Genomic DNA, 118,458 nt, shown 5'->3' with positions numbered 1-118,458 from the left:
CCATCTTTCCCACCTCCAGCTCTGGTGTGTTTCCCATCCAATTGTTTGGGGTGATTGTTGGGGTGAAGTTGTATGTTTTCTGGATTTTTCAAAGTGGGGATTTCCCCCTCTTCTCTGGTTTGTTTGATTTGGTGTAAGAGGACTGGGAGAGAGCTCGGGGTCAGGGCCAGCTCTAAAGCCCTGTTCCATGTCCCTGACTCCGGGCCAGGCCCCTGGGTGCCGGCTTTCTGCCTCCGATCCCTCCAGCTAGGGGTCTGCTCTGCATTCAGTGGGTAGCTGGTGGAAACCCTCACGGTGGTGGGGAAGGGGAAACAGGCTGCAAGAACAGGTTCTATCTGGCAGGACTGAGTGGGCTCACTGAAAAGGAGGCCTGGTCTGTACCGCAGGTGGAAGAGCTCCAGAACAAAAGCCTTATTATAGGAGAAGGTGGTGATCTGGAGATTGATCACCTCAGGGGATGCTAAGATGCAAGCATACCAGGGCTGGGTGCACCTGCTTTGGTGTGGCCTACCTCCCTGCTCTTCCAGTGAAAGAACCAACAGAGTGAAGAATAAACACCTGGCAAGGTGTGGGGTGGAATCCCCCACTGTGGAGTCAGTGACCTGCTCTGACTGGAATGGATTTTCATTGGTGGGGTACGGGAGAACTAGCATGGTGAGCCCCTTCCTACCTCCAGCGGGCATTGCCTACCAGGTTGGTGCCTGGCCAGTGGCTGGAGAAGGTAGCTTGGGTCAATGCCCTAGAGCCTTCCAGAACTTGAGTAGGAAATTGCGAAACAGGGCTGCATTTTGAAAGAGAAAGTATGTAAAAAATGGTTCCTCCCTCGCCTGCCCTCCCCGGGGCTCGGTGCAGGGAGGTGGGTGAGATGGATTCCTGACTGCGCCTACTCATGTGGGAAAGAGGGCAGGGGCAAACTCCCAGCAGCTGCCAGCCTCTGATTATTGATTATTGATGGCATGGTGCACTTTCCCCAGCTGTTGAGCTTGGTCTAGGGACAAGGCCAGCTGCTTCCTCCAGCTGAGTTCTGTGTCTTCAAAGGGATGGCTTCTAAGGGTTCCCTTTCCGACCTCATATGGACCATGGCTGTTGACTGAGTATTTGGAATGTCTTCAGCTTGAGCCAGACCTGTCCATAAAATGGGAGGCATTTGGCGGTTCCATTGCCTCTGGCTCCCAGTCTTGGCCCTGGCCTGGCTGTCTTCTTCAAGGAGCTGTGTGGGCCTCCTGCCAGCATGCTTCCCTGGGAAACATTGAAGTGAGTTAAAGTCAACAATGAGTTCATCTCCAAAAAGAATAAGCCAACAGCCCCAGGGCATGGAGACAGGAGAAGGCCGACTGGAGACTGGGGACAGAGAGGGCCTAGGTGATGCTAGGGCAGCCAGACCCAATCCAAGTCTGGCAAGGGAGGCGGTGGCGCAAGGGACAGCAGAAGCACTTTCTGACCCCAGCCCTGGAAGGCAAACTTGGCATAAGTGGTGGTGACGAGGATGTCACATCCCCAGAGCCCATGCAAAGTGTTCTCTAATGGATTAGGGGAGGGGGGCTGAGGCAAGGCAGAGAGAAAGAAAGAGCCTGCGGTGATGGGTAATGAGTTGTGACCCAGCTGTCCTCAGGGCTGCCTGGAGGGATAGTGTGCACCAGGATAGACATTTGGACAGGGACAATGTCCTGCCGCCATCTCATCTCAAGTGTTGGAACCGGGGATAGTATGACATCAAGGTCAAGGGCAGAGCGGCCTCGTGCTTGTTACAAAATCTGACATTTGTGTGCATGCCAGGTGCATGTGTCTGCAGATGTGCATGCAGTGTGTAGGGTGTCTGTGTGCGTGTGTGTGTGTGTGTGTGTGTGTGTGTAGGATGTGTGTGCGTGGTAGATGTGGTGTGTGTGTATGGTATGTGTATGTGGTGTGTGATGTGTGTGTTTATGTGTGTGGCATGTGTATGTGTGGTGTATGTGGTGTGTGTGTGTGTGTGTGTGTGTGTGTGTGTGTGTGTGTGTAGGCTAGAGGACAACCTTGGTGTCATTCCTCAGGGATATTTACCTTGTCTTTTCAGACTGTCTCTTCACTGGCCTGGACTTCACTAAGTAGATTAAGCTGACTAACCCCAGAAAGCCCCCGAGATCTCATCTTCCCCCAGGCTGGAATCACAAGTGTATGCCACCATGCCCAGAATTTAAAAGTGGTTCCAGGGAGCAAACTCAGGTCCTCCTCCTTGCTAGGAAAACAGCATTTTACTGACCCAGCTGTCTCCCCAGTGCAGGACCCGACATCTGAATCTGCACCTCTCTATACTGGCCCAGCTGTCTCCCCAGTGCAGGACCCGACATCTGAATCTGCACCTCTCTCCTTCTAGATATGTCCCTGAGGGCCCTACACAGGATCAGGGTGTCTGACTGTGCCAGGGCCTGCTTCTGATTGCTCTTCCTGAAGGGCACTGGACTGGTCTTGACTCACGTGGCCAGACTCTCTGTAGCATTCAGAAGGCCCAGTGGAGACACTGGAGCCAGCTAAAGCTGGGGCCATTCTCTGTGGGCACCAGAGTGGAATCCTACCTCACTCCACCAGCTCAGGGGCTGCTAGAGGAGGGCGTCCATGCCTCCCTGATAAAAGTTGGTCGTGCCATAAGAAACCTGGCTCAGACCTTCACTACGCGCCGGAGGCTCAGAGACTCTGGCAAGGATTGCCTTGAATATACACTTGGCCTCTCTCCCAAGGGCAGGATCGTTGCCGATAGACTGTGTTTGATTTCTCTCCTGCCCTCACATTCATTCTCCCAGCTATTTTATTGTACGAGGTATCTGCCTGCCACGCATATTTACAATTCTTTCTCTGCCACCAAACCAACAAAGTGTCCACAGACATTGAGTCTCCATTTCTTCCAAACACATTCTCTCCGATTCCCATGGCTTACCCTTCTCCTGTTTCCACCATTTCTTTTTCTTTTTTTTCCAAACATCTTTCATCCTCTGATTCTTCTGAGCCCTCTCCACGCTGCCTGAGCTGGGCTTCCTGCTCTTCTGGAAAGCCGTTGTTCCCTGCTCTTCTGGAGAGCCGTTGTTCCCTGCTCTTCTGGAGAGCCGTTGCTGTCCCACGCACCAGAAGCCTTAGTCTGCTTTTTAAATTTTTTTTAATGTGCACTTGAAAGTTCTTCAGGTTATGGTCATGACTTACCTTCTCCATATGTCTCCTAGATATTTAACTAAAGACGTTTGCCTTCTGCTATCATGAACTAAATAGTGTGTGAATGGGAAAAAGAGAATTGACAAAAAGGTTCCATTTGAATTGTCTTCCTGTGTACATGGTGTGTACAGGCGTGCACACTGCTGTGTGCACGTGCATGTGGAAGGCAGAGGTCAGCCTTGCATGTCATCCTTCGGGGTCATCCTCTTGTTTTTAGAGATGAGGTCTCTCATTGGCTCTGGCACTAACTATTTAAGCTAGGCTGGCAGACCACACTTTCCCAGTGCCAGGACGCCATGCATGAGCCACCGCACCCAGACTTTTTAGTTAGGTCCTGGGGATTGCTTGAGATGATAATCGTTGATGATTCTGACTCCTTTTCCTTTCTAGGAGTAAAGGGGTGGGGTGGGGTCAGTCTGAAGATAGTTGGAACCCTGGCCCCAAAGCAGTCTGACTTCCCATCTCCCTGTCATTTGCCAGTACTAGTCCTGACAAGCCAACTTTTCAGGGCTACTGCCTGCTGTTCCCATCCCCTGCCCCATCTTCTCTTCTTATTACTCACTGGTGTCCAGTACAAAGGGACTGTACTGGTTGGGTTTTCGGTTAGTTGGTTGGCTTTTTGTCCACTTGACTGACACAAACTAGGATTACCTGGGAATAGGAACCTCAGTTGAGAGGTTCCACAGATTAGCCTGTAGGCAGGTCTGTGGGGGCATTCTCTTGATTACTGATTGATGTGGGCAGGTCCAGTTCACTGTGGGCGATGCCAGCCACAGTGTATGATAGGATGGCCCTGGGTATATAAGGATGCAGGCAGAGCAAGCCATGGAGACTAAGGCGGAATGCAACATTCCTCCAGGGCTTTTGCTTCAGTTCCTACCTCTAGGTTCCTGCCCTGTTTGAGTTCCTGCCTTGACTTCCCTCAGGGGACTGTGATCAGGATGTGTAAGTCAAATAAACCCTTTCCTCCCTAGGCTGTTTTGGGTCATGATGTTTATCACAGCAATAGAAAGTAAATTAAGACAGGGAACATCACATATCAATATACTGTACAACAAGTTTCCACCCCAGACACACCAGTAGCTAGCCCACTCCTGTTTAACACCAAACAAATGACCGTCCTCTGTGAAGCACCACTGCCCTAGGGAGTAGCAGTCCCCTCTGCATTGCTGTGGATCGTCCATCCACTGTCAACTTATCTACGACTGCACCCTCTAGTTGAATGTCCCCTCCAGAAATCAGGGCTTGAGCCCATTCCTGTTTACAGTGGCTTGAGGTGGCGATCCCAGACATCCGATCTCTTTCTTGCTTTCATGGCATGGACACCTCTACTGCAAAGATGGTCAACATACCTAAAACCCAAAGGACTTTATGTAAGAAATGTGGCAAGCATCAGTCTCATAACATGACCCAGGATGAGAAGGACTCGGGCTCCCTGTACACCCAAGGAAAGCAGCGCTACCATTGGAAGCAGAGTGGTTATCATGGGCAAACAAAGCCAATTTTTTCAAATGGAGGCCAGAATCATAAAGAAGATGGTGCTCAGGGTGAGTGTGTCTAACCTAACTGAAGACTCAAGGGGCTGCTGGCCCTTAAGAGAAGCAAGCATGGGCTGGAGAGATGGCTCAGACCTTAAGAGCGTTGTCCGCTCTTCCAGGGGTTCTGAGTTCAATTTTCATCAACCACATGGTGGCTCATAGCCACCTATAGTGAGATCTGGTGCCCTCTTCTGGTGTGCAGACATACATGCGGGAAGAACACTGTATACCTACTAAATATGTATGTATTTATTTATTTAAAAAGAGGTGCAAGCATTTTGAACTGGGTAAAGAAAAGAAGAGAAAAGGCTAAGCGTTGTCTGAGAGGAAAATACTAAAGCAGTGGAAAAATTACCTGTTAAGAGAATAAAATCATTGTTAGTCATGAAAAAAAGAAAGAAAAACTGAGTGCTTGCGGTCCATTGCCGCCCAGGACTCCCAAGGATGTGCCGCCTAAGTACCGCGAACATTTATATGGTGCTTAGCCTTGCTCAGCCTTGGCTTTGGGTGCTTTACTTAACCCTCGACTCAGCCTTGTGCGGTGGACACAGCGGGTGGAAAGGATGGAGCCAAAGGCCCACCCACAGCTAATGACTGGAGAGGCCAGGACTGGAGCCCAGCTAGCTGGGCCCTGCTATCGCCTAAGCTGAGGCGATACACGTGCTATGCCTGTTTTCCTGTCTGCACGTGTTAGTGTCCTGCCACCAGTTCCACCTCTCTACTCCAGCCTACCTACAACCATTGGCCGCGACTGCTCAAGACGGGCTCACCACGGCTGGAGCTGGCAGAATGTATCCCAGTGCCATGTTCCCAGTGGTTGCCTTGGCCTGAAGACCCCAATGTGCCAGGACCATATTCGACAGAACAGTCTCTCAGCCTCATCCTTCGACTCGGGTAACCACAGTCTCAGAGAATCCAGTTAAAAGGACTTTTTGAGTCGAGTCCCGTCTTGAAGTCCCCTTCTTCTCAGAGATCAGAGTGGAAAATCCTGGGTCTCCTTGGGGCCGCGGGGTGGGGGGGGGAGAGGAGGAGGCACACCTGATAGACCCTATTTGATCTCAGACAGCTTCTCTGCCCCTCCCCATGAAATCTAAACTTCTGCAAAGAGCCCTCTGCTGGCTCACGAAAGCATCAGCTACACTCCGATGTACAAAGGAAGCCTGGTTTGAATTTCCAGCGCCTGCGGGGTGTGGGGCGGGGGCGGGGGGGGGGGGCATATTCCCTATTGGGATGGGGAACACTCTCAGAGAACAATGGCAGCTGCATCATCTGCCCGTCGCATGCCTAGTCAGCTCGGGGAATGCACACCAGTGTCCTTGGATAGGGATGAGGGCAAGCCATCTTGTAAAGGGCTGAGGAGCAAAAATATTTTTAGGCTCTGTGGACCATATGTTGTCTGCTGCCGCCGTTCATCTCCCCCTTGTAGGACCAAAGCAGCCAAAGGCCGTGTGTAAACAAATGGTGTGGCTGTCTTCCAGCAAAACTTTATTTATGAACCCTGAAATTTGAATTTCATATCACTTTCATGCGTCATAAAACGTTATTTTTATTTTGACTTTTTCGGCCATGTAAGAAACTAAAATCCATTCTTAGCTTTAGGGCCATATAAAAATAGGCGGTGGGTGGGATTTGGCCAGTGGGTTGTAAGTCTGCCTATCCCTGTGCTGGGAAATTGGCTAAATGGGTTGGCTCATGGTTTGTTTGTTTGTTGTTGTTGGTTTTTTTGTTTGTTTTCTTGTTTTGTTTTGTTTTATGGGCACTGATGGTGTGGGAGGTGGGAAGCATGGTGGAAATCCAAAGCCTCAGTCCTGGACAGAGTGGAGAGGCATCCTAGGATCTCAGACAACTCTCAATCCTTCAAATTTATTAAAAAGTTACTACCGGGCTGGAGAGATGGCTCAGTGGTTAAGAGCATTGCCTGCTCTTACAAAGGTCCTGAGTTCAATTCCCAGCAACCACATGGTGGCTCACAACCATCTGGAATGAGGTCTGGTGCCCTCTTCTGGCCTGCAGGCATACACACAAACAGAATATTGTATACATAATAAGTAAATAAATAAATATTTTTTTAAAAAGTTACTACCAAGTTCCTTTATCCTGGTTCATAAGATATATTAGTATATTAAAAGGATAGCCTTTTTTCTCAAAGATGAAGAAGGCATGATCATTTTCTTTTCTTTTCTTTTTTTGATTTTTTTTTTTTTAAGTTTTTCGAGACAGGGTTTCTCTGTGGTTTTGGAGCCTGTCCTGGAACTAGCTCTTGTAGACCAGGCTGGTCTCGAACTCACAAAGATCCGCCTGCCTCTGCCTCCCAAGTGCTGGGATTAAAGGTGTGCGCCACCACCGCCCGGCCTTTTTTTGATTTTTTAAGATAGGGTTTCTCTGTGTAACAGCCCTAGCTGTCCTGGAACTCACCTTGTAGACCAGGCTGACCTCAAACTCACAGAGATTCACCTGCCTCTGCCTTCTAAGTGCTGGGATTAAAGGCATGCGCCACCACATCCAGCTATGACCATTTTCTAATGAGGCTCTTTACACAAGTTACGCAAGGGCCAGATGTGGTGGTGCTTTTTATTCCAGCTGTTCTTAAAGTGTGGAGATTTTTACTGTAGATGTAATGGAGAAAGCAGGCAGATGGAAGAGCCCAGGCTGAACATGGCCAGCAGACTAAACTGAACCATGGGAGGACAGAGAGGGAGGGAGACCAAGAGAGGAGGCTCAGGCTAAGAGACCAGCCAGAGACTGGTATAGCCAAAATGGCTGAGTTATACAGGGAACGTGCTGGGGTAAGGAAAACGGAAGCCCAGTCCTTGGAAAGGAGGTGGTTAAGAAAGGGGGTGCAGTGGGGAGTGCTGGGAAGGGTCACAGGTGATGAGCAGTGCATGCTGGGAGACCTGGTCAACATCATTTTGATATGTTAATAGACATCCCAGTTAGCTCTTAGGTCAACCAGGAGGTCTCCACAGAGCATGCGCACATGTGTGCACAAACACCCACTGTTACATATGCAAACAGCACACCCCAACCCCACACCACACATATACACCGAAAAAAAATAAGTGAAAACAATACAGATTAGGGTTGGACCACCTTCTCATCTGCTGCTTGAGAAGTTATTCACATTAACGTTTTGCCTGCAAGTCTCTACTTTGCAGTTAAGGTTCTGTCCCCCATCTAGACCAGACACAGCAGCAAACGGGATGCAGGAGGTCACAGAAATCTAGTGTCTTTTGGGAGAGGAGCTGTCCTAAGGGTAGACCTGACCGTCTGATAGGGTTTCCTGGGACACTCCGACTCTTCAGTGTGACAATATTTGGGGAATAAGCCAAAGAACCTGGTGGTCATTTTTTAAAACGCATTTTCCTAAGGAAAAGGGGGAAGGGGAAGAATTACACAGAGATTTAGTCTAACAGCTTAAAACTCTAAAGGATCACTGACTGGACAGATAGATATCAAATATAATAAGAAATGCACTGATCCTGGAGAGATGACTTAATATGGGCCTCCAGCCTGCTTGGATCTTAACAGTTATCTACAGTTTGGAAGTAGACTTCCAATTCCCACATCAGTGTGCACTCTGGGTGCAGCGGCTCTGAGTTAGCTAAACCAGGCTGGGAACAAAAGGCTGTTAAAGGCATCTTAGGTTAAGTGCATCTCAGGTTGTTCTTTTTTTTTTAATATTTATTTATTTATTATGTATACAATATTCTGTCTGTGTGTATGTCTGCAGACCAGAAGAGGGCACCAGACCTCATTCCAGATGGTTGTGAGCCACCATGTGGTTGCTGGGAATTGAACTCAGGACCTTTGTAAGAGCAGGCAATGCTCTTAACCACTGAGCCATCTCTCCAGCCCTCAGGTTGTTCTTAAGCAGCTGGGAAATACAGAGACCCAGCATAGGCTCCCAAAGGGCCTCTGTTTGTTTTTCCAAAGCTTAATCTAGGGACCTTTCTGAAGACCTTCTTAACCCTGAAATTTGAGCAATGCCAACAGAGAGAGTATCAGTCTTTCCATCACTTCTCATAGGGAGCCAGCTTGCTGTGTCCTTGTCTAAAAGCTTCTTAGACATTTTAAATTCAAAGTGGAGGCATGGGGCTAGAGAGATGGGCCGGCAGTTGGTTAATAAAAGCACTTGGTGCTCTGGCAGAGGACTGGGACTTGGTTCCCAGGTAGCTCCCAACCATCTGTAATTTCAGTTCCAGGAGATCTGATGCCCCCGTCTGGTCTCCGTGGGTACTGCATGCACTGGAAGGGTACGTGCACCTAACCCTGCGCTTGTCAGGCTGGCCTTGAACTCACAGAGACCCACCAGCCACTGCCTCCCTCTACTGGGATTAAAGGTGTGTGCCACCAGCCGAGCTGTAAATCCTATTTTTTTTAAAGGAAGAAATGGAGGATGATTTGACCAGTGAAGCCCTAACTTTAAGTGATGTTTTCTGGTTAACGGTTCAGATTGTATATAATAGAGTTTGTTTGGTTGTTTGTTTTCTATAGATGAAACAAAGCAATCAAACCCCACTGAAGCCACATGAAGAATCCTTTGCTTTGGCACCTCCTATTTTGGCACTTGGACCGTTTTTGCATTGAGTGGAGTAACTCTAGAGTCTGGCGTGTTTGTTTGATTGTTTTTAAGCAGAGTCTTATGCGTGCCAGAATGGCCTCAGAATGACCCTTGAACCCCTGACTCTCCTAAGTGTGAAATCACAGGCACACACAGTAACACGCCAGGCTTTATGTAGTGCTGAGGGTGGAACCTGGGGCTTTGCACGTGCTAAGCGAACACTCTATCTACTGCTTGAACTTCGTCTCCATTTCTCTTTTTGTGTGTTTGCTTGAAGATAAGTTCTCTCTGTGTAGCTCAGGATGGTCACGAATTCACAGCCATCTTCCTGCTTCAGCCCTCTGACTTGTGGGATTACAGGCCTGTGGCACCTGATCTCCCTATGTAGCTCAGGCTGGCTGTGAATTCATAGCCATCTTCCTGCTTCAGCCCTCTGACTTCTGGGATTACAGGCCTGTGGCACCTGATCTCCCTATGTAGCTCAGGCTGGCTGTGAATTCACAGCCATCTTCCTGCTTCAGCCCTCTGACTTCTGGGATTACAGGCCTGTGGCACCTGATCTCCCTATGTAGCTCAGGCTGGCTGTGAATTCACAGCCATCTTCCTGCTTCAGCCCTCTGACTTCTGGGATTACAGGCCTGTGGCACCTGATCTCCCTATGTAGCTCAGGCTGGCTGTGAATTCACAGCCATCTTCCTGCTTCAGCCCTCTGACTTCTGGGATTACAGGCCTGTGGCACCTGATCTCCCTATGTAGCTCAGGCTGGCTGTGAATTCACAGCCATCTTCCTGCTTCAGCCCTCTGACTTCTGGGATTACAGGCCTGTGGCACCTGATCTCCCTATGTAGCTCAGGCTGGCTGTGAATTCACAGCCATCTTCCTGCTTCAGCCCTCTGACTTCTGGGATTACAGGCCTGTGGCACCTGATCTCCCTGTGTAGCTCAGGCTGGCTGTGAATTCACAGCCATCTTCCTGCTTCAGCCCTCTGACTTCTGGGATTACAGGCCTGTGGCACCTGATCTCCCTATGTAGCTCAGGCTGGCTGTGAATTCACAGCCATCTTCCTGCTTCAGCCCTCTGACTTCTGGGATTACAGGCCTGTGGCACCTGATCTCCCTATGTAGCTCAGGCTGGCTGTGAATTCACAGCCATCTTTCTGCTTCAGCCCTCTGACTTCTGGGATTCTGCCTGCGGCACCCCCACCCTCACAGGGTGCAATGTTTGCCCCAGCAGACGGGAATCTGCCGCTGGTGAGGAACCTAACGAGGACACACGAGAAATCTCTGTGGCCGTTCAACTGAGAATCATAAGCCAACAAGCTGGCCCTAATTAAGAGCTGATGGCCTTGTAATGGAGCATCTCCAAAGGACAAGGACCCTGGGCTGCAACAGGAATACAGACACTTGGGGCAGAGCCAAGATGTGTTTTCAGAGAGCAACAGAGCCCACGCCAGCCTTCCTCACCTTGGCTCTGCTTGAGAAAATGAAGAGGATGCAAGAATGTGAAAAGGAAACCAGGACTTCGTGAGCCAGCTTCTGGTCAGATCATCAGAGAGCCCCAGGGTGACTTTTAGGGAAGAGTTTGCTTTTCAGGGCTAAGACTTCTGTGTGGGGTTGGGCATGTAGCTGTTGGTGGAGTGCTTGGCCAGCACACAGAGTCCTGTATCTGATCCCTGGCACTGTAGAACCAGGCGTTTATGCGGGCACTGCATAACCAGGACTGCAGAAACCACCGCTTAATCACAGAGCTCGGGAGGTGGATACAGGAGAACCAGAAGTTCCAGGTCATCCTCAGTTACAAGCCAAGTTTGAGGCCAGCCTGGGCTTTATGAAATCCAGTATCAGCAAAACAATAACAGCAAAAAGATTAAAATTTCTGTGTATACAAGAATCACTAGGGGGTCTGGGAATATAGCTTAGTAGTAGAGTGTTTACCTAGCATGGTAACCTAGGTGAGGCCCTAGGTTCAATTCCTAGTGTCACCAAAGCAATCGCTAGGGTCACTAAGGCATGAGCACGTCACTTAGTGGTAGCACACTTTCCTAGCATGTAGGTGACCTAGTTGACCCTAGTGCTGGAGGAAAAAATAAATCATTAAAAAGCAGATTATTGCCGGGTGGTGGTGGTGGTGGCACGCGCATTTACATTTAATTCCAGCACTTGGGAGGCAGAGGCAAACTGAGCTTTGGGAGTTCAAGGCCAGCCTGGTCTACAAAGCAAGTTCCAGGACAGCCAGGGCTGTTACACAGAGAAACCCTGTCTCAAAACACCAAAAACAAAAAATAAAAACAAAAGTAGATTATTTTACTTTTGAGCCCCTATTTCCAATCCTGTGGAGCAAGGAAAGCTCTGGGGAGAGGCTCAAGAGGCTGCATTTCGAAGCCACTTCCCCATGTAATTCTGATGCTGGTGGTCCTCATACTACAGTGGAAAATTCTTCTTTAGAAGCAACTGCTGTTTACCCATCTGACACCCATGACAAGATGAAAATGAGGTCAGGATTCTCCACTTCCTGTGAAAACATCAGTTCAGTATACAGCGCAGGCTTCTTTCAAGAAGGAGGCATTTCTAGCTGGCCTCTGGGGGACTCTCCCCATGCACACAGACCCGTGGCTATGAGCAACAGGACGGCTGAGGATGCGGCGGTAACCCTCGGTCTGGAGAAAGAGAGAGGGCTTTGCATCTGCACAGTATGAACTGTGTCTGCAATGTGCTCGTGTACCACAGCTCATGGGATCACCCTGCAAATGTTCAGGGCAGTTAAACTATTCTGTTTGCTGCAAAGCTGAGGAATCGTAACTCCTGGAGGTGTCATGCCTCCTCCGATTGCTATATATTAGGGGGAAGAAAAGAGTGAAGAAACAATCACTGCCTTAAAACTGTGGGAAGGAGGATAAATAAAAGGCACCAGTAACTTGAGCTGAACTCACCTCCGTCATCAGGCTCTTCATCTGCTGGTAGAACCCAGGCTGGCTGTCAGGCTCCGCAAATAGCGCTTGAAGAGTCGATAGGTCAGACTGTAAAAGTAGAAGGGAAATTGGTACCAGGGTCGGAGAGTAGGGGAGAAACAACACACCGTATCATCTGGGAAAATAAAACTCTTTGGCAAGACTTCACAACAGCCTGATTCAAAATTTCATAATGAAATTATGTCTCTGATCAAAGCCTGCATGAGCTCATGGGCTGATTTTTGCCATTCGTGTTTATTCTGGTTTGTACCAAGTTGAGGCATCAGAAACACATTAATCTAATCATCTCTCTGGGAGGAGGCTCTTGTACCCTCATTTGGGGATCAAAGGGACCATCTTCAGCTCCTCACTGAATGTGCAGCTTTCTTTGATTGGTTCTCAGAGTTTCCTTAGGCACATATCGGGGTATAACCTTCCTAGCAAGGTCGAGGTTTGTAACACTTGTCTGTGAGGTAAGAAAAGCAAAAGCTTAAGGGAAAGGGAGCTGGGCAGTGGTGGCACACACCTTTCTTCCCAGCACTTGGGAGGCAGAAGCAGGCGGATCTCTGTGAGCTTGAGGCCAACCTGATCTACGAGTGAGTTCCAGGACAGCCCGGGCTACACAGGGAAACCCTGTCTTGAAAAACAAACAAACAAACAAGATAATGTCTCCTATAGCCTGCCTTGTACCTCCTTATATAGTCCAGGCTAGACTAGTCTTGAACTCAGGGCAATCCTACTGCTCAGCCTCACAAACGCTGGACTACAGTCTCACATCACCACCTCAGCTTTGTTTTAGGTTCTGAGGACACAGAGGTGGAGATGTGTACAAGGCTTCCGCCTTCTGAAGCTTATGACCTAGATTCAGGTAAACAGCCAATCCTCTTGTGAGTGAGACCATCCTCACCTAGTGGCGTGCGCTCTGAAGTATCGTGGAATGGAATGACAGGAAGGAAGTGGTTGGTTTAAATCAATAAATCAGGAAAGACTTCTACCAGTAGAATAAACTGCCAGATTAATCAAGGGCATGTAGTTCAATTAGAAAACGACAAGTGGCCGGGCAGTGGTGGCGCATGCCTTTAATCCCAGCACTGGGAAGGCAGAGGCAGGCGGATTTCTGAGTTCGAAGCCAGCCTGGTCTACAAGAGCTAGCTCCAGGACAGGCTCCAAAGCTACAGAGAAACCCTGTCTCGAAAAACAAAAACAAACAAACAAAAAAGAAAAAGAAAGAAAACAACAATTGAACAACTAAAAAATTTTGATGTAGGGTCTTTATGTAACTCAGGCTGGCTTTGAACTTGTGACAATCCTCCTGCCTTAGCCTCTCAAGTCTCAAGTGTATCATGTTTCCTTAGTTTTTTTTTTTGACATAGACATCCTTAGAGTCTTTAAGATATCCTGAACAAGGCTTGGAATATAAACTAGAAAGTATGTTTATTTTTTTTTATCTAAAGTTCAAATTTCAGTATGTCCTGTATTTTTCTTTTTTGGTTTTTTTGTTTTGTTTTTTTTTTTTTTTTTTTTTTTTTTGTTTTGTTTTGTTTTTCGAGACAGGGTTTCTCTGTGGCTTTGGAGCCTGTCCTGGAACTAGCTCTGTCGACCAGGCTGGTCTCGAACTCACAGAGATCCGCCTGCCTCTGCTTCCCGAGTGCTGGGATTAAAGGCGCGCACCACCATCGCCCGGCTTTTTTTTTTTTTTTTTTTTTGAGACAAGGTCTTGCTATATAATTTGGACTGGCCTGGAAGCGGTGGCAATCTTCCCTCCTCTGTCTCTGGAATATTGATACTACAGGTGTGTGCCACTATACTGATTTATTTGTTAGGGTCTGCAATTCCTATGGATAGATGATATTTGAGCGGGGAACTGACCAGAAGGAATGCAGATTCAGGGAAAGAGTGATTCAGTATAAATGTCAGAAGGAGGGACAAATGAGGTCAGAGGAAATGGAGCCAGGTCACAAGTTTTGTCTGGATGGAAAGGAGTTTGGATCTGTCTCCCTCTTGGTGATAATAAGTCATTAGAGAGTAGAAGTGTTTGTTTGTTTTGAGCTGAGGCTTGAACTCAGAGCCTAGTGCGTATTAGATGCAAGCGCTACTGCCGCCTAAAATTTGAAGGAAGGGGATGGATAGCCTGTTCTGATATTTTCCTGCTGCTGCTGAGCAGCTTTTGGAAGGGTTCGGAGGGTAAATTCCGATCAGTTCATGCAGTGACCTGAGAAGAGGCTTCTCTCTTTCAGGCGGGACTCACAGGGAGTCCAGGGCTGCTGGGTGACCGGGATGTTGCTATGGAGGAGACGCTTGGCGGTTGCTAGGCCAGAAGCAGAAGGGAGCCTGGCGAAGGCGGAGCTAGGCCAGCTCGAGGAAAACGCCGCGGGTTCTCAGGAAGTCCTTCTGGGCCGCGCGTGGCGCGAGCGGAAGTGACGTCACACGCGTTCGGGGCCCAACGTGTTTCACGTAGGTCGCCTTCCCGGTAGGGAAGTTCTGAAGTGGTCTACCCCGCGTGTAGACGAGCGGCGTCGGTAGTGTCGCCAGGATGGTGAAGCCCAAGTACAAAGGACGGAGCACCGTCAATCGGTCGTCAGCCAGCACCAACCCGGGTACGGCGAGCTGGGCGGATCTAGGCCGCGGGAACCCGGGGGAGGAAGGCCCGGCCTGGGCGGCGAGCACCGCAGTGTGGGTACCCACTCCAGAGTTGGGGCACGCGGCATGCCAGCCTCTGGCAGGTCTGCCCGCCTCTCAGGCTGAGGTATAGAGAAAGGCAGGTGAAAAGTGGACTAGGAGCCTGGAGTCCTGGCACACGCTTGTCATCCCAGCCCTCGGCAGGAGCATCGCGAGTTCGTGGTCGCCTGGGCTACAGGACACAGACTCTGAAAACACAAAGTGGAGTAGGTTGACCCAGGGGACCTTTTACCCTTGACCATTACATTCGTGCCACGTTAGCTTTGACCATTAAGTGATAGATGTACCATTGGCTCTTGGTATCAGATGTTGTATAGGCAACCCTACAGATAAATATGACGATGATTTTAGTACGGGTGTTTAACACTGGGAAGGCAGAGCAGGCGTATCTCAGTTCGGAGTCAGCCTGGTCTACATAGTGAAAGCCTGTCTCAAACTAACAAAATAATAATAATAATAAAAAGTTTAGATCTGCTCTTGTCTTCATGGAGCTGCAAGGGTAGCTGATCTCAGTATTTTCTTTCAGTTTGCATAATTAAGGCTTTAGAATTATAAAGGCACTCAAGGAGGCTGGAGAGACCCCTGGGAGATTAAGAGCTCACTCACGCTGTTCTTGCAGGAGGACCAGAGTTCAATTCCCAGCACCCAGTTCAACTGGCTCTCAACTGCCTGTCACTCCAGCTCCAAGGGGTGTATGATGCCTCAGGCCTTCAAGACATCTACACTAACAGGCATATACTCACATCCAGACATACATATACACTGTTCGTGTAGCAATACTAAATAGAAATGTCGAAAAGTTTAAAGTTGCTGCATTACTTTGCTATCTTTCATAGCAGTATTTAGTCATATAATACCATTTATTTGGAAAACATTTAGGACTGGTTGGCCATTCGTTTGATGTTGTTTTTTAAGGAGAGTTTAAGTTCATCAACAGTTTTAAGATGTGAGCCTTGGGGATGAGTAGAAAGAGGTAGTCAGTAAAAGGGCACAGAGCCAGATGTGTGTGTGTACTTCTCCATCAAGAGTTCCAGTAATTTAGTTTTATTTTGGGTTTTCTCTTAAAATTTAGATTATGAGGGGCTGGAGAGATGGCTCAGGGGTTAAGAGCGCTGGCTGCTCCTGCAGAGAACCTGGGTGTGGTTTCCAGCACCCACGATACTGACAGCCGTCTGTAACTCCAGTTCCAAGGGATCTAACACCTGGCACTGTGTACATTAGTTACACAGACATTTGGGCAAGACACCCACACATTAAGTGAATAGAATTATTAACAGTTTAGAATAGGAGAACTAGCTATGAGTTCAAAAAGAGGGTTTCTAGATACACGGCTTCTAAACCCAGAAGCTTCAGGTATCAGCATATAGACCATAATTTATGTGGAATATAACCCAATTTTTTTTTTTAAAAAAAAGCATCATCATGTCTTGACTTTTAAGACTACAAATAGTTCTTTGTCTTTTTTTGTTTGTTTGTTTTTTCGAGACAGGGTTTCTCTGTAGCTTAAGAGGTTGTCCTGGAACTAGCTCTTGTAGACCAGGCTGGCCTTGAACTCACAGAGATTCACCTACCTCTGCCTCCTGAGTGCTGGGATTAAAGGCGTGCGCCACCACCGCCTGGCAGTTCTTTGTCTTTTTAAAATTTGTTTTTATTTTGCACGCATTGGTATTTAACTTGCTTGTACGTCTGTGTGAAGGTATCAGATCTTAGAGTTACAGATAGTTGTGAACTGTCATGTGGGTGCTAGGAATTGAACCTGGGTCCTCTAGAGAAGCAGTCAGTGCTGTTAACCACTGACCCATCTCTAACCCTCCATCTCTCCAACTAGAGTATTTCCTTTGAAAATATTTATCCTTCCTTCCTTCCTTCCTTCTTTCCTTTCTTTTTGGTTTTGGTTTTGGTTTTTCGAGATAGGGTTTCTCTGTGTAGCGGTTCTGGTTGTCCTGGAAATCACTTTGTAGACCAGGCTGGCCTCGAACTCACAGATACCCACCTGCCTCTACTTTCCAAGTGCTGGGATTAAAGGCGTGCACCACCACTGCCCGGCCACAGATACTTTCTTTATTCTGGAGCAAGGCAGAGTAAAATGGGAAGAATAAGTTTCTCAAATTGAAATCTTGAGTTTAATGAAGTATCTAAATAAATGTGCCTGAGCGTGCTGTGAAGTTGCTTTGTGGGGCTGCTCTGTGCTGCTGCTCAGGTTGGTCTTCAAAGTCCTTATTTAAGAGAGGGTCGCTGGGTGGTAGTGGCGCATACCTTCAATCCCAGCAGAGGAGGCAGAGGCAGGTGGATCTCTGTGAGTGTGATGCCAGCCTGGTCTACAGAGTGAGTTTAAGGGAAAACAGAAAAATCCTGTCTTGGAAAACCGGGAAGAAAAAAAAAAAAAGGCCTGGGGGGGGGGGGTGCGGACTGGTAATTCACATCTTTAATTCCTGTACTTGATAGGCAGAGGCAGACTGATCTCTGTTTGAGGCCAGTGAGGCTACATTGAGAGACCCTGTCTCAAACAATCAAAAATATGGGGTTTGGAGAATGCATGCTGGCTGCAGGATGATTCTTTGAAGATTGGCTCTGTGTAGTTTATTTTTCTTTTCTCAGTTTTGCCAACACTGCAACTCTATTTTTTTATTTTATTTTATTTTTTTTATTTTTCGAGACAGGGTTTCTCCGTAGCTTTTGGTTCCTGTCCTGGAACTAGCTCTTGTAGACCAGGCTGGCCTCGAACTCACAGAGATCCGCCTGCCTCTGCCTCCCGAGTGCTGGGATTAAAGGCGTGCGCCACCACCGCCCAGCTAACTCTATTTTTTTAAGATTATTTTATGTGTATTTGTGTTTTGCCTGCTTGCGCGTGCATGTACACACACACACACATCACTGTGTGTGCCTGGGGCCTGCAGAGGTCAGAAAAGGGTGTTGAGTCCCCTAGACTAGAGTCAGCTGTCACATGGGTGTTGGGAACTAAACCTTCGCCCCCTATAAGAAACACCAGTGCTTTAACTACTGGGCCATCTCCCCAGCCCCTATTGTCTTGTTGTTGTTCTATTTTATTAATTTATTTGTTAAATAGAGACCTAGGTATCCTTTGTGGTGGAGAGCACAGGCTGATCAGATGCTTGTGTTTAAATTCTGGCCGTGCCGATTAGCAGCTGTATGATACTGGCACAGCATGACCACTCACTGTGTCTCTGTTTCCTAGTCTGTAGCACATAACGTCGGCATGACATATCTCCTTATGTGACGGTCGTGTGGATTGAGGTGAGGCCGGTAGTGGGGACAGCTAGGAGCCAGTGCCAGAATGAAAATTGGTGGTAACTGCATCCCGTTCTTTTGGAAGTCTCTAGCCTTGTCTTAGCACATTCTCAAAGTCATTTATTGGAGCAGCATACGGAGAGAATAGGCATTCTTTGACGAAGTTAGCTTGGCTAGTTGAATAAGCTGTTCGGTGCAGTTAAACAATGACTGTACTTAACCAATTGTTGGTTATCAGATGGTTTATTGTTTGTTTCTAGATCGAGTACAGGGAGCTGGAGGCCAAAACATGAGGGACCGGGCCACAATTCGGCGCCTGAATATGTACAGGCAAAAGGAGCGCAGGTGAGCATTGGGCATGGCCAACCTTTCCTTTTGTCTATACCCTGGATTTATTTATTTTTTTTAAATATTTATTTCTTTATTATGTATACAATATTCCGTCTATGTATGCCTGCAGGCCAGAAGAGGGCACCAGATCTCATTACAGATGGTTGTGAGCCACCATGTGGTTGCTGGGAATTGAACTCAGGACCTTTGGAAGAGCAGGCAATGCTCTTAACCACTGAGCCATCTCTCCAGCCCTATACCCTGGATTTAAAACTGAGACTTAATCACCCTTTGTTCCCACCCCTACTTTCTCCAAATAGGAGCAGGACATCATTTCTTTCCTATGAGGGTTGCTTTGATAGCACAGTTAAAGGCAGGGCAGTAGATGGTGAAGCGGTGGTTGTTTCCTAACACTTCATGGCATGTGGTCCTCCTGTTCCTTACACGCTGATCTCCAACAGTGCTGTGTCAAATCTCAATTAAGTACCCATCAGATACAAGTACAGAGTGTATAGACTACTTATGAAAACTGCCAGGAAACTTGACTTTTAGAGCCAGACTTCAGATCACAGCATTGTGGCACTGGGATGCTCTTCACAGCCCGGAGTTCTGCTGAGGCAGCCTCCACTCCAGGGACTTGCTGAGAGTGGCATTTTGCTAGCTGGTTTTAATTTGTTTGGTAATTAGATTCATTTCTTCTAAAAGTTGTGTGTAAAACACAAACGTCAGTAACCTAACCTGCCTTTGTCGCCTACTTTGCAGTTTGTTTTAGAATTTTGAGTTCCAGGATAAATCATTCTCTACTTAAAATTCATTTAAACCAGCCTTTAAATAATTACCAAAAAAACTCAAGTATGTGATTTTTTTAAAAAGCAAACAAACAGTAAATGGATTTTTAAACATCGGCATTGTTACTCATCTAGCAGAAATCATTACGTGCTCTGTTGCAAGAGGTTAAACGGCTTTTGGGCAATCTGTTTCAAATGTAGAAGGACTTTTTGTTTACTGAGTCTGTATTTCATGATCATCTTAAATCCCCCCAAGTCCTCTGGATGGAAAGCATGGTCTGTACGCCAGCCTGTGCTGTTGCTGCCTTTCTTCTGTCGTCAACCCAAATCTGTTATTTCCTCAATTTAGGAACAGTCGTGGTAAAGTGATTAAGCCACTGCAGTATCAGTCAGCTGTGGCTTCTGGCACAGTAGCACGAGTGGAGCCCAATATTAAATGGTTTGGTAAGTATCGTCCCGTATCTCTGCTCTACCAATATTAAATGGTTTGGTAAGTATCGTCCCGTATCTATCTCTGCTCTACCAATATTAAATGGTTTGGTAAGTATCGTCCCGTATCTCTGCTCTACCAATATTAAATGGTTTGGTAAGTATCGTCCCGTATCTCTGCTCTACCAATATTAAATGGTTTGGTAAGTATCGTCCCGTATCTATCTCTGCTCTACCAATATTAAATGGTTTGGTAAGTATCGTCCCGTATCTCTGCTCTACCAATATTAAATGGTTTGGTAAGTATCGTCCCGTATCTCTGCTCTACCAATATTAAATGGTTTGGTAAGTATCGTCCCGTATCTCTGCTCTACCAATATTAAATGGTTTGGTAAGTATCGTCCCGTATCTCTGCTCTACCAATGTATGGCGTATGAAAAGGTCTCAAACCCTGAAATGTCTAAAAGGTTTTGGTGAGTGAGACTGCCAAAGGTTCTAAAAGGGAAATAGAGAAAGAATACCCATAGTGGGAAGAGGGCTGAGAAAGTGGTGGGCTCCACACACTGTTCCTTTGGAAGAGCACGAGTTCTTAGTCAGAAGTGGACCCTCCAGACCACAGAGGCAGATAGCACCTTCCTCAAAAGCGTCTGCAGAGCCAGGTGGCGGTGGCACACACCTTTAATCCCAGCACTCGGGAGGCAGAGGCAGGCGGATCTCTGTGAGTTTGAGGCCAGCCTGATCTACAAGGGCTAATTCCAGGACAGGCTCCAAAACTACAGAGAAACCCTGTCTTGAAAAACAAAACAAAACAAAAGGTGTCTGCAGACCTGGGCCCATACACCTCTTGGTTTCTAGTTACCTGGGAGATGGTTGCACAAGAAGTGGCCTTGCAGGTGCTCTGCTCCATTTGCCTTGCAGCAGGGTGAGGCCTTTATTGGTACTTGAAGTAGTGAGGAGAGTTTCTCCAGTCACGGGGATTGGCGCTTCTTTAGGAATTCCTGCTCTCCACTGTAATGTAGAGATAGTCATTGTTTGCCTGGCTTGCCTGGCATCTGACCCCTGTGCTAGTGCAGGTAACCCTTGCCTGTCACTTTGTTTAATGCCTTCTGATGGGCTGAACTGAAACAGAAAGAAGCAAAGAATCAGGAGGAGCTCAGGGGAGAGTGCTTGCCCGGTATACACAGAGTCCTAGGGGCTACCCCCATCACCACAAAGGAAGTAAATATTGATGTACGTGAATGCCAGAGAAGGCTGTGGAGGGGTTGTTTATCATGGAGCTGGGTACTGGGACTCCAGATAGGTCCAGAGTATCTGAATTTGGAATCAAGTTGTGTGTGTGTGTGTGTGACTGGAGGCAAGTTATTAAGTCTCTGTCCCTTAATTTCCTAATTTCTAAAATGGGGATAAGAAAAGTACCATCTCAAGATGGTTATAGTGGAGCACACCTATAATTCCAACACTTGGGAGATGGAGGCAGGAGAATCAGAAATTCAAGGCTAGCCTGAACTACATGAAACCTTCACTCAAGAAAAAGGGGCGGGGGGGGGCTCGTGAGATAGCTCAGTGGTAAAGATGGTTACCCTCGTACTTACCTGAGTTCTGTCTCTGGAAGCCACATAATGGAAGGAGGAAAGGACATCAGTAACTCCTCCAAGTTGTCCTCTGATCACACAAGGGCAGTGGTCCTCCCCATCATAAGTCAATTTAAGAAGAAATCCATGTGACCTGCTTAGCATGGTGCCTGGCAAATAGTCAGTGTGAGTGCTTCATGCTCGTGTCTGCATGTGCTCTGTGGACCTGGATGCTTTCTTTAACCTCAGAAGTCTGGCATTCTCCAGATGCCATTGTCTCCTTGTAGATGTCCTGAATATCTTAGCAGTCCCTTTGAGCTCTCTTAACTCTGAGTTTTTTTGGGTTTCTTCTCTGTCTCTGTGAATGATCAGCTGCGATTGGCTCCAGGTTTCTTTGCCAGAACTGGCAGGAACTAAGACATTTGTCAGATCTCAGTTCCATTCAGTTCTGTTTAATTTTTGGTTTCCTCCAATCAGGAAGTTGGGCTCGGAAAACTGTTGAAACCCATTGTGTGTCTGAGTTGGTGGGTGAATTCCTGGTGTGCAAGTACAAGAGAGGCGAATGACCTATCATCTTGCCTTCCCCACGTCAGTGAGAAGATGAGGGCAGAAGCAAAACCAATCCCTTATTAAATGGCAATGTCTTTATCTGTGAAATAGGAAACACTCGTGTGATCAAGCAGGCATCATTACAAAAATTTCAAGAAGAAATGGATAAAGTTATGAAGGATCCATACAAAGTTGTCATGAAACAAAGCAAGTTACCGATGTCTCTTCTGCGTGATCGAATCCAGCCTCATGTAAGATGAAGCACCATGTTGGTGGTAGGGTTTTGTGGACCAGCTCTGAGTAGATAACCTCTGTTTGTCTTTGGCTTTCATAGGCAGCAGTGGAAACTAGGAGACTTGGCTCTCTCCTTTGCCACTCTCTGTATGGACTGAGTCTGGCCCAGGGGGTGCAGTGCTTTGCAGCCAGACCTGAGTTTCAGTCTTCACTCATCCCCTCCTCTATCCTGTTACCTTTCTCCGCGAATCTTAACTTCCCTGCCATAAAGAGAACGTGCCTCTTTTCATGTTTGGATACACCTGAAGCACCTGTGTGTGGCCCAGTGAGCATGCAGCACCCTGCTAATAAGGCTAAAGAAGTGATAGCTGTTAGGAATGTTATCTGTGTGTGTATGCATGCATGCCTTCACAAGTGCTTGTGGAGACCACAGACAGCCTCAGCACTACCTACCTTCCCTTTTTTGCTTTTTTTTTTAATATTTATTTATTTATTATGTATACAATATTCTGTCTGTGTGTATGCCTGCAGGCCAGAAGAGGGCACAAGACCCCATTACAGATGGTTGTGAGCCACCATGTGGTTGCTGGGAATTGAACTCAGGACCTTTGGAAGAGCAGGTAATGCTCTTAACCTCTGAGCCATCTCTCCAGCCCCCTTTTTTGCTTTTTGAGGCAGGTTCTTTCATCAGCCTGGAACCTACTAAGTAGACCAGACTGGCTAGGAGGCCCCTGGGATTGGCAGTGATAGCTCATCGTCTCTGGGGAGATATAGAATGAAGGTTGAGATGGAAGGAGTCCTTCGGTGTTTTATGCTTCCCAGCCTTTGTGAAATCTTGGAGGTGGTTTCAGCTGAAGCAAAGGGTGCGTTCAGATTGTTGTTCACTGGAGTTTTGTAGTACAGTAAGGGCTGAGTCTGGCCAGAGCAGAATAGTTCACACAGAACAAAGAAGTGGCCTAATGTTTGCCTGCACGTTTTAACTTGCGTTGAATAATTCCCAGAAACAGTGCACATGCTTCAGTGCCAGTCTGAGGAGGGGAGGAAAACACTGACATGCATACAAGGATTAAACAGTTCAAAGAAAAGTGTTTACTTACAGAACAGAAATCAAAAGCAAAGCTGCCTATTGCCTCAGGTTTTGTCAATTATGTTCTGTTTTATGATGGGCTAGAAGAATGGCACCTATTAGTGGAGTGACTGTTTTCTTTCAGGGAAACATATGAGCATAATTCATGAACCACAGACAAGTTGCTCATTTCCCTTGTTCTCTTTGTCTCTTCTCCCTAAAGCCATCTTCTAACCAACTATTGAATCCCATTTCTGGGAAGAACAGAATTCTTTTGTGGATTTATTGCATTGTTGCTTGTTCCAGTTGTTCCTAGCTCAGATATCTGATGTGTGGAACGAAGGAACCTTCAGTCGTAGGAGGCAGCTTGCTTGTGTATTTGTTGTTATTGTTGGTTTTTGTTGTTGTTGTTGTTGTTTTGGGTTTGTTTTGTTTTGTTTCAGTTTTTCAAGACAGGGTTTCTCTATGTAGCCTTGGCTGTCCTGGAACTCATTATGTGGACCAGACTGACCTTGAACCTACACAGATTCACCTGCCTCTACCTCCCAAGTGTTAGGATTAAAGGTGTGCACCTCTACCACCCAGCCTAGCTTGTGTTTTAATGCAGGAAAATATTAAGAATAATTGGCGAGCTTTCTGCTTTGGCTTTGAAAGCCCTTCCTATTTTAATCTGGAGGCTGTGGCATGGTGTGGACTCTAGTTCTGAAATGGTTCTGCACAGTGAAGTCAAATCAGATATGTTTTAACTTTTGCACATTCATTTCTGTCTGGTAGATGTATTTCTGTAGCAGGGTAATAAAAGCATAACTTTGTGTATGTACTTTAATTGTGCAGTATTATAGTAAGCTTACGGGTTCAAAACCATGTGCTTCATAGGTTATAAGATTTTCTTTAAGATTTGATTTAATTGTGTGTGTGTGATGTATATGTGCATGTGAGTACAGGTGCTCTCGGGGGCCAGAGTTTTCACATCCCTTGGTATTAGAGTTAGGAGCCATGTGATGTGGGTGCTGGAAATTGTGGGTCCTCTGGAAGAGTAGTATGTGTTCTGAATTGCTAAGCCATCTTTCCAGCCTAGTTAGGAGATTTCTAAGGATATTTTTTGCTCATACTTGTTTTAAAAGTTGATATATCGGTTTTGTGTGTACTCGCGTGTGTGCTGTTAGGCAACTTTCAGAACTGGATTCTCACCTTTATTCAGCCTTGTGAGGCAGGGTCGCTATTGTTTCTGCTGTACTGTGTACTCTCCTTGCAATTACAGATTCACACCACTGCGTCTTTTTTTTTCTTTTATAATTTTTTTGCAGGAGTTTATTTTATTTACATTGGTGTTTTGCCTGCAAGTATATCAGATTCCTTGGAACAGGAGTTAGAGACAGTTGCTAGTACCTTGTGGATGCTGGGAATTGAACCCAGGTGCTATGGAAGAGTGCTCTTACCCACTGAGCCATCTCTCCACCCCTACCCTGTGCCTTCCAGGGATAAAGTGGCTTTACTGAGTGAGCCCTCCCCAGCCCACTCCCACTGACTTAGAACACATTGCCACAGGAAGTGCTCTTTCCTTGTGGGTGATCCCTCCGGTAGAAAGTAAATGGTGGCCACTGAAAGACCAGAGAAAGTTGGGGGTTGGTGGACGATAGGAAGGCATGGGCTGCTGCATCACTCAGCACTTTCCTAGCTGGTCCTTACCAGGGCTTTGTACTAAGGGGAAGAAGGTGTGTTTTTGTTTTGTTTTAAAGGAGTCTCTGCAAGCTCTTAACATTCTGATACGTGGGAGATCCTAACTCAATCTTGGACTTTTATCCTGCTTCAAGAATTCCTATGCCTGTAACTCCTTTACAGGCGCATCAAGTTCTAGTTAGTATCAGATTCCTTTATCACATCTAACCTATCATTTTGGACTTTTGCTAGATGTTTTTCATCTGAAGAGTTTCCATGTGCATTTAATAAAAACGTTACCTAAATTAGGGAGAATGTTATCTGAAACAAAATGCAGCTTATAAAACAAGCAATTCCTTTTAGCCATGAGAGAAATTAACTTCCAAGAAAAAGTTGACATTTACAGTTGGTTTAAAAAAGAAAAAAACACAAATTTGACTGATTGTCCTTGACAAAACCTGTGAATTTGGCGAATTTTATGCACCTTGTTTGAAAGCTCCAAAGAAGGGTCAGAAAAGATAGGTTAATTTTCATCATTGTAGCCCTGATTACGTTTGACTGGAGTCTGTGCTGGGGAAGGAAAGCAGAGTTTGGCAAGTCTCACTTGGCTGTTCATACTTGGTGTCTGTATTGCCTTTAGATTCCTGCGGGGAAGCTCATAGCATTGCAGAAAAGAAGAAACCCTTGTGCAATTTAAACAAGCATTGCAGATTTAAATCCATACTGGGTCTTTGCTCTCCTAGGTTTTGGTGTGGTCTCGAAAAAATAAGTGCAGACACCTTTCCCTTTCCCCGGGTGGTTTTAGCTTTGTGCTCAATGTTTTCCTACATCTTACCTGTGCTTCTCCTTCGTCTTCAGAATGCAAAGGTTCACATTCTTGATACTGAAAGTTTTGAAAGTACATTTGGTCCAAAGTCACAGAGAAAGCGGCCAAACTTGTTTGCAAGTGATATGCAGTCCCTTCTAGAAAATGCTGAAATGTCCACTGAGAGCTATGACCAGGGCAAGGACCGTGATTTGGTAACGGAGGACACTGGTGTAAGGTACGCATTTGATCCTTGCTGCTGTGCTCGCTACAGAATGTCTTCTCTGAGCCCTTCGTGCTGCTGTGGGGCGTGGTGGTGGCGCTCACAAGTAGTTTCCTCAGACTAGAGGTGTCAGTGCAGTGGAGGCCAGACCAAAAATAATTCCACATGGCTTCATCACCGCATACTGCTCTTCACTCCCAAGGAGAAAGGAGTAATGTTTTCTTCTTCTGTAAGTTAGTGGTGTACACTGCCATTCGATAATTACAGAATGTAGTTAAGTTGGAGATTGGCTCTGGCTTCCTGGGTCTCTAGATCACTGCAGCTTATGGTTGATCTTTTTCTATGACCTTTCAAAGATAATATGAAAATGTGATGAACCTGCATAAAGGTTTCGGGGTTTGCTCGTTTGTTAAAATTTGTATCCTTTTATTTTGTGTATGTCTGTGTGGATATATAAGTGCCACAGTAAGGAGGTCAGAGGAGTTGATTCCCTCCTTCTCCATGTGGGCCCTGGGGATCTGACTCTCAGGTTGTCGGGCTTACAGAGACCATTTTTACACAGTAAGCCATCTTCCCACCCTCCGCTTATTTTTAAATTACCACACACAGTGATGGTTTTCATTATGGCATTTTCATATGTATGTGTCCTACTTTGTGTGGTGAGTTTTTATTTTCATTTTATATTGTTTGGAAGAGGAATAGGGAAAGGAGAGGAAGGATCGTAAGCTTTCTTCAATCTTGTGGGGAGTCATATGCTAAAAATGGCAAATCACCCATCGGGATTCCCGCAATACCTCTTTTGTGAGATAGAGTCTGCTATTTAGCCTTGACTGACCTGGAACTCACCATGTAGAGTTATTACATAGCCTCAAACTCACAGAGATCCTCCTATTCTTCCTCCCAAGTGCTAGTCTTAAAAGCGTGAGCCACCACACCTAGCTATAGTAATTTTTTATTTACAAATATACCTTTTTCAGTAGACTTTCATTGTGGCACGCTTTGTTAATTGGATAGTTGTGCTGTTTCTAGGTTCTCCTGTGGTCATCAGTGACACTGTGTCTTCCTCATCCCTAAGGATTATTGAGAGGCACACACATTTAATCCTCCATCACCTCGGAGGCAGAGGCAGGTGGATCTCTGTGAGTTTGAGAATGCCTGGTCTACAGAGTGAGTTCCAGAACAGCAAGAACTACATAGTGAGGCCCTACCTCACAAAACAAATGAAGAAACAAAACAAAACCAAAAAGGATTACTGATTGGCAAGTCATTATATCAAATCAAAGGGTGTGCGAACTTTTGATAGGCAGCTGCCACCTTGTCCTGTAGATAGGCTTAGCTTCTCTGAGGCAGTGCTGGAGGACTGTGCGGGCAGGTTTAGCTGTCTCACAGAAATGTGAAGACTACGATGGTGTCACCTCATTGCTGTTGCCATCCCGTCTCAGTAGAGAAAAGAGCAGGCCATCGAGACCAAACAGAGAAGTAGCATATTCATTATTAGAATTATTTGAATGTTTGTGTTCATGTGGAGGGATGTGCCTGTGCACATGGACAGAAAGGTCAACTTGAATGGTCAACCTTTTAAAAAAATTTTATATGTGTATGGGTACTTTGCATGTTCGTACGTATGCACCAAATATGTTCTTGGCACCCATAGAGGCCAGAAGAGGGCATTGGATCCCCTGGAACTAGAATTTAAAGATAGTTTTAAGCTACCATGTGGATACTAGGAATTGAACCTGGGTCCTCTGGAAGAGCAGCCAGTGCTCTTCATCCCTGAGCCATCTCTCCAGCCCACAGCTATCTTCTTCTATTGCCCTTCACGTTGAGTTTTTGCGACAGTATCTCTTATACCTGGAACTTGCTGATTGCTTTGACTGGCTGGCTAACAATCTTCAGAGATCTTCCTGTCTATGCCTTCCCCTGTGCTGGGATTACAGGCACACTCCACCACCCCCAGCTTTCTTCTTGTTGTTATTGGGGGGTTTTTTTGGTGTGTTTTTTGTTTGTTTGTTTTGAGACAGAGTTTCTCTGTGTAACAGTTTTGGCTGTCCATGAACTTGCTCTGTAGACCAGGCTAGCTTCGAACTCACAGAGATCCATTTGTCTCTGCTTCCTGAGTGCTGGGATTAAAGGCGTGTGCCACCACTGCCTGACTTAACTTTTTTATTTAATTATTATTTGTTTGTATGTGCATATGCATATGTGCCCCAGTGTACATGTGTGGTCAGAGGACAGCTTGTTCTCCTTCCACCAGGGATCAAACTCACATCTTTACTCAGACATCTCACTGGCCAATATTTGAACTTTTTTGTTGGCTTTGCTGTCGACTTCCTTTAAAAGGTAGAGTAGATAATTGGGGAGGACAGACTATTTTTGTTTCATTTTTCTTAAATAAATGTCCTTGAGGCTAGTAAGTAAGCAATTAGAAATTATCCAGAAAAGTGCCTTTCTCGAGAGCTATGAAGTGTAGGTTGTGACACAGGTCCTGCTGTGCCCTTCTAAATTCCTGGTGACAGTGTCTAACTACAACCGTGCCTTTTCCCTTTTTATTTACTTATTTTTTTATTGTAACATACATGTGGCATAGAATTTGCATTGGTGCCCAGCCATATCACTGTCAGCTCTGAATTCTCATCACCCTAGTTTGACAGGACTATGTATGGATGAAGGAAATCACACATTGTTTATCCTTTTGTTTGGCTTATTTCATGTGACATGGTACCTTCAAGGTTCACTCAGTCTCATGGCAATATGTCATAATGTCCTTCTTTTTATTTATTTTTTAGTAGGATTCTTTTTGTGGTTTTTAATTTTTATTATTTTTTAATTATGTGTGTTTATTTTTTAAATATGTGTGTTTAAGGTTTTGGGGGGAGTTGTTTGTTTTGTTTTGATTGATTGATTTTATTATCTTAGTGTGTTTTGCCGGCACATAAGTGTGTGGACCACATGTGTACGGTGGCTGCAGAGACAAGGAAAAGGTTTCCGATCTCTCAGGACTGGAGTAACAGACAGTTGTGAGCCAACCGTATGTGTGTGAGGAAATGAACTCAGGTCCTCTGCGAGAGCAGTAAGCAGTCTTAACTGTTGTCTCCAGCCCCTCCTTTACCCACCTTTTGATACAGGGTCTCACTGTGTAACCCTGGCTGGCGTGAAATTCACAGAGCTCCTCCTGCCTCTGCTTTCATGGTGCTAGAATTAAAGGTGTGCACACCACTCCTGGCACCGTCCTTCCTTCTTAAAGCCAACTGTGCATCATTTTAGGTATTCTTTCCTTTGGTATATTTTGGGCTTTTTTGGTTTTGGTTGTTGTTGTGTATGTGTGTTTATTTGCATTTTTGAGGCAGAGTCTTATACAGTCCTTGCTGGCTTGGAATTAACCGTGTAGACCAAGTTGTCTGACCACAGAGCTCCTCTTCTGTCTCTTTTGTGCTGGGATTATAGGCATGAACCACCACCGTTTCCCTTTAATCTTGATAATGCTTCAGTTGCTCATTTCCTGTCCTTTCTTCCCTAGAAATGAAGCTCAAGAAGAGATATATAAAAAGGGGCAGTCGAAAAGAATCTGGGGAGAGCTCTACAAGGTAAGACTTGTGGTAGTCCCTGGGCGGCTCCTTCAAATTTATGAGTTTGCAGGCACTGACTGACAGCGAAAGCTCTCAGATGAAATAACGTTCTGTTGCTGGCTTCCTCTCTTCACTCCATGAAGAAGTGTGATGTAGCCTCCGGCATATAACCACAGTGCTTGAAAGGAAGAGCACTTGTGTTCTGTGTTGCCTGTGAGTCTTCTGTAGATTACCTGTTAGGGTGATGCCCCACGTGGTTAATGCGGCATAAGAATTGTAGGGTATTCAGCCTCACTATCTTGTCTGCAAGGGGGAGCACATGTCTGGGAAGGGAAGAAAGGTGCATACTCCTGAGTGCTGACCTAGTGCTTTTGAACTGACTGAATAGTGTTATTAGGAATTCCAAGCACAACCATAATAGAAAACTAGTACCATAAAGGTAAACTAAGCAGATTTAATTTTCTGTAAAATACACAAACTCATACGTACCTCGTATACCTAGTACTTGTGAGTCAGGTAGATTTGCTCTAAGTTATCTTTCCTATTTGAAATCTGAAAAGTTTTGTATATTCTTAGAATGAAAAACTTTGGAATTCTGCTCATTGGGCATTGAGACTGGATGTCACACACCCACTCTCCTCAGTAGACTATTTGCAGTTGCCTCTAAATGCTATTTTCTTCCTTTGGGTTCCCTTAAATGTCCCCCTTCATTTTGCCTCTTTTCATTTCTGCCTCTTTGATTTGCAGGTGATCGACTCATCAGATGTTGTAGTTCAAGTACTTGACGCTAGAGATCCCATGGGTACTCGTTCCCCTCACATCGAAACTTACTTGAAAAAGGAAAAACCCTGGAAACACCTCATTTTTGTACTCAATAAGTGTGATCTTGTTCCAACTTGGGCGACAGTAAGTTCAGCTTATGAACTTGTCCTAGCAGAGGCAGCTAGGACAAACCTTTCGCTGCACATTAGTGCATGGTTCTCTACACAGCCCAGAAAGGTCACACTCTTGGAACTATGGTCACTGGCACGTTCTTATGAAAACAGGGCTAATATGAACGCTCATGGTGGGCAAAGCCACCTTCTGTCCTCGGACTGGGGGCAGCCCTGCAGGAATTTCTGTCCCCTCCGTGGAGGCAATTGCCAGTCACTGGCTGCTTCCCCATTGTGTTCCATTAATTGCATTTGGTAGTCAATGATAGCTTTTCTGGAATATTGTTTTGCAGTCAGTTATTAGACGAAAGACAAAGCACTAGCTGTCATACTTGAAAGAACATCTCAAAGAATTACAGCTGTTGTTCCCTTAGGCAACACTATTTGAAGCCATCCAGTAATTCCAGCTCAGATTCTTCCGAATATTGTAAACAAACAAACTATAATTTACTAGCATATTTTTTTTTCTCCCCTAGAAACGATGGGTCGCTGTGCTTTCCCAGGACTACCCAACACTTGCTTTCCATGCGAGTCTCACCAACCCCTTTGGAAAAGGAGCATTCATTCAGCTTCTGCGGCAGTTTGGGAAGGTAGGGGGCTGCTTCTGCTATAGTTGTAGAGCTGACTTTATGTGAGGGGCTGGCTTGGGTGTCCAAAGTTGCTAACTTCAGGTCAGCATCTGGGAGGTTGAGGCGGAGGATCAAAAACTTGAAGCCTGGCCAGGCAGTGGGTGGTGATGCAAGCCTTTAATCCTCTCTATGAGTTCAAGGCCAACCTGGCCTACAGAGTGAGTTCCAGGACAGGGTCCAAAGCTATAGAGAAACCCTGTCTCAAACAGACAAAAAGTTTAATGCCGGTATGGGCTTCATAATGAAATCTGTCTCAAAACTGCTGGCTCACTTCTTACTGTTTATAGGTATAAAAACCCACAGGCCATGTGGAGTCTGAGGGGTCTGAGATGTTTCCTCATTTCTCTCTTGTCCTTCTTTGTGCCGTATCCCTGATGCCTAGTGATTCAGCCTTTGCCAGAGGATAGGTGCCCAGCCCCATACTCTGTCATCCCCATCACTTCAGGAATATCCTGGAACCAGATCCCCCCTTTCTGCCTGGCTCTAACAAAAGACATGGCTCTTGTCCCACCCTTCCTCATTTCCCAGAAGCAATTTTTGACTCTTAGCCATCATTTCTGGTATTTCCTATGTGCTATTAGTACATGTTTATGACTTATTTCTTATTTCCCCAACTCTTCCCCATGGTTTTACATACTTATTAAATGTGTCCTGCCTTAAAAATTTAGGACTAGGTTTTTGTTGTTGTTGTTGTGGTTGAGTGTGTGTTTTTTCTTTGGTTGGTTGATTCATTTTGGTTCATTGGTTTTTTTGGTTTTGTGTGTGTGTGTGTGTGTGTGTGTGTGTGTGTGTGTGTGTGTGGCATTGAATCCAGAGCCATGGACATGCTAATAAGAACTTGTTACTACTGAGCTATAAGTCCAGTTAGAAGTGGTACTCGTGCATACTCCCTGTCTCTCTTGAACTCATGTTTTATGGGGAGGGTTTTTTATTTTGTGGTGTTTTGATACCAGATCTCACTGTGATCCCGGCTGGCTTCATACTCACTGTGTAGCCAAGGTTGGCCTGGAATTTGCAGCAGTCTTTCTGCCTCGGCCTCCTGTTGTCTGCTGATGCTGAGCACAATTAGGTTGCTTCTGTCCGTCTTCCCTGCGCACGTCTTCCACGCCCCCTGCTTCCCCTGTCCTGCGGACAGCAGTGTTGGGCTGGTTGTTCCTTGGTGTTCACCATTCTGGCTGAAATGCTATTCACACTGGTCCACTCGGGTGCTGTCCCTGCAGCTCTCTGGTAGAGGTCTTTGTCTCTTCTGTTGTTTGTCTCTCTTTCCTGTTGTTTCTTCGTATGCTTAATATTTGGGCAGATACCCTGATAGAAAGATAGATAGAGGCAGGCAGGTAATCCACTTCGCAGCTAGCCTTCTCCCATGAGAACTGGCTCCTCCCAGCCTGGATCTGCCTTCAAATACTGTGCTGGGCACAGTGGCACAAGCTTCTAATCTCAGCTACTCAAAGACAGGAAACCTCCTCCCCCTAAAAAGTCACTTTAGCTCAGGAGTTTGAAACCAACCTGGACAACATAGAACTGGTATCAAATTGAAAGCAAAAGTTCCCACAATCTTAATAGACTCTTGGTGTCTCTTTTGATGTGGGGATTGTTGAGTGATAGATATCACTGAAAGCTAATATTAATTAGGGACATGGGCATTTTCCTTGGGTTTGTATCTCCAGAAGGAAATCTTGAAGTTTGTATATTTAGGTCTGGGTGCCCTGGGGGAGCAGGGTGTTAGAGGGTTGGTCTCACTGTGGTGGTTAGAGTTGGGTGGGACTGAGCACTTGCCTTTTGCTGCTGATGCAGCCAAGGCTGTGGTCAGATATGCATGTCCTGGGTGGGGATCTGTTAGCCTCTCCAGTACCTGGTGCTGCACCAAGATGAGGGGATGCACAAGCTCTCTTTTCCTGTGTTTGATGTATATGTTGTTAACCTCTGAGGACGTGGCTTCACTCAGTTTCACATCAAGTTGTGTTTGCTCTGCACTGTAGTAAGTAGTCTTCCATTAGCCAAGTAACACAGCCTGACCTGGGGGATTCTATGGCTGCATATTATATGATGGGTAGTCTTTTCTTTCTGCAGTTGCACACAGACAAGAAACAAATCAGTGTTGGGTTCATTGGCTATCCAAATGTAGGCAAGAGCTCTGTGATAAACACCTTACGATCCAAGAAGGTCTGCAATGTGGCCCCCATTGCAGGAGAAACAAAGGTGCGTATGAATTCTGCTCTGCATTGTATGTCTACGGAGACGTGACTGTTTAAGATATGGAGAGCTTCCTTTTGTCTCCCCTTCCTCCTGTCCTCTTCCTTTCTCTCACAGCACTAGGGATCAAACCCAGGACACCACACACATACACCACACTGTAGTGTATCTGGCACCTAGTCCCTGTCTACTTCCCAAGATTGAGCATGCCTTATATGCTACTAGGTTACTGTGGTGGGATTTGGTTGGTGTCCTTCATATTTAAGTCTTCTTTCTGTAAATTGCCACTCCCAATTTTTTTTTTAAGATTTATTTATTTTTATGTGTATGAGTGTTTGGCCTTTGTGTATACATGTTCACTGCATGCACATGTCTTTTGCCAACAGAGGCCAGAGGGTACACCAGATCCCCAAGAACTAGAGTTACTGACAGTTGTGAACTGCCATGTTGATGCTGGGAACTGAACCTGGGTCCTCTATAGAGCAGCAAGTGCTCCAAACCAGAGCCATCCTTCCAGCTCCTAATTCTGACCTTTTGCTTTGATAAAACCAACCCAGGAATATTTGGCATCCTGGTTAACAAGGAACAGAAACTTAGTCTTTAGGTAGATTCTGGTGTTTGGAAGTCAGTGGCAAAGAGGCGAGCAGTTCTGTGCTTCCGAGCACTTTGAAGACTTGGAGAGGGTCACTGGTGGGTTTGTACAATGGAAATCCTGCCTCTGCCTTATGCTAGGACTCTTAGCAATTTAACTCTAGTTTGTGTTTGGTGGGAGTGTGTCATACTTGGCTTAAGTAAAAGGTAGAATCTGGCCCCATGGTTCAGCAGGTTGCTTTCCTTCGGCCCTCCCTTCTCCCCTTTCTAACTTTATACTGTAACATCATAGATTCGTGAAGTTAAGCTTTCGTATTTGACTCTGGCAACACTTAGAATTTTCTGCCTGCAGGTCTGGCAGTATATTACCTTGATGCGTCGTATATTCCTGATTGACTGCCCTGGCGTGGTTTACCCCTCTGAGGACTCAGAGACTGACATAGTGCTCAAAGGAGTGGTGGGTATTTGATCTTCACAATTCTGTTTTCATTTTGGGGGAGCCCTAAGAGCTTTTGCCACACCTCGTTCAGAAGGCAGTCTGGGGTCAGCCTGTTTAACCAGACGCAAGAACATGATGCTGAACAGAGCGGCCTCTTTTCCACTCAGCCTGCCTCAGGAGGTCGAGGGGCTGTGGGCATATCTGGTCAGTGTCATCCTACAGCAATATGTAATTTCCACATGGGATCCAAAGGGAAGCGGGGTTTGTTTATGCTTGGTGATAATTCATGTGTGGGTTTCTGGATTGAGTCATCTTGGAACCCAGGCATTTCCTCACTTGTTTCTGAATGTGACTGAACACTTTAAGCGATCCCCTTAACTGTAACCATGCTTCTAGCATACATCCTTGGCACATTCCTCCCCTTCCTTCGGAAATTCTTGGATTCCTTTTTGTGTTCTGAGTTGTGGAATTTGCAGACATTTTTACCATTCCTGCCAGTGAGTAAGTAACACAAAGCATTCCAACTTCAAGCTGCCTGTGGCGGCCACAGTCAGTTTGCGGTAAGGTTGGATTAGAGTTGATCTCTGGGCTTCATGACTGTGGTCAGCTCTCAGTGGTGCTCCTTGCTCCTGCCTAGCTATCTCAGACACAGACTCTAGCAAGACCCCACTCACCGTGTGATACTGAAATCTGTTTCACTTAATAAAGATCACTGAGTTTTTCTGTCTGTGCTAAGAGTCGAACAAAGCATTTCCATTACTTTCTAGGTTCAAGTTGAAAAAATTAAGGCTCCTCAGGACCACATTGGTGCTGTCCTTGAACGAGCAAAGCCAGAATATATCAGTAAAACATACAGGATTGACTCCTGGGAGAATGCTGAGGACTTCCTTGAGAAACTAGCTTTCCGTACTGGGAAGTTACTGAAGGTGAGCCAGTATGTTTGGGGATTGGCACTGGGACACCCAGACTTGCTGTCATGAGAGCAGTAGGAACTGTGTCAGCTAGATGCTGAGGAGCAGCCAGGGTGGCTGAAATGACCCCCACAGGGAAGTACTTTGCTCTTTGGGTCTAACTGGGAGTTTATCCTGTCTTTGCAGGGTGGAGAGCCCGACTTGCAGACTGTGGGTAAGATGGTTCTCAATGACTGGCAGAGAGGTCGGATCCCTTTCTTTGTCAAGCCACCCAATGCAGAGCCACCGACAGCTCCCCAGGTAAGAACAGGATGAACACAGCTCCTGAAGGAAAGTGGGTTCAAATGACCCCAATGTGGCATAACTATCGGTTGTCTCCCTTCGTGGGCTGTTGTAGGAAGCCACTTGTTAGTTCCCAGCTGCTCAGCCTCAAAATAGTCACACAGAAACCATATTATTTGCAATACTGTTTGGACAATAGCTTAAGCGTATTTCTGGCTAGCTCATATCTTAAATTAACCCATCTCCATTAATCTGTGTATTGCCATGGGTAAAGTTCCATTCTCCAGCAGGGCTCCATGGCTTCTCTTTGACTCTGCACTCTTTATCCCAGCACTCAGTCTAGCTTTCCCCATCTAGTTCTGTTCTGCTCTGCCATAGGCTGCTCAAAGAAGTTCTTTATTAATCAATGGTAATCACAGCTACAGAGGGGAATCTCACATAAGAAAAGGGGAAATGATGTGGGAGGTCCTTCTGTCTATGTGTTGCTTTTATTCATTAATAAACTGCCTTGGTCTGTTGATAGGGCAGAGTAGAACTAGGCTGGGAAAACTAAACTGAATGCTGGATCCTGGGAGAAAGGAGGCGGAGTAAAAGAGAAGCCTCATAGCCCCACAATGGAACATTATCCAGTAAGCCACAGCCACGTGGTGATGCGCAGATTAATAGAAATGGGTTAAATTAATATGTAAGAGTTAGCCAATAAGAAGCTAGAGCTAATAGGCCAAGCAGTGATTTATTTAATACAATTTCTGTGTGGTTATTTCAGGAGACTCCATGGCCAGGAAACGAGCTAGCGGCCTCTTACAACAGTGGGGCAGCATCTTCGTTTCTGCTATGTGTGTATCATTCCAGAGAGGGTAGACTTTTTGAGGAACATTTGAAAGAAGACAGAAGAATGAGTGCAGATACCAGCCTTTGGGACTGGAAGAAGAAGACGTTAATATTTGTTAAATGTTTCTTTTCTGTGGGAGCATAGGTGTTGCCTAAGTTCATTCATGAAGAAACTTTATTCGTACTAACCACAGCCTCAGGAACAAGGGAGTGAATAGGAGCCCTTGCTTTAAAGAAGGCTGAGAGTGCATGGAAGGAGTTGATGTTCTGGCTAGGAGGTGCTGGGCTTGGGGACTGAGCTGAAACATGAATAGGAAGCTCCCTGCTTCCACATGGTCCTTACCTGGACAGTGACTTGTCCTAAGACTCGATATTAACACTTGACTTTCGTGTTTCTAGGGTACCAGAGGGCTTCAGTAAGAAGCAGACAGGTCCCTGCTCTGATGGACTTAGTTAGATTCTAGTGGTGGGGCTGGAGTCGAGCTATGTAAGTGCATGTAGACGTGTGTGGTAGATACTAAGTATGTACTGTTTTTCTACTTCATTTCTGAAGTTCTCTGACTATTGAAGTTCTGGTTTTCATTTCTAGAGTTAGTGGAGACCCCACAGCCTGCTATGGGATTATAGCATCACAGTTACACTCAGCCAGCTACAAATTCAGGGCTCTGGAGTGCGGTTTGCTAGAGGAATAGCATGACTCAGGAGAGTACTTTATCTGTGGTTACTGGTTTCTTACAGAGGCTAAAGGTCAGAAGAGCCCAATGAAAACCATGCCTAAGCCATGTAGGAAGAGGCAGCACCTTGTGTTCTTGAGCTGGGTGGGCACATCAGTGTCTTTGCCATCGTAGAGGAATTTTTCATTATGTAGATGAGCCAGTGGCTATGGGTGATCCAGCTCAATCTCCAGCCCTTCTTCTCTCCCCAGAGGTTGGAGGTGAGACTATGATTATTGCCTGATTCTTTGTGCTGACTGGGTCCTACCTGAAACCAGCTAAAGTTTTAAGTTCCATTAAAGTATGCTGGAAAGGTGTTCCTCAGGGATACCAGGTGGCACACATCCCTCAAAAGCATCCAGAGGGTTTAGGGCCTCTGTGCCAAGAACGTACAATTTTTTTTTTTTTTTTATGCTTGAATGCAGCCAAGTATTCAGAGTTGTCAGTATCGTGAGGATGTGGCCAGGAGAAGTGTTGATGGGGTCGGAGGAAGACTTGTGAGTGAGGTTAGGGAAAGCTTCCAAGGAGCTGGCCCTCAGCAGAGATCTGACTCATAAGAACGACCCCTACTCGTGTTTCTCCCTTTTATTTTTCTTTGGTTCATCCTCCTTTTCCTGTGGGTGAAGTAGTCATTTCTTGAAGATCTGAAGGCTAGAAATTGCCAGATGTGTGATGGCTCACACCTTTCATCACAGCACTCAGGAGGCAGAGGCAGGCAGATTTCTGAGTTTGAGGGCAACCTGGTCTATAGAGCTAGTTACAGGACAGCCAGAACTACACAGAGAAACCCTGTCTTGAAAGAAAAAAAGACATCTAGAAATCACTTCATTGCTAAATGTACAAACTTTTAAAATTTGTGATTTGAATATGTTTGTGTACACACATGCGTGCCATGGTGTACCTGTGAGGGGCCAAGAACAACTTGGGGGAGTTGGTTCTTGCTTTTTCCCATGTGGATTCTACGCATTGAACTCAGGTTGTAAGGTTGGGCAGTAAGTGCCTTCACCAGCTGAGCCAACTTGCCAGCTCAAAACATACAAACTTTTGTATAATTTCCTCCATTTCATGGGTTCTGGACTTCTTTAACATTTTATCCAGCCACTCTTTGGAGAGTCATTACTTGAGTCTAGGTCACAGAGAAGATAATCACATGAGAAGTGCTGTGGAAAGCTTGGCACATACTGTCTGTGCATAGATACCCAAAATAAGCCATTTAGTGTTTCTAGGCTCGGTGCTCATCCTGAATTCTGGCCTGGGACAACTCTTTGGAAAGAGGTCTCCTTATATTTCTACTTATACTTCCTGGTCCTCATTTGACCTGGCTTCTACTTCCTTGGACTTGTGTCTGTTTTTCTATGTGCCTCCTCTGCTCCCTGTTCCTGTAACCAAGGAGGACACTCACTGGTCAGTTGGTTTCATCGGCTTGGTACCTTTCCTCTAGAACCACACTGTCGCTTTGGTCTTTTACAGTCCTGGCTGCTCTGCTGCCTTACGTTGGCTCGGAGTAGATGAGCGACGCCGTTCACATTTGAGGGTCTTCCCTTCTTTGCTTAGATCTGAGAGGAGGATTGCTCACCCGAGAGCCGGGTAGGAATTGAAGCAGGGGTTTCCTTTTCTGGTTCTGCTTGTCTCTTCATGCTTCTTTTGGTCCTCTCTAGCTTCCACCTTCCTCACCACTGGAAGTTCCTGCAGAAAAAACCCAGAACAACCCAGAAGAAGAGATCTTGGGAACCCAAGCTGAAAAGTCAGATTCTGTCACTGAAAAGGAACCAGAAGCAGGCCATTCCCAGGACTCAAACTCAGAGATGCAACAGATCCTCGCACGTGTTCGCCAGAACTTTGGCAAAATCAATGTGGGGCCTCAGTTTTCTGCGGATGACCTGGTTCCTGTGGAGCTGTCAGACATGGAAGACGATCTGGAAAGCCTTTCTGCAGAGGAGGAGGAGGAAGAGCAGGAGCAGTCAGGGGCAGGGACAGCGGATGCTGTGGAAGAGCCTTCCCAGGACTCTCAGGAACCAGTGGAAAAGGATACCAAAGCAGTGATTAGAGCCTTAGATGAAAAGATTGCTAAGTACCAGAAGTTTCTAAATAAAGCCAAAGCTAGAAAGTTCTCAGCCATCAGGTAAGATCTTCTTTCTTTTACTCCTCCTTCTCTTCTTTTCCTCCCTCTCCTCCTCTTCTGCCTCCTCTTCTCCCCCTCTTCCTTCCTCCTTCTCCTCTTTCTTCCTCCTCCTCTTTTTTCTCTTTTTTTCCCTCCCTCCCCTTCTTCCTTCTTTTTTTTTTCTTTGTTCTCTCTTCTTTCTTCTCTCTTTCTTCTTCCTAATTAGCTTGCCTGGTTTTTCCTCACTTGCCATGAACATTGACTTTGGTGTTAGAATTTTAAAGGGCTTAGGATGGAAGCCAGGTCCTGTGTCTGCCAGGCAAGTGCTCTACCACTTAGCTGCAATCCCAATCTGAGTAGTAGGGAGCTAGGAGTGATTGCTTTAAAAACAAACAAACAAACAAACAAACAAAAAAAAACCTGGGGGTTGTGGCACACACCCTTAATCCCAGCACTCTGGAGGCAGAGGCAGGTGGATCTCTGTGAGTTCAAAGCCAGCCTGGCCTACAAGAGCTAGTTCCAGAACAGACTCCAAAGCTACAGAGAAACTCTGTCCCGATTTAAAAAAAAAAAAAAAAAAAGGCTGTAATTTGACATTTACAGCCACCTGAAGCCAAGGACCGTGGTTATCTATATTTAGCGCGAGCTCTAAAAGCTGCTGGAGCCGGGCGATGGTGGCACACGCCTTTAATTCCAGCGCTCGCGAGGCAGAGACAGGTGGATCTCTGTGAGTTCGAGACCAGCCTGGTCTACAGAGCTAGTTCCAGGACAGGCTCCAAAGCCACAGAGAAACCCTGTCTCGAAAAACCAAAAAAAAAATAAAAATAAAAGATGCTGGACACTGACTGTATCACCCGCAGTCACCACAAACATGGAATTTCCTTTTCACCTCTCCACATCAGCCTATTGAGGGCAGTTAAAAGGGGGTGCTAAGCAGCTTTGTGACCTCGCTTTTATTTTTCAGAATATCCAAGGGCTTAAGTGAAAAGGTTTTTGCAAAATATGAAGAAGAGAAGAAAACGTCTGCAGAAGTCAGGGATGCAGGTAAGGTCGATTCTTTGAACCTTTTAGACTTGTTTTGTGCCTTTAGGATAATTTCCTCCATGCAGGCAGATGCTAGGCATCTGGTTCCATATCCTACTTCCATGCAAATTGGATTCTCCACTTGGAATTCTGCATATTTGTTAAGATCAAAGTTGATAGCTCGAGAATATTGCTTTTCAGAAGTGGATATGCAGGTGGTGGTGGCGCATGGCTTTAATCCCAGCAGGCAGAGGCAGGTGGATCTCTGTGATTTCAAGGACAGCCAGGGCTACACAGAGAAACCCTGTCTCGAAAAACAAAAAGAGAACGCCTCATTTTTGCCAGGTGATGCTGGCACACACATTTAATGCCTTCAGTTGGGAAACAGAGACAGGCGAATCTCTGTGAGTTGAAGGCCAACCTGATCTACAGTGTGAGTTCCAGGACAGCCATGGCAACACAGAGAAACCCTGCCCACAAAAACAAAAGTGCATTTTAATAATTCACAGTTGAAGAGAAGGGTCTGCAGCCAAATTGGGGCAGGAGATCTGTCTTAGCTACTTTTCTATTGCTGTGATAAAGCACATGACCAAAGCAGCTAATAGAAGGAAGGGCTTAATTGGGGCTTACAGTTCCAGAGGGGTAGGAGTCCATCATGGAAGGGAGCGTGGCAGCAGGCAGGCAGACATGGCACTTACCGGGCAATTTATATCCCATTCCACAAACAGAAAGCAGATAGCACATTGAGAATGGCTGGAGGCTTTTTTAGCCTCAGAGCCCACTTCTGTGATACATGGCACCTTTTCCAAGCTGTTCCACCAGGTGGGGACCAAGTATTCAAACCTTATGAGCCATTGGGGCCATTCCCTCCAGACCAGTACTTATGTCATATAAACTTACTGATAGTGTCTGAGTACTGCAGCTCAGACCCCACTGTGGCCCTGGCCTGCTGCTGTATCCCTGCTTGTACCCACTGTAGTCTTCCAAACAGATTTTAGAAATACTGTTTCTAGGGGCTGGAGAGATGGCTCAGAGGTTAAGAGCATTGCCTGCTCTTCCAAAGGTCCTGAGTTCAATTCCCAGCAACCACATGGTGGCTCACGACCATCTGTAATGGGATCTGGTGCCCTTTTCTGGCCTGCAGCATACACACAGATAGAGTATTGTATACATAATAAATAAATATTTAAAAAAAAAAAGAAATACTGTTTCTAGTTTTAATCTCCTCTCTGTTTTATGTATCATTTCTACCCAGCACCCACCAAAAAGGGAAGGAAGCGGAATGCAGAGATGGAAGAAGAACCTTCAAATAAATCTCAGAGGATGCTGACCTGTAAGGAAGTAAGTACTCTACTTCTTTTAACAAGGCAGGGGCATAGAAAGTAGAAGTCCAGCTGGGCATGGTGGCGTATCCTCACCATGCCTTTAGTCCCAGCATTAGGAGGCAGAAGCAGGCAGATCTCTTGAGTTTGAGGTCAGTCTGGCTTACATAGTGAGTCCTTAGACAGCCAGAGCTGCATAGTGAAACCCTGTCAGGGGAAGACAGCAACAACAGAAAGAAAAAAAAATACAAGTTTTTTACATTTATTATGTGTGCAGGCATGGTAAGCTCCTGGAGATCAGAGGACAACTTGCTGGTTCTCTCTATCATATAAGTCGTGGGAATGGAGCTTAGATAGTTAAACTTGTCAGAAAACACCTTTACCCCTGAGCCATCCCTTCAGCTTTTTGTTCTTTCCTTTGAGGCAGGGTCTTGGTATGCACTCCCCTTATCTTGGTCTCTCAAATGCTCAGTTTATAGGTATAAGCTATAGAACTGGGAAGTCCAGTTCCCAAGACCTGTTCTTTCAGAAACAAAAGAATTTAGAGCTGAGAGTTCTAGGAACCCCACTAACCGACACAGAGGCTTAATTTTATTTATAAAGGCTTGGCCAATAGCTCAGGCTTGTTGCTATCTAACTCTTACACTTAAATTAACCCATATTTCTCATCTGTGCTTTGCCTTGTGGCACATGGCTTGTTAACCTCATTTTCTATACGTTCTGCTTCCTTGGCAGCTAGCTGATGTCTCTCCTGATTCTGCCCTTCTTCATCCCAGTATCCTCAGTTTGATTGTCCCGCCTAACCTTATCCTGCCTTGCTATAGGCCAGTCAGCTTCTTTATTAACCAGTGAGAGTCATACATATTCATAGTGTACAGACATATTATTCCACAACAGACCTGATGTAATTTAATTTCAGTCAAGAAGTGGCCCACTAAATAAAGGTCCTTGAGTGATGGAGGAAGGTCATTGGCTAATAAAGGAACTGCCTTGGCCCATTTTATTGGTTAGGACGTAGGTAGGTGGAGTAAACAGAACAGAATGCCAGGAAGAAGAGGAAGTGAGCTCAGAGTCTCGACAGCTCTCCTCCCGGGAGCAGGGCATGGCATCTCTCTCAGGCATCTGCTCCCTAGAGGAGAGCTGTTGAGTCTGACCTCACTTCCTCTTCCTCCCAGCGTTCTGTCCTGTCTACACCTCCCACCTATCTTCTAACCAATAAAATGGGCCAAGGCAGTTCCTTTATTAGCCAATGACCTTCCTCCATCATTTGAGTCTGAGTCTTAGTTTCAGGAATTCTAGGTTACCATCTTCAAACCTGTTTCCTGTTGGCCAGAAGAGTTGGGTGGTTTTGTCTGGGTCCAGGGAGGTGACAATCAAAGAGTACAGCTGGTGAGGCAGGCAGATAACTGACCCCTGGGAACACAGCTTTGCCCAGCTGAAGCAGACCCCCTGGGGAGAGGATGAGGGCTGGGCCAGTGAGTCTGCTGGGGGTCATCAGATCTCAGATGGACACTCCACGAGCTTTGCTTTCATTGCTGTGGTAGCTGCACAGCCGTAGAGAGGGCTGGGAACTGGGCTCCTGTTTCATGACCTTCAGTGTTTAACTGATTTTTTTTTTTTTTTGTCATTTTTTACAGCGGAGGAGAGCAGCACGTCAGCAACAATCCAAAAAAGTTGGTGTGCGCTACTATGAAACACACAATGTGAAAAATAGAAACAGGAACAAAAAGAAGACGAATGACTCAGAGGGACAGAAACACAAACACAAGAAATTCAGACAGAAGCAATAACATCTAGAAAGTTGTTTATTAAATTATACAAAAATATGCAAGTAGGAATTGTGTTCATTCTTTCGTGCCCAGTTGGCATCTATAAGACACAACACACTTGGGAAGCTCAGCAGTTGAGGCTGTGCCCCAGTGCTAGGAACAACAGTAAATCCTCAGCCCCAGAGTTTTTCAAACACTTATCCTGGCCCTTGGTTCCACCAGAGTGTGATCGTGTGTGTGTGTGTATGTGTGTGTGTCTGACTGTCTGTCTGTTTCTTTACCGAGCAGTGCTGGGGATGGGAGCCTACAAAGCTGTAGAAGCACGAGGGCCTCGGAGATACTCGTGATGAGATTGGAGGAGCGAGGATGCTCCGGCAACTGCCTTGAGCCTGCTTGGGCTCGTTAGGGTACAAATGCTTTTCTGTTTGAGCGGCAAAGCAGCACACCACAGGGAATGGGCTCTTTCAGGAAGGTGGCAGACCTAGTTCCTCAGGATCCTGGGGTGACAGTCAAAGATGTGACTCTAATATAAAGTCAGAGTGTGTGGGGTATATTAACTAAGAAGAGCTCTTGGAATCATATTGCAGTACGCCTTGACTGGGATGGAGGCAAAGCTGCTAAGAAGTGAGTCCTTTCTGGCACTCCTTTGGGCATTCCACCAACGGCAAGGAAATGATATGCCACCTGAAGATCAAGACTTCTGACTCTTGCCTGAATGATGGGTGTCACCAAACTCACTGTCTTCTCCCGCCCTGGGCTTCCCTGAATGGAAATTCGTCTGTAATTGAAGTCTTCTGGGGGCCATAACCTGACTAGAACTGCAGTGACGTGGCTACCTGCCTAGCTGTTCATTGATGGCTATTGGGGAGTGTGGAGTCAGGCCTTGATGTCCTTCCTGCAGAAGCTGAATAGTGGAGAGGGCCAGGGATGCAGACAGCTCTCAAGATACTGGGACTTTGCCCCTCAGCGAGCATGAGTCTGCTGTTGTTTGTCTGCAGAACCAGGCAGACTGAGGATAGGCTTCTGACTTGGGTGGGGATGAGGCTAAGAGCAAACTCTGAAATAAGTTGCTAAGAGTTACACTAAAGTGATGAAGTGGAAGGAGGGGCCAGGGAAGCCCAAGGAACAAGGTGAACCGAGAACTGAACTTGGTACAAAAGTCATTTCTCCTGGGAAACATTTGCTTCCTGTTATTGAGATGGCAAATCCCCAGGCCAGTCTATAAACTGCACATGGATATGGGGTTACACCACCTTCCACAGCCCAACCAGGAGCCTGGCTGCCGGACCTTAGGTGTTTCATGGCACTGGGCACAGTTCTAACAATTACATGAGTGGTGATCAGGGGAGGGGATGGCTTGTTCACTCAGGAAACTGGCTTTTTATTACAATGGGCTTACGATGCGGCATAGTGCCTGCTGAGACTCGTGGAAGTGATCACTTCTTTGGTGCGATAATACCTTCCAGTTGGGCCTGAAAAACAAAAACAAAACTCCATTAATATTTGCATCTTGCACCCTAACAACACATAGCTGAGCCCGGAGTTATAGAGTGGAGCTATTGCCCAAAGGCTGCCACTCTGAGTGACTCCCCCTTCTGACTCAGCTCCATACTTCCTAGATTAGCAGGATTCAAGCTTGGCATGGTTTTGTTACATGAGCAGAAACCAGAGCTGTCCCGGTTTCCATACAATAATTGCTCAGTGTATAATAGAAAGCACAGAAAGGGAAACGGAATGGAAGTTGTTGAAATAGTGGTTTCCCATCACTCCTGCTTTAAGCCTGAGTATGTCCACTAAGCTAAACATTGGGCTCTCTGGCTTAGTACCATGGAGCTCTGGTTGTACCAGAGGTCTGGGAAATGGCCACCAAGACAGCTTGACACCCAATTAGAAGAAATTGCTGCCAGTGAGGAGGGAAAGCATAAGACACTAGGGGGTTATTTGCTTAGTTCCTCTAGCAGCCAGCACAGTGATTTACTGCAGTGATATGTGAACAGACCCTTCGAAAGGTCTATCCAGGGAGCTGAAAACACCGCTTTCTTTGTAGTGCAGCTTTGAGCCAATAAAAAGCTTTCTTGTAAAGAATCCTTCGCCCTGGGGATTTCAAGGCTGCCTTTGGATGTTAGAAGGATGCTAAGGTATTCCGCTTTGGTCTTGTTGGAACTAAGGAACTAGCTTTGGAATCTGCTGAGTCAACATTTACATCTGGCCGGGGAAGTCTCCAGCTTTTCTTCTAATAGACTCTTGAGCAACTAGCAAAATCTCTCATCCTCTGCTGGAGGCTCATACAAAGCCTTCCTTATCTCAAGGGCCAGACCTTTTGGCTTTAAGTAAGGGAGGTAGGAGAGAGCAGCTTATAAACACCATATTTAGAAGAGGGATGCTTCTCTGTGAGTTCGAGACCAGCGTGGTCTACAAGAGCTAGTTCCAGGACAGGCTCCAAAGCCACAGAGAAACCCTGTCTCGAAAAACCAAAAAAAAAAAAAAAAAAAGAAGAGGGATGCTTAAACCTTGGCAAGCCCCGGAGCCTTTCAAGGCCTTATGAAGCTGCTCTGTTGGGTACCAGTCCCATAGCTTCTGTTGAGCACATCTGGGTGTGGCCAATAATTATTTATAAAAGTTGCCCTGTGAGGGGCTGGAGAGATGGCTCAGAGGTTAAGAGCATTGCCTGCTCTTCCAAAGGTCCTGAGTTCAATTCCCTTCAACCACATGGTGGCTCACAACCATCTGTAATGGGGTCTGGTGCCCTCTTCCGGCCTACAGACATACACACAGACAGAATATTGTATACACAATAAATAAATAAATAGCCGGGCGGTGGTGGCGCACGCCTTTAATCCCAGCACTCGGGAGGCAGAGGCAGGCGGATCTCTGTGAGTTCGAGACCAGCCTGGTCTTACAAGAGCTAGTTCCAGGACAGGCTCCAAAACCACACAGAAACCCTGTCTCGAAAAACCAAAAATAAATAAATAAATAAATAAATATTTTTAAAAAAAGTTGCCCTGTGATAAGGATAATGCTTGCCTGGGGTTCAGCCTTTGCAGCCTGTGGCCCAGCCTCCTTCCCATTCAGCCCTCTTTCCCAGCACCACAGCTGGGCTGAGGAAAACCACTTCCAGCTGACTTGCTCGGCCATGCACCTAGCGGGGCTTCCCACGTATCTTTATTTCAAGAGCTCTCTCTGCTTTTGCCACAGTATATGAAGATGCCAGGGTGTACAGCACTCCTGTTAGAGCCTGCTGAGGAGACCTAGTCCTTAGAGGCAGTCTCCAGCGACCAGCTTGAGGGGACAGAAGCTGTTGTCATCCTCTGATTATAAGCACCTGTCTCCCAGGAGGGAAAGAGATTGGCAGGCATGGTGCCCCTGGAAGGGCAGGCTGGAGTATTGGCTAGTGCTGAGACTAGACTTCCTTCACAGCCTAGAGGATACAGAACATAGAAAAGGAGCCCCACACCACCCCAGTTAGTCTCCTGTACTCCTTGGCAGTACGAGTGGACCAGCATTTACAGGTGATGGGCACAGGCCTGTAATCCCAGCTACTGGAGAGGCAGAAGCAGGAGAATTCCAAATTCACAGCCTCCGTGGGTTACAGTGAGTTCAAGGCTAGCCTGGGAAATGCAGGTCCTGTTTCCAATTGAAAACTACAAGGAGAACGGGAAAGTGGATCTGGGTTCGTTTCCCAGCACCCACAAAGTGCCTTACAACCATCCATAACCCCAGTTAGGGGAACCAACAGGCACACATGTGGTGCTCGTATGTGCATGTAGGCAAAACATTAGTACACATAAAGAAAAGTAAAGTTTTTTTTTTTTAAAAAAAAAAAAACTCTTTACAGCCAGGACTGATGTACAGAGAAATCCTGTCTTGAAAGCCCCAAAACAAAACAAAATAAAAACAACACACAACTCTGTTAAAAAAATTTAAAAAGAGCTGGGCATGGTGGCACATGCCTGTAATCCCAGCAGTCCAGAGTATAAGAAAAGTGTGAGTTTGAGGCTAACCTGGGCTATGTGAAAGACCCTGTCTCAAAAATCCAAACCAAAAAAAAAAAAAAAGAAAGAAAGAAAGAAAGAAAGAAAAAGTAGAAAGGAGGGCTGAAGATAGAGTTTCGGGTACAATGGCTGCCTGGTGTTCTTTTTTTTTTAAAAATATTTATATACAATATTCTGTCTGTGTGTATGCCTGCAGGCCAGAAGAGGACACCAGACCCCATTACAGATGGTTGTGAGCCACCATGTGGTTGCTAGGAATTGAACTCAGGACCTTTGGAAGAACAGGTGATGCTCTTAACCTCTGAGCCATCTCTCCAGCCCCCCTGCCTGGAGTTCTTCACGACACTGAATCTCCACTACTCCACAAAAGGAAGCCACAAATGCGCTCTTTTACCTTCAGTTGCTGGTTGGTCCTCTTCAGGAACTGGATCTCCTCATTGTGCTTCTTCTCCTCCACCTGTCGCCTCTCACTCTCCCGCTTCTCAGTGGCCTCACATTTTGCCTTCTGTTCATTCACTTGCCTCTCCAAATCTCTCTTTTCTGACTCCAAGTCTGCAATCTGAAGATAGAATGGCCGTCATCCTGGGACATCCCTTTCCTAAGTGGATAGAGTGCTGGGAGAGCCTGGCTGAGGCGGCTTAGGACACTATTGTCCAGCCTAAGACAATGCCAGGGTATGTGCTGCCACCCAGTGGGAAGTCGGCGATTGACATGGAGCGTCCTCAGACAAGACCACCTCCTTACTGAGGCCTTTGCACCCTCAGGACCAGGATCCGGCTGCAAAGACAGCTGCATGTCTGGGAGCCATGGGGGCATAGTGAACCCCACTCACTTTCCTCTCCATGTCTGACTTCCCCTGTTCGGCCTGCAGTGCCTTCCTCATGCCGAACGCCACGCTGCTCTCATACAGAGTCTGGTAGGCGGCGATGGTCATGCGGATCTCATCCCGGACGCGCAGCAGCAGCAGCCCTCTCTCTGCACAGTTGATGGTGACCTCCCGGATCAGCTCATCTTCCGCGCACGCACACACACAGGAAGAGAAGAGGCAGTGGTGAGGGGGCGTGCCCTTTGCCTATGGCAAACCACGCTTCCTCTTCCTCTTGAGAGGCATGGATCTGGGGAAATGACGGCTGGTAAAAGGAAGAGTCCCAGCCCGGCAGTGGTGGCGCAATGCTTTTAATCCCAGCACTCGGGAGGCAGAGGCAGGCAGATCTCTGTGAGTTCGAGGCCAGCCTGGGCTATGAAGCAAGTTCCAGGACAATCAGAGCTAACACAGAGAAACCCTGTCTTGAAAAACAAAGTAGGATTGCCAACAGACATATAAGAAGACAGTCACAGCGGCACCCATGAAATTCTAACCCTGGACAAGTGGAGACAGGAATCCCCATAGATCTTGGGGGCCAGTTAGTCTTGCTAAATCAAAGAACTCCAGGCTCAGTGAAAAACTCTGTTTCAAAAACAAGGTAGAGGGGCTGCAGGGATGACTCAGCAGTTAAGATCACTGGCTGCTTTTCCAGAAAAATCCATCTTTGGCAACTAACAATTATCTGTAACTCTAGTTCCAAGGGATCCAATGCTCTCTTCCGGCCTCCTTGAACGCTACATAGATGTACATAGATAGACATACATGCAGGTAAAATACCCACATACAAAGTCTTTTGAAAGAGTCCCCCCCCCCAAAAAAAATGGAGAATGATAGAAGACATTTGACATTGACTTCTGGACTTTGCACATGTACACACACATTCATATACAACCATACACATGTACACACATATACATGCATACAGCATACACAAAAACTAAAACTATGGCCTATAAGAAGGCGCTGTGAGAGGATGTATTCCATGACCCTGGGAACTGGCCATACAGTCACTCCTCTCAACCTGACACTTGGAAGAAGCACGAAGTCTGCAAGTTTAGCGTGAAGAGAGAGAGAGAGACTAGAGTCCCAGGTTTGCTTGTGGTTGTTGGTTCCCTTGCTACCATGTTCAGGCACAAAGTGGATATAAGAAGAACTGTCCTTCCCAAACGGTGGTGTTTAAAAGCATGCCTGCTAAACCAGGCAGCAGTGGCGCACACCATTAATCCCTGCACTCAGGAGGCAGTAGCAAGTGGATCTCTGAGTTCAAGGCCAGCCTGGTCTACTGGAGTGAGTTCTAGGACCACAAAGGCTACACAAAGAAACCCTGACTCTGTAAACAAAAACCAAAAATCAAAACAAAAATGCACTTCTGTTGGCTAGACTGGTCTGTGATTAAGAACAGTAGGGTGGCCGGAAGGTGATAGCACACACCTTTAGTCCCAGCACTTGGGTGGCAGGGGCAGGCAGATCTCAGTGAGTTTGAGGCTGGCCTGGTCTACAAATCGAGTTCCAAGTCAGTCAGGACTATTATGCAGAGAAGCCCTGTCTCAAAAAGGCAAAAACAAAAACAAAAGCGAAAGAACAAAACAAAACAAAAAACCCAGAAGGATCTAAAACATTCTCTTCTCCTTCTGTAAGTACCCAAATTGGAGGGCAAACCACACTCATACTAAGCAGGTTAAGGCCCAAGGCCTGCTCACTGAATCTGCAGCTCCTGAGAGAGTGAAGGGTTTGCAGTGGAGAGCCCACAGCGCCAGGATGACTGAGCAGAGGGCAGAAGTTGACATCAGTACTCAGTGGGCACATCTTAAATCCCTGTGTCATGCCAACAATAAATGACTCAAGTGTCTTTCTGGAATGTGGGCAGAGTGTAGCTGGATAGACATAAAGATAGATATTGATTTTCTGGTTAAAATATTAGCATATTGAGCTGAGAGCTAGCTCAGTGGTTAAGAGTACTTGGGCCTTAATCCCAGCACTCAGGAGGCAGAGGCAGATGGATCTCTGTGAGTTCGAGGCCAGCCTGGTCTACAAGAGCTAGTTCCAGGACAGGCTCCAAAGCTACAGAGAAACCCTGTCTCGAAAAACCAAAACATAAAACAAACAACAACAACAACAACAACAACAACAACAAAAAACAGCTCAGAGCATCCAATGCCCTCTTTGTTCTTCATGGGCACCTGCACACACATAGCACACACTCATATACAAAAAAGATAAAATAAATGTGTTTTAAATTATTATTATTATTATTATTATTATTATTATTATTATTATTATTGATTTATTTAGTTTGGTTTTGAAGCCTGTCCTGAAATTTACTCTGTAAACCAGACTGGCCTTGAGCTCACAGAGATCCACCTGCCTCTGCCTCCTGAGTGCTGGGGTTAGAGGCATCACCACCACCATCTGGCTTTATTTTTATGGGTCTAAAGAGATGACTCGGTAGTTAAGAGCACTGACTGCTCTTCTAGAGGAGGTGGGCTCAGTTCCCAGTACCCACACGGCAGTTTACACATGTCTGTAATTCCAGTTCCAGGGCTTCTGACACCCTCACACAGGCAAAACAACAATGAAATAAAATAAAAATAAATCATATAAAAATTATTTTTATTAGCCAGGCAGTGGGGGTGAATGCCTTTAATCCCAGTAATCAGGAGGCAGAGGCAGGTGGATACCTGCGTTTGAGGCTAGCCTGGTTTACAGAGTGAGTTCCAGGACAGCCAGGGCTACACAGAGAAACCCTGTCCAGACAAAACAAAACAAAAATTATTTTGATTTTTGAGAGTTATAAAATAACTGTACCATTTTCCCTCTTCCTTTTCCTCCCTCCTTCCTCTCCCAGGCATGATCCCCCACTCTTTTGAACTTGTAGACTCTTTTCTTCTTGTTACATATGTGTGTGTATTATTTTTTCTTGTTTTGTTTTTTGTTTTTCAAGAGAGGGTTTCTCTGTATAGCCCTGGCTGCCCTGGAACTCACTCTGTAGACCAGGCTTGCCTTGAACTCAGAGATCTGCCTGCCTCTGCCTCCTAAGTGCTGGGATTAAAGGTGTGCATCACCACTGTCTGACTGCTATATTCTTTAATATGTAAATATAACCTGTCCACTCCATACAATGTTAGTTGTGTGTATACGTTTCCAAGAATGGTCATTTGGTATCGAAAAATAAATTTAAAAAAAAATAAAGCAGGCCGGGCGGTGGTGGCGCACGCCTTTAATCCCAGCACTTAGGAGGCAGAGGCAGGCAGATCTCCGTGAGTTCGAGACCAGCCTGGTCTACAAGAGCTAGTTCCAGGACAGGCTCCAAAACCACAGAGAAACCCTGTCTCGAAAAAACCTATATCTATATATCTATATCTATATCTATCTATCTATCTATCTATCTATCTATCTATCTATATATATATATAGAGAGAGAGAGAGCCAGGAGTAGTGACATATACCTTTAACTTGAATACTAAGGAAGCAGAGGCAGGCAGATCTGAGTCCAGGCCAAAGGACTAGATATTGAGACCTTGTTAAAAAAAAAAAATAGTACAGGCTCATTATGGATATCCTTGGGGGAAAACAACAACAAAGACTCAAAATAAGAAATCTTTTTTCTCTTATTTTCTTCTTTTTTAATGGAGCCTTGGCTAGCCTGGAACTCACTATGTAGACCAGGTTGGCCTCAAACCAGAGAACTACCTGCCTTTGCCTTCTGAGGCCTGTATTAACGGTATATGCCCCCACACCTGGCTAAAATAGAAGCTCTTACCTTACTCCAAACACCTAGTAAGGGGGCCAGTGAGACGATTTAGTGGGTAAAGCACCTGCCACCATGCCTGATGGCCTGAGCCAATCACCAGAACCCACACAGTAGGAGAGAATCAATTCTTGTAAGTTATCCTTTGACCTCTATACTCAATCCTTGACACAAGTGTGCCCTCATAAAAACATGCATGCACACATGTGTGCACCCACACCCAAAATAAATCTCCATCTACATGAAAATCAAACCAACATCCTTGTGGGATACGGCACCCGGGTGCCTAGCTGAGGTGGAGACTGGTGGGGGAAGGGAATGTACCCAGCAGCTGTGGCGAATCAGGAAAAGGGAGAAGAGAGGATCCCTAAAACAGGGGGAGGTGTGTAGTTTGGGGGTAACCAGGGCTTGGTTTTTGTGCTGGATGGAGGCAGACGGTGTACAGTGCTCACCCCACCAAGCCTCCTCACCGAAACACTGCGAGTAGAGTTCCCTGCGCACGGGGCAGATGCCCGTCTCCCTGGCCTGTCTCTGCTGCAGCTTCAGGTCCAGCTGCTCCTGTAGATGCACCACATCCATTCTGGTGCTGGGGGTGCTGGACACCTGCTGGATCCATAGCTGTGTGTCTTCCACCCACTCCCTATGATACAGATACAAGTCACCCGATGTGAGCAAAGGGCCCCGAGCAGGAGTGACAGGCGGCACAGTCATCCCGCCACCAGAATTCACTTCCCTCTCCTTCCCAAGCCACACCCACTCTGTAGCCTCAGGACACCTCCCTCAGGGCTGGGCAGATGATGGGTAATCTCTACAGTCCATGAGACCACGACTCTGTTCCAGGTCAGACCTGCCTAGCATGTTGAGGACAGGTGTATGGTCCTGCTGCTTGATTTGAATAGAAGATGCAGTGGGAAATCCCCACACTAGCTTGTGGTGGAGACATGGAATATCATTAAACTCATGCAAGCCCGTAAGATGTATTTTTGTATGGTGGGGGCATGGGTGTTCTCGAAGGGCTGTGTTTGCAATGGCTGCCCATAATGAATTCTGTGCTGGAGGCACAACCAATTCCTGCAGTGATAAAGACAGAATGGCAAGGGAGGGAGGACGTCTATGTTGCTGGGAGAGAATCCGCTGAGAAAAGACACCTCTCTCCTGAGCTCCATCTCTGGTTCTCTGTGGTTCCTTTATTCCCTGAGAAAGAGCTTTATTGCCTTGGGTATAAAAATGTCCATTAGGTAGAGGCTTTTGAAAATTCTAGCTAGGCTATGTAGCCCAGGCTGACCTCAAATTCTGATCCTCCTGCCTCTGCCCCCTGCATTCTGGGATTAAAGGTGAGATTCAGCCGACATTGCCTTATTGGACATTTGTGAGTTTTTTTGAGACACAACCTTGCTATGCAGCACTAGCTGGCCTGGCACTCCTTTTGCAGTTCAGGCTGGCCTTGCCTTTGAGGCAATTCTCCTGTCTAGCAAAGTGACATCACATCAGACTCTCTATGGGGATTCCCCCCCACCCCCCCGAGACAGGGTTTCTCTGTGTAACATTCCTAACTTTCCTGGAACTTGCTCTGTAGACCAGGCTGGTCTTGAAATCACTGATATCCACCTGCCTCTGTCTCCCAAGTACTGGGATTAAAGGTGTGTGCCACCACCTCCCAGTTTCTATGGGAAATCTTTTTTTTTTCTTTTTTTTTGGTTTTTCGAGACAGGGTTTCTCTGTGGCTTTGGAGCCTGTCCTGGAACTAGCTCTGTAGACCAGGCTGGTCTCGAACTCACAGAGATCCGCCTGCCTCTGCCTCCCGAATGCTGGGATTAAAGGCGTGCGCCACCATCGCCCGGCTTCTATGGGAAATCTTGATGGTACTACCAAGAAAGCAAAATATTGGGAATGGGGTTTAGGAGGCACAGGGCTGGACTAGAGACCTAGATTTGAAAGCTGATTGCGTTGCTGGCATCTGAAGTCATGAGACTGCTCAGAATATGGATGGTAAGAGGATGGATTTAGAGATTTCCTGCTTGGCTGTGAGCTCCAGCTATATTCAGACTCAATGAAATCCAGAAAGCTGAGAGAAAACCCAAGGCAGAACACAGGTAAACTTCCTGGCCCCACACAGGTAAACTTCCTGGCTTGACACATCTAAGTTCTGGGGCCAAGAGTTTGGACCTTTGTCCAGCCACTGCATCCCCCACCCCTTTTATTTATGTTTTTTTTTTTTTTTTTTTACCTTGGAGGCAAGATGGCATTCAAGATTTCTTCTGCCTGTTTCGCAGGATCTGGGACACAGGAAGTTGAGGGTAGTTTGCCCTTGGGTGGCTGTGGGACTGGACCTGAGGGTCCAGGCTGCTGGGGGCTGACTTTCAGTGACCGAGCCTAAGAGACAGGTGAGACAGGATGTTCAGTTTGCTCCAGCTTTCTTGTACAGGCTTCCCCATTTCCAGGCGACTTCCCTCATCTATGGTCTCAACAGAAGTATGAGCTGAAGAGGCATAGAGGTCTATCTGGCTCTGGCCGTGTTTGAACTGGTGTCTCTAGAGAGGGAGAAGTCACTACCTGGCCCATACTTGGACCTGCCTACCACAAACCCTATCCATTTCTCTGAGACTTCTTTCTGATCTTAAATCTGCCCTTTGGGGTCACAGTTAGGCTTGTCTTACTCCTTTCCCAACCTCCGTCGTCCCTGTCCCAATTCCCTTGGCTGTTAGGCCCAGCAACCCTTCTCCTGAAATTCCAGAGATCCTCAAAGCTGGGATGTCTATCTCCACGGGAATCCGTAGGTTGTTGCCCCCGTAAGACCTGTTCATACCTTGGGGCTCCGTTTTTCTGTGTTCCGGCTCACCAACACCGGGGTGTCATATTTGAGCAGAGAGTCTGCGGGGGGTATCATAGTGGCAGCAGGGCTGGCAACGCTGTAGTGGTCCTTCCAGGTGGGGCCTTGTTTGCGGTCACCATGGAAACCCCTCCTCGCCTGCCTAATGGATGGGGCGGGGCTTCGTAGGGAGGCGGAGCTGGTCGCGTGCAAATTTTATTCTACTGAGCTCGCTCCACAAGCTCCCGGTTTCTTGGTGAACAAGACTGAATGGAGCCCTAGCGCTAGATCTGATAAAGGATGTGATGAAATGAGCAGACCACCTTTGCTGAGCCTAAAAACGGAAGTCATCTCCTGACTTCTTAAATTGTTTGGCGATGATTGGCACTTGGAAGGCAAAGGCTGGTGGATCTTTGTGAGTTACAGGACAGCCAAGGCTGCATGAAGACACTGTCTCAAGAAACAAACAAACAAAAATAATTTCCTATTGTTGAGTACTTGTCTGTGTTTTGTAACTATCAACAATCCTCCACGAACAGCATTGGATTAGCTTTCCTACATAAGATTTTCCTTTTTTTATTTATTTTATTTTATTTTTTTTTATTTTTTTTTGCTTTTTCGAGACAGGGTTTCTCTGTGGTTTTGGAGCCTGTCCTGGAACTAGCTCTTATAGACCAGGCTGGTCTCGAACTCACAGAGATCCGCCTGCCTCTGCCTCCCAAGTGCTGGGATTAAAGGCGTGCGCCACCACCGCCCGGCTAGATTTTCCTTTTTTAAAAAGCCAGGCAGAAGTGGTGCATTCCTTTAATCCCAGCGTTTGGGAGGCAGTCAGGCAGCTCTCCGGGTTCGAGGTTAGCCTGTGTACAGAGTAAATTCTAGGACAGCCAGGGATACATATAGAAGCCCTGTCTGGAAAAACAAAACAAAACAAAACGGATTTAAAAAAAAATTAGTTTGATCATTTTTGAGATCCTGGAGGTTGCCCCCAGGGCTTTGCACACGCGAGGCAAACGTTCACTGTACAGCTAAGCCACATCCCCCGGCTTTCCGCCCCTTTTAACTTCAACCATTTCTATTTGGCGGTGCTGTGGACAGAATCCATGACTTTGGGTTCGGCTAGGCAATTGCTCTACCTGAGAGACAACTTTTTCAAATTTTGAGATAGAATTCTCACTAAATTGCCCAGGCTGGCCTCGAATTTACAGCGATCCTCCTGTCTCAGTCTTCCGAGGACTGGCCCTGACTTTCCAGCCCTCCAGTCTCACTTGCTAGCAGCCCAGATCCCTCTGCCACCAGCCGGGGCGTCCCCAGCGTGCGAACCCTATCACCTGCTGCCCCGCCCACCGGGGGGGTTTACCTCGCCGTGAGGGCTTCTGGGATCTTCCGTGCTTCCCGGAAGCGGAAGTGCAAAGGTCGGCCCGTCACTTCCTTCGGCTCGAGTGGCTCAACGGACCCTGCAAGTGGCTCTCGGTCGGGCCGCAGGATGAAGGAGGGGAAGAGCGAGCGGGAGCGAAGCGGCCGACGGCGACACCGGGCAGACGACGCGCTGGCGACCGTGGTGGTGAAGCAGGAGCGTCTGAGCCCCGAACCGGTCGCGCACCGCCGACCCGACGCCCCAGCCGCTAACCCGTCCCCGCCCGCCGCTGAGCCAGGCCGCGGCGGCCACCGCGGGAGTCGAGGCCGGGGAGCGAGCCGGTGAGCGGGCCGCGGCCGGGATGGCGCGGGTTCCGGGCGGTGCGAGCGACTCTTGATGCAGAGAACCTGTTGAGTTGCAATGAGATTCCCCCGCCTGCCTGCGGTGGACGGTGGGAATGTCTTTCCACTCACCTGCCGCCAAAGAGTGTCTCACGTTGGGTCTTGGCGACTTCTTCGCAGCACTCATTCGCCGATGCCTCCGTACAGCATCGATTTACTGAGTGCATAGTATGGGCTAAAGATCAATTGAGGTACTTACTGGGCCACAGGATAAGGAGAGATGGTTTGACCCTGGCGAAACTGGGCGTGCTCTAACCCTAAGAAGGAAAATAAAATAACAAGTAGATAGGTTCGATTAGTGTTAATGATGGGTTAAAACTGTAATGTGGCCGGGCGGTGGTGGCGCACGCCTTTAATCCCAGCACGCGCGCTATCACGACAGAAAATTATATACAAAGAACCTGAAGTAGAACTGTGTTTGTTTTTAAAAGTCGGAATAAGACATCCAGTGTATCCTGGATTGAGTGACGAAGGAGGAGCATTGTAGGCTGTAGGGATAACGTGGGATGGAGGACAGGGTGGGTACCTAGGACTTGCCAAGGGATTGGATGTGGTTGCTGGAGAAAGGAGTGTGTTAGGGGGGAAAAAAAACACAGTCAAGATTGACTTCCTGGATAGTGGTGCCAATTAGTAGAATGACAGACTGGAGAAAGAAAGGTGTTTGAGGCTTTGGGGTTCAAGAATTAGGTTATGTGAGTGAGCAGGCCTCAGCAGGAAGTCGTGTACGTTTGTTTGCTCCAAGTGAGCAGGAGAGCCAAGGCCTGATTTCCGCTAGCGGGTTCACAAACGTGTGGTGTCTAGCGGGCGAGCCTGATACTTGAAGCTGATTTCTTTGGGGGAAGGGACATTGAGGTAAAATCCTGTGTACCATGCTCTGAAAAGGTCCCCAGCCAAAAAGAAAAACAAGTCCTCAGGGAGAAGAAGCAAGTCTCCACGGACTAAGAGAAGCCGGAGTCCCCACTACACCTCGGTTAAAGTGAAGCAGGTGAGTGAGGGGGCAGGCGCCCTTGATAGGAAGTTCGTGTCTAGAGCCGTTGCTGACGAGGGTCTGCACCTTCGTGTGTCCGTGTGTCCTTGTCCTGGCAGTGGACTCTTCTAAAAACTGGCTGTGTGTTTGCGGTTGTTTTACACGAATATTTAAATTTGGAGGAAATGATTGGTTTGATTCTGATAACCCTTTGTCAGAAATACATTTCCGTTTCTCCCAATGGTAACTTCTCACACGACCGTGGGCAGTATCACGGTCAGGATACTGACGGCTCACTGCTGTGGGATGCTTCAGACTGCTCTTTAGTCCCATTCCTTTCCACCTTTATCCTTCTCCCAGCTGCTTCTCTGTCTCTCATTTCCTGGATGGACAGACATTGTTTATGGCACTGTTTAAACCAGCACGGATGGGCCAGGTTTGACCTGTGACTGCCCGCATGCTCCAATACATTCTTTAAAAGGACACTGTTATTTTACTGCACATTGAAAATCCATCGGGCATATGTCTGTAATTCTGCCAATACCATGCTGTCTCAATTACCACACTTAAGTAATATAAATCTTGAAACCAAGTGTCCTGATTTCTTCTACTTTATTCTTTCAAAAATTAGCTGTTCTGAGCCAGGCGGTAGTGGCACGCGCCTTTAATCCCAGCACTCAGGAAGCAGAGACAGGCGGATCTTTGTGAGTTCGAGACCAGCCTGGTCCACAAGAGCTAGTTCCAGGACAGGCTCCAAAGCTACAGAGAAACCCTGTCTTGAAAAACAAAACAAAACAAAAAGATTAGCTGTTCTGGTTCCTTTGTTTGCATCTCTGTAAATGTTAGAACAGTCTTGAATGTGTGTGTGGTTAAAAAAATTTTTTTTGCATGTTTTTATGTCTGCCTGCATGTATGTATGTACACCGTGTATATGTCTGGTGCCCACAGTCTGGAAGAGTACCAGATTCCCTAGAACTTAAGGATGGCTGTAAGACACCATGAGGGTGCTGGGAACTGACCCAGGTCCTCTGGAGAGCAAAAAGTGCTTTTAACTGCTGAGTTATCTTCCAGGTTTTCTAGTAATGTCTTGCTTGATGTAGGTGTGGTGGTGTGTGCATGTAACCCTACACAGAGACAGGAGGATCACAAGTTCAAGACTGGCTAAGAGCTTAGTAGAGACACCGTCTCAAAAGTAAGGACTGGGGCTAAAGTTTAGGAGTGCTTGCCTTGTCTGAATCCTAGTCCCGTTACCATTATGTTTGTTTTTATATTAATGGATTATTACTCAGCCTTAAAAGGAAGAAAATCCTGACACATGTTACAGGATGTTTGAACCCTGATGACTTGCTTAATAAACCAAGGGAAAAAGACAAAAATTACATGGTTTCACATCTTTGTAGTTGAAACAGTTGATCTCCTGCTAATTAGACCCAGATTGGCCTGAAACTTGTTTGGTAGGTAGATAGGCAGACCGAGAACTCTGGCTTTTCGAGATGGTTTCTTTGTGTAGCCTTGACTGTGCTGAAACTCACTCTGTAGACTAGGCTGACCTCAAACTCACAGAGATCCGTCTGTCTCTGCCTCCTGAGTACTGGGATAAAGCCAAGAGCCACACCACCTGGCTAGGCCTAGACACTTGATTCCCCACCCCTTGCCCACTGTGGAGATAGGTTCTTATTCTCACTATGCCACCCCAGTTCCTTCTCTTGATAGTAGCAATTCCTGACCTTTTTAGTTTTGCTAATCTGAGAAAATTTTTATTTATTTATTTTTTGCATTGATATTCTGGTTCCTAGTGAGATAGGGGTTACTAAGTATTAGCTTCTGGAGACTGCTGTTGATACCAGCCTGTGGACTGGTTGCCTTACTGATTGATTTCTCACTGGTCTGTTTCTGTCATTGTTTTTTCGAGACAGGGTTTCTTTGTGTAATAGCCTTTTGTGTAATAACCTGCTGGAACTCTGTAGACCAGGCTGGCCTCAAACTCACAGAGGCCTGCCTGCCTCTGCCTTCTGAGTGCTGGGTTCAAAAGCCTGCGCCACTACCAGGCTCTCATTGATCTACTGGTGTGTGATATGTATTGTGGTTTCTGCCAGACTGATTTTTAGTATGTGTTTCCATTTTGTCAGAAGTTTGGAAACTACCAAGTAATACTTTCTTGTACGTTTCTTGAGGCTTTCATGTTTCTTAGGTTTATTCCTAGATGTCTGAATAATCTTTGTAGTTGTTGAAGTGGGAGCTTTTGAAATTATTTCAATTTCTCTTGTGGCTTATGAGAAAGTTGACTTTTTCCTTTACGTAGCTTAAATGTGACTATTCTGTTTTCTTTCTTTAATTCCGTTTTTGGTGGGGGGCAGGTTTCAGGTGGCCTTGGCTGTCCTAGAACTCACTCTGTAGACCAGGCTGGCCTTGCAGTGATGCTGGGATTAATGGTGTTCACCACCACCACTACCTGGCTACTCTGTGCTGTTTTCTACACATGTTGCCCTGTGAGTTTGCCTGCAGATGACTGGAGGGAATATTCTCCTCCCCTCTCTTTCAGCCTCTTGTCTTGAGGGCTCTGAATGTGGACTTGGGCTGTCAGACCTGTATTTGAGGAGCAGCATGGACTATAGAGTCTTAATGGCCCGCCAGGGGAACAGAATTACCACAGATAGCCTTGTGGGAATAAGACTTTGTTCTGAATTCCAGCACCCAGGTCACAAGTGTGTTGTTTTGCGAGATTTAAGTATTTTATGTGTGTGGATGTTTTCCCTGCATGGATGTCTGTGCATCATAGAGATGCAGCGCCTACACTTGTCATAAGAGGGCATTGGATTCCCTTGGAACAGATGGTTGCGAACAACTATGTGGGTGTTAAGAACTGAACCTGGGTTCTCTTGAACAGCAGTTAGTGCTCTTAACTGCTAAGGCATCTCCCCAGCCCTGGCAGCTTATTCATAGAGTAGAAGCCATCTTTCCTTTACTGAATGCATCTTAATTTCAGGAACGTGAGGACCATCCACGGAGAGGACGAGAGGATCGGCAGCACCGGGAGCCATCAGAACAGGAACAAAGGAGAACTCATAACAGTGAGCGAGACCGGCACCGGGGCCATTCCCACCAAAGGAGGAGCTCTGGTGAGAGGCCTGTCAGTGGGCAGGGTCGGGACCGAGACAGCCAGATTCTGCAGGCCCAGGAAGAAGAGAGGGACTTTCATAATGCCAGGCGCCGGGAGCATCGCCAGCAGAATGAAGGTGCTGGCAGTGAGGCTCAGGAGGTGATCCCTCGCCCTGCTGGTAACAGGAGCAAAGAGGTGCCTGTCAAAGAAAAACCAAGCTTTGAACTTTCTGGGGCACTTCTTGAGGACACCAATACCTTCCGGGGTGTGGTTATTAAGTACAGTGAGCCCCCAGAAGCCCGGATCCCCAAAAAACGGTGGCGTCTCTACCCCTTTAAAAATGATGAGGTACTTCCAGTCATGTACATCCATCGGCAGAGTGCTTACCTTCTGGGGCGACATCGCCGCATCGCCGACATTCCCATCGACCATCCCTCTTGCTCCAAGCAGCATGCAGTCTTCCAGTACCGGTAGGTAGACCAGGGGAGAACTGGAGAGGGAGCTGGGGGGAGTGTCTCACTGGGGATGCCTATGGCTGTTTGTGTGAGGATGCAGAAGAGCCCATTGCCCTTGTATCTAATGAGCTGGGCTGAAAGTCTAGCAGCCCTTGAGTAATCTCTTAACATTTATATGAGAGTCTTGAACTTGATATCAGAAACCCAGATATTAGGCTCTACTGTTGTGAAGGTGCAGGCCTGTAATCCTAATCCCAGGTCTCTGGAGGCCAAGCAGAAAAGACTGGTGTACCCTCTAAGCGTGGCCTATGTACCAACATTGCTTCTCAAAAAGAAAAGAAAAAAAATTTAGAAGGTCCTGCCCCACTCTGGACCTATTTCCATATGTCCCCAGGGCTGTCATGAGGACCAAATAGAAGTGGAAGCCAGAGTCAGAATGCCAGGTATACGCTGGCTGAATCTGCTGCTTAGATCATAGACCCTTACCATCTGGTCCTCGACACTCCCGTGGGGAAAACAGGACCAGGGTTAGCATCCTCATTTGACAGCTGAGAAAACTGTAGCTCAGCACAGTCAGCTGATGGTACAAATGACCTTCAGAGCAGAACTCTGTCTCATATCTAGCCCCTGACTCTCAAGTTCTCATTCTAATGTTTTTTCCTCATTTGGGCTGGTGCTAAAATAGATGTACAGCATCGGGGAGTATGTGTGTAGCCATAACAAGAAGTCTTGAGTTCTACATTAGAATTTTTCGTGGCCCTCCACCCCCACCTACCACTCCCAGCCCTCTACCTTTTCTCTTGGGTATATGTAAACTGCTCCCAATTCCCTTAGCCAGGCAGTACTTCCAGTGACCTCCTATAGTTTGCATTTGACCCATGTTCAATCCAAGGCAGTGACATCTAGATCTGTAGCAGCGAGCTTTAGAGTAGGTGGTCTCTGGCAGGACATGGCTCACAGGCTTCTCTCCCCGGTCTCTTCTAGGCTTGTGGAGTACACGCGTGCTGATGGCACAGTTGGTCGGAGGGTGAAACCCTACATCATTGACCTCGGCTCAGGCAATGGAACCTTCTTGAACAACAAACGTATTGAGCCACAGAGATACTATGAACTGAAAGAAAAAGATGTCCTTAAATTTGGGTTCAGTAGCAGAGAATATGTCTTGCTCCATGAGTCTTCAGACACCTCTGAACTAGACAGAAAGGAAGATGAGGATGACGAGGAGGAGGAAATGGTGTCTGACAGCTAGCAACTGAGAAGCACCCCCACTATTAGAAACTGTTCCTGCTGGAGGCCATGGGCTTGACTCTCCAGTGACTCTTCTTGCCTTAAGTCTTTCCTCTGTTGCTGCCCAGCTTGTGTTGCAGTATGAGAACTCTCACCTCGTGTTTTGTTGAACTTGGCACAGCAGCTGCCTGCCTGTGGGCGCTTGTTTTCAGAACAGTCTCACCAATTACAGCATGTCGAGTTTTGGTCAAAGTGTGTGGCTGTAGTGGGTGCCTTCAGAACCGCTGCACAGGAAACCAAGCCCTTGGAAAGGGGATCGTGGCTTGTTTGTTCTCTTTGTACAGTTTCTTATTTATATGTCATTGAGCTTTGTGGACCAGGGGTTTTGTTTTGGGGACAAATCCTAGAGCAGAGAATCTTAGTAAGCTTTGGTTGTCACCAAAACAACCTCCAGCATATACCAAAGCTTTGACCTGGATCAGCTCTTGAGTCATAGAGGTTGATTTTGCGCTTCGTTTTTTGGAAGTGACAGTTTACCACATGACCTCATTATTGACTGTCTAAACTAAACAGACACCTTGCGACGCCTGTATAGACATGACTGTGTAGGAGGTCACGGCTTCTACCATCGGGTGCCAGTGTCTATCCTGCACTGGGTTGTGCAGCTTCATCCTGAGAGGGTTCCAATTTCCCCAGGAAACAGACATAACCATTTTTTGAGGCAGGGTTTCTCTGTAACAGCCCTAGCTGTCCTGGAACTAGGAACTCCCAGAGATCCACCTGCCTCTGCCAGCATTAAAGCTGAGGTGGGCGCCACCACTGCTCGGCAGCATAACCGTTTAGATCATCTGTTCTTTTTCTTCAGCTTTGCATTTTTATTCAAATGTTATCTCTTTCCTCTCTTTGAGAAACACCCCAACGTTGACTTTGTAGCAGGGCCTTGCTGTGGCCTTGGGTCTTGTGTGTGTGTGTGTGTGTCTAAAGGAGCTTGTGTAGCTTCCACATCTCGGTTCCATCTTTGACATGGGTTTGTATTTACTTCCCGAGGGTGGAAAGCAAGGGCAGCCCAGCTTCTGAAATTCCCACCTGCAGCTGCAGTTTGTGTAAGTAGAAAGGAGTTCATGACTTATAGTATGTGTGCCTGTAAATGGTGTGTTTCGGAGCTGTGTGCTGATTTTCATATGACAGTGTTTGTGATAGAGATAATACCACATGATAGGCAAAGGCCTGTCACATTTGGAGAACAGCTTTTCATTTATATGTATTTTTGAGATAAAAAAATAAAATTTGTAAATATAGCCCTATTTTAGAGGGTAATACTTTCCTAGCATAAAGGACTTTTGTTCATAGGTGTTTGCTCCAAAGGACTCTTTGTTTCAGTGTTTTGAGGTAAAAGTGGTCCGTCTGTGGGGTAGGTGTGGGCCGAGGACAGAACCTTGCAAGGAGGAATCACTTTAGCAATGGATTCACCATGTTCTTTTGAACTATTGGAAGGTTTGTGTAGATGGCCCTTCATCAGGACCCTTTCCTCCTCTGGTGGTGATGAGGGCACTCAGCCTGGGCTGCTCTCTTGGGGTTAAAATTTAGGACGCTGATAAATAGCCTGTCTTTTCTTTCTGGAGTCATTGTCTCACTTGTCCAAAGGGCTGAATGCTGGCTAGTGCAGTAGGGGCAGCTCAGGAATGTGCATTCAGAAGAGATCAGCACATTCCCTACTGTGTCCAGAAAGCAGATTATATTTTGATGGACTTTATTCTTAATCCAGACAAGGTTTTCTGTCTGGGATTCCACAAAATCTACCATCCTACTCCAAGGCCTCCCTCTGTGTCCAGTGATAGTTTGGGAATTTGCCTTCTTGATAAACACTGGAAGATAACCACTTTGCCTACATCTTTGAGTAAAGAGGTCCCAGTAACCAGAAGTGGTGACTCATGCCTGTAATCATGACTGTTTGATGTTTTACTCTTTTGGCTTTTTGAGGTGCCCACCACCCAGTCCCCAAATAAATCACACATACAGGTTTCTTCTTAGTTATGAATGCCCAGCCTTAGTGTGGCTTGTTTCTTGCCAGCTTTTCTTAAATTTTCCTGTCTATCTTTTGCCTCTGGGCTTTTTATCTTTTTGAACTTTTGTATATCTTTCCTTCTTTCTCCATGGCTGGCTGGGTGGCTGACCCCTGATGTCCACTTCTTCTTGTTCTGTTGTTGTTCTTTCTTCTCACAGATTTTTCTTCCTATTTCTGCTGCTCTCTGCCTGCCAGCCCCACCTATCCCTGCACCTTCCTGGCTATTGGCCATTAAAATAATATTGCCCAACACAAGGGCCTGGAGAGGCTGATTCAAGAGGATTGCTGCAAATGTTAGGGGACATGGAATATGAAGTGGCCTGTTGATTTCAGCAAGAAAAATGTCCCAATTCTATTGATTGTGAATGTTTGCTTTAGTGTAGTGAGGCGTGTTAGGTTTAAGAACTGCATGTCAGCTATCTGGGAAGATGTACTTGTTCATCTTATCTGTTTGCAAGGTCTTCACTGTCTTTCCTCACCCTGTTGAAGTACAGTTGTGTGCGAAACAGCTCTTGGGTGCTGGGCTCCTGCACCAAATTCTCTTTGGTGGTCCCTAGTTCTGCAGAGGTGGGAAAAAGTCTTTAGATGTGGGCCACTGAGACGACTCGGCTAGTAAAGGTGCTGGCCACCAGGTCTAATGACCTGAATTGATTCCCAGAACTCACATGGTGGATGGATAAGCAACTCTCACAAGCTGCCCTCAGACCTCCACATCTGTGTGTGCACACAAGATAAATAATATCAATGCTATCAGCTACAGTCGTTTCCTCGCTCTGACTTAATCATAGATAGTTGATTAAGTGCCAGTCAGTTGAGCTTCAGGTTCTTTCAGATTCTGTTTAAAAAAAAAAAAATAGGAAGACACCTGATGTTACCCTCTGGCGCCACATGCACTCACATGCATGTACAACGTGCATGTACTATTGTGTGACAAAACTGTACCCGAGGAGATGCAGCATAGCCAAGTGTAGATACCACCAAATGAACCAAGTTTGTTTGTTTATTTATTATGTATACAGTGTTCTGCCTGCAGGGCGGGAGAGGGCACCAGATCTCATTACAGATGGTTTTGAGCAACCATGTAGTTGCTGGGAATTGAATTCAGGACCTCTGGAAGAGCAGTTAGTGCTCTAACCTGTGAGCCATTTCTCCAGCCCTGCCAAGTTTTTTAAAAATTGTTTTTTTGAAATGGTTTCTCTGTGTATCCCTGGCAGTCCTGGAACTCACTCTAGACCAGGCTGGACTTGGACTCCCAGAGATCTGCCTGTCCCATCATCCCAAGTGCTGGAATGGTGAACCAAGCTTTATTGGGATTACTTGCAAGAATATGGGTGAGAGGTTACTTACAGGAATGGAAATGGATCAGACAGCTGCATTTCCAAAACTCACCCAACATGGGTGAGAGTTCACAAAAGCTGGGACCCTGGAGCACACTGCACAGCCTGCAGGCAGCTCTGCAGATTGGAGAGCATCCTTTCCAGGTGCCTCAGTTGGTCTAAACCTCTTCCCAGCAGCTGGACTGGTCCCAGTCTCTGCAGCTCAGTTTCCCTCCTTCCAGAGGGACTCTCACTTTATGTTTTACTTGAACAGGGAGGGGTTGAGTGAGTCTGGTCAGTTTCAGGGACTTCCTAAAGCTATTTTGATTTGTTACCTTTCTGCTTGAATTTCTCAGCAGGATGGAATGATTCAATCTGCTTCAATTTCCTTAAAGACTTAGACAACAGCCCTACACAATGTTGGTATATAAGAGCACGGTATAGGAAATTAAACTCTAAGCCCTTTGAACAGAACTAGCTCATACTAGGGCTCTCCATCCTCAGTCAAGCAGGATTTGACGTTTGCAAATGAGAGGGCTGAGGTACAGAAACAGTAAAAGTCCCAAATTTTGTGTGTGGGGGCCTCTTGCCTACATGCTTGGCTGTGCACCCTGTGTATGCCTGGTACATGGGACCAGATACACCGGAAATGGAGTTATAAATAATTATGAGCCACCATGTGGGTGCCAGGAATCAACTCAGGCCCTCTGCAAGAACCACAAGCATACTTACTGCTGAGCCATTTCTCCAGCTCCATTGACCACCTTCTTCTTTGTTTGTTTGACACAGGGTTTCTCTGTGCAACAGCTCTGGCTGTCCTGGAACTTGCTCTGTAGACCAGGCTGGCCTGCAGCTCACAGAGACCCGCCTGTCTCGGCCTCCCGAATATATCCCATTCTTCTTAATTAAATTAATTTGTGTGTATGGGTGTTTCGCCTGCATATGTGTCTACATCTCTTGTATCTGGGGAAGAGGGAGACAGGTCTCCTGTAACTGGAGTTAAAGAAAATTGTGAGGGGGCTGGAAAGATGGCTCAGAGGTTAAGAGCATTGCCTGCTCTTCCAAAGGTCCTGAGTTCAATTCCCAGAAACCACATGGTGGCTCACAACCATCTGTAATGGAGTCTGGTGCCTTCTTCTGGCCTGCAGGCATACACGCAGACAGAATATTGTATACATAATTAATAAATATTTTAAAAAAAGATTTTCTCATGTGGGTACTGAGAACTGAACCAGGATCCTCTGGAAGATCAGCCAGTGCTCTTTAACTACTGAGCCATCTCTCCAAGCCCCAATTTTTCTTTAAAATTATTTATTTATTAAAGATATCTTTGTAGAGTTTTTGGTTTTCTTTTTTGATTCTGGGAATCAAACTTTGTAAAAAATCAAAACCTCTGTTAACTCCGGTTCCAGGGGATTCAATGCCCTCCTCTGACCTCCAGGGGCTCTGCAAGCATGTGCGCAGACGTAGAGGCAAAACACCTATACACGCAAAAATTAATAAACCTTCAAAATAACAAGTCAGTATCACTTATGAACTTAGATGTAGAAATCGATAAAATGTTAGCAAGGAGGTTAGGGAACACAGTTTAGCAAGTGAAGCGCTTGGTGTGAAGCCCGATGAACTGAGGTCAATCCCCAGTACCCAGGTGATGGGAGGAGCGAACTGACTCCTGCAGATTATCCTCTGACCTCCCCACCTGTGTCCCTGCACGCCAATCACTCACACAAACAAGTGATAAAAAATACATTTTAAAATGAGCAAATCCAAGAAATTAGAGAAAATATAGGGAGGTGTCCATTGAATTCAACAATATGCAAAAATAATTAACAAGATGGCCAAAAAATTTATTCCTGACATTCATGGCTGCTACAACATTTGAAAATCCATGTAATCCATTCTGTTGTTAAAAAGTAGATGGCTAGCTGGGTGGTGGTGGTGCATGCCTTTAATCCCAGCACTCTGGAGGCAAAGGCAGGCTGATCTCTGTGAATTCAAGGCCTGAACTACAAGAGCTAGTTCCAGGACAGGCTCCAAAGCCACAGAGAAACCCTATCTCGAAAAACAAAACAAAACAAAAGTAGATGGTTGAGTAGTGAAGAGCATTTGCTATGCTTGCAGGGCACATGGGTTTGATTCACAACACCCACATGTTGGCTCACAACTGTCACTCCAGTTCCAGGGGGATCAGGTGGCCTGTCTGGTTTCCACAGGTACAAGGTATGTACATGGTGTACAGATGCACATGCAGACAAAACAGTCATAAAATAAGTCTCAAAAAAAAAGGCATATTTTTTGAAAAACTAAGGATGCTGAACCGCAAACTTGCCATCTGTGCCACCACCCACCACCCAAAGGCTCAGGGACCATTTCAGACTGGAAGAGCAAGAGGTCAGGGAGGACTGATATTGCCTCTGGACATGAGAGGACTGCTGTATCCGTGAGTCCAGCAGCTGTGGCTGCCTACAAAAGACTGGCATAGGTCAATTACTAAATTGGGGGAGGGGTTTGGTGCAGGAGAATTGTTCGTATTCTGTCAATCATGTTTTAAATAAACACTGATTGGCCAGGCAGGAAGTATAGGCGGGAAAACCAGACAGGAAGCAGAAATGATGCAATGAGAACAGAATTCTGGGAAGGAGGAAGTTGATTCCTCCCACTCCTGCCTAGACCACCGAAGCAGCAGGATGTGATCTGCCCCACTGAAAAAGGTACTGAGCCACATGGCTAACATAGATCAGAAAAATGGGTTAATCAAGATGTGAGAGCCAGTGAGAGGCTAGAGCTAATGGGCCAATCGGCTTATAATTTATGGAGACATGTGTGATTTTCTTTGGGGCTAAACAGTTGTGGGGTACTGGGCGGGACAAAAACCCCAACAACAAGCAACTCCTGTTCGTGTTATAGGGGTTGATGGGAGATGATGGCTCAGCACCGGTTGCTCTTCTAGAGGACCTTGATTCAATCCCCAGCACTGACATGGCAGCTCACAACTGTTACTCCATTGTTAGAGCCCATGGGCCCCAACATAGATAACTATTTTCCCTAACTGGACTGGTACGGAGCCACAAGGAATAATCAGATGCAGATTACACAGGCATCACAGAAGGGCATTTCAGGGTTCTTCTCTCCTGAAGATCTCCACGCGTTTATTCTCCAAACATCTTTTATGCCAACACATAAATTGAGTGGGAAAATACACCAGACCTGTCTCCTAGGTAACCAGGTGAATGGCGTTTTGTCACATCTGCATCTACCTGTCTGCTGTGTATGCTAGCTGTCACGTAGGCTTGAATCAGCATCTCTATAAGGCATCCTCCAAATTACAAAGAAGGAGCAACAACATCCTGACCCTTTGTTAGGCAGAGACAGCCTGTCTGCAGGGCTACTTGACCACCTCAGATGGGGCCTTTGGCTTTAGTGCCTGGCTGCCACACTATATAGAAATATGGACCTACACTCTAGTCCCAGGGGATCTGATAGCTTCTTCTGGCCTCTTTAGGAATTGCATGCTTGTGGTGCAGACATACATACAGGCTAAACACCCATATACATAAAAATAAACTGGGCAGTGGTTGTGCATGCCTTTACTCCCAGCACTTGAGAGGCAGAGGCAGATGGATCTCTGTGAGTTCCAGGACTGCCAGAACTACATAGTGTTTTTGAGATCCTGTCTCAAAAACAAAAACAAAAACCAACAAAAAACAAAACTCCAAATAAGTTAATAAAACTTCACAGATCTCTGTGAGTTCAAGGTGTGGTAGCATACACCTTTAACCCCAACACTTGGGAGGCAGAGGCAGACAGATCTCTGTGAGTTCAAGGTGTGGTAGTACACACCTTTAATCCCAGCACTTGGGAGGCAGAGGCAGGTGGATCTCTGTCAGTTTAAAGACAGCCTGGTCTACAGAGGGAGTTCCAGGACAGTCAAAGATATACAGAAAAACCGGTCTCAAAAAGTAAAAGTAAAAATAAAGGAAAAAGAGGTTAAAATAAAGCCACATAAAGATGAAAAATACTCAGAGAATCTGGATTCTGTGTGTTATTATGCTCTCTTTGAGTTGTTTGAATGCTGAGGAAGGAACAACAGCTGCTAGAAGATATTTCTTTATAAATGCTGCTGAATTAATCCAAGATAGGAATTTTGAAAATACTTTGACTTCAAAATTGAAGTCAAAAGGTATGTTACTTTGGAGAAGAGGTTTTGCTTTTGTTTTCACAAGAAATGAGAGGCTGTGGATTCATTTTGAGTTAAGAATAATCAGGTTTGGGGGCTGGAGAGATGGCTCAGAGGTTAAGAGCATTGCCTGCTCTTCCAAAGGTCCTGAGTTCAATTCCCAGCAACCACATGGTGGCTCACAACCATCTGTAATGGGGTCTGGTGCTCTCTTCTGGTCTGCAGGCATACACACAGACAGAATATTGTATACATAATAAATAAATAAATATTTTTAAAAAAGAATAATCAGATTTGATAAAAAAAAAAACCACCTGAGAAATCTCTGGTAGGACCAGATGGCCCAGATGTCTGAGTTCTACATCCAGAACAGATTCAAGACTGCTGCCTGAGATGATCAAGACTCACAGGATACTCCAGTCAGGACTTGATCATAATTCTAAATTTTCTTTAGGTCCCCATAAGATTATCAGCGACCCCAACCAGGAGGAAGTAGCCTGGAAAACTATGCCCACATTCCTCCAAAATGGACTATTTATGTCCAAAAATTCTACCAAGGAACTTCTACAACTCATAAACACTTTCAGCAATGTAGCAGGATACAAGATTAACTCAAAAAAGTCAGTAGCCCTTCTGTACACAGATGATAAAGGGGCTGGGGAAAAAAATCAGAGAATCAACACCCTTCACAATAGCCACAAATAGCATAAAATATCTCGGAGTAACTCTAACCAAACAAGTGGAAGACTTGTATGACAAGAACTTTAAATCTTTGAAGAAATAAATTGAAGAAAACACCAGAAAGCAGAAAGATCTCCCATGCTCTTGGGTAGGCAGAATTAACATAATAAAAATGGCAATCTTACCAAAAGTAATCTACAGATTCAATGCAATGCCCAACAAAATCCCAGAAAAATTCTTCAAAGACCTCAAAAGAATGGTACTCAACTTCATTTGGAAAAGCAAAAAACCCAGGATAGCCAAAACAATCCTGTACAATAAAAGAACCTCTGGAGGCATCACAATCCCTGACTTCAAACTCTACTACAGAGCTACAGTGCTGAAAACAGCCTGGTACTGGCATAAGAACAGACAGAAGGACCAATGGAACTGAATAGAAGACCCGTATATCAATCCACACATCTTAGAATACCTGATCTTTGACAAGAAAGCAAAAAATATCAAATGGAAAAAAGAAAGCATATTTAACAAGTGGTGCTGGCATAACTGGATATCAACATGTAGAAAAATGAAAATAGACCCATATCTATCACCATGCACAAAACTCAAGTCCAGATGGATCAAAGACCTCAACATAAAGCCAGCCACACTGAACCTTATAGAAGAGAGAGTGGGAAGTACATTGGCACAGGGAACCACTTCCTAAATATAACCCCAGCAGCACAGACAACTGAGAGAAACAATTAGTAAATGGGACCTCCTGAAACCAAAAAGCTTCTGTAAAACAAAGGACACGGTCAACAAGACAAAATGACAGCCTACAGAATGGAAAAAGATCTTCATTAACCCCACATCAGACAGAGGTCTGATCTCCAAAATATACAAAGAACTCAAGAAATTGGACACCAAAAGATCACATAATCCAATAAAAAAAAAATGGAGTACAGTCCTAAACAGAGAACTCTCAACCGAGGAATCTAAAATGCCTGAAAGACACTTAAGGAACTAACATCCTTAGTCATCAGAGAAATGCAAATCAAAACAACTCTGAGATTCAATCTTACACTTGTAAGAATAGCCAAGATCAAAAACACTGATGACAACTTATGCTGGAGAGGTTGTGGGGAAAAAGGAACACTTCTGCATTGCTGCTGCGAATGCAAGCTGGTACAGCCCCTTTGGATGTCAGTGTGGTGATTTCTCAGAAAATTAGGAAACAACCTTCCTCAAGACCCAGTAATACCACTTTTGGGTATATATCCAAAGGATGCTCAATTGTGCCACAAGGGCATGTGCTCAACTATGTTCATAGCAGCTTTGTTTGTCATAGCCAGAACCTGGAAACAACCTAAATGCCCCTCAACCGAAGAATGGATAAGGAAAATGTGGTACATTTACACAAAGGAGTACTACACAGCAGAAAAGAAAACGACATCTTGAATATTTCAGTAAAATGGATGGAGCTAGAAAAAAATATTTTGAGTGAGGTAACCCAAACACAGAAAGACAATTATCACATGTACTCACTCATAGGTGGTTTTTTTTTTTTTTTTTTTTTTTTTTTTTTTTGGTTTTTCGAGACAGGGTTTCTCTGTGGCTTTGGAGCCTGTCCTGGAACTAGCTCTGTAGACCAGGCTGGTCTCGAACTCACAGAGATCCGCCTGCCTCTGCCTCCCAAGTGCTGGGATTAAAGGCGTGCGCCACCACCGCCCGGCTCATAGGTGGTTTTTAAACACAGAGCCAAGAAAGCCAGCCTACAAACCACAATTCCAGAGAACTTAGACAACAATGCGGACACTAAGAGAGACTTACATAGATCTAATCTACATGGGAAGTAGAAAGTAGAAAAAGACAAGATCTCCTGATAAATTGGGAGCATGGGGACCTTGGGGGAGGGTTGAAGAGGGGAAGGTAGAGGCGGGAGGGGAGCAGAGAAAAATGTAGAGCTCAATAAATATCAATTAAAAAAACTGTTACAGCCCTGCTCTACACCACTCCACTGAATGAAGGTCTCACCATACCTCACTCAAGAGATTTATTGGGAGAGAAGAATCCAAGAGAATGGCTGCCTCTGCCAGGGAGGAAAAAGCAGCAGAAAACGGAACAGGTGCATGGCTTGTATAGGGCTTCTTAGGGGTGGTGTCTTTCCAGGGGAAGATTATCAGGGTGGGAATTGGTCAGATTTCAGTCCCTTGAGCTCAGGTTGACTAGATCTCATGCTCAGGGATTGGTTGTTTTTTTTGCTCAGAGATTGGTTAGTTTTCTGCTTAGATGGTCAGGGGTGTATTTGGCTTTGGTTTCGAGGCCAAGGTATATTTCTTTCACTGCCCCTTTTAGCCTTTTGGGTCTGATTTCAGGATCAGAGCATATTTCTTTTTTTTTTTCTTTTTTGTTTGTTTTTCGAGACAGGGTTTCTTTGTAGTTTTAGAGCCTGTCCTGGAACTAGCTCTTGTAGACCAGGCTGGCTTCGAACTCACAGAGATCGGCTTGCCTCTGCCTCCAGAGTGCTGGGATTAAAGGTGTGCCACCATCACCCGGCTCAGGGCGTATTTCTTTCACTGGCTCTGACCCTAGGGCCAGGGTGGGTTTCTTTGGTTGGCCCTTTTACCCTACAACAGTCTGCTGTGTAAAACATGTTGGCTGCAAACTCATGAACCCATGCCTTCACCTCCTGAATTGCTCCCATTATAGGCTTGAGTTACTAGGCTCTGCCGCTTCACAATTCTTATGATTACCTTTTGAGACAGGGTCTAACAGTGTATCTCTCTGGCTGGCCTGAAACTCTCTGTGTAGACCAGGCTGACCTCAAATTTAAGAGATGAGCCTGCTTCTGCCTCTGAGAGCTGAGATTAAAGACTTGTGCCATCACCCAGGGAAGGTTGGGGGGTGGGATCTGCTCTCCAGCCTGGATAGTGGGGCCCGACCTTGCTCAGGTTTCCCACCTGCAGTTGGGCATTGTCTGAGGCAAGACACATCCGATACTTTATAGGCTTATGCTGCAGCTGGGCTTTGAATGCAGTGAACATCTGTGGGTGTCTGCAAAGCTCAGGGGCTCACAGTGGAGCGAGGGAAGCAAGACCCACGGCATACGATCCAGCACCAGTCCAGCGCCTGCTTTCGCGCCCGGAGCACGCTAGTGTCCCGGAAGCCGCGCGCGCAGGCGCAGTGGCAGCGCGCCCCCTGGTGGTCCGCGGCGGTAGCACGCAGGGTCCGCCTACCGGTCGCGCGCCGCCGCCTCCGCCGCCGCTGGAGCCCAACATGGCGATGCACAACAAGACGGCGCCGCCGCAGATCCCAGACACCCGGCGGGAGCTGGCCGAGCTGGTGAAGCGGAAGCAGGAGCTGGCGGTGAGTGGCCGGGGCCGGGCCGCCGTCCCCGCCTGGCCTCCCAGGCCACTCCAGAGGCGAGAGCGGCGGGCGGCCGGAGTCGGGCGCTCTGGGCGGCCGGGCGCGGCGCGGTTCCCTGCGGCGGCGCGGCTCCCGGCCTGCGCTCGGCGGGGCGGGGCGGGGCGGCGAGGGCGCGGGAAGGGCGAGAGGCGGGAGGCGGGGACGACGCTCCGGTCGGGCTTAGCCGGTGTGAAGGAGGCTGCTAGACCCAGCCCGGAGAGGATTCGGGAGCGTGTCGAGTGGGTACCCACGGCATATTGCACGCGCGGCGCGTTTCAGTGGCCGGAGAATGTGGTGTATTTGAGGATGCCTGGAGGGGGGCTGGCGGGAGACGCAGGACGCAGTCTAGGGAATTTGGAATGGTGACGCGCACCCGCAGCGCCGGCACCCTGGTAGCTCACTCCTCCAGGCTCCCGCCTTTTGCGTCGAGCATCCGGGAGGCAAAGCTCACCTGAAGCTGCCCTTCCAGGTTTCCATAGCAACCGGCATCCGCTGCGGGCGGCCCTTCCAGAGCTTGTTGGGAGGGAGCTGCTGATGTAGGAAAGATGGGTTTGAAAGGCTCTTCACCCTTCTGCTGGAAAGCGACACGTTTAGTGAGTGAGAATAGAGACAGCTCACGCTCTGTCTCATCCCTGCTCATGATAGCGAAGTAGATATAAAATCTTGCATGTGTGTGCATTTTTTGAGGACTTTATTTATAAAAGGGTCCATCACCTCCACTCTTTCACAAAAATGGCTCGGTGTGGGTAAGCTTGGCTTTACAAGTCTGTATCCAGATCTCAGTTTGCTCATGCTTTAATGCTCGCTTCTCCATGTCCCTCTTCTCATCACTTAGGAAACACTTGCAAACTTGGAGCGACAGATCTATGCTTTTGAAGGAAGCTACCTGGAAGACACTCAGATGTATGGCAATATTATCCGTGGCTGGGATCGGTATCTGACCAATCAAAAGTGAGTGTCAGAATCTAGTAGTATCCGTTCCATCCCCTACTAATAGGGTTTTTGTTTTGTTTTTTGAAAACATGGCCTTACCATGTAGTCCTGGCTAGCCTGGAACTCATTATGTAAGCCAGGTGACCTCAAACTCACGTAGTTCCTTCTCCCTCTGACTCCTATTTGCTGGATTTAAAGGTGTGGGCTGCCACTGTACATCTTGGGGTGTTTGTTCTTGGTACCCTCTCTGAAGTGAGGTCTAAGCTTGAGCTTGTCCTCTGACACGGCCGTTGCTTCTCTGAGTAACGTTGGACCAAGCCCACATTTGTGCCAAGGGAAAGTCGGGCCCATGGTGCAGTCGTGTGTAGGTGTAAATGAAATACAGCATGTAACTTAACTGTCTTCCACATTTTAGTCAGCCATGGTTTACAATTACGATTTTTGCCATAAGTGTATTCTAATTGTACCGTTATTGATTTGACAATATGATCCTATAAAAATTTCAAGACTTGTGAGAATTTTTCAAATCTATAGAATTGAGATGATATAACGCATGATCAATTTGTATTTTTCCCATAAATTCATCAGTTGCTAACTTACTGTGGGTGTAAGCTCTAATAATAGGAAACCATCTATGTATCCTTACGATTGTTTGTTTTGAAATAATTGCAGATTCATATAGGAAGCTGCAGAAACAGCAGAGAGGTCTTGTATGTTCTTCACACAGTTTTCTCTGATGGTTCCATTTTATGTAACTATATAGTAGTACATTATCAAAACCAGGAAACAGAAATTGGCATGATGTGTGTGTATAGTTATATGGCATCTTTCATATGTGTAGAAGCATGAGATGTAAAACTAGGCTCAGGAGACATGGCTCAGTGGGTGAAAGCACTTCATGTGTAAGCCCCGTGACCCGAGTTCAGAACCCAGAACCTGTGTTTAGAAGATGCGGCAAGAGATGACGCAGCAGTGAAGAATACACACTGCTCTGTCAGAGGACGGGAGTTCGAGTCCCGGCACCCATGCCAGGTGCCTTGCAACTACCTATGTCTCCAGCTCCAGGGGATCAGACTTTCTGTACTGCCCTCATGGGTACATAACCCCTAACACATTAAACACAAATATGGTATAATATTTAAAAAATGCACATCTGGCATTTTTGAGCATGGAGATTGGAGGTGGGGACAGGCCAGCCAGCTAGCCTGGAAGATGCAGTGCTGTCAAAAAAAAAAAAAAAAAAAAAAACAAGATCGACTCAGGCTCAACAAGGTAGCGGGCAAGGGCCAACACGGGAAAGTTGCCCTCTCATTTTAGTATGTGTTCAAAGATGCCGAGCTAGCTTGGCGCTGGTGGCGGACACCTTTAATCCCAGCACTCAGGAGGCAGAGGCAGGCGGATCTCTGTGAGTTCGAGGCCAGCCTGGTCTACAAAGCGAGTTCCAGGACAGCCAGAGCAATACAGAGATCCTGTCCTGAAAAACTAAAAAGGAAAGAAAAGATGCAGGCCTGTTGTGCTGTTAGGAAGCTCTCCTTCATGGACTCCTTTCGTCACGCTTCTGTTTCCCTGTTCTTTTCCGCCTGCTCACTGAGAACTGAGACACTCGGACCATGAATCTTTGCACCTCCGCATATTAGCAGTTACCTCCTGAGAAGGGCAGGACATTTCTGCATATCGCTCTGACGCTTACAGCTTCAAATTTAACACTGATTCCTTCAACTTCCCTCAGTTGGCCCCAAAGCAGCTTTTGATCCTGGGTCCAGTTGCTTTCAACAGTTATGGCATTAATATTTTTTTATATTTATTTATTATGTATACAATATACAATATTCTGTCTGTGTATATGTCTGCAAACCAGAAGAGGGCACCAGACCTCATTACAGATGGTTGTGAGCCACCATGTGGTTGCCGGGAATTGAACTCATGACCTTTGGAAGAGCAGGCAATGCTCTTAACCACTGAGCCATCTCTCCAGCCCGGCATTAATATTTTTGTTGGTTTGTTTTTGTTTTTTTGGGACAGGGTTTCTCTACAGAGATCAGGCTGGCTTCTGAGTCACAGAGATCCACTTGCCTCTGCCTCCTGAGTGCTGGAATTAAAGTTGTGCACTACTGCCTGCAGGGCCTACTTTCAGATTTTTTCCTTTTCTTTCCTTTCCCTTTCTTTCTTTCTTTCTTTCCCTTTTTTGGTGCAGGGATAGCACCCAAGGTGTTGCGCATGAGTGTTCTGCCACAGTGCTGAGCCCTATAGTTTTAGTACTCCACTGTAAAGACAGCTTTTTTCATGCTAGCATGATGGCCTAGTGGGTTAAGATGCTTGTCGGCCAGTTTGGTGACTCGAGTTATGTCCCCATGACCCACAGTACCCAGGATCCATGTGGTGGTAGGAGAGAACCGACTTGTGCCACTGTCTCTACCTCTTACATGCACATATCCATATACGTGCTAAATAAAAAGCAAAATATTTAAATTTTTTTTTTTTTTTTGAGAGAGGGTCACACTATACACTATATAGTGCTAGCTGGCCTGGAACTAGCTACGTAGATGAGGCTTGCTCTGAACTCACAGAACTACACCTGCCTTTGCCTCTTGAGTGCTGGGGTTAAAGGACTGTGCCACCACATCCAGCATCTCCCCAAGTATTTATTCAGTAGACTGACCTTTGCCCTGTATATTTCTCAAAGGAATCCTGGTATAAAATTAAGTTTATTTAAAAGAGACACTTTTTATCACTTGTCTGTACTAGTAATTTTATATATTTACTTACTGAGATTGGGCTTTACTATGTAGCCCAGGCTAGTCTGGAACTTCCTGTATAGACCAGGCTATCCTGTAACTCACAGAGCTCCATATGCTTCTGATTCCTAAATGCTGGAATTAAAAACATCTACTATAATGCCCATCTATAATCCCCTGTTTTTGTTTTTTGTTTTTGAGACGGGGTTTCTCTGTGTAACAGCCCTGGCTGACCTAGAACTTGCTTTGTAGACCAGGCTGGTCTTGAACTCACAGAGATCTGCCTGCCTGTGCCTCCCAAGTGCTGGGATTAAAGGTGTGCATCACTACCACGCTGCTATAGTCACTTGAAAACACTGTTCATTTATTTTATGTACATGGATGTTATGTCTGCATGTATGTTTGTATACCACATGTGACCTAGTGCTCTCGGAGGCCGGAAAATAGCATCTGATCTCCAGGGACTGGAGTTCAGGCGTTTGTGAGCTGCCGTGTGAAAAGTAACGAGTTGGGGCCGGGAGATGGCGCAGCCTGGGAGGGTGCTTTCTGCAGCCTGGCCCCTGAGCTCGGTCCCTGGAGTGGAAGGAGAGAACTGACCGCGAAGTCGTCCCCTGACCTCCACACACATACTTCGGCACACACGTCATCACAAACACAGTAGTCATCCGTAGTTCCGCATCTGCACCAGGCGCCCCAGTTTGAGTTGAACTAATACCTTGGTACTCGCTTCTGTGTTTTAGAAACTCCAATAGCAAAAACGATCGGAGGAACCGGAAGTTCAAGGAAGCCGAACGGCTCTTCAGCAAATCCTCAGTCACATCAGCCGCTGTAAGTGGTTGTGGCAGCGAACGGGTTTGCCTGCCTGTGGCCCTTTATTGAGCAGTGTGGACTGTCCCTTCCTCCCTGTGTGGGTTGGCGTCTTGGGGTCTGTGGTCACTTGTCAGGTAACCGATGACTTCTCTTTTAGGCAGTAAGTGCCTTGGCGGGAGTTCAGGACCAACTCATCGAAAAGAGTGAGTCTCTTTTTACCTTCTTTATCAGTTTATTTTAAAGCCACCACAGGCCCTAAGTTAACTCTGGTTTACCCAGTTGGGTACCTAAGAACTGTATCTTCTGTGGTTTTCTCTTGCTTCTTGAAGTTGGGAGCCTTTGGGCTTCTTCCCCAAGTCTTGTTTTGTTTTGTTTTGTTTTGGAGGTGGGAGATCTTGCTATATAGTCTGTCTGTCTGTGTAGATTGTACTTGTCCCAGTCAGACATACACCTGCCTCTGCCTCCCACTTGCTGTGATTAAAGGCCTGTGCCACTATGCCATCTACCGTATCTTTCTCCAAGGAAGGAGCTCCCGGCCTGCTGCCACGTCTTTCTCATGAAGCTGGGCTGGAGATACCGAAAGACCCCAAACTGACGCTGCTACTGTAGGGCTTATATTCCTAGGAATTTTGTTCATTGTTTGAGGTAGTCTCTTCTAACTCATTCTGGCCTAGAGCCTGCTGATAACTGAGCTGGCCTCAACTAACTGACCCGCTTCTGCTGTTTTCTAATGCTGGCCTCACAAGCCTGTGTCAGTGACTTCAGTTATTAGCTCTGCGTGGGTTTCTATCCCAGCCAGACTCCTGTGCCTTAGTCCTGCCTGTTCCAGAGTCGTTTCCACTCAGAGTCAAATCCCAACTTTTGTCCAAACAGATTTATTCAGTGTCCTTCAGAAGCTTTCTGTCCAGCTTCATGTTTTGTTACTCCTGTTCTTCCCCGTCCCAGAACCCTGCGCAGTGTGGTTAGGTGCTTGTCTGGCTACCTCACATGCTACAAATCCTTTAAGTTTGAGACAGGCCCTCGCTGTATAGCCCACGCTAGCCTTGAACTTAGGTATTAAATATTTTCTAAAGTCTATACTGGAAGCCGGGCGGTGGTGGCGCATGCCTTTAATCCCAGCACTCAGGAGGCAGAGGCAGGCAGATCTCTGTGAGTTCGAGACCAGCCTGGTCTACAAGAGCTAGTTCCAGGACAGGCTCCAAAACCACAGAGAAACCCTGTCTCGAAAAACCAAAAAAATAAAAAAAAAATAAAAAAAAAATAAAGTCTATACTGGGCAGCTATTTGAGATCTTCCTGTAGTACATGATTGGTATTGCTTGGATTTTACTGTGTGTCAAGTTAGTTTTGACTAAATGATTACATACCTTGGTGGTCTTGTCAAACATTTTTAATTTACATGTATGTGTAAGTGAATGCATCTGATCCCCAGGAACTGAGGTTACTAATGGTTGTAAGCCACTATGTGGGTGCTGGGAACCAAACTCTGGTCCTCTGGAAGTGCAGCCAGTGCTCTTTACCATGGAGCCATTGCTCCAGCCTTTGTCCCTGTGTTTTGCAAGAGGATGTTGCAGATGCTCATCATCACTGCTGACTGCTAGCCTCCTTCAGAGCTGGTTTTCCCCTGACAACTCGTTGTTTTGGTTATTTGAGTCTCTGTCTCGCTGACCTGGAACTCAGAGACCCGCCTGCTCTGCCTCCCGGATGCTGGGAGTTCTGGGACCAGATGTAAGCCAGCACCTGGCTTTGCTTCTATTTAGTTGTTATGGTATAGGGTCGTGAACGTGCTAGGCCAGCGCTCCGCCACTGAGTTACTTATAAGAACATGGGTGGGAGATTCACATGACCTTGGGCAACTTGCCAGCGGCTGCTCCCCTGAAGAAATGTCCTTGAGCAACTATTACGTGCTTATAGATCAGGGAGGGCTGGGGAACCTGTGAGTAGTTCAGATCCATGATGACGTGGTGACAGGCTCAGTCCTGCAGAAGTCACCGTAGGTGTTGTGAGTCTGTGAGTTCAAGGCCCTGTCATGCCTAGAAGGCAGGGTTTCTTAACATTCTGCCCCTTTCTCCTATAAGAGCATCCTTCCTGCTGTTGTTCGCCATGATCCTTGACCCTTTAGAGGGAGTGATGTTGATGTCTCAGTCAGGGCTGATTGTTCAATGGTTACGTGTTCTCAGCACTGGACCGACTGGTTGAGTCACTGGCCCACTACAAAAAGAAGCGTCACCTACCAAGGTTGACGGCACCAGTCTACGGATGTAAATATAAACATCAAGATGGCAGTTTCCCGCGTTCATTAGTAAATCCACAGCTGTGGCTTCTCCACTAAGGCCTGTGACCTCCCCTACCACAGGCTTTTGGCCAGGGTTACAGTAATTCCTATGGAGTGGGCATCATATCCAGCCAGTGAATGGTTGATCCCTTTGACACTCAAGCCTTGACACTCTTCCCTGGCATGCTGATAGTGTTATACACAAGTTCCATAGCAGAGTAAGATTGCCAATGACGTCTACCCCAGCAACCAGCTTAGAACCCTAAGGTATTACGAAAGCTAGCCAAGAAGGAGGGAGCTTCTAGCTGTGTTTGGGTTTGATTTTTCCATGTTCTGTAACCAAAACCTATAGTGTTTTCAATGTTTTTTAAAAAAATTCTACTAATATTATTTTGTCTTCGAGATAGGGTCTTACTATGTAGCCCAGGCTGTCCTTGAAGGTGATTCTCTTCAGCCTCCCCTCCCTAAATCCTGGGACTGTAAGTTGCTCTTACAAAAATTTTAATTTTTCTTTTCTTTTCTTTCCTCTTTTTTTTTTTTTTTTTTTTTTTTTAAATAAGACTTGCGGGGGCTGGAGAGATGGCTCAGAGGTTAAGAGCACTGGCTGCTCTTCCAGAGGTCCTGAGTTCAATTCCCAGCAACCACATGGTGGCTCACAACCATCTATAATGAGATCTGGTGCCCTCCTCTGGCGTGTGGGCATACATCGAGGCAGAATGTTGTATACATAATAAATAAATAAATCTTTAAAAAAAATAAATAAGACTTACGTCTTTCTGTGTAGCCCTGGAGAACTGGAACTCATGTAGACCAGGCTGGCTTCAAACTCACAGGAGTCCTGCCTCTGCCTCCCGAGTACTGGGATCAAAGGTTGCGGCATCGTACCTGGCTCACCTTGATTTTCTTTTCAACTAATAAGATTTAGTAAAAGTTCTTCATCTGATTTTGTGTGTTTGGGTTTCCTTGGATTCCTTTTCTTTTTAGTTCTGTCTATTTTTATTCACTTCCCTCTTTCATTTTTTAATATGAAATTTTCTATTTACTTATTACTGCTTGTATCCACACCTGTGCCACAGTGCACATCTGGAGGTCATAGGGCACATTGTGGGAGTTGGTGTCCCCTTTCACCGTAGGATGCAGGGATCAAGCTCAGGTCATAAGGCTTTGTTGCAGGAGCCTCTCTGCCTGTGGAGCCAGCTGAAGGAGGCCTCTGCTTGGACGTCGTCTGTAAAGCAGATGGGGGACCTGAGGGTCCTTGGAAGCCCAAGTGTTGATCCCATGATTGTGTTCCACGAGAGGAGCAGTGTGCTTGACCTGTACTCCTCTCCTCTGTGTGGACTCTCCAGGGCTGCAGACTGTGGACCAAGTCCTGTGTGGATGATGCCTGTGATCTCCAGGAAGGAAAAGGCAGAACATTGCTCTTTAACATCCTCTTTAACTTGAGGATTTCAGACTTTTCTACTCCTAGCATTTTATTTTCAAACCATTTCACAGAAATCTCCTCTCTAAATGCATTATTTCTGTTTCCTTTGGCTTCGTATTTTTATCCAACTAGAAAGAGGGTGGATTTGCACGGCCTCTACAGAGGACTTTTGTGTAAATTGCGCAGCATCAGACATTTTAGTGCAAAGAATATAGTTAAAGAAACAGCAAGCAAGTGGCTTTTCACCTTGTGGCCTTGGCAGGTCCAGCAGGCGCTGCTGCATGCTCTGAAGCTTCCCGCAGAGTTGCTCGCTGCTGTAGGGCTTCCCTTTCTCTTGGAAACCTGCCCTCCATCAGCAGTCACAGGCCGCAGTCGCCCTGCTCTTCTGCAGTGTGTAGACTTCCTCATCTTTGCTCTACAGCCGTGCTGCTCATTCTTTTGTCCGTGAGAAACATCCTCAGTGCGGTGCTGTCGTGGGACATTGGCTCGATGCACAGGTCTTGAGTTTCTGTGAGCTAGGGAAGGGAGTTCTTGTCTGTACTGTAATAGCATCTGGTCCCCATAGTTCCTTGTCATGTATCTTCAACACAAGTCTTGGACTGGGACTAGAGTTCTGTGGTAGAGCATTTCCTAGCATGTGTCAGGCCCGGAGTTTGATCCTTAGCACTGCAAGTCAGCAACTAAAATGCAGCTCCTGAAAGAGAGCCCATCTTTTTTTTGTGGGTTTTTTTTTTTAACTTTTTTTTTCCTTTTGAGCCATGTAGACAGGGTCTCATAAGCCAGGTTGCCCTCAAGCTCACTGTGCAGCCAAGAATGACCTTGAACTTCTTACCTTCTTGAATGTTGGAATGATACAAGCACACATACATGCACACATACTGCTTAGACTGGTTCATGTGGTGCTGGGGATTGAACCCAGGGCTTTGAGCATGGTAGGCGAGCTACATCCCATCCATTTCTCATAATTCTTGATGTCCACGTCAGTCCTTTGGGACAAGAGTTGTTGCTTTGGATAACTGTTTATCAGAGAGGAGATCTAGGTGAGTTCTGGGATCCTAGGCTTTGAGCGGTTGGACATTGAGAGAGTTTCTAGAGCATGGCCCGCTGTCTGTTTGCATGGGCCTCCTGTAGCAGAGACTGCAGATGGACAGCCAGCTGCCCTTCTGGCCCCTGTCAACTCAGTCCTTGTCTGTCCTATCACCAGCTCTGGTCCAAGGCTTTGTAGTCTCCCAACACTCAGAAAAGATCATTAGGGGCTAGAGAGATGGCTCAGTGGTTAAGGCACTGGTTTCTCTTCCAGAGGACCTGGGTTCAGTTTCTACCACCTATGTGGCAGCTCACAACTATCTGTAATTCCAGTTCCAGGGGATCTGACACCCTCACACAGACATATATGCAAGCAAAACACCAATGCACATAAAATTAAAAAATAAATAAAATTTTAAAAAAGAAAAGAGCCAGGTGCGGAATGGTGCACACCTTAATCCTAGCACTTCGAGAGGGAGAGGCAGGCAGATTTTTGTGAGTTCGAGGCCAGCCTGGTCTACAAAGCAAGTTCCAAGACAGCCAGAGAAACCTGTCTCAAAAAACCAAAAAGAAAAAAAGGCAAGATCTTTTATATATATCTAGTATATTCTGTCTGTTATCAGCAGAGATCTGTTAGTACATTTGAAACCACACCAAAGCCGACTTTGAGTTTGTAATCCCTCTGCCTCCCAAGTAGCTGGGATTTCAGTCCTGACTAGAACCCTATATTTCACTCTGTGCTTCCAGTTTAAGGAAAGAACTTCGACTCATTCGTGTGGGGCTTGTAGTGTGTCTGAAGTGTGGGCTTGGACCGTGTTCTCTTGGTATGAATCTTTTCCCTGTCTGGCTGTATTATGGGATGTCGATCTATGATAAATAACCACAACATTTGATCCGGGAATCCAAGTGGGTCTTGTCCGACCCACTCACCTCCACTATCAAGTCTCCCCACCCAGGGTCTAAAGGCAGTTTATGGTAGCTGGGAGAGGGAGTAACTTCTTCAGTGACTGAGTCCCTGGTGAGTTACCTATGGGCCTGCAATGCCCCTCCCCCTCCCTACTGCCCTTGACTCCAGTAAGCTCCTGGGAATACCAACAACTTAAAAGGCAACAATAGTAACAAAAAGGAAATGGTCTGTGGGTTGGCACTGGGAGTACTGGTTTTCATACCCTTGCATCTCTGATGCTGTGTCTTCTTTGGTCCTTCGCCGTGTGCCCCCTCCAGCTGGTGTCCCCCCAACCCCAGCACCTAATTCTGCTTTCTTGGCACTGTTTCCTAGCCCCTCCTGTAGTTCTACATCCTTGAAGATGCCTTCTTCCTCTCATGGTCTCTTTTCTAGTTTCCTGGCCTGTAAGCACACATATGTAAACATGTCCACATGTATACAGAGCCTTAGATTTAGGCTTCTCACCATGGTGTCTTTCTGAGTCTGGCTTCCTTAGCTCAGCATGATGACTTCCAGTCACATCCAGTTTCCTACAGATGTCGTTCATACACCTGCTCTTTATCCAGCCATGTGCTGATGGGCGTCTAGGCTGGCTCAGCTCCCAGCTATTGTGAGCAGTTTGGCTGTAAGTGCAAATATCTGGGTGGTGTGTGGCATTAGAGTCCTTCAAGAGGGGTTTCACTGGGCCGTGTGGTGGGTCTGTTTTCACTGATTTGAGAACCGTCCACACTTAACTTCTTTCTGTAGTGGCTGTACACAGCCCGCCCCCACATAAAGGTTCTTCCCCATGTTCCCCATGACAGCATTTGTTGTCATTTAAGTTTTTGAGTCAGGGTCTCACTGTATAGCCTTGGCTGTCCTGGAACTCACTGTGTAGACCAGGCTGGTTCACTGCCTCTGCCTGCTAAGTGCTGGGATCAAAGTGTGCCCCCCCCCCCATTCCCTGCTAATGCCTAGTTCTTTGGACAACTGCCTTCACTCCATTAGCCCGTTTTTTAAAAAAGATTTATGCCGGGCGGTGGTGGCGCACGCCTTTAATCCCAGCACTTGGGAGGCAGAGGCAGGCGGATCTCTGGGAGTTCGAGGCCAGCCTGGTCTACAAGAGCTAGTTCCAGGACAGGAACCAAAAGCTACGGAGAAACCCTGTCTCGAAAAATCAAAAAAAAAAAAAGATTTATTTATTTATGATGTATACAGTGTTCTGCCTGCATGTACACCTGCACCCCAGAAGAGGATACTAGATCTCATCATAGATGGTTGTGAGCCATTATGTGGTTGCTAGGAATTGAACTCAGGACTTCTGGAAGAACAGTCAGTGCTCTTAACTGTAGAGCCATCTCTTCAACCCTAGCCCATTTTTTGATCAGATGACTTGGGTTTTTATGTGTAATTTTTGCAGTTAAAAATGCATAAATGCACATGTGTTTGTGTATAGTTCTTTGAGACAGGGTCTTTCCCTAAACCCAAGGCTTGTATTTTCTCTGCTTGGCTGGAAAGTATCAAACCCCAGGATCTTCTATCTCCACCTGCAGAGTGGGTTAAAGAGGGTATGCTGGAGGGCTGACCTGTGTGGTTCTGGAATCTTCTATCTCCACCTGCAGAGTGGGTTAAAGAGGGTATGCTGGAGGGCTGACCTTTGTGGTTCTGGAATTTTCTATCTCCTCTTGCAGAGTGGGTTAAAGAGGGTATGCTGGAGGGCTAACCTGTGTGGTTCTGGAATCTTCTATCTCCACCTGCAGAGTAGGTTAAAGAGGGTATGCTGGAGGGCTAACCTGTGTGGTTCTGGAATCTTCTATCTCCTCTTGCAGAGTGGGTTAAAGAGGGTATGCAGGAGGGCTCACCTGTGTGGTTCTGGAATCTGAGCTCTGTCCTCATGATTACATAGCAAGCGCTCTTAACCACTCAGTCATTTCCTTCACTTACCCCCCCCCCAGTTAAAAAAACAATACAAAACTAAAACATCCTGGATACCTAATTTTATATATAAAGGTGGTAAAGACCCCCACCCCCTCTGTAACCTTGTCCTTCACTCTGCTGTTTCCTTTGCTATGTGGGCTTCTTCATTCCTTATAATCCCGTTTGTCAGTGTCTGGAATTCGTTCCTGTGCTGTTGGAGTCCTGTGCAGAAATCTCTTGCATTTGCTGTATCTTAAATATATATGTGTATGTGTGTGTGTATATATATATGTATATATACGTATATATGTATATACACACATATACATATGTATGTATGCGTGTATATACACATATACGTATGTGTATATATGTGTATATACATATATATATAGTTTTAATGTATATAGTGTGTGTGGCGGGTAGGGGTGGGGGTCTGCCTGAGTTCATTGCCCCTGGAGAGAGTATTGGGTTCTCTGGAGCTGGAGTTACATGTGATCGTGGAGCCTTACATAGGTGCTATAGCTCAGTCCTCCACAAGAACAGTATAGCTCAGCCTCCGAGTGGTCTCCAGCCCAGGTGAGCGCCCCTGCCTGTGTCGTCAGGGCTTCTGCCTCCAGTCCTATATGACCGGCTGTGATCTCTGATGACTGGGTGTCTGCTGAGTGGGAGCTACAGATCTAGCTTCAGTCTCTGTGTGCTATGGATGCTCTTCTCTAGTGCGAGCCGATGACAGCTTTGTCAGAGTGGGCTGTGATTGTGTGGGCTTCTTGCTGGGTCCTCTGTTCTAGTCCATGGGGCTACCTATCTGTCTCTGCCTGTACCGTGCTGGTTTTTGTTACTATGGCTTTATAATTTGAGATCAGGTACTTTCAGCATTGTTCTTCCTACTGAAGATTGCTCTAGCTATTTGGGGCCTTTTATACTTCTATATGAATTTTAGGATTTTTTTAAAAATAATTATGTGGAACATGTCAAGAATTTCAATGGGGTTACACTGAGTTTGCAGATCGCTTTTGGTAGCCGTCACATGTTAGTCACTGTGAATTCTTCCTGTCCACTTATTTCTTCACTATCTTAAAGCTTTCTTGTTTGTTTTTATTTTTTGAGATAGAAGGGTTTTGCTGTGTGCTCCTGCCTGGCTTGGAACTCCACATAGATCTGGCTAGCATCGAACAGGGAGATTTGCCTGCCCTGCCTCCTGACTGTTGGGGTTAAAGGCTTGCACCACCACTGCCAGCAAAGTGTCTTGTAGGCATCTTTCAGAACCTAGGTTAGGTTTGTTTATTTATTTAATTTTGGGGGGGGGTGTTTCTCTACATAGCTTGTCCTTGAACTTGCTCCTTGACCTCAGACTCACAGGAGACCCACCTGCCTCTGCCTCCTGAGGGCTGGGACTAAAGGCACATGCTGCCATACCTCATTTTATCTTTTTTATTTGTGTTTTATATGTATAGGTATTTTGTCTACAAGTGTGTACACCACACACACACAGTCCTAGAGGTCAGGTCCCCTGGTTGTGAGCTGCCATGTCGGTGCTGGAAACCACACCCAGGTCCTCCACAAGAACAGCCAGTGTTGTTCTTTTTTTTTTCTTAAAGATTTATTTACTTATAATGTATACAGTGTCTACATGCCAGAGAGGGCACCAGATCTCATTACAGATGGCTGTGAGCCATATTTGGGTGCTGAGAATTGAACTCAGGACCTCTGGAAGAACAGCCAGTGTTCTTAACCTTTGAGCCATCTCTCTAGCCCAGCAGCTAGTGTTCTTAAGTGCTGAGCCATCTCTCCAGCCCGGTTCATCTTTCTGAAGTGAGGTCTCGCTGTGTTGCTCAGGCTGGTCTTGCACCAACAGAACTTCTCTCTGCACTGAATTGTCTCATTAGCCTTGCTTGTCGGGGATCAGCAGACCTTAACATTAGATTTCATGCTAGACTGTTCTCTTGATCTCTGTTTATCTGTCCACCGTGAGCAGCGCAATGCTGGTTGTTGCAGCTTTGTGAAGGTAAGTTTTGAAGCCCTTGTAGCCTTTTCTGTTGGTTTATTTGTTTTGACAGAGGGTCCTCCTGTAGTCCAGGCTAGCCCTGAATTCATGATCTTCCTTCCTCACCGTCCTGAGTGTGTGATGGCGGGTGTGTGCCAACACTCTGCTCTTTTAGTAAACTTTATGTGAAGTCAGATGCTTTGCCAGTCCTGTGCTGCTCCGTGGCTCTGGAGCTCCCTCTCCTGGTGCTTTCCTGTATCGTGTTCAAATTAGTCCCTCATTTCTGAGATCTGGTTGTTTCTTTGCTTTTTTGCGGGGGAGCGAGGAGAAGTGTGTGTTGGGGGTCTGTGTATATGTGTTCCATGGCATGCATGTGAACAACTTGGGGAGTTGATTCTCTTTCTTCCAAGGCTTTAGGGATCGCTCACAGGCTGTCAGGAAACACTTTAGGGATCGCTCACAGGCTGTCAGGTTTGTGCAGGGAAACACTTTCACCTGCTAAGCCATCTTGGTGGGGTCTTCTGCTCTAAAAAAATTTTTTAAGTGTGATTTTGAAGTAAGCTCTCTTAAGTAGTTCAGGCTGGCCTTGAACTTCTGATCTTCCTTCTTCAAGCTTCTCAGCTCTGGGATTACAGGTATATGCTATTATGCCACACCTTTCTGTTTTACTTTGTTTTAATTCCTCTCTCTCTCTCTCTCTCTCTCTCTCTCTCTCTCTCTCTCTCTGTGTGTGTCTGTGTGTGCGCACCCTCACTCAATGGAGGTTGGAGGACGACCTCAGATGTTAGCACTTACCCTCCATATCATATGAGACCGGGTCTCTTTTTATATTCCAAGCATGTTGACTCAGGGGCTTCCAGGAATTCTCCTGGCTCAGTCCCTCATCTCCCTGTAGGAGCTGGAGTTACTTCTGTGTCCAGCTTTCTGTGTCCAGCTTTGCGTAGGTTCTAGGAATACAAACTTAGGTTCTTGCCCATAACCCTGCCTGCACACACATACATAGAATTTAAAAACGCACTAAGTAACTAACTGCTTTTGAGAAAAGTTCAGAGTTATCCTCTGACCTAGGAGGTTCAAGGCCTGAGTGACATATCCCTTTCCGCCCCCCCCCCCCAATCCAAAGCTTCAGTAATTCAGGGATTTGACTGGACTCTCTTCCCCAGTGAGTACCTTTTCTTTTCTTTTTTAAAATTTATTTTTAATCACATGTATGTGTCTGTATGGGGTACGTGCATTTGAGTGCAGGCACCCAAGGAGAGGTGTTGGCTATCTTAGCGCCTCATGGTGTAGGCTCTGGGGCTCTGAAGAGCAAGCAGTACCTACTCTTAACCTTGGGGTCATTTCTCCAGTTCTCCTCACCCCCACCACCCTTTAAAGAAAGATAGGCTTCTCTGCTGGTTTGCCAGGGTCACTGTCTCCCATCCTCTAGGTGTAAGTGTCGCTCTCTTCAGGCCGTCCATGCAGTCCGTCATACAAGCTCTGTGCTGCGGTCAGGTTTAGCCTTGCACTCTTGTTACACTGTTGCAGATCGCTGCTTTCCAGGATTTCTAGCTTTGGATGGACGTTCCCTGTCTCTTTTCTGTAGTGTGGCCTGTGGGCTCACAAGCAAACATTTGCTCATGACAGGAATTTGGGGAATTCTGATCAGGCTTTTGGGCCCTGTTTTCTCTTTTCCAGGGGAACCAGGAAGTGGGACAGAAAGCGATACTTCTCCAGACTTCCACAATCAGGAGAACGAGCCTGCCCAGGAGGACCCTGAGGACCTGGACGGTTCCATACAGGGAGTGAAGCCCCAGAAGGCTGCCTCTTCTACTTCCTCAGGGAGTCACCACAGCAGCCACAAAAAACGGAAGAATAAAAACCGGCACAGGTTAGTGACAAGGTCCCACCCAGTCCCAGAGTTCTTGTGATTGCTGGGAGGGACTTGGTTAGAATGAAAATCCTTGGGTCTGTGGCAGAGCCCTGATGCCTCGGGTGGCAGAAAATCAAAAGATTCGGGTGCAGGTCAAGTGGGCCTGTGTTCTCTGAGGGAGGAGTGGGTGGCAATAGAGAGGCCCTGAAGGATCAATGGGAGTCGCTAGGATGGAATGTGACTCCTTTAAGCCAGCTGACATTGTGAGCTTTGGGTCCTTGCTAAGAGGAAAATGGAAATAGAAACGAGTCCTTGCAGAGTGATTCTGGTTATTGGGAACCAGGTCTTTGACTCCTGGGCCCTGTCTGCTCCTGTGAGAGCTCAGTTGACATGCCTTTCTCTGACTTTTTAAATACGGGTTTGGTTTTGATTGTTATGACTTTTCTATTTTGTAGTTCTCTGAGTATGCTGCCTTCAGATACGGGGAAACACTTAGAGCCCCTAAACGCGGGCGTTCCTTCGTAGGAACCATCTGCGCACTGCTGCTTTTGCAGTGGGAAATGAGATGGGAATGACAGCAGTGGACAGAGAGGTCAGGTGTTGCAGGGATCTTAGTGGGTCACTCTGCCTGGGTTTGTATGTTAATGCTGGGCCTTAACTCAGAGGGGATTGAGTCTGTAGAGGAGGGGAGGGGCTCTCCCTCCTTTTGGTCTTGGAAGCCTGAACACTGTGGGGGTGAAGGGAGTGTACAGGGCTGCGTGGGGGCGCCCATCCTCTGGTTGGCTAATGAGTTATGTTGCTTTAGAAACCTGTGGGTGTCCCTTCCTGCACCTAAGGTGTGACACTGTGAACTCACAGGCCTGGCACTGATTTAGGGTGAAATTTAACTGGTTTAAACCTCTTTTCATCAACAGATTTTTGAATCCTTTTAAGTTTTTCTTGTTCTTTTTTAAATTGCAGAAATAGAGTTTCCTCCCACTAAATAGGGCTGAAGGACCGGTGCTTTACATCTTTCTGCAAACAAAAAATCCACTGTGCTAATCTCAAACTATAGTAAGAAACAGCAAAGAATTGCCCCCTACCGTCTTGGTAAGGCTGTAGGTTATTGGAGCATTGTGGTAGACTTGGGGCTACCTTATCACAGATAGCAGAGACTCATACTCTTTTTTTTTTTTAACTATTTATTTACTTTTAAGTTTTATTTATTTATTCATTATGTATACAGTGTTCTGCCTACATATCTGCCTGCAGGCCAGAAGAGGGCACCAGATCTCATTACAGATGGTTGTGAGCCACCTTGTGGTTGCTGGGAATTGAACTCAGAACCTCTGGAAGAATAGCCACTGCTCTTAACCTCTGAACCATCTCTCTAGCCCAAGATCCATACTCTTAAAAAGAGTTTTTGTGGGCTGGGGAGATGGCTTAGTTTGTAAAGTGCTTGCTCTGCAGGTGTAAGGGCCTGAGTTCTAATCCCAGCACCCACGTCAGAGCACTCAGTGAGATGTATATGTGTCTGTAACTCCAGTGCTGGTGACATTGCAATCCCGGGGGCTTGCTGGCCAGCCAGTCTAATAGAAGTGTTGGGACCCTTTCTCAAAAGCTATGTAGAAAGACACCAGCATCGACCTCTGGCCTCCATATGCATATATGTGTTTATATATGTATATATCATATACACACAAATTGGCATGATAATTCAATACTTTCTTCTGTGTTGTTTTTATTACATTTATTTTGTTGTCATTTTGGATTCTTTTCCTATTTCAAGGTGTCTAAAGCAGGGAGAACATTCTTGAAAGTCCCTGGGGCTCTGCATCACTCACCAGTGTCCTCTCTAGGTCCTCTGCTGTGTGTGACACCCTTGTGCCAGTGATGCGGTTAGCTCTAGACTGGCGAAAGGTGCTGGAGGAGTACCCCGTTTAACTTTACCATTGCAGGTTTCTAGAGCACCTCCATGGGAGTAACACTCTGTCCCTAGCCCTCCCTTTCCTGGCCCCGGGAATGAATTCCTTCCAGAAGCACACCAGCATTAAGAAAGACCGCTGTTGGGCACTGCTCTCCTACGGGGCTAGTCCTGCTCAGAAGGTGGACTGAGTTCTGTCTCCAGGATCCTGTCTGTCTAGTGGCCTCCCAGGGCCTCACGTGCTCATTTGCCCCCGAAGGCTGGTGGCACCGGGCTGCTTTATTTCTTAGGAATCTGGGTCAGGACTGCCCTAAGTGGCACCTCAGTGGGCTAAGGCAGTTGGGGTGAGTCCTGCTACCTTTGCACACTTGAGGTTCAGGGGTGGAGCTCAGTATCCAGACACACTGGTGAGTTGGCACCCAGAGCAGTGAGTGCTTCCTTCTCCACTGTGCGGTGGCCCGTGTATCAAGTCAGGCCATGGTGACAGGATGTCTGAGGACTTGCCACATGCAGACACTGTGGAGGAGCAGTAGGAGGAGATACTTGAGCTTACCCCTCTTCTGGGATATGAAAATTCATCAAGAACCCCCCTCCCCCAAGGCTGGGGATTGAACACAAAACTTGATGCGTGCTAGTCAAATGAAAATCACCAGCTTTCTGAATTCTTATATTTTTGCGTCTGAACAGTAGTTAGGTCCCACTGTCTTTAAAGAGAAAACAGTACTAGCTGCTCTTAGAGGTTATTACTATTCCATCACACCCAGGATTTGTTTTTGTAAAAATTGTTGCTTGTTTTAAGATGGGGTTTTATTATGTAGCCCTGGCTGGCCTCAAACTAATTTCTTCTGCCTTAGCCTCCCGAATGCTGGGTTTGAGAGGGATTACCAAGTTTGGTTAAATAGGTACACTTTTATTTGTGTATGTATTTATTTCTACTACTAGGGATTGAACCCAGCATGCATCTACCAGTAAGCCACACCCCCAGCTGATACCATCTATTTTCATTTGTGAAGGTTGAATCAGTTTAAGAGGAAACCATTTTTTAAAAGTCCTGCTTGTCTGCTGGTGTGTGTGTCCAGGACGGTCCTAAGTGAGATGGTTGTGTAAGTGGTGCTGAAACTCAGCTCTTGTATGATGCTCACAGACATGGTCTAGCAGAACAGCCAATTGAGCATTGTCTTCCTGCCTGTCTCCAGTCTGAAAGGTGTCAGAACAGTGAGGAGCTGGAGTCAGAGCCCAGGCTGATGCTCACTTTGGCCTTTCAGCCAGGACAGCGCAGAGTTGCATCCTCTCCTCTGTGTTTATGGATCCCAGTTACCTTTGTTTTGCTGGGGGAGGGTCTTCAGACCTTGGTATTCCTTAGCTGCTACACTGATGTAAACAAGTAGACTTGCCATACTAGGCAAGGTGTCATGTGCCTGCATTTGCAATACTTGGAGACTGAGGCAGGACAGCAAGTTCGAGGCTAGTGTGGGCTATATTGTGACGCCCCCCCCCCCCAATCTCATTAAAAAAAAAAAGGCCAGTGAAGTGCTGTCAGCAGTTTAGGGGGCAGAGCTTGTGAAAGAGAACGGTCACTGAGGTTGGTCACTGAGGTTCGGGCCTCAGCGTCTGGCTTCCAGGAAGAACCCTGGGTGGCACTGGGCATGTTCACAACGTGAACTTGAATGGAAAGTTACATGCTTTGCTGTTTTCAAAGTGCGAAATGTTTTGTTGCCTTTTGTTTCAATGACAATATGTAATGCCTACTTGTAGCACCTTTTGCTCTGTAACTAAACCTCTTCCCCCCCTCCTTCTCTGGCTGTCCCCTCTTCTCTCCCCCGCTAATCTCTGACTCCCCCACCCTCTCTCTTCTAATGCCCCAATTCTGTTTTCAGTACCAATATCAGCAGTTCTAACCCTGAGTCTGGCAGCTAACACCAGGGCTGTGGCCTCTGAGTGCTCAAATGCAGTCACTTGCCCTCCCGTCGCCTGCTTTCTGCGCTGGTCCGCACTGCGGGAAGGGAGTCCCCCTGACCACACAGTCTTTGGTGCTTTGATGTTCAAAACCTTATGGCTTAAGATTCTTAAAACTGACTTTGTTTCCACAAATCTTGCTAGGGTGGCTAATCGACTAATTTGTTCAATTAGTATATTAATTTCTATTGCTTTCTTCCTCTCCAATGCTGCCCCTCAGCCCGTCTGGCATGTTTGATTATGACTTTGAGTAAGTTTGATTTGCATTAGTGTCTGTGCTGTGTTGTTTAGTGTGTAGACCCGGGATGCTGTTCTGAGACCTTTCTAACCCATAGTTTGTCTGTTTGATTGTAGGTATGTATATTAGGTTAGGCTGGGAAGTTTTTTTTAAAAACAGAAAAACGTGATGGAGGTAACATTTTATTTAATAACTTAAGCAAAATTAAGTAAACTTCACTTTTATGCATTTTAATTTCTTTTTAAATAGATAACCTGTACTTTTAATTCATATTTAAATTGATTTTCTGGCTTTGCTTCTTAAGGAGATTAGTAGCTTAAGATTTTGATATTTTGCTTTTAAAAGATTTAAAATTTGAAATTCTTATAATTTCTTTTGTGTTTCATATCCAGAAACACAAACTCCTAGTCTGTTTGCTGTTGGTCGCTGCGTGTCTCAGCACCTGTCAGTGACATAGTTACAGAGCTAACACATTGACCTGAGCATGCCCTCTTAATCCAGTTTCTCTAATTTTGCAATAGTTTTTATTTAAAAATTCTGGCTTTTATAACTGCTGTATATTTCTTTTTTTAGTCACCTCAGTTTGCCTTATGGCAAAAATATCTGCTCATTTTTTTTAATACTTGCTTACTATCTGAGGACACAGCTAAATTGTGTCATAGTCTAATGAAGAATGTGGACTTTAATTGAGTAGCCTTTGTTAGAGCTGTGCCCTATGCAGTAGCTCCTTGTTGCCCTGTTTCTGAAGTTAAAGTGCAAATCTCTTTTATTTTTCCTACCACAGGATTGATCTGAAGTTAAACAAAAAGCCCCGAGCTGTAAGTATCAGCCAGAAATCTCAAAGACTGGCAGTGTTTTTTTTTTTTTTTTTAAAATTGGTTTTGGTGGGTTCTTAAAGGGTTCATCATCTGTGCTAGACAAGGGCCCAGTCAGAGGCTGACGAGCTTGTAGATAGCTTTGGTTTTCAGAGTCTGTATGACCCTAATCTAGGGTCACACTCTAGTTTCTAGACCCTGAGGGTCCATCTGTATACTCCAGCTACCAGCTGTTCTTTACTAAAATGTTTTAGAATGGACATGGTGGCGCATGGCCTTAATCCCAACACTTGGGAGGCAGAAGCAGGCGGATCTCTGAGTTCGAGGCCAGCCTGGTCTACAGAGTGAGTTCCAGGACAGCCAGGGCTACACAGAGAAACCCTGTCTTGAAAAATCAAACCAAACAACAAGAAAAAAAAGATTTATTTTAGTATATGTGTGTGGGTGTGTGTGTGTTTATCACACACACGCACATTTGCTCAAACCAGGCTCTGAGTGTGCTATGACTTGTGTTTCTTTCTCTTTAGGACTATTAGAAGACTTGTTAGCAGCAGCTTCCAGCCGTGGAGCCCTGCTTCCCCTCTGACCTCACAGCGACAAATGTCCCTCACCTGACTGTGGCCATCCGCCTCTGCTCCCCCAGACCCAGTGCCTGTAACTGGCTAGTCTGTCTTAACTGTACGAGTCCTTTCTATAAGACTGGGTCATTTGCCATTGTCATCGGTAGTAGCAGTTCAGCGGGAAGAGCTGTTCTTGGTCCCAGTCCCAGCGGGTGGCTAACTGTGCATTTCTCCCTTAGAATGAATGTCTCCCCCCAAACTGGCTGGCACCAGCTCCATCTGTGACCCCCCCCCCCAATCGAGAAGTGCACATCTCTGATTTTGTGTTCCGCTGAAAGTAGAGCCCGGGTTCCACTGCAGATGGAGGCTGTAAATATCTGCCACTCTTTCGTTTGGTTTTGTGTTGTATTATTTTTTTATTGTTGTTTTTATCATCTGATTTTCTTTTGGGACATTTTGTGATGCCTGTACTTTCCTGATGACGCATCCAATGGTCTGTTTCATGTGGTGTCAATATTCATAACTGAAACTAAAGTGGCTTTCAGAAGTAAATGGGCAGTGTGGCTCTTTGACTTCTTGACTTCTGTAGGGGGAAGGTAGAGAGCGTTTAATGGTGGCGTGTTGGAAGCAGACTCATGTCCGAGGAACAAGAAAGCTGGAAAACGCTATCCTCGTAGAACAGACACTTGGATTCCTTTGTAGAAATAAAATTTCCTTGCCCTCCATCTCTCATGCTTTCCTTCTCAGCCTGAGAGTTTCTTTTCCATCTTTTCACACTCTCTCCCTTCTCCCTCTGTCTCCCTCTGTCTCCCTCTGTCTCTCTCTGTCTCTCCCTCTGTCTCTCTCTCTCTGTCTCTCTGTGTCTCTGTCTCTCTCTGTCTCTCTCTCTCTCTCGACAGTGTTTCTTCTCTCTGTGTAGCTTTGGCTGTTCTGGAACTCACTCTGTAGACTGGGCTGGCCTCAAACTCACAGAGATCCTCCTGCCTCTGCCTCCTGAGTTCTGGGATTAAAGTCATGCATCATCACCACCCAGCTTCCATCTTTTCTCCTTTTGCTGACATTCACTTGGTTAGATGTTGTTCTAAAAATCACCAAGCCCATGGGAGAGCCCAGAATTACTGAAAAGTCAGCTTCCATTGAGTGGAGTGAGAGCCTCACAAGAACCAGCACTGCCCACAGAGAGCCCGGCCTGCAGAGTCCCTGACAGCTTTGGCTGTCTTCAGTGCAGTGGCCTTGGCTGCACATTGTGGTCACCTGGGAAGCTCAGCCCAATGCCAGAGCTGAGTTCCCAATCCCAAAAGGATTCTTTCACAGTCCAGGCTGCTGACTAGGAGCCTGCTGGAGGCCATTGTGTTAGAAACTGAGCCATACAGCCTAGGTCGGGCAAGTGGTGAGATTCAGGGCCTTGCCTGTCCTTTGACTGTCTAAGTCACAGTCCTTTCTGATGCCTGGGTAGGGGACTTGGACCATCATGGCCATGCTTTGGGCTGAGCATAGATGGCCTATTACCAGAACCACCCTCTGGTGTGCAAAGGCCTTGCCTTTTGTTCTTGTTTTTTTTTTTTGTCTTTATTTTTTATTTATTATTATTATTATTATTAGTTTTTTGAGACAGGGTTTCTCTGTGTAACAGTTCTGGCTGTCCTGGAACTTCCTTTGTAGACCAGGCTGGCCTCTAACTCACTGAGGCCTGCCTGCCTCTGCCTTGCCCCGTGCTGGGATGAAGGTGTGTGTCCAACCACTGCCCAGCTCCTTTTGTTGTTAAAATCCATTTCCTTTGATGATTTCCCAGTCGGTGACCATGTCTTTGGAAGCAGAACTCCAGTTCCCCAGTTCTTTTTTTTTTTTTTTTTTTTTTTTTTTTTTTTTGGTTTTTCGAGACAGGGTTTCTCTGTGGCTGTGGAGCCTGTCCTGGAACTAGCTCTGTAGACCAGGCTGGTCTCGAACTCACAGAGATCTGCCTGCCTCTGCCTCCCAAGTGCTGGGATTAAAGGCGTGCGCCACCATCGCCCGGCAGAACTCCAGTTCTTAAGGAAGTAGTTTAAAATACGTAGATTGTTCCTTGAAAATGAGAACCCAGAGCGTTTTGGATCCTTCCTTCTTGGTTTATCGCCTTATCCTAAACTCTGGGGAAAGCAAATGACCCTCTTTAACACATCTGAGCCTCCACAGTTGGCTGTGTGTAGAGGAGCAGCGGTCCTGCTCAGTGGAAGGTGTAGTATTTATTTCTTGCATTGTAGAGAGTTGGGTGAAAGACATCAACCATGCTAGGCACGTGATCTACTACTGCGTACCCTCCCAGGCCCTAAGCGTGTGTTATGTAGCAGCATGTCTATGTATGTGACTGTCCCCATGTGTTTGTAGAAGATTGTGGCTTGTGAGCTGTTTGTTTTATCACCTCCCCCACCCCGTAAAGTTTACCCATTGCTTGGGTCTTCCTGTTTTTCTGTCAGCTGGCCAGTGTTACTTAGGCTCCGAGAGACTACTTGCTTTTCCCGTCTTGGGGTGGCTTAGAAAAAGGCATCTGGAGCGATTGTCTGGCATGCAGAGTCCTAGGAATTGATCCTCAGCACCGTTTAAGTGTGGGCATGGGGGTTCCTGCCTGTAATCCTAGCTCACAGAAGGATCAGAAGTCAAGGGTGGTAGAGGTCAGCCTGAGCTACAAGAAACCTTACTTTAAAAAAAAAAAAAAAAAGAAGGACCAACTCCAATAGGTTCCTGCCTCTCTGCACCATGCTGTGGTCCTCATTTTATCCACCAAGTTTGCTTGCAAATCATCGATGGAAAGAATGGCTGTGCTCACGCAAGAGAACATTAATCTCAGTGGACAGGGTAGTCTTTCATTGCAACCAGCCAGCCAGCAGACCCTGAAGTGACAACCAGGGCCCTATGTGTTGTGAGAGGGGCTGGTTTAATGGAGTAAGCCAGCTCCTAAGTCCTACAGCCCGGGCTGTAGCTAGCCGGCCTGTGTTGGAGGAGCAGGTGAGAAGCACCAGCTGGCTCCAGCGATGCACCTGTCCTTTGGAAGGACAAACGACAGGAATGGAGGGTGGCACACTTGTTTCTGCCACCAGGTACCCTTTTCTGTGCGTCTCTCCAACACGGGAAGAAGAAGAGCTTGCCCTTGGCCTCCGGTAGTTAAAAGACAAGACCTGGCCTTTTGTGGTAACATTGTTGTCAGCTACTTGGAGGATAGTCTAGCGCAAAGCTTCATGGGAGTGCCAAGCCCACAGCTCCACAGCTCCAAGGACTGAGGAAGGGGCCATTCTGTTTAAAGTCAGTGTCCTGGGGTACATGAGGAAAATGTGGGGAACAAGAACAACCCACAGAATTGGGGCTTGAGGAGGGACTTTAGGAAGCTTGGGAGTTAGGACAAGGCCAGTGTGGACCAGGAACAATGCTTTCAAGCCCACTGTGCTGATCCAGAGACCCCAGGTCTCAGCAGCCTTGGCACTGTAAGAAATGGCTCTGTTGTTGCACGGCTTAAACCGTTAACCCCCACTTGAGTCTGTGCCATTCGCTTTCAGGAAAATCCTTTGTTCCAAGAGTGGGAAGCAAGCAGTGGGGTCTTCACCTCGAGGCTTTTGGTCCTGTGTGCAGGAAGTAGAGAGTGATGCTCCTGTCTCCACCCTTGCAGTAAAAACAAAGCTCTGAGGAGCCTTCGCTCATAAGTAGTTTCTAAAGCGCTCTCTGGCTTAATTTTTGCACTTACTTTGGTCTTTCCCACCCTCAGCTTTATTCCAAATCACCGAGGCATTTGCACACTGGAAAATTCTTTTCAGAAGCTCTGACTTGATGGAAGTGGTGGATGGTATTCTGTATGCACAACCTCCTTCCAGCATGGGGCTGTGTATATATAGTGCCTAGGAAGACTCTGTGTGTGTGTGTGTGTGTGTGTGTGTGTGAGAGAGAGAGAGAGAGAGAGAGAGAGAGAGAGAGAGAGAAAACGAACGTGAGCACATGTCAGTCTATCCCTGTATTCCCAGGTTTTGGTCTTCAGGGCTAGCCTCAGGATTTGAAGCACAGGTTTCATTTTGAACACTGCTCTGTGGGGTCAGCCATGCCGTGGGTGGTTACGGGTGCTGGCCCTTGCTTATGTGTCTATGGGAAAGGGAGTGGGTGTGGGTGACGGCTTGGGGTGTGGGAGGGAAAGGCCAGATCTTGGATGTGTTTTCTCTTTGGACCTCCGCCTTGTGTAGTTCTTCACTTGAAATATGTTGTGTAATACGCCTAAATATTAGTTCATTAATATATGTGGATAATTTATAAATAAATATTAGGTTGAACCACAAGAAACTGCTGACAGTGGCATTGTTTTCACCGGTGAGAGTGACTGCCGTCAGGTTTAATAGCACGTGTTGGAGGTGTGTGCACTCCAAAGCTTTGTTGCTTATGTGCAGTGATACACCGTAGGCCCCTGGTCAGTGTCCTCCTGGCTCCACACCTTCACCCCAGACAACCTGCTCTGCATCTCAGGATGGTCAGGGCCTTTCAAATATGTCATCCGAATACGTGTGTCAGTCTGTTGAGGCTACTGGAATAGTAACATAAACTTGATAGCTTACAGATAACTGTCCTAGAAGCAAGAAAATAGAAGATCAGGTCACCAGTAGATGTATGTGCTTGGTAAAGGGTCTGGATCCTGGTTCCCAGAGGCCTTTGCTGTCTCCTTGAGTGGTGGGGAGGGAGCTCCTTGAAACCTCTTTGATTTATTTTAAATTAATTAACTTTACTTTAAATACATTGTGTTTTGCCTGCAAGTATGTCTGCGTGGGAGAATCAGATCCCCTGGCACTGGAGTTACAGACAGTTGTGAGCTGCCACGTGGTTGCTGGGAATTGAATCTGAGTCCTCTGGAAGAGTAGCAGTGCTCTTAACCACTAAGCCACTTCTCTAGCCCCCTTTTTCTTTTTTGTTTTTTAAATTAGTTTTGTTTTTTAAATTTGTTTGTTTGTTTAATTGAGACAGGGTTTCTCTATAGCTTTGGGGCCTGTCCTGGAACTAGCTCTTGTAGACCAGGCTGACCTCGAACTCACAGAGATCCACCCGCCTCTGCTTCCCAAGTTCTGGGATTAAAGGATGTGCTGCCGCCACCTGGCTTCAAGCCTCTTTGAGAGATCAGTTTGTAATTCTGCTCTAGAGAGCTCCACCCATTTGAGCTCACCATCTGTAAACTTTCCCTTTTGATATCTTCACCCTGGCCATTAGAATTACCACCAGGTTTGGGGAGAACTTTTGGCCATACCCATGTGCAAATGGTACCTTCAGATGGTGTTGGAGTGCATTCAGCGGGGACTTGGGTCTCAGTCACACAGCCTCTCTAGAGACGGCAGTGCTGTGTCTTGCAGGAACTTTGTGGCGTCTGAGGACCGCGGACAAACACTGTTTGCAAAGATGGTAAAGTGCTTGTTCTGCTCTGCCCTTCCTTAGATTAGAAGACGCCCAAAGGCGGCCTCGGGCTGGCAGGATAGCTCAGCAGGTTAAGCCATTTGCCCTAAGCCTCATGGCTTGAGTTCGATTCTTAGGACCCACACCTTGGACCTAAACTGTCCACTCATGCACATGTGTATGCGCGCACACACAAGTGTAAAAACATACAGAGCCAGGCTTGGTGGTGCACACCTGTAATCCCAACCAGCAAGCGAGAAGCTGAGGTAGCAGCTTTCCTATGCCAAGCTACCTGCAAAACAAAGCAAAACCAAATTCCAAATACACAGCTGCCTCATTTTCACTGGCTTTACTAGTCCACTGCTGCGTGCCAGTTCTGTAGCCTGTGCTCTAGTGGTGGTGGTGGTGCTTCCCAGCTTTTGCTGCTGCAGTAAATGCATTCCGTCACTTTTGCAGATGAGGCCCCCGGGATAAATCAGTAGGATTGCTGAGTCAAGAGGCACGTGTTTCTTAGGTAAGCCTGAGTACCAGGTCCCTTCCAGAATTGACACTATGACTAGCGATAGGATTATTGCCTATTTTCCCATATCCTGCCCAAAAGACAGCATTTTCAACCTTTAAATTATTTTTTCTTTTCCTTTTTTTTTTCTTTCTTTTTTTTTTTTTTTTTTTTTTTTTGAGACAGGGTTCTCTGTGTAGTAGCTGTAGCTTTGGCTGTCCCAGAACTCACTTCGTAGACCAGGCTGACCCACCTGCCTCTGCCTCCAGAGTGCTGGCATTAAAGGCATGTGCCACCGTACCAGGCCCTTTCAATTCTTTTGGAATAGAAGCTTGTGGTGATTTTATTATATGTAATTGTAATTTTTCTCCTTGATTATTCTTCCGGCTTGTGTGTGTGTCTGCAGCATGTGGCTGAGATGTGAACAGGGGATTGGTACCTGTTGAGCAAGCACTCAGCCACTCAGTTACACCTCCTGTCCAAGAATTTTCTTGGCTAATTCATTGCTGGGACTGTGAGAACTCTGTGCAGATGCCTTTGAAAATTTACTGCTTAAACAAAAAGCACACAGCTGTGTTGGAAGGACTTGAGAGGATTATGAGGTTGATACAGTCCTGCACTACGTACGGAGACCCTGTCCAGAAACGAAAGCCAACAGGAGTTCCCTGTATGGGTCAGTGCTCTGCTTTGCGTTTTCTCCCAGACAGAGCCACCTCTCCCGAGCACATTAGTTCGGACCTCATGGGGCCACTCTTACCCTCACCCTCCGAAAGACACCAGCAGTTTGGGCTTTTAGCAGTTCCAGGTGGGCAAGCCACTCACTCCAAGCAGTAGTAATAGTAGTACTGGGAGCTACCAGAAGGTGGCAGCAGGGTGCCGCATGCCTGGCTTATGGCAGGTTTGGGAGCTTAAGCAGTTCCTCCCACGGAGTCTCCTTGCTGTTTCTTAAATTGGTAAGCACTTTAGGATCACCAGCCTTGATAGCAGCTTCAGGCGGCACACCCTAGGTTACAACGTGGGCCTCCTCCCCCTCCAGGAACTGGCTGGAAGAGTTTACATGCCACGGCCTAGGATAGCTTGGGCTTCCTTAATTACAGAGCTCTACTTCCTGCCTCTTTCAGTCAAATCTCCCACACCCTTCCCATGAACTAGGAGGTCCCCAGGACAGGTTCTTGTCACCCTATTGGCTATGAGCCAATGACAGAGAAGATGAGCCAGGAATTGAAGCCTGGGACTTCAAAGGTCCCAGGGTCCTTGGGTCCACCATTCTGACAGGGCTTATCTGATGACCCAGCCCCCAAGTTCTGTCTCCTCAACACCTCCTTGAGACAGGGGTTGCCCTTCTGTGCAGGCTGTTTCTGGGGAGGGTTGGGGGAAAGGAAAAGAAATGGGAGTTGCAGAGATGGGTGCTGGCCTTGTCCCAGCCGCTGGCTTCCCTCATCCCCTGAAAGACCAGCAGCTTGGGACATTAGTAGTTCCAGGTGGGTCTTCTTTAGGGACTGCCAGGTATTCCCATATCCTGAAGAAGCCTGCTGGAGACTTGAGTAGACAGTGACATCCAGAGCAGGGCTGCTTCATTTCATTTTGGGCTGGCTCAGTCTGGCAGGGAATGCAGAGATTCCCTATATCAGACTACAGTCACTTTGGCTTCTGAGCTGGCCAGGGTCGGGGGTGGGGTGGGGTGGGGCTTGAAGGGGTTAAATCTGTGGCACAGAACTTGCTGAAGCACCTAGGGGCCAGCACCTGCTGGTGCAAGTGGGAGGGGCCTGTGGGAAGGCCTGGCATCTAGGGATCATTTCCCAACAGTGGGAATTTGCATACACACCAGTTTCCTCATCAGCCTCTTGGCTCAAGTAACCAGGAAAAGCAGGAGGAAAGAGCAACTGGGGCAGCTACTTGGAATTTGATCCCTTGCAGCTTGCCTGGTGACTTGAGCTTTGGTCTCAGGAGTCACATTCTGTCCTTGTCACCCTCTCCCGTTAAGCTCACACGTGGATCACTGTGGGCCTGGCAGCTGAGGCCCCGTGAGGAGGGTGGTGAGTCGCCCAGGGCTTGAACTGGTGCCTGGCTGCCTCTAGCTGCGTCTAGCTGTGGCAGCCTCTTGTATATCTGGAGAGGTGGTCTGTCCTTGTGTCCTGTTCACAGGTAGGGAGGCCAAGGCCCTGTAACTCGGCACCACCCTTCGAAGCCTGCGTTAGTGAGCCAGGGGACAAGAGGTGGTTGAGAACCTCGGAGTTAAGCTGAAGCAAATCACAGAGAACAGCCTTGGCTTTGAGCCTGGCTGCCTGCGTAGCCCTGCCCGGAAGCTAGATTGAGAAAGAGGCCTGGAGGCATGGCTCTGTGGCCAGCTAGTCCAGCTGAGCTGGCTTCCTTGTCAGGAAGCATGGGTGCCAGGGCAGGCATCACAGAAGGCCTGAGCTGAGCCTCTCTTCCCCAGGGCCCAGCCCCAGGTGGCACCTTTTGTGTGGCTCCGTAGTCCTCGCTGGTTCCTGTCAGTGAACCAGCAGGGCCAGGCCCTGCCTCCTGATAGCCACAGCCTGCCGACACTAATGCCGCTGCCTGTCTGCCCGTGGGATCCCCTCATATGTCACCCCCGTAGGACAGTCAGCAAATGACTTCAACTCTGGTGAAGGACCAGGCAGAAGAGTTTCCTACTTCCCCTTCCAGAGGACCCTTGATTTCAAGCTCTATTATGTTGTACAGAGCCTGGGCCCTCCTGGGCAGCTGAAGTGGGTGGGCGTTATAGTTGTCTGTCTGGGAGGACATTTCTTCCCATTTCTGCAAGGGCTTGAGTCACGGTAGACTGGTGTCGGATTTTTGGGATCAGGGACAAGTACTGAAAGCCCTGCCCCAGCCTGCCTTCTTCCTCCGTGGGACCTTGAGCAAGTCACTCAACCTTGCCAGGCAGCTGATAATGAACTAGACGGTCCGGTATTTTAGCTTCCTATCCCGTAAAGACAAACAGATGCCCATAAATAGCCCTTTAACCTGAGAGCACACTGGAGTGTTTGTGTGTCTTGTGTGTTTTGTTTCCCCATTTGAGATAGGGTCTCGGGCAGGCCAAGTTGGCTGGAAACTTGCTTTGTAACCAAAGACGGCCTTGAACTTTTGTCCCTCCCACAGCTTCGCAGAAGCTGGGGTTGCCAGTGACTGCCCCAGCACCAGGTGCTGAGGAGAGAACGCGGCTGGCTGCATTCCCAGCTCCTTAAACAGCAAAATGTAGTTGGATTATAAAGTATAAGTAAGGCTTTGCCATCTCCTCGTGCTGATAAAACCTCCCGAGGAGACTGGGAGCAACGAGCTTGGGACAGACACCTTGAATGTCTGTGGGAGAGAGGCTCCCAGCTCATGCATGGCGAGGTACCCTGATCCCTGCCTCAAGCAGAGATCTCTGACAGGGTGGCCAGGCGCCGGTGGGCAGGGCCCCGGGGGTGACATTTTCTTCCACAGCATCACAGCTGTCTTGTACTGAAGTCGTTTTTAAAGCAGAAAATACGGCTGCACCAGCCATTAAGTACAAACCCGAGGACTTGTTCAAAAAGGTAGGATTATTAAAGCTGTAATTTCTTCCATTTCCCCCAGCTGATAATATTTGTTTGGGGACTGTGTGATAGCCTAGCCTTTCATTTAAAATATTTAATATGTGCGATCATTTTTGAGGTTGGAGCAGGGAGGAGGAGGGAGGGAAGCATCCTCTTGCCTGGGCTTGTCTAGGCTGGGGAGCAGTTTGACGTGGATGGGGTCGGTCTGTGAAGCCACCCACAGGAGTCATGCTTCTGGAGGCCTCGAATGAGCCGTTCTTATGGGGCAGGAGGCAGGTCACACGCCCAGCACGTATTATCTCACTGAATCCTCGTGACAAACCTGTAAGGTGGCTGCCATTAGTATTCCCATTTCAGAGGATGAGGAAACTGAGGTCTGAGAGGGACAGTCCCTTTGCTCCAGGTGGCAGTCAGTGGCAAGGCCTCCCCATGCTGCTGTCCCTACCCCAGCTCTTCCCCAACCCCCATTCTTCAAACAAAGCAGATCTGGGAGGAGGGCCCGGAGTGCAGCACCCAAGAGCTCCCTCCCACCCTCACCCCCTCCCAGATGCCCCGCCCTCTAAGGCTATAATGTGGTTGATCAGTTCCCTATTTCCTACCCTCAATTCTACAGCATAGAAAAGGGGAACAGCTCCACCAGCCACCACTATCCCGCTGAAGCCTCAGGGCTCTCTGTTGTCACACTTCTGCTTGAGGCACCTGTCACCCGCTGTGTCCAGGGACATCCCATCTCCCATCCAGGCTCAGCTCCAAGGGACCCACCAATTCTGGAAACCTTCCTTTCTGAGGACAGGGAATGATGTCAAATGGCTCCCCCAGGGTGAAAGCTCGAGGCCACCTGCCTTCCTGGGCTCTAGTCACTCCAGATCAGCCCTTACTCCTCTCCCCACACGCATATCAGAGACAAAGCTCTTCAAGGACTCACAAAAGCCTTTATTTTTGTCATTCTTTCCACTTAAAATATTTCAATTTCGTATCTGTACACAGCATACATGTGTCCTCCCACCCATGGGGAAAGGTTAACAGGTGTGGGGACAGAGGGCCTTGGAGCCCTGGTGGGGTGACGGGGTAGGTGGACAGAGCGGGCGGGTGGGTTATAAGAAGCATCTTGCTTACTAACATGAAGCCTCATGCCCTGTGAAAAGGGATGAAGCCGCATTGGCTTGAGGGGGGCCTCGGAGGGCAGGCACATGGTGCCCAACTTGCCGGCGGTGCCAGCGTCCCAGGGACAGGGTGGAGGGTGGGGTCTAATTCAGGCCTCTGCTCCCCTAGGCCTCCCTCCCCGCCCTCTGAGAAAAAAGAGGGTTTGGGCATCAGCCACGGATGGACGGCCTGACCGGCAACGTCTCCTTAAATGACAGAGATACAATGTGTATCAACAGGGTGATCGCTTCTGACCCATGCGGGATAGATAGAGGTGCCACAGGGCCAGAACCAATCCTATGGGATCTTTGGTTTGAGGATTCTCTTGCCAGCTCCATTCGTCCCTCTTCCAAGGTAGGCTAGGGGCTGGAGACTGATCTGTGATGCCTGACAGCCCCTTGAGCCAACTCCTGGCTTACTTACTGAGGTGCTGGGACTTGTAAGAAAGGATCTCAGCGGCCAGCTGCTGGGGGTCCAGGAGCTGTGGGAAGCGCTCCATCACAGCTTCTACCAGGTGTGGGGGGAAGACGCCACACAACTTGGTGTACACACCAGCCCTTTCTTTGGCCCTTTCGCTCACCCTGCCCCAGGGGCCCCCACTAACCCCTGGGCTGGGCCTCTGGGGCTCTTGAAGGACTGGGGTGGGTGAGGGCAAAGGGTATGGCTCAGACCAGTACTCTCTGGCTGGAAAGGTGGGCAGCTGGGGCAAATAGTCGGTGGGGACACTGAAGTGGCCAGCACCCATGGGCTGTCTAAAGGGAGCAAAGGCAGGTGCTGCTGGGAGCTCAGACCCATAGGTGTGATAACCAGCATAAGGACCCCGAGTGGAGCCCGACTCCCCAGAGCTGCCTCCTCGCACCCCCCATAATTCCGACATCTGGCTCTCCAGGGAGCCAATGCCTGAATCAAGGCACTCCTGGGAGGTGTATGGGAGCGAGTCCAGGGTGGGTGGGATCCACTCGGTGGGCCCAAAGCTGCCCCCACTAACAGGGAGGCTCCTGCCAGCCGTAGTAAAGGTCTGTGTGGAGCCTTCTTGGTGGGGGCCTGGGGATGATCTGGCCCCCAGTTTTTTCCCATCTAGACTGCTCTTCTCAGCTTCTGGAGACACAGAGCGGGGCTGAGAGGCAGGGGAAGGCCTCTGGCCACTTTTGTCCTTCACTGGGGTCCTGGGGGGTGAGAGGAGGGCATTAGCACGGAGCTCATCAGCCACGGAACGCTGGGGGCGGCTCGGCCGCTCAGGGTGGAAGAACCGGCACTTGATTCCATAGGTACACTTCCTCCCTGCAAGAAGGACAAAGAGTGTCTCGAAATGAGGCCAGAGAGAAGAGGAGGCGCAGGGACTTGGGGTTTAGGTAGTCTCCATAAGGAAGCCACCAGGACACAGGCAGGCCTAGGTGAATGGGCAGACAAGAGGGAAGGTAAAAAAGGCTACTGAAGACGGAGCTGGGTCTCACCATAGGGACATGGCTGCTTCCTGTGTTCAGAAGGCAGTGACCTCTTACGCAGGAAGTTGTCCAGGCTAGGCCCATGCCGTCCCAAAGGGTCATCAGGGGGCATGAACCTGTGGTAGATGAAACGAACGCTCAGGAGAAGGAAGTCATGAAGAGGGCCCAAGGAAAGGGCTGGATAGCCAGGCTTCCTGGGGAGAGATCAGCCCCCAAACTGCCTGTCTGCAGGATGCCCCAATTCTGAGTCTGCAGTTGGCTCACCCCAAAGGAAGAGGGGATCCCTTAGTTCAGAGGGGTATAGCTCAGGGTTACCTTCAGGGCACTCCCTAGGCTGGGAGTTCTCAAGAAGCTACAAGCTAACTGCATCTTGGGATGTATGCTGCCATAGACTTACTGGAGAGAGCCATCGAGGAATATATTGGGTCTGTCTCAAGCTAGCTTCAACCCCCAGCCCCCAGTCAAAAGCTCTGCTGGCCCTAGCCTTCTCTCCGTTACTCACGTCACTGCCTAAGCTGCAACCCAGACCATGGGCCCACAGAGTCCACCCCCAGGATCTCTCCCAGTTCCCAGTCCTCCAACAGGAACGTACTTGTCGTTGACAAAAGAGTACATGAGCAGCCGCTCCTCAATGAAGCGCTTCCACTCCTGCCGCTCGCCTTGGAGGTCCCGGTACGTGTCATTGGAGACTACCACCCCGTCGGATTCATAGGCCAGCTTCACAATGAAGCGGTCATCATAGCACACCACACGCTTGCCACCTACACGCCTGGATGGTGTGAACACCAGGATCTTCTTTTTCTCTAGTTCCCGCAGAATGTGCTGGTCTGGGGGATGACAGAGGTGCCGGTCAGGGGCCCCTGGGGACCCCGAGACACCCAACAGGGCTCCATGGCTCACAGTGGCTGGGCTCAGAGGCTGTTCACACCAGTTTCGAGAGGACAGAAACCAGGCAGCCATGTGGAAACCAAGTGCACCTGTGTGCGTGAGCATTCCATTCGGCAGGAATGCTGAGCCCAGAGTGGCTCTTCCTGCTTCCCCTCTGGCCTGTGTGTCCTGCCTGTGTCCCCCACCATAGGGGTTCAGGAAGAAGTGTACTGGCCATGTCCCTCACACACTCAGAACAACGTTCCCAGCCTTGTTCAGAAGAGGCTCAGGAGTCCCCAGCCTGGCCCAGCCTTGCAGACTTCTAAAGAAACTGTCTTCTTACTCCCTCCTCCTCAAGGTGGGGGCTCTCATGGGGATGATGGCCGCAGCCTGAACACACCATGCATTCTCGCTGTGCTGGGTTAAGCACTTCCATACTGTCTCAATTGCTCCTCTGGCAGTGTTTGGTGGATGTTGTCAGCACACCTCCACCCTGTCCCATTTCAAGCTGAAGATCTCAAGGCTCAGAGTCCTAAGACCCTTGTCTGGGTTACTCGGGGCCAAGCCTCTCACCTTGTCTTCTTGTCCCAGCACCCACGGTCTCAATCATGAAACTATATTGCCCCTCTGCCACTGGGGATACAGAACGAGGGATGCCTCTTCTATAGGATGAGACACCTCAAGACTACACAAGGTGACTCCCAGCCATTCTCATCTGAGCTGGGCTGCTGAAGGCAGCAGGCATTGGAAAAAGACAGGCTGGCCCTTGCTTATCATCTAGAAGGGGTTGGCCCTATTCAAGGACTCTTTTGGGGAGCACCAGGGTCGCTGGTACAGTGAGGCCACCCCACTTCCAACACACATACCTGTGATGGGCACATCTGGCCGAGGCTGTTCCTTCCTCCATGATGGTACAAACACGGTGATGTCTGTGTGGCCTCGCTCCAGAAACCAGTTCACAGCCAGCAGAATGCCCCGACAAGAGAAGACTTCCTTGTTCCCGTGACTGGCAGAGGAGGGATAAGTTAGCTCACAGAGTAGCCAGTCTGTGGTCACCCAGGCTGGAGCAGAAGTGGGAAGTGGGCCACGCTCCAGCCCTGCTTGGCCTTGCTGGGTAGCTGCAGGACTCAGTCCCTGGCTCTCTGCCTGTAGGGCCTAAGGCCTTGTCCCTGGGCCCGTTCCCACAGCGCCTGGTGGCCAGCCCCAGATGGGACTTTCCCTAAGATTCCATCTCCTCAAAGTGTGGATCCACCCAGGAATCTAGCCACACTGGCTCCCCATGGAGAGGGGGAGGGTCGGGCCACTTGCAACATATCTGGGGGTGGGTAAAGGTGATGGGAGACTTGGGGATCCTGTCCTGCCCAGGAGCCAAGGGAACCACAGGGACACAGATTTGCACACTTAGGCTGAGTCACTTCATTCCCTCAACACTATACAGCAAGGAGGCACCAGCGGAGGAGGAGGAGGCGGGGGAGGCACCAGCCATGTTAAGCAGGAGAGAAACCAGACTGTTCCGGATTAAAGTTCAGTCTCTGCACAAGGTCTCGGCTGGCTTGGGTCCCCAAAGGGTGCAGGGAAGGAGCATGGGGAGTCACCCTTCTACAGGGGTCAGGAAATAACAGCCAGAAGGCACTCCAGGAAATTTTCAGGGCGAAAGTGAAAGGCCACCTCTTTTCCTCTCAAGAGGCCAGTTCCCTGCAAGCCTGCCCCTCCCTGCATGTCTGCGTGGGGGGGGGGGCACTACCGCCGCCCCAGGGCGGGTGTGACTCCTGGCAGAAAGATGGGCAGGAAATTGCTGGGGAACTCTGCTTGCTCACAAGAAGGGCTGGGGCATCAGGCCTTGGGCTTGCTCTATCTATCTAAACATGGCTTTCCTCAGAAGTAACCTAGCTGGCTCCTAGGCTGCCCTAGCCTGTGTCTCTGCCCACAGGCTTGGTGGAGGGCACCTTTCTTAGACAAGCCATTTCACACCAGGAGGGCTTGAGGCTAAAGACACTGGTAAGATGGAGTTCCTGGAAGTGCTGAAGGGGGGCTCCCTCCCCAGCAATCCCAGCCTCTGGTTAGCCCCATAGTTAGCGACTCAGACTCATATTTGGCAAATAAAACAGAATAAATGTTACGCAAAAGAGGCAAGTCCATGGCAGACCACATCCTGTGGGTAGCTTTGGGGAGAGGGGGGGTAATAGCTGGAGTCCCAAGAGACAGAGAGTGGGGAGTGGGGCAGCTGGAGGCAAGGAGGCTATCCGGGGCGGGGGTGGGATGGGTGAGGGTGAGGCTCCAGAGTCTCTCAGTCTCTGAACTGTAGAGGAAACAAAGTCATCCCCAAGGCAGCGGAGTCAAAACTCATGGGGAGCTGCAAACCTGGCCGCTCTGTGCTCTCCCTGGAATCATCATCAAGCCCACAAGAAGACCACTGCTATTACCCTCTGTTCAGAGGGTCCAGAGAGGGTAACTTAGTCACCATGGGTCACACAGCAGCCAATGTGAACAGAACCACTCCTGTTGGCATTTAGGTACCAACATCCCTGATGGCTGGGAAGGGCACCGAGTTCACCTAGACCATCTCAGTGCTGGGAAGAAGACTCCATGACACGCACAAGTAACCTGGCTAGTGCTAAGAGGTGAGAGCCAGACTGGAGTGTGGGGCTCCTGGGTCACTGTCGTTGCCCTTACTGAAGATGCGGAGAGAGGATGTGGCAGGAGGAGTGTCAGAACTCAAGCATCGATGGCGTATATTCTGCATATGGAGAGGGACACCCCTGAGCCAGAGAAATGGGCTCGGCAAATTCTCACACTTCCTTTCGGAAGCCAGGTGACATGTCAAAACCTCGGAGGAACATCCCCGCCTGTGGCTTCACAAAGCCCACGGCCCCATCAGACTGTCTCCTTCCCTGGACCATCTGTTGTCTCCTCCAGATGTGAGGTAGTTGTCTGCACCATGGCTTACTGTCCTGAGTGTGCCATGTCCACATGTCCCCTGACCTCTCTGTGGATTCATGGCCCCTCCTGGACCAGCCATGTCAAGCTTGAGGATCTCCCGATGTACTACCTCTGGGCATCTAACCCCCTGGCAGGGGACAAGTCTCCTCTCAGCCTTGCTGGTACCGGAATGTTCCCTCAGCAGGTAGTCAGAGCCCTATTCTTGGCAGCGAGAGCACTTGAGGCCTGAGGCCCAGAACGCCCGCCCGGACTACTCATTCAGTTCACTGCAATGCAGGAAGCTTGGTTGGCCCAGGAAAACCAACTTCCTCCCACCCTCAGGAGTCCCGCAGGCCCCCAGGTCGGGGCCCCTACCCAGCCTGATGGGCTGGGCATATGGAAGACTCCAGCTCCTGCCCAAGGACAAGGCAGGGTTAGCCTCCCCAGGTATAAAGAACTGCCTGGGCTGGGCCTAGTGAGTACAGGAAAATTCCCTTAGAAGGAAACAGAGGTGAATTTCCCCACGATTTGCATATGGTGGGGGCTAGCCCTTGTGTGTGTGGGGAGCAGCAGGGTAGGAACCAGGCAGCTGCTGAGACAGGAAGTGTGAGGCTGGAATTCCCCTTCCGTGGCCACCCCAGCTCAGAAACCCCCAGCAGATAGGCAGGCGGGCCGGCAGACAGTAGCTGTCTGTCTCTTTGGTATCAGCTCTCCTGAACCCCTCCACTACTGCCCCTCCTCCCGCCCAGGCCCCTCCTTCCCCTGCCCAGGATACAAATACACATAGCACATGGCTGTCCACAAGACACCCAGCCCACGATTCCTAGGGGAGGTCAGACCTCTCCAAATTCCTACTCTGTCTCAGAACCTCCGAGAGAACGGCAGCCTCTGAAGGGACAAGTTTGACCTGCTGCCCTCTGGCATGGAAGCCAACGTTTCTCAGCCTTCCTCCCAAGATCAGTTCATTTTAAAGATGTGAAGACGGACCCAAAGGTGTTGAAGAGGGCTACCCCCGTGTACCAACTAAGTAGGGCCAGGGCCAGCTAGACAGCTCAGCTGGCCCAGCTGGGTTGGGAGTAGGTGGGACCAAATGCCAGGTAGGGAAGAAGCTGGCTGGCATCGTGACAAGTTGGGCAGTTCACCTGGGGACAGCCCTTGGGGCAACCAGGAAAGAGACTTCCCCTCTTCCTGTTCTCTTGCTGGGGTCTCCCCTGGTCCCTGCCAACAGGAACTTTTCCTTGTGTGTGATCCACCCAGGCCTGACTCACCCAGCCCGTTGTGCAGGCAACAGGGAGAAAGCAGGACTGAAGGGTGCGGCCTGGATGGAAGGGAGAAGTCAAGGGCTCCTTAAGGTCAGAGGCAGCCTGGCTCAATTTCTGCCTCCACCCCGCCTCCTTCCCTGAGCAATCTGCAAAGGTCTGGGAACCCCCTGAGATGAGTCCAGCCCAAGCAGTATCAGTTCGGCCAATATAGATCCCATCAGGGCTCACGTGAGCCCAGAGCATCAGGCCACCTGCACACACCCAGGGAGCCAGATCCGGCCAATAGGTCACACCTGGTTAGGGCTAGGACGCTGCTCACTCCCAATAGTTAACTAAGCCTTGCTTCTGTGGGAGCGCAAGTCTAGGACAAGGAGGTCCCGGAGGACTCAGTCACTGAAGGACAACTATTCACTTAGTACTTACAACTCTTCATGTTTTATGTATTTTCTCCCCTCAAGGGCCACCTGAGAGGAAAGACTGAGGAGAGAGTGAAGAAACAGCTCAACTGGTGAAGCGACTGGCTCCCAGAAAGCTCGAGCCCACAGGCCATTCCCCTACATTGTCCTGCCTCATGTCAGAGGCAAGAAGAGGACCGGGCTCAGGAGAGACCACAGTACAAAGTACACTCTGGGCACAGAAGGCTGAGTTTGAATGCCTGCTGCTAATTTATCAAGGAGCGTGACTCTGGGTAAGGGTCTAAGCTCCTATTTTCCTTCTTAGGACATTCATGAAATGCTCCAAGAAGTCTTAAGGTTTCAGGGAGCCTCCTGGCACACGACGGAACCTCACAGAGAGTGTTTGCATTCCCTCAACAATCCACGAGGAAAGCCAAGCTTTTTTTTTTTTTTTGTCCCAAAGGAAGAGCCGCAGACATTTCCACAGGTCCTCTCCTCAGAACTGACACATACCTCATGGCCACATTGCTTCCATCGATGACCACAGGCCTCAGGTCACTGCCCTCCTTGTCCTCCTCTGGGAGTGAAGGTTCTAGAGAGGAAGGTTTGGGGGTGCTTCCGCCCCTGGGCACCAGGGGGAGCTGGGGACAGGGGTCTGTGGAGGCCTGGCACTCGCGGTCAGTAGCTGAACCATGCTTCACCAGTTCCCCCAGCACCGTGTTGGTATCCGCTTGGACCCCCAGCTTCTGCAGGACACTGTGGATCTCGGAGGATGAGTAGCCCAGCTTCCGAAAGAAGTCCACCTTCATCTGCAACTCAGCAGAGGCTTCTTTAGTCTCAGGGTCCTGGACTGGCTGAGGGCGACCCCGGCAGCTGTGGCTGTCCTCAAGATCCCACAGACTCATGGTGGGACTGGCTTCTTGGATAGGCTTCTTTCTATAGGGGTCACTCATATCTCAGATTCTTGGAAGGCGTCCATCACAGTACCTATGGACGAGACCACAGTGTTAGGGGCAAGAAATACCCACTGTAGCTCTTTCAGCCTCTCTCCCCTACAGGATAAGGTAACATGAACTGAGCTATCCTCCTGTGTCAGCTCAGACTGTGATCTCAAGAGCTCTCGGCAAGGAGTTTATTCTTATATAGGGGAAACTGAGGCACAGGCAATAAGAATTTACTCAAGGTCATCAACTCAGAGTTTGTGACACAAAAACTTTCAACTTGTCTGACTCCACCCCCAAACCCGTCTTGTTCCACCAAGGGACCCAGAAGGCAGGGGCGGGGCTCTCAGAAGGGAACTGGGGGCTGGAAGTGCGCAGGGGACCCAGGGGCTTCCCCGTTGTGGCCAGCGCCTTCGTTCTAGAGTCTCATACTAAGAGCCCAGGGCCGGAGTCCCATTCCGGGAAGGACAAGTTTCCGGGGTGACCCACAGGGAGAAAAGTTGCTGGGAGACTCTGGTTGGCTACCAGGCCCGATGACGCGAGGCGGCCCCGGTTAGAGCCTTGCGCATGCTGGGTGCCCCAAGACACACCGCTCCACTCACCGGGGTGGACTCGGCGGGGTCCCCGCGATCCGCGATGAAGACGCGGACCGCGACCCTTCCGAGGCCGGACCCAACACAGCGCACCACTCATGCCACCCCGCAACACTCACTCACCCCTCCGAGTGACGGACGCAGCCCGTAGAGCGTCCATGGAGCCGAGTCCCGAGCTCCGACTGCACCTTCGTAGCCGCGACAGGCGGGCAGGTGCTTTAAGGGCCGTGACGCGGAAGCCGGGCAGGGCCGCCGCCCCTTCCTGCTCCGCCTCGCTCCTGCCCCGGCCCCGCCCCTGGCGACCCGCGCTGGTCCCGCCCCGTCCCTGACCAGACTCCGCCCCAGCATCCTTAGCCACGCCCCTGGCCACTCCAAGTCTGGGCGGCTTGGAGCTTGTGCCACCCGACAGCTTAAGGCAGGCGCTGCAGATACAGGTTCTGCGCACTGTGCAAAACCGGAATAGCACGGCCTCTATGGCTCAGCTCAACAACTTGACAGGCCCACCGACCTGGTCCAGACTTCCAGGTGCACAAGTGAGGCCACCGCCATCGGAGGTCGCACCTTCCTGTTAGGTGGAGACCGGGCCACTCCATTTCAGTCCCATAGGCTGTGTCTGAAGCCCCTTCAGAGATGGAGCCAAACTCAGTGTTAGGGGCACTTTTCCTGAAATAAATACCTTCCAAAGACAGGAGGGCACCACCCCAACAGATGCACAGTGGTGGAGGAAAAGCCAGAGAAAGGAGGGGCATTGACGCCAGTCTCTTTGGGAGAGTTCATGAAGAATGCTGTTAAGCACACTGCAAAACTCATCCTATCACTTACTCTCAAGAGGCAACAGGTCACTGGTCAAGATCCCTCAGATGAGCACAGTCCTTTACTGTATCTACCTGGGGCTCAGATGATGGACAGATCCCTGTGCTTGTGGACCTTTTATTTCCTTTGGGTTTTGTGTTCTTCCTGATACAAGGTCAAGCTACACAGCCCGTGCTATCCTTGAAGAGCCCAGTAGCCTCCTACCTCAGCCTCCTGAATGCTGCAGTTACAGGCAGGAGCTATCCTGCCAGCTCCATTTACCTCCAGAGATGCAGAAAAGGTTGAATGGCCTCAGCCAGAGACATCAAGACCAGGAGATTCGATTCCAGAGAATCAGGGACCACCATGAGTATTCTGGGGGCCAGCGTTGATCCATGGCAGAGGGATCCTGGCTGTCACTGTGTGTGTGTGTGCATGTGCCAGAGGAGAGAGAGGGGCAGAGGAGAGGGAGAAAGGAACCCCAGGACCTGCACATGGAGAACAAAGTCTATTACATCATCCGTATGCTTGTATATAGGGAAACTGAGGCTCGAGAAGCCAAAACACTCAAAATGAAGTGCTTGTTACTTTAGTCGTGTTTCACTTGCTTGTCAAGTATAGGTGTCTCCTAAGAGTGCTGTCTGTTTATTAAAATGGTTTTATAGCCGGGCGATGGTGGCACACGCCTTTAATCCCAGCACTCGGGAGGCAGAGGCAGGCGGATCTCTGTGAGTTCGAGACCAGCCTGGTCTACAGAGCTAGTTCCAGGACAGGCTCCAAAGCCACAGAGAAACCCTGTCTCGAAAAACCAAAAAAAAAAAAAAATGGTTTTATAGTAAAAGACACTACATATACAACTGCACATGTTCAGCCTAAAAATGATAACAATAATTGTATTGGCTTTATTTTTTTAATCATCTTATTGATTTATGAGCATGGGTGTTTTGCATACCATGTGTATATCTGGTGCCCCAGCAGGCTAGAAGGAGCTTAGGATCCCTGGAACTGGAGTTATACAGATAGTTGTAAGCTGCAATGTGGATGCTGGAAGTCAAACCAGGATCCTCTGAAAGAGCAGCCAGTGCTCTTAACTGCTGAGCTATCTCTCCAGCTCCCAATAATAATTTTTAAAACCGCACCTATGTTACACTTCATGTTGTTTTTAAAGGATTTATTTCATTTACATATATGAATATTTTGCCCCCATCTAATTTTGTGTGCCACATGCATGCCCGATGCCCTCAGAGGTCAGAAAAGGGTGTCAGATCCCCTGGAGCTGGAGTTAGGGACTGTTATGAGCTGTCATGTGGGAACTGGACCTGAGTTCTCTGCAATAGCAGTAAGTGCCAAGTACTCTTAATGGTTGAGCCATCTCTACAGCCCTGTTTTGTGTTCTGAGACAGGGTCTCCTGGAGACCAACCTAGCATTGAATTCGCTAAGTTGCAGAGGCTCTCCTTGAATCCCAATCCTCTCCCTCGAGTTCCCACATGCTGGGGTGACAGGCTTGTGCCACCACACCTAGCTTTCCATTTATCCATCATCTAACTTGACCAATAGGTTAGTGTTGTGCCTTTGAGGACGTCTGGGTTCCCCAACCATACTGCTTTCCCTTGTTTGGAGGAACTGCTGTGCCGGTCATCCCCCCATGTTGCTCCCTTGTGTGCTGTGCTTTCTGCTTGGAATTTTAGGTAAATAGACTCCTTCTATAATGATATGGTTCCATTTTTTTTCCTTTTTTCTTTTTTTGGTTTTTCGAGACAGGGTTTCTCTGTGGTTTTGGAGCCTGTCCTGGAACTAGCTCTTGTAGACCAGGCTGGTCTCGAACTCCGAGAGATCCGCCTGCCTCTGCCTCCCAAGTGCTGGGATTAAAGGCGTGCGCCACCACCGCCTGGCGACATGGTTCCATTTTCACACAGGTTTATGATGGTGAAAGTCCACGTCTGTGGCCTGCATACTATCCTTTATTTGGTTTTCTGCTGAAAAGCATCCTGCTTCAAGGAGAAACACAGAACTTCTTATCCCTTTCCTTGTATTGGATGATTTGGATATTAACTGTTTTCCTTTTTCTCTTTTTTCTTTTTCTCTTTTTGGTTTTTCGAGACAGGGTTTCTCTGTGTTGCTTTGAAACCTGTTCTGGAACTTGCTCTGTAGACCAGGCTGGCCTTGAACTCACAGAGATCCACCTGCCTCTGCCTCCCGAGTGCTGGGATTAAAGGCATGTGTCAATACCACCCAGCTCCTTTTCTTTTTTTTAGTCAGGGTCCCACTGTGTAGCCTTAATTCACCAGGAACTCACTATGTAGACCTGTCTGGTCTTAAACTCACAGAAATCAACCTGCCTCTGCTTCCCAAATGCTGAAATTAAAGGCATGTGCCACCATGCTGGCTTGCTTTCTTTTCTTATTTGCATATTTATCTATTGACAAGGTCTTGCTATGTTGACAAGGCTTGATCCCAACTTGTGAGCTTCTTCTGTTTGCCTCCTGAGTGCTGGGATTACGGACGTGCACCACTGTGGCTTGCCCTCATAGAAGAACTGGAGAGCTGAGAAGATGTCACTCAAAGGTTGGGAAGGGTAAAGTTAAGGCCCAGAGTTGGTGGGGCTGGAAAATCGGCAGCCTTCCCTGCTGCAGCCATCTCCCTGATCCTGCTTTGTGGAGGCTTTGGGAGGCTGTGAGGAGGAGGAAGTACACATGTTTAGTTGGTCATGAGATTGTTCCTTAAGATTTACTAAATGTCATCAAAACATGAAGGTTTGTTTGGTTCTTGGTCTTATTTATTTATGGGGGGTGGGGGGAGCTGAACCGAGAGGGGAACCAAATTCTCCTTGCTGAGTGCCAGCTCATGACTGGTGCTGGGCATGTGGCATGCTCATGGTCACTGCTGCTGAGCTCAGCACACTGCACCCTCATCTCCTGCATCCCCTCTTTCATGTGTACTCAGTCATAGTGGGCATCACTCTCTATGGCAACCGCTCTTCAGATGGTGAAATCACAAAGTGACATGTCTGAGTTAGGAACCACTTCAGCTGCCTGGGTGGTCCTCTGGTGAGGGGACTGGCCAGGGGTTCCACCAGTGTTTCCAAGCCCTGGGCTGTCCGGCACTTCTCAGAGGCAGCTGGCAGAGCCAGCGATGAGTCACGCAGTTCCCCATAAGCCACAGTCTCCCTCTCTTCCGGTTTGTGATGGTGACTCCTTCCTGAGACACCCTCTTCTGCAGAAAGCCCTGGCTGCGCCTGAGAAGCCATGTTCCATTTATAACTGGGTTTTGCAAGCACTGGCCCAGTTCCCAGGAGCCCCAGAGACCTGATCATCCCAAACTCACGTCCCGCTCTGCCTCTCTTGCCACTTCCTTCCTAGAGTCTTCCTGTCCTTTGTCACCTGGAGAAAGTCTAGAAACTTCTGGACCGTCACCCCTCAGGGCTAAGTGAGGGAAGGCTGGAGAGAGAAAGACCCCAGAAATGACTCCAGCTCAGTCTGGGGATGACAAAAGAACTTGAGCCCTCTCTAGAGGGCTGGACAGTGACTCTCATGCTGAGTGGCTACTGAGTAATTAGGACTCCTGCAAGCCAAGAAAGAGCCCTCCAGTGTTTTGGATCTTTATGTGGGATCCAAGGATCGAATTCAAGTTGTCAAGCTTGTGCATCAAGTGCCTTTATCTGAT

General features: G+C 47.6%; 5 protein-coding genes across 10 annotated transcripts; 3 read left to right on the top strand and 2 right to left on the bottom strand.

Annotated features, from left to right (window-relative positions):
- The first annotated feature begins 14,666 nt into the window (after positions 1-14,666).
- On the top strand, positions 14,667-43,169 carry Gnl2 (G protein nucleolar 2). The gene is made up of 16 exons (XM_041652628.1): positions 14,667-14,823; positions 18,415-18,499; positions 19,622-19,716; positions 21,933-22,072; positions 25,639-25,823; positions 29,326-29,392; positions 30,122-30,280; positions 30,783-30,896; positions 33,006-33,134; positions 34,072-34,176; positions 34,926-35,084; positions 35,256-35,369; positions 38,554-39,017; positions 39,961-40,040; positions 41,275-41,360; positions 42,979-43,169. Exons 1-16 carry the CDS (start codon positions 14,760-14,762, stop codon positions 43,129-43,131), a joined length of 2,199 nt encoding a protein of 732 aa, XP_041508562.1. The 5' UTR covers positions 14,667-14,759; the 3' UTR covers positions 43,132-43,169.
- Dnali1 (dynein axonemal light intermediate chain 1) lies at positions 43,135-54,726 on the bottom strand. The gene is made up of 6 exons (XM_041652629.1): positions 54,522-54,726; positions 53,943-54,088; positions 52,186-52,355; positions 47,935-48,113; positions 47,497-47,661; positions 43,135-44,582 (listed from the first exon to the last, which is right to left on the bottom strand). The coding sequence occupies exons 1-6, from the start codon at positions 54,600-54,602 to the stop codon at positions 44,547-44,549; spliced, it is 777 nt and encodes a 258-aa protein (XP_041508563.1). The 5' UTR covers positions 54,603-54,726; the 3' UTR covers positions 43,135-44,546.
- Positions 54,727-55,949: 1,223 nt separating this feature from the next.
- Snip1 (Smad nuclear interacting protein 1) lies at positions 55,950-63,324 on the top strand. The gene is made up of 4 exons (XM_041653011.1): positions 55,950-56,219; positions 57,162-57,264; positions 60,233-60,816; positions 61,786-63,324. Exons 1-4 carry the CDS (start codon positions 56,008-56,010, stop codon positions 62,048-62,050), a joined length of 1,164 nt encoding a protein of 387 aa, XP_041508945.1. The 5' UTR covers positions 55,950-56,007; the 3' UTR covers positions 62,051-63,324.
- A 10,165-nt stretch (positions 63,325-73,489) lies between these two features.
- Positions 73,490-95,885, top strand: Meaf6 (MYST/Esa1 associated factor 6). 5 transcript variants are annotated; one of them, XR_005974303.1, is made up of 9 exons: positions 73,490-73,615; positions 74,490-74,605; positions 78,063-78,150; positions 78,290-78,335; positions 89,362-89,554; positions 93,616-93,645; positions 93,750-93,807; positions 94,418-94,451; positions 94,976-95,885. XR_005974303.1 is itself a non-coding variant. In XM_041651041.1 (8 exons), exons 1-8 carry the CDS (start codon positions 73,526-73,528, stop codon positions 94,982-94,984), a joined length of 606 nt encoding a protein of 201 aa, XP_041506975.1. In that variant the 5' UTR covers positions 73,490-73,525; the 3' UTR covers positions 94,985-95,884. The 5 variants fall into 5 exon arrangements, 3 of the variants coding, with proteins under 3 accessions (XP_041506975.1, XP_041506978.1, XP_041506976.1); XR_005974304.1 differs by lacking the exon at positions 93,616-93,645; XM_041651041.1 differs by lacking the exon at positions 93,750-93,807 and having other exon boundaries at positions 94,976-95,884.
- Positions 95,886-105,614: 9,729 nt separating this feature from the next.
- On the bottom strand, positions 105,615-114,232 carry Zc3h12a (zinc finger CCCH-type containing 12A). 2 transcript variants are annotated; one of them, XM_041653078.1, is made up of 6 exons: positions 114,126-114,232; positions 112,982-113,455; positions 108,759-108,898; positions 107,618-107,852; positions 107,035-107,141; positions 105,615-106,861 (listed from the first exon to the last, which is right to left on the bottom strand). In XM_041653078.1, exons 2-6 carry the CDS (start codon positions 113,419-113,421, stop codon positions 105,996-105,998), a joined length of 1,788 nt encoding a protein of 595 aa, XP_041509012.1. In that variant the 5' UTR covers positions 113,422-113,455; positions 114,126-114,232; the 3' UTR covers positions 105,615-105,995. The 2 variants fall into 2 exon arrangements, with proteins under 2 accessions (XP_041509012.1, XP_041509013.1); XM_041653079.1 differs by lacking the exons at positions 112,982-113,455; positions 114,126-114,232 and adding an exon at positions 111,667-111,744.
- Between the last annotated feature and the right edge of the window lie 4,226 nt (positions 114,233-118,458).

This window comes from Microtus oregoni, unplaced genomic scaffold (assembly GCF_018167655.1).
Source record: "Microtus oregoni isolate MIOR12 unplaced genomic scaffold, Mior012 000005F_ref0000423, whole genome shotgun sequence".
Taxonomy (NCBI): Eukaryota; Metazoa; Chordata; class Mammalia; order Rodentia; family Cricetidae; genus Microtus; species Microtus oregoni.
Note: the sequence above shows the minus strand (reverse complement) of the source record. Positions and strands in the feature narration are given on the sequence as shown.

Coding starts and splice junctions, on each gene's coding strand:
- Gnl2 (XM_041652628.1), top strand. CDS start 14,760: ATGGTGAAGCCCAAGTACAAAGGACGGAGCACCGTCAATCGGTCGTCA. Junction 29,393..30,121: donor TCTGGGGAGAGCTCTACAAG/GTAAGACTTGTG, acceptor TTTGATTTGCAG/GTGATCGACTCATCAGATGT. Junction 30,281..30,782: donor TTGTTCCAACTTGGGCGACA/GTAAGTTCAGCT, acceptor TTTCTCCCCTAG/AAACGATGGGTCGCTGTGCT.
- Dnali1 (XM_041652629.1), bottom strand. CDS start 54,602: ATGATACCCCCCGCAGACTCTCTGCTCAAATATGACACCCCGGTGTTG. Junction 48,114..52,185: donor ACTCTACTCGCAGTGTTTCG/GTGAGGAGGCTT, acceptor CGTGCGCGGAAG/ATGAGCTGATCCGGGAGGTC. Junction 44,583..47,496: donor GGACCAACCAGCAACTGAAG/GTAAAAGAGCGC, acceptor TTTGTTTTTCAG/GCCCAACTGGAAGGTATTAT.
- Snip1 (XM_041653011.1), top strand. CDS start 56,008: ATGAAGGAGGGGAAGAGCGAGCGGGAGCGAAGCGGCCGACGGCGACAC. Junction 56,220..57,161: donor CGAGGCCGGGGAGCGAGCCG/GTGAGCGGGCCG, acceptor TGCTCTGAAAAG/GTCCCCAGCCAAAAAGAAAA. Junction 60,817..61,785: donor CATGCAGTCTTCCAGTACCG/GTAGGTAGACCA, acceptor GGTCTCTTCTAG/GCTTGTGGAGTACACGCGTG.
- Meaf6 (XM_041651041.1), top strand. CDS start 73,526: ATGGCGATGCACAACAAGACGGCGCCGCCGCAGATCCCAGACACCCGG. Junction 73,616..74,489: donor AGCGGAAGCAGGAGCTGGCG/GTGAGTGGCCGG, acceptor CTCATCACTTAG/GAAACACTTGCAAACTTGGA. Junction 89,555..93,615: donor AAGAATAAAAACCGGCACAG/GTTAGTGACAAG, acceptor GCTGCCCCTCAG/CCCGTCTGGCATGTTTGATT.
- Zc3h12a (XM_041653078.1), bottom strand. CDS start 113,421: ATGAGTGACCCCTATAGAAAGAAGCCTATCCAAGAAGCCAGTCCCACC. Junction 107,142..107,617: donor TACTCTTTTGTCAACGACAA/GTACGTTCCTGT, acceptor CATCTACCACAG/GTTCATGCCCCCTGATGACC. Junction 106,862..107,034: donor GAAGCAGCCATGTCCCTATG/GTGAGACCCAGC, acceptor TCCTTCTTGCAG/GGAGGAAGTGTACCTATGGA.